Source organism: Lutjanus erythropterus, chromosome 14 (genome assembly GCF_056507025.1).
Source record: "Lutjanus erythropterus isolate fLutEry1 chromosome 14, fLutEry1.hap2, whole genome shotgun sequence".
Lineage (NCBI taxonomy): Eukaryota > Metazoa > Chordata > Actinopteri > Lutjaniformes > Lutjanidae > Lutjanus > Lutjanus erythropterus.
Window position 1 is genome coordinate 20,730,518 of NC_139330.1, and position 121,896 is coordinate 20,852,413.

The following is a 121,896-nucleotide window of genomic DNA, read 5'->3' on the forward strand; positions in this document are numbered from 1 at the left end:
CAATATACAAACAAAATAAACTAAACTAAAACAAGCAAACCCACTCTGAAAACAAAATAAAACTAAAATTCATTGAAAAAATTTTAAACGAAATAAAAGTGAAAGAAAAAACAAACAGAAAATGCAAAACTATGATATTTCTGCTGCAAACTAGAGCTTAAAACAAATATCTACCTTAACCCACCCAAATACAACAAAACTATGGTGCATATTTTGATTTATTTTGGTATTTTCAAAGTGTTCATAGTTCTTATAGTAATAAGTAATTAAAATCTATTAATTAAATCTAGACACACACACTTATGCGTGTGAAGTGTTCAGTGTAATTCAAAGGACAGTCTTCTGCACACGGGCATCGTTCATGAGGAAAAAATGAGACGTGGTTTGATCTTCGTCCAGCAGAGGTCACTGTTTGACTGCTAAAGCCAGATCCTCTGTCATTTATCACACTGGACTATCATCCATCTTTATGTGCATTCAGCATGTAGGTTTATTCATTTTCCTCATATTCTGTGTGAAATCTGTTACTTTTCAGTTACTGGTGTTTTCTTTAAAATCAGATCAGGAAACACTAAAGAACAAATGCCTTTCTGCATAACAACTAAGCCCAATTCAGTCTTAATACCACAGTGTGATTGTGGCTTTAATATTACTCATTTCTTATTCTAAACCCCGCTGACATGATGCATAGGAGCAGCTTTAACAGGCAGTATTGACATCCTCCCACAGTGCGGGACATGTGGCAAATGAATGATATATTTAGGCCATGCAGTGTCAGACAGATCCATTCAGCTTCACTTGTAGTCAGCCTTCACTCACCCTCCCATTATAACCTAACCACAACAATGAATTCACTGTCAGTCAGGTGAGATGTGAAAAATGTGAAGAGATGTTTCCGATAAGTGTCAGTGTGTGTGTATGTGTGTGTGAGAGAGAGAGAGAGGGAGACAGAGAGTACATGTGAGTGTTTTTTTTACCAGTATCTTACTCAAGATGATCATCATCATTCCCATTTGCCAGTGTTTAGGTTCACCACCAACAATTTTCTTTTTTAAGGAAGCGGTGAATCTACAGTAAATCAGCGTTGTGCGGTTCACTGACGCTGACAGCGACTGTAGAGCTCAGTGTGACGTCAAATGTCTCTGTAAGAGAATATTATATATTTCTTGGGGAAATGGAGCAGGCACGACTGTGTCGACGCCAGTGTGACCTCGCCACCTCTCAAATGAAGCTATTAGCCCGGCTCAACCACAGCAAGATTGGGAGAAAAGGAGCGTGTTCCTTCCCGATAAACACCAAGTCGTGTGTGTGCTTTAGAGGCCTCATTTTTGTTAGGAAGTCTCCAACACACACACACACACACACAGAGAGGTAGAGCCCAGAGAAGAGTCACAGTGTGGTCTGATAGTGGCGGGTAGAAGGGTGGGTGGTTTTGAATGCTGGCTGAAATTAGATTCCAGCTGTTGGGTAGCACTGTAAGAAGAGGGTGATTGCATAGCGGGGTGTTTGGTCAGATAGCAAGTTAGAATTATTCCCCCTACCTGGGCTTGGACACCTCGGGGGTGAAGCTGATGGAAGTGAAAGCCAATTTAGCAGCAGGAGACGTTCCTGTGTGATGCAGAGCTGCTCTTAAGAGATTGAGGGAGGGGAGGACTGAGTGCAGATAGATGTGTTCTTGATCTGTTTTTTTTTTTTTTTTGGGAGGGAAGTTATCTGTATCATTGTTGTTTTTCTTGTTTTGCAGAGACTCTTGGACCAGATCCTGCAACGATAAATGGGTCTGATTCACTCACCAGCCTGGGTTTTCCCTTTTCTCAATGTATATGTCTGTCTATGTATTTAATTCAGTTAATCTGTTGTGCAAATCACTGCCATGTCTGTGCATGTGTTCATTTTATTAAGGCTCGATTCCTGTTGTATCCTCTTGCATTCTGCAAAGGAACTGATTTTGCTGACATTGTCAACAGGCTATTGCAGTTACCAGGGTGACAAGAAGACACATTTAGAGTGCTTTCCTTCATTTGTCACCAGTGTATATCAATATTATTTGATCTCACATGTAACAAAGCATGGATGGATTATCGAAAGGGCACAAGCACAAAGCCCAGGGTTTCACCTGCAAAATGTCACTCACAGAGACACTAAACAACCACAAAGACATGCAGAATGATCACAAAGAGATGACAGACAACTACAGAGAGACGCAATACAACTGCAAAGACCACAAAATGAGCCAGGGGAGATGACCATGAAGAGATGAAAATGACTAAAAAAAATAAATGAATGGCCAAAGCCGACGTAAAATGACCACAGAGATGAAAAATTACCTCAAAAAGAGACGAAAGCAACACAAAGAGACACAAAATGACCTAAAATAAGCACAAAATGGCCACAAAAAAATACACACAAAATAAAACAAAATGAAAACAAACTACAAAGAGATAAAAAGTGTGTTAAAAAAGAAGGAAGACAACAACATAGTCTTGCTCAATGATGAAACCTTTTACTGTATGTGTCTGTACTCATGGGCCCATTGTCTTCTAAACTGTCTATGCAGCAAAGACAAATTATATATTTCTGCATTTGCCACAATGGCAGATTATGACAAAATACGTAAAAATAAGTAAGCAAATAATATGTAAGTGATTAAATAAGTAAATAAGTTTGCTTGATTAAATAATTTTTTATACCGTAAAAGTAAATTGTATGAGATAATCAAGGCTATAATATGCAAAATGACAACCAAAAGACAAAAAACTTTGACAAAGTAAAGGAACTACAAAAAGAGGCAAAACAACCACCTACCTTTTTTTTTTTTTGCTTATGACACAATGCCAGATTACAGCTCATAAGCAATTATTGTTGAGCAATATTATTTATCATTATTATCATGTAAAAGTCTTCTATAGATAAAAATTGTTTAAGGCTATTAAGTTAATTGTTGTTGTGTGCAGACGTTGACAAAGCTCAACCTTCTCACATACCTCCAGCACAGTCATAATTAAATAAATGAGAAGAGTTTGACAGTTGAAATATTGAAGCAATGAAAGTGTAATCTGTCTTCCTGCCTAAAATTAACACCCAGTGATTAAATGTAATACAGATTAATCATATAATTTTACTCATTTCTTTCCTGATGATCTGATCCCTTTTCTACAATCTCATTTTCCTCTAATGCGCCTCAAGTATCTCAAGATGAAATAAAAGTATTCCAAGGACGTTCTGTGTTAAAGCAGTGTCATTTTCCAGGAAATTGAGTCTCAGTCCTCTGAGCAAAGCACCTTGACTCTGTCATTGGTCCAGTACTATAGGTGTTTATAAAGTGGGAGAGGGGAGAACCGTGTTTCGTCATTGGCTTCACGTCTGCCTCGAGGCCTCTGGAGCCTCCCATCCGGAACAGTGGAATTCCAAGCTAATCGAACTCAGGAGACACGCAGCGCCTGTGAAAGGGGCCTTTGTCACAGCGCTCCGAACCAGAGATGACATTGTAATAAGAGAGGAGACTTCTGAGCACTGCCTGGGACCACAGTCCACATATAGCCTGTAAAGGTGACTGACATCTCTGTGGCATTTAAACAGAGCCTGCTGGGATGAGGAGGGAACAGGAGAAGGACATGTGCTGCAGGTCTCAGGCAAACACACTGTCTAAATACATACTGTTGTGGCAGAGTTTTGGTGAGTGGGTTGCTCTGGAGTAAATACAGTGACAGTTTTGTCAATCCCAAACAAAATATTCAGTTAGATGTTGAATACTGGTTGAATTTTAGTCTGCTGTTCGTTCATTCTCCTCCTTAAGGAAAATGATGGACCAGCTGCCGTGCAATGCACAGATCTCGCACCCAGAATGGACCTTTTTCACAGCAGCCATTCTGACATGAATGAGTAGGTAAACAGGAAATGCTCAGAACGATTAAAAACTGGACTGGGAATGGTTCCATGTTGGTGGAAAAGGTCTAGAGGAGAACCTTTTTGGTTCGTGGTAGACTTAATACACTTTATAAAGGTTCTCTCTGGAATCCTTTCTGGAGGTTCTATCAAGAACCTGACAAAAAGGGTTACACAGACCAATCTGAAAGTTTCCGGGAGTTTCTTTCCAGAACCTTTCCATCTACCAAGGGTTATCTCAACCGAGAGCCTTTTTATATTCTGAAGGTTTCACCTGGAACAGATATATCTACATTTAAAAATACCATTTGAAACATGGATAAACATTTGAATATTTGAGGGTGAGGATCTTTTAACACCCGTGCCTTGAAGAACTCTTTCCTCCAAAAAGGGTTATTTGGATGAAACCTTTAGTCTTTCAAAGAACCCTTGACAAACCCTTTTCTTTGAAACAGGGTTCTTCAAGAGCAGATGGATCTGGGTAGAAGCCCTGCCTTTCAAGAAACCTTATTTTTAAGAGTGTAGCAAACAACATGCTGTATGTAATAAACAGTGACCATACTGATGCCAGCAGTGGGGACGTTTTAAAGAAAAATCCACATGGGAGAGGTGCTCTACTGCCATGTAGGCCAGTTCCAGATGATGAGCACAGACTGACAGGCGGTTGTATACGAGGAGAAGGGCTCCTGTCAATCAGCCTCCCTCTCTCTGAGGCATCATGTGTCTGTATGTCACATCGCCATCACCGCTTAATGTGGACTATGTGCTCTGAGGCCCTTCGACTGGCGTCCCAATGGCCTTGACTGACTCAGATGCCCTGAGGGGAGCGCTGATATGTCTGGCATAGAAAGCAGAACACTAGCTGAGCTTACAGGGCTAATTGTGTACATTGAAGCAGAGCCAGTGATTGTAAGTGTTTAGTCATTTCACTGACACTCATCTGAACATAGAGCCTTGTGGACGTCTCTTTCCAGCAGCGGCTCTAGGGTTGTGAGTGTAACATCAATACAAAGAATCTTCCCAATTAAAGTTCACAATGTTTACTGCGTGTGGGCCTTGCGGGGGCATTCAAAAACACAGACAAAAGAAAATGAATTCAACAAATGAATAGTCTTTTTAGGGTGGAACTTTTGAGAAAAGTCCTCAGAGAGAAAATTAAGATACATGTAAGACACTGTGGCTTAATAACGACATAACTCAATCAAATCAGCTCAGACAAAGATCTGCACTTCCCCCCCTTTTGCTTTGCAGTTTGTAGCCTCAGTGGAGTTGTGGAGTGAACCGATGATTGCACACAGACATCTGTGACTTTTTTGCCTGCAGCGTACACACACTAAAAAAGATTAGACTAAACCAGACCAGGTAGCCGCCGCAAAACACAGATGGGGCCATGGTGATGACAGTTTGTCTGTGCATGTGTGAGTGTGTCTGGACACAGAGATAGAGAGAAAGAAGAGTCAATCTCATCCCAGGGGTACTGCAAAATGGAGTGTGACTCACCATTTGGATTGCTGAATACCTTTTCAAATATACAGTATTCACGCTGAAATTGAATCATGAAATTCTTTTATTTCATCTCACCATCACTTCAATCACACTACGCAGACAAGCATATAGGGTAAACACACAGCTTTATTTTAAATCTTGGTTCAAAGTTTTCAAATAAGAAACTTTTAGTGGGTTCAACGGGGTAAAAGCTTAATTTTTTTTAAATGTCAACTTGTAATCCCATCAGTGCACATGCATAGATTTCATTCTACACAACTCATCAAAGTTTTTCACACTAGATTTTCCAGCAATTACATCTTAAGCAGTGCTATAGTCGAACTAGGTGACCGCCTGGGAAGTGCCCTTTTGCGAAGCTTTTTTTTTTTTTTTTTTTTTTTGGATCTTACTTGGTTGTGTGTCTGAGGCTGCATCCATCATGTCTTAGAAAGAGTGAGTTAGGAGAGGAGTTGGTCATCTTAATCCACCATGGACCCACTAGATCAAAAACAACACAACATTTGAGCACAGCAGAGAGCAGCTGAGACCGAGCTAGACGGACATGGGGGACTGAAACAAGATGACATAAATCAAAGTCTCTATTAACTGTTTGATATGTTTGGCAATTTGTTATATCTAAAATGAATAAATACATTTTTAAATGTGTAGCCTTGTTCAGTGATACACCTGCATTCATGGTGGTTGGAGAAAATATTGGTTGTTATGACTGGCCTTGAGTTACAATTAATTTTTACTTAGCCACATAGAAGAAGAAGAAGAAGAAGAAGAAGAAGAAGAAGAAGAAGAAGAAGAAGAAGAAGGCATACTCATGAATAACTTAGAATATGTGAATATATGCAATACTTTAGAACATATGATCTTATTTTTGTTTAGTCAAACAACACTCAAATCCAGTATTTGCTCAAATGATTGTGCCTCTTGGCAAATACAGCATTACACAACACCAGGATTTTAACTTTCTACCACATATAAATAAATATATGTTTGAGCTTTACTACAAAATGTCTATAATTGAATCCGTAGAATCTCGAAAGCCTTGCAGACATCCCTCCTACTAAAGAATATTTTGCACAACACTGTCAGATTATTTGTGGAAATGGTTTGGTTTGTTTCTGTGTTTACCAGCTGAGAAACATCGCTAAAGTCAGGCCCAATGTGTCCATAGCTGAGATGGAGATGATTTTACATGCACTTATCTCCTCGCTTCTCACTGAAGTTCCCTTTTCACCTGCCTTAGCAAGATATCCCTAAACTGTTAAGACCAAAATGATGCTGCCAAGCTCCTGACCAAGTCCTCCAAAAGCTCTAATGTAACAGCAATCCTGATGTCTTTGCACCAGCTTCCCATCAAACTCAGAATCCATGTAAAGGTTTTTGTGATCACACATAGAGCCTGCGCAAATTAAAGAGCTACAGCAGCCATATAATACCAGCAGCACTCTTAAGTCTTCTGATAAAGGTTTGTTGGTTGTTCTTTGCTCCAGGGTGAAGACAAAAGGGGACTGTGCTCCATGCTTTTGAGGTTATAGCTCCTACACTTTTGAACTCTCCCCCATTGGACCTACCTGGACTGACATCTTTAAAAAAAAACAGCTAAATTGTTTTACTTTCTACCAAACTACACCTGCCAAGTGTGCAGTGAGCCTCTCTTCCATGAGTTTTTGCACGCTTCCTTTTGCACAGTGATACGTTTGGGGGACAGTAAAGAAAATAGTCCCTGCATGAAACAGCTGTATTATCTTCAGTAACCGGGTCATGATTTCAAGAGACAGTCATTGTTTTGAGTTATTCTTTTCTCTTGTTTGTATTTGTATCTTTATCCGTTCAACCAACAAATTTATCTGTCTGTCTGTATTCAGATAGAGGACCATGCATTTGCATGGTTTATACTGGAAGCCATGTTAACTTGGGAAATGTTGTATTTTCTAACCTAATATTCATCTGCAATGCAATTGTTACGCTTTTAAAGCATATAGCTGGTTTAATATTGCCATATAATTATGAAGTATAGTTCCATATCTTCATACTATACTTGTTATCTCTCTCTAATTTCTTTTAATTTTTAACCAAACTGTGTTGTATGAACAGAACCCCAACACCACCACCCCTTTAAGTGGGGGATACTGAACAATCAGACAGTTTGATTGATTTAATTGTTTTAAAGATATAAAAATATCTGTCTATTGAAGGGAATAATCTCAAATTGAAATGATTCTGCAGTCTTGTTTTGATGTGTCAATCTTTTTGCAGTTCACTACAAGAATTTTATACACATAAACTGATATTCTAATAATGACAATATTAAAATTTAAATAAAAATGCACTGTCAATGTTACTGTTTTCAGAATAAAAATAAGCATATTTGGATAGAAAGTTTCTATCACATCATTTGCAATATATTTAACATATTCTATTTTATTTAACATATTTCCACCCAGTTTCATTATATTTGGCCGATATCTCCAAAACTCGGCAACTCACGTCAAAACTATCTAAGTGGAAGACTAGCACTGCAGGTGAGAGGAAAAATATGTATTTCTGATTTTGAGGTGAACTTTCTCTTTAAGTGGGTCAAATCACAAGACTGGATTTGGCAGCACTAATTGGATTTGACTGAATGGGACGGGCTTTAGGATCCAGCAGACTCTGAGGCGCACATGGCAAAGTGTGGCCGCTCCGGTACGAGAGGGGATGGTGAAGACAAGTCTGCTCCACTACTCTCCAACATCCTCTCATTCTGGCTTTTCTACCGCTCCTAACCAAACCTTATACACATGAGCAACACCTCCACACTGAAAACACTGAGCTAACACATGTGTCTGAACGGTTTTTCCTCAGACCGTTGCCCGCCACACGTCCGGTGTAGGAAGGAAAAGTTTTTGACAGCCTCTTTCTAGAAATGACAGCCTGCCGCATCTCGTTGGACTCTTGGTGGTGAAGCTTTTTTTTTTTTTTTTTTCCTTTTCAATCCCCTCCTCCCCGTCCGTCCCCCCCCCCCCCACACCACCACTAACTCCACCACCGTGAACTGTTTTGACCCGTGTGAAGTGTCTGGTCGTGCTGCATTCATAACGCAGGCTGACCGGAGCGCTTTCCCCCCCGGCTTCACCCCCACCGAGCCCGGGCATCATGAGAACCTGGAGGCGGCGGAGGAACTTTGCCTTTCTGCTCTTCGCTCTCCGCGTCTGGTGCCTGTCCACGGCGGCAGAAAGTGCTGACAGCACGATTTACAATGTGCACGAGGGTGAGTAGGCAACATTAATGATAAGTGTTAAAATATGCGCCATTAATCACTTGGCTTATTTTCATGTAGGGCTGCAGATGTTAAGCCACAGTCTGGTCTACTGAACATGATTTTAAAGATGGATTTCATTCATTTGACATCAGGATACACATATTGTAAGCAGCTGTTTGTAGTAGGCGTCTTACTTAGTATCTTACTGTACTCAAATTTTGGCACTTTTTCTTCTCACACAGTCCTTATCATCTTGCTGTGCATGTCACATTTGGGAAATGCCCTGAGGGGAAGAGTTTGTTGTTTTAGATCCATCTTTCTGCTGCTGCTGCTGATGGAACAATAAAGGGAAGTGTGGATAGATGAGGTGAACATCCTGGAAGATACAGCGTCATCTTTAGGTTGTAAACATAAAGCAAACAGGATGTTATTATTATGCTGCTAAATTTAATCTGCTGAATGAATAAGACCGTGATAACCAGGCATTGTGTGTATGGGATTGAGCAAATGGTTAAGGGTTGCAACTAACAATTAGTTTTCATTAGCAGTCAATCTGTAGATAATTTTCATAATTAATCAATTCATCATCACATTTTCCCCATAGCCCAAAATAACATCTTCAGATTTCTTCTTTTGTGTAACTGACAGTCAAAAACTCAGAGACTCTTCATTTATTGTCATAAATGAGAAAGAAAAGTAATAAATCCTAACATTTAAGAAGCTGGAAACAACACTTGGTAGACATTTTTGCTTGAAAAATGGCTTAAACAATCAGCTGATTATCAAAATAGTACTAATTTTCTTTTCAATTGACTAATTGATTAATCAACTAATCATAGCAGCTCTAAAATGGTTGAATGTACTAGATCCAAGACAAAATAGCAAAAAAAAAAAAAAAGGAAAAAATGCATCCTCACAGACCCTCCCCATTGCAAACCACAGCAGTAGAGTCTATATTTTAGGTTAGAATGTGTTGGACTCTTAAACTCTTCTGTGGATCTTGACAACTTGGCAAGTCAGGATCCAGCATGCTCCAATTAAAGATAAGACTCTACATTATCTCTTAACCTCAGGTGACTCAAATACATTCAGTGTATTTGAAAAGTGTGCTGCTAAAACAATAGCTATGGTTATATTGACAATTTCATCAGTTCAGTTGAAATCATTCTGATTAGAAATACTTGATTACATAAATGCATAAATAAAGTGATCTGGTAAAAAGTGTGTTTACATGCCCCAAATGAGAATCTAACTTTTTTGATGTGTTAGAACTGTTTTATCTGCTGTGAAGCATCTAATCTGTCGGAAATATAAAATAATAAGAAGAAGTGAGAAAAAAAATCACAAGTTTATGAAAAAACCCCCCACAAATTTACAAGGAAAAAAAAAGAAAAATCTCAAACTTAGTAGAAAGAAAAAAACAAATTTGTGAGAAAAAAAACACAAATTTAGGAGACCCATGTTGTATCCCGGGAACATCTTTAAATCATTTAAGGTTTCTAACAGAAAAGCTGTTTTCGCCTCTATTTCTGTTTTGATGCTGCCATGTTTTTGTCCCTCCAAGAAACTCATGACATTTCACCAACCCTCATGTGGGATAGACAAGCCAAGAAGGGATGTAGGCTGTTTATTCAAACCAGAGAGAAACAATTGGATTTAAGTGTTTACATGGTTATTATTTTCCTTTTGAGCAGATTATCAAGGGATTACACCACCTGCCTCAATCAGATTGAAAATGTATTCTGATCAAACCAGATTGGTAAATCTGTTCCGACTGAGGTGTTTACATGAGGCACTTACATTTGGATTGGGCTGTTAATTCTGATTGTTAGTGGAATATTAGAGTTCATGTAAATGCAGCTAATATTGCAAGTCATTATCACAATTAGAGTAGGTGCTGTAGGTGCACACTGCTCACAAGTTCTGAGGAGAGAGGAAAATAAATGTCCACCACACTATGGTAAAAATAATTTGGGTCATGCAGTTTATCCAGCAACATTTAAATGCAACGCAGGACAGTGTTTCTAAATTAAAAATCCACATAGTGCTCATTCTTGCGTTTTTTTTGTGCTAACAAAGATGAAGCCAGCATCATTAACAGAGCCTCCCAAATTATAACAAAGCTTCCCTGAAAATTACCTATGTGGCAGAGAAAAGGAAAGATGCAGTTCAGGAGATGTTTGCCACACACACATCGTCTCAGTGTGGGGTCATTAGAGCTCTCACTCAGAGGGTTAGCTTATATATGAACGCAGGAAGCAAAAATAGTTTGAAGGGGTAGTGTGAGTATTGAAATAGGGCAGTGCTTACCACCTCTTTGATGTCAGCGGGATATTGACTTCAGCTTCTCTCTGAAATGTTTGTCATGGCCTCCCTCCACACCTCGGCTACAGTGTCTTCATCATGCTGTAGTTTGTGAGATCTTCCTGGAGGTACTCTCTCCCTCGGTTCTCCTACAACATTGTTTGGATCGGTTTATCTAATTGGAAATAGATGCAGAAACACACAAAGCACTCTTCACTTTAGAAGTTCTACTGATTTTTTTTGTTTAATGATGGCACGGGAGCTGTACATAGAAAAAGTAGTCCCAGAAATATAGAATAGAATATATAGATTAAGTAAGAAATATACGCAGTACAACACAAAGTGCAGACAAAACACATGGTTAAGAGTGTTAGGATGGTTGGGGAGCTGAACTTAAGACTGTCACTCTTAAGAAAAATGACAGCATCAGTTATTTCAGCAAATGCACTAAAGTGACATATATTTATGTTTAAGTGATAAATGCCTCGGGTGGTTGCAAGAATTGTGAAGTAGCATTTATGGTATGGAGCCATAAAGACCACAAAGAAAGGAGGTTGAGTGACTGAATGGAAAAATGTTGGACTGCTGTTCACTTCACGTATCTGATAGTCATGTTGATTTCTTTTAACCATAACCAGTCAATTGTTCCCTAAACTGAACCATTTAGTTATTTTAAAATGAAATGATGATGATCTCTCCCTGTTCCTAACCATCTTGCTTTTGTGCATAAACCCAAACTAACCTTAACCACAGCAATACCAGTTCACAAAATTGTCATAAAACAGTGATTTGTTTTGGTTTTGGAAGGCACTGATTTTCTTCTGCAGATAGGCCCATTAGATCAGAAGGCTTTTGCTGTTTAAGTGTTCTTCTGACAGGCAGTAATAATGCATTGTGTCATGTAATTTGATGGATATGTTGCTATGCATATGCATACATTGTTATGAAGGCAGGGTTTCTGCAGGACCTGCAAAAGTCTAAAATACAATAATGGGCCCGACAATATCTATATCTAAGTAAAAATTGTTTCTGTTCGTGTGACTTTCATCAACTGTGTGTAACAGCAACAGTAACAGCACATGTAGAGCTTGGTTAAAACCTGTTGAAAATAACAAAAATAACAAAATTTAAAGGTTGAAGCACCTTGTTCAAGCAAACATTAGTTGCATGGGAGGTTAGAAACAGAAATCCACCAGCAAATGGCTGCCGTGAGCTACCTGTAGTCACACTGGGAGCATTGCACTGACTTTCCAAGCCATTAAAGGACTGGGATTTTCCTTCATATCCATCATACATTTTTGCCAGTATGAGTCTGAAATAGTTCTTAAATTGCATTCATAATGGACTTAAAAATGCATTATGAAGTTTTAAATTCAACTTTTTATGTAGTGAAAGATAAACATCTACACTTGTGGAATGAAATGACTGTTAACTTCATCAGCAGGGAAATCAAGATGCCTGCAAGTGCATCTCATGTCAAATGTAAAGTGGTTGGTTGGTATCCAGTCAGCCAAATGCCATGGCTCAACAGCTGCCTAACTGGTTCCCTGACTTTAACCAAATCCGTGCATGATGGTTGCTCTGCCAGAATCAGCCAAACTTGGGCCAGTGCCATGAGTTGACACTTGCCCAAAGCTAGCCTGAGTGCTGCAAACTGAAACAGACTCTCTGCCTAAATCTGCCAGAGTCTGCACCCCCCAAAACTTGGCCAAATCTGCCAGCCATATATGGATTGCCGCCGACTGACATTCACTCCTCCAGTGCCAGAACACTTCTCAGTGCGCCAACACTCAGCTGCAATTGCCTACCTGGATGGCTTTCAAAAACTGAGTTGTGTTAGCAGTTACCGAATTAAGTGATGCATCAGATAGTAAGGACTTTCTCTGGAGGGGTTTTGAAAGGGTCATGCTGAGTATTTCCTGGCCTTGAAGCCAATAATAATACACTATTGAGTATTTTTACACAGAAAATTCAACAAGTGGAAGCACTGTAAAAGTTTGCAGGTAGTTTTTAATGAAAAATTCCAAATAAAGTCCTCGCCATACACTATTAAACACACTTCCCCCCCAATAAGCATAGTCTATTTGTGCCACCAAGGCAATTTAGAGAACTTATGCCATTGCAGCAAATGTCCTTTAATATTATTTTGCTCTGTCATACTCTGTCATCTCTCATTGTCTAAAACTTGATTCCATGACAGCTGTTATTTTAACATCAGAAAGAATATTTGGAATCAGTCAGAAAGTTGACTGATTACTCTTGGAGTTTTTCTCAGAATAGCGACACATTTCTTGTTGAAAGCTGGATTCAAAGAACCGCCTCTGTATAAATGTTGGTGTAATTAAATTTTGGAAAAACAGTCTATGAAAGAATCTCCAAAGTTAAAATCAGGTGATTAGTAGATGAATTGGCAGTATGCTCATTAGCTTTCAAAAAAGCTAAAAGCAAAACTCAAAGAAGTCCCAGAAGGGCAAGAATCAAGCAGGCTGTGTTTACAAATCTTTGATGAATTGCTCTCTCTGTCTCTGTCTGTCTCTTTTTGTGTCTCCTCTGCATATCAACTGGTTTTCTGAGGTCTGATCTTTTTCTCTGGGCAGAGGAAACTCAATAAATAATTAGAGACAGAACCAAATGACCTGGATTAGATTTGAGGATATTATCTGGTCAAACCGCCGCATCAGACAGAATTAATTAGAAAGATTAGAACGTGTGAGTTGTCTAAACAAAGCGGTGCCCTGAAACACATAGAAATCCACACACACACTTCTCTCAGGTGCATAGCCCACCTCTCAGCTCTGTTTCCTGGCATGTAACTCATAGCCATCCAGTCTGTGGTGGAGCGCTGATGTATGGCTGCCATCCGGGTTAAAACAACCGCTTTCTGCTAAAGCCATTTAGGAAATAACCTCACCCTGGTCTGTCTTTCAAACCCTTGGGGTGGCTGTCGCTTGACATTTTGAGGGCAGGCTGGCATTGATTTGTTGGCCACGAGGGAAAGACAGACAGAGTTAGAAACGTCTCCCTCTGTTAAGCATCATTGGTCATTATAGCCATCAGTGTGATTTAGCTTCCCCCAGACTCACCACGTGCTGCCCTGCCCGAGGATGATGGGATCAGAGATATAATAGATAAGCCGATGTTATGAGACGACAGCATAACACACAATACACAAACCAGCGGTGTGCACGGCTCACAGATGCGTGCTGCTGTGTGATAATATGAGAGAATAACATGCACGCATGAAATAATGCTCTGAGCAAATGGGAGATGTGGCAGGGGGAAAAGAACAAGAAGTTTTGAAACTGCGAGAAATCTGGGTTTTAGACAACAACAGAGTTACAGACCACCACCTGACAGCTAGCAGTCAGTCACAGGTGTGATAGATGGGATTGGGTGCATTTTACAGATGGTACCAATCTGATCCAATATCGGTATATTAACCCATTCTTTGGGTATCAGACTTGTGCCACCAACCTGCATTTTGAGATAAATGTCACACCGTGTGACATGTTTTCTTTTTGTAAAAGTATTATGTGATTTGAGAGCTAAATATCACTCTTCACTTCTACTCTGCTGTCTTGAAATTAAATAGCTGTAGAGCAGAAATTTGCTAGCCACCCCACTGATGGTGTAACAATAAACCACCACAAAATGACAATTACCAACATAAGCCACTATAAACCACCATGTTCTGAAAAAACACATAACAAACACTAACAAACAGACAAGTAACATTTGCATTTTGGAATATAAAATAGCAAACTTTAACTCTCAGCAATGCATCATGAGAAATTCTGCAAATGAGGGCTGTCTGGCAGCCTGCTGCAAGTGTGAATGTTACAAGTCAGAACCCTGCAGTGCCCCACAGTGGTTGAAGGACGCGTTACAGAAACTACGCAAACTTTCCAGACTTAAGTTTCCGTCTCATGTAATCTTACGACTAGTACTACTACTAATACTACTATTCTCCATGTCTGACGAATGTAGACTTAAATACCTGTTTACAGACAAAGTGTTTCCTTTAGCTCAATTTGTGTCAAATGCCTATCAGCAGCGTACAAGGGAACTCTTTATTTGATCTGTTAAAAGATAGTGATGTGCCTTAGATATGCTTAAGGTCTGTGATATCATTTTAGTAAGTAGGTCTGAGACCTCAGTATTTGATTTGAGTTTGTCATGTATGACCTTGTTTCTTTCACTCTCTTTGTATCTTGGTGTTTGCTCCTGACTTGTTTTGTGTTTGTTGTTTGTAGTGTCTTATAAGCCCATGAGGGCTGGGCACCTTTCTTTTGGTGCATGACACTGAAAAAAAATTAAATTTCCTTACCTTACCTTACTACTACTAGTAGTAGTAATGATAATAATAATAATAATAATAATAATAATAATAATAATAATAATATGGTATTGACAAATTAAGATATTGGAATCAGATTGGAACTTTAAAAAAGTGGATTGGTACATTTCTGGTGCATGTCCCAGTTTGATCTCCATCAGCCGTCTGAGAACCAAACGAGACATAGAGACAGGTGCGAAGGCAAGTCACCTACCTCTCTCATCCATTTACCACAGTGATTGAATGCGCCATACTTCCTGCAAAGCTCACATATTTTTGTGCACTAGACAATTTTCTCTGAAATTACATGGAGTGAAGAGAGGAAAAGGAAATAATGAATAGATGCAGAGTATGAAGGGAACATGGAGTCACTGCTTCTACCACATATCTGTGAACAGCAAGCTGTTGATATTTATGCCAGAATGCAGAATTAAGGCATATATTAGATTTGCGAGCGGCGCATCAGTCCTCACGTTTAAACTGAAAGAGAGGCTAGAGGTGTAGCAGAGGAAATTGGGAGTGTTTTGGAGTATACAAAAGAGGCAGTGAGCGTATGAATTGTCTTTAGAACAGTGGCTGCTTGTTTATTTCTTTTCCTTCGACAGAGCGCCCTTCTCAAGATATATTAGTTTTCACTTGGATGAGAGGAAGGACAGAACAAGACAGCGGGCTGATGCAACAATATAATTCGCAGTTCCACAGCGGGTTGAACCACCGGGGCGCCCACATCAATAATTTCACAATACAAAGGTCATCACACCTCTGTGTCAGTGTATTTACTGCGAGACATTCCTGATTGGAGTCCAGCCATGCTCTTAAACCATCAGCATCGTATTGTTGAAGTTTTTGACAGAGGGAATAGGAACGGCTGAGAGAGTATTATATGAAGTGAACACTTTTGTAAAGAAAGACCTGTGAGGCAGAGGCTGGGTGTGCTTTGTCCACAGCAATTTGGGACCTCTTGATACTTTTATGTGTTGGTGTGTGTATGTGTGTTATGGAGGTGCACATACTTGAATTTCTTTTCTTGTGAGTTTTGCAAAATCTTGCTCGGTTTTAAACATGTACAATTCAGTACATACTATTTATTGTTTGACATTAAGCATTACCTGTGGACACTAGGACACTACACTAGGTATTCCATGCAAGTAGCCCCTGTGGCCGTCATGTTTTATCATCATACTGCAACACAATGTCACAGTTCCACAAACATCCTGATTCCTTTGCACCTTTTAGTTCAACATTCTACAAAAATTATGACGAGTACTTGTCACCGGCTACCCACTGATGCTGGAGCTACTGAAGTCTGGGTTTGCTAAGCCTTCTAAAACTGCTAACGTGATCCTTAAAGAAGAACCAGAAACACAAACGGCAGAATATGAAAATGAAAAAAGGAGTAGCTAGAATATGGGGGCCAGTGCTTAATAATATTACTGTCTATCCTTGATGAATTAATATATTATTTTATATATAATTTTATGTTTTGGCTGGATATAATGACATACATTTTTGCATGTTAGTGTTAGTGCTTCTTTGAAGCTGCTTAGCTACTTAGCATGCTAACAGGCTCACACTGATATGCTAACATCCTGATGTTTAGCGGGTGTAATCTTTGCAATGTTTATTATCTTAGTACAGCATATTAGCAGGCTAACATGTGCCCATTGCACTAAACACAAAGTACATCTAAAGGTAATGGGAATGCTATTAGTTTTGTATTTGGATATAAACCAAAGTTCAAGAAAAAAAATAAATTTGACCTGATGGTGGCACTAGATGATAAGTCAAAGGATCACTAAAGTTATTACAATTCATCCTGAGGGGAACATGAATGTCATCCAGATTATTTGGCAGTTCATCTGATTTCACCTTCAAAGCTCAGTGATTGATTTAAAACCACAAATGTCAATCTCATGATGGCAGCAGAGGAAAGGGGATTCAGCAGGGGATTCATCCATTCATAAGATTCATCCTCTGGGGACGATAAATATCTGTAGAAAATTCCCTGGCAGACCGTCCTGTAGTTTTTGGGATAGAACCAAGGTTGACTAACCAACTGACCAATCCAACGACCCGACTGACATGGAGCCACGCTGCTACCATGGCTGGAAATGCTTATTCGTTGGAACCCCCTCTCCCCCACATGTGGCTGCTAGGTGACCCAGCATGAGTGATAAGTTTCTGTTAATCCCCAAATCCTCCAAGCTGAAATCCCCATAGCTCTGAGACATAATGCCCAAATCTGTTCAAGACAAGATGGGAATTGGCTTTTCCACTGTTGCTCCCACAGGATGGGAATAGGACACACAAGCAAATCTCACTAACCCACCCTGAGAAGTCTCCTATTACCATTATTTCAGTGCAAGCTGCTGACCTCGTTGCTCACTCTATCAGGCCAATAATGGGCTGTTCTGTTTGGAATAGATCCGGGGGGGTCCGGGATTAACACCTTCTCAACTTGAGCGCTAATTACTCAAGTGGGTCATCACTGGGGAAAAAAAGAGTGATGAGGGAGATGATAGAGGGAGGGATTGCTGAAATGAGGCAATGAGGAAACACTCAAATTCTCAAGTCTTGCGAAACGTTTTGGGACTCATTGTTTCTCTGTGTGTGTCTCAGCCCATTTTTCTCTCTGTCTCAGCCTGGTCTCTCACACTGTCAGTAAGAAGCTCATAATGTTGTTCCTCGTTAGAAGTCAAACTGTAAAACCCTTTTTAAAGTACAAAGACGCTGGTGTTAGAGAAGACAGAGGCAGAGGTGGAAAAATAACTTACTTTGCTGAATAGCCAGGGAAAGATTTACTCTCCTGTAAAAATAACAAAAGTGCTCTACTTGATATGAAGTGCAGCTTTTTTTTTTTAACCACAGTAGCAATGAGACCCCTGACCTGGGGTCAGCCAGGTCAGTTTATCATTTGGTTGGTCAGTTGGTCAGTGCATCACTTTGGTCAAAACTCAAATATTTCAACAACTATGGGAATTATGAAATTTTATCCTATACTTTTGTTTATGACTAAATACTTTCAAAAATAATAACTTTCCCATCAATCTCAGCTGTACTTTTTGTTTAGTGCTAATCCACAATGTTAGAATGCTTACATGCTAAGTTAAGATGGTGAACATAACATAAATTTCGTGCCCCAAATCCACACTGCATACAGACTAAACATTTTTTATGCCTCTGGGCTGCTGACAGCTGTTGCTGGCATTATGTTTTTGGGTTCTTTGTCCGTCAGTCCCGTATTCTTCTTAATATGATACCTCAAGAACATCTGGACGGAATTTCTTCAAACATGGCGTAAACATTCACTTGGACTCAAGGACTGAGCAGTTGGTTTTGCAACAAGACTGATATAGACAATTTAAAATACAAATAGCCTCCATAGTGTTTGTCAAAGGGGAGAGGGAGAGGGTAGACATTGAATGTTGCAGACTTGGGAAAACAACAGTGGTCCCATGTTGACCTTACAATCATAGAATTCATACAAGAATAAAGTGCTGAATTTTGAGACAGTCAATTCCAAGATTAGCATCACCAACATAAAGGTCTGATTTTACTTTTCTTCACTGTGACATCATAATGTTCTGCAAAAACATTTGAAGCTCTCTCTCGTCAGTCCTCTGTACTCAGCTGCAAAAGGAATTTGCAATTTTGCCAAAAAAAAAAAACACTTTGATATTTTTGTGTACTAACAGATAAAACAGTATACAATCAAGACTAAATATCAGCATTTTATGATTGTTCTAAAAGCACCACTGTGCCACAGCCTCACAGAGCTGTTTGGATACCTGTAGAAGTTTTGTTAACAATATTGTTCATTTTTTTGCAAAACCACTTTCTTATGTTTCTGTAATAAACTTCAAACTCCTACCTCCTACTCAAATCCATCCACTTGAGAACAGAACTGAAAGTATATCAAAATATCTACAACAGTAAAAAGCTAAGAAAATAAAAAAGAGCCAGTAAAGGGTTGGTAGACATAGACTGAGGCAGAAACATAATTTCATAATTTCGACCATCTATCATCATCTCTAAATAAATCTACTAAAAATGTAAAAACATTTTTCAAGAGGGCTTTCAGAGTTTGTCTTTGAACATTGCAATTGCCTGGAAATTATAGCTCTGGCCAGTGTCTTGTTGGATATACTGTAATTTCCATCTTCTTGCTGGAGAACATGAACTAACATAGTGCAAGCTAGCCGGTTCATTATGCCGCTCAAGATGAAACACAGAGATGAAAAATACATTTGTACATTTACTCTTGACAGATAAAAAAGAAGCCTATACATATGTTTCACTTGATGACTTATTTTATCAGTAAAAAGAGCCTTTTCTTTTAAGTTGCTTCTAGCATCGAACATCAATTCATTGCAGCAGAGTAGCTAGCACTTCAGAGGGCTGCAGCTGTACTCATTTTTTAAAACATTGCTGTCTACTTTTGCATGTGTTTTATTAGTCGAGGAACATATTGAAGATGAGCTGTGTCAGCAGCAGGCGACTTCTTTTACTGTTTCATAAAAAAAAAAGGATCCATCAGGAACCTTTTAACAGGACGAATTGCTCTCTTTGATGTGCTGGGACAAAAAGTGTTTGTTATGACAGGAAACCCAGGCCTTATTTTAATGCGGAGTTTCACACCGTGACAACCTGTAATATGGTAGACAGTCCTGAAGATTATGTTGATGTCTTTGTTGATTTCTCTAAGTGATTTGCTGCTAATTAAATAAATGTCAGGACAACCTCACAGGTATCGAGGTCTAATTGACGCTGCTGCGGTGGTTAGATGCCATTTTTACTTCCAGGAATGCCTCTATTAAGATAGTCAGGCGCTGTACTGTGTTTCAAAGCAGCCTCATTCGCCATTCTCTTTGTTAAGGGCTCTTTATTTCCGAGGGCACATTGTAGGTGTAGCATTCGTTGCCGTATTTAGGTCAGTGGTGTTTTCATACGGAATCAGTAATTGGATGTATACAGAAAGCTCCCCTAATGTGTTTGTAGAGCTGCTTTGTTCCACTTTGACCTAAAAGATGAAAACATGTTAACATCTTTAATCCTCAGATTTCTTGTGTAAGAGAATGTAGAACCTGGAGCGTCTGAGGCAGAAGGGAGAAAACACCAAAGACAGAAAGATGTTCAGTGAATCAGTCAGCACTAAGCACCACTCTTCTTGTATTTCCTTCCCTATGATTTCTCTCTTTCTCAGTCTTATCCCGTGTGTAACCTCTGCTCTTTGTGTGATGTGAAGAAAAACCTGGTCTTTATGTCAGAAGTTCACCTGTTGAATAAAAATAAGTCCTTTGTATTATAGATCTGTTATTTGTATAGTGTATCTACTAATGACTAATAACCCTTACCACGGACCCTTTTTGTCAACTAGTAATTGCTTTTAAAATAATTTAGAAAGCTTGAATCAATCAAATATTTAGGCGTTCATAGTTCAAAAGGATTTTTGCCTTTACATATGCAAGCAAATGAAGTCACAGCTTTTCTCAAAGCTGTGAAAAAATTATAAATGGCTGTAATTGTGAAGCACTTTTATCTAAACTTCTTTACAATTTGCTTCTCATTCAGCCGGTCTCAGTCACACACTGATGATAGTGAGCTACCTTGCAAGGTACTGATCTGATTATCACAAGGATTTTGGGATTCAGTGTCTTGCCAAAGGGCACCTCGACATGTGGACAGGAGGAGGTAGAAATCAAACCATTAACCCTACGATTAGTAGACAGCCTGCCTTCTGAGTCCCTACCACTGCAGCTTATTTGCTTTCTTGCTGAGAGTTAGACTCTAAAATCAATACCACTTTCATTTCTTAATCTGGAAATTTGCCTGGTTACCTCACGGTAACAATAAGACTAAAGATAAGTCGCTGTGTCCAGCAGCATTTTGGTTTTGACACTACAGTTTTTATTAACAAATTAGTGTAGAACATGTTAATTATTGAGGTCTAGAGGTGCTTTAGACAGAATTTCCAGCAGTGTTACCAACTTAAACAACTCTTCTTTGTGACTCTATTTCTAAAAACCGATGAGGGACAAATTCAGCGACTTATTCAAACCATCAGGGAAAATATCCTCCTCTTTTGCACCATGTGTAGACAGTCGGTAGGTGTGTTGTGTGGGCCAGAAGACACTAAAGGAATGGGAGTTTAAGTGTGGTTAAGTTTAGGGATGCACCGATACCACTTTTTTCAGACCGAGTACAAGTACTAGTACTTACATTTGGGTACTTCCTGATAGCGAGTACCAATACAAGGTCTTAATAATGCAATTAAAGTTCTTATAGTAACTTTTAAAACATGTTTTATTTTCATTAGATGGTCACTTTCTAAATGTAACAAATCATTGTTGCTATTTTGTGCTGCAAGTGTAACAATAGTTACTATACACATAACAATTTTAGGTTATTTTTAGTTACTTTATTGATTTTGTGTTCCTTATTAAGATGTGCAGTTTACTGTGTATGTGACATATTTCAGGATAATAATTTCACATTATTATGGACTTGCAAAGTTAAGTTTACTATTATAAATGGTGTTATATATGATAATTATTTATTATCATTTACAGCATTTTAACTAGTATTTTAATTTCACATTTACTTGTGTAGTATTTAAGTTTCTTCTTCATGTCCCTCTTGTCTGAGAGATAATTAGTTCCTACCTGTCATTGTTTAGGGGGGGACAGGTATGAGTGTGGTGCCATGTGTGCATCAGTTTTGTTTACTGATCTTCATGCAAATAAATTCACAATGACGCCATCATTTTGCAAATGAGTGCATTATGTCATCTGTCGACTGCTAGCTACTTACAATGGAAAAGAGTCGGAAACACTGGTTTCCAGCATTTATGCTAAGCTAATGCTATTTTAATTGGTTACTGGCTGTAATTTAATATTTAATAGACAGATATAAGTGGTTTCATTAAAAAGCATGTTTCTGTATATGTTGAAATATTCCTGTAGTGTTTTTACAAATATAAAACCTGTAAATATACAAGGGAGGTTAAAATACTGATACATCACGGCTGGACAATAAACAATATTTTTGTGATGCTTATAATGTTCTCTTGTTTGTTGATTTGAATCTTTGATAGTTGAAGTAAATTAATCTTAAAACCTTTCTTGGCAGAAATTCTTGGCTTCACAAAGGTAGATAATATCGCAGTACTATTGTATTCTTAGGAGCTCCTATATTTTATGTCAGGGTTTTGTGAAAATGTCAGTAAATGAAAGAAGCATAAAAGAAAGAACCTGTCTACACTGATTATAACACCTACCTCAAGTACATGTAGTGGTTTTTGCTTGGCTCAATACGTTGCCATTTTATGATCAATATGCATGATCAATACAGTAGGCACTCCCAGAAGATTAGAAGTTTAGAGCCAGATTCCCATCAAATCCAATTGCAACAGCTGAACTCACCTCTACTGTGTGTTGCCTGTCAGCGTTTTGGCACAAGATGGGACACTGCCTTGTCCTTGTGTATCATCATGAAACCTTCATCTTTGTTTTCTTTGCTTAAAGAGGCTCCTCAGTGAATCAGTGTTGGCTGTTTGAGGGCACTCACCGATGCATCACTGGGGTTCGATTGGCTTGTTTTGCAGCTGCCGTGTAGATATTGAACATTAAATCTTAGCCATTATCAAATCCATAATCAGAGCTCTTATTCTCTGATCCTCTGCTATTAAAAGTCTATTCTTTGTGTTGAGAAAGAAAAGTCATGTCTCTGGGGCCAAGTTGCTTCTCCTCACTTTTAAATTTGACCTCAGTTGAAAGCTGTTGAGAAAAGACTGTGTAGTTTAGAGCAGCCAGGACGGAGGCTATCTGGCAGTTTGCACCATAAAATATCTGATTTTGAATATTAAGTTAAATAGAAGTGATTAACAATTCTGTAGTAGGGTTCAGAGAATTAATCTGCATAAAATTCCATAGAAAAGTCATAAATTTGTTATTTTTTTAAAATTAATAAATAAAATGATATAATTGTTGGATGCATAACTAGAAACCTAGGACTTTGTTTTAAGTAGCTTTTAAAAATTATTTCATGGGCCAAGTGATTAATTGATTCATTGGAAAAATAACAAAAATATCCACCTTAGTATACATAATTATTTTATCTGAAACTCAAACTACTGTTAAAATAATGTCACTACAAGGTCCACTTAATAGTTTTTGTGGAGCTTTTGATTGCACGATCACTGTTTCCAAAGTTGAGGGTGAGATTTTAGGGTGGGTTAATATCTAAAGGTCGGGATCCTAAACAAATGAAAACAAACGAAAACAGTGTGATGATGATTTCTTTTGTTTTCATGTGTTTAGTTCAGTTTGTGCTCACAAACTGGCAAAGGCAAAACTCAAACAGTCCAAAAAATTGTAAACAAAAGTCATGTGGTGAATATCATACATCATGGAGCACCGTCAGGTTCTGTTCATGTTGGTATTGATCTGGAGCACATATCAGCAGACTTAAGAGGACCCCACAAATGAATGTGTCCTAAGACAGCGGGTATTAAATAATTAATAATGTTAGTCCAGCTCTGTCTCCTGCCAGTAGACATTTTGGCAGCAAACACACTACCAGTTCACCAGTCACCAAAAAAGCAAGTAAAAAAGTATTTTAACCAATAAAATGACACATAAAATGATACACTTCTGTGATTGGTTTGAACTGTGTTCACACCAAGCCAAACAAACAACACCCAAGGAATAAACACTCAAGATGGACTAAACAAGGCTATAGTGAACCTGTCCTCAAGTTCAATAAAAGACTTAATTTTTTTATTCCCATGCTAACCTGCTGGGTGTAATAATTTCTCTTTTCCATGAATACACAGTATGTTGTACATAGTTTGTATGCAAATGTTACTTTAGGCTAAACAGATTGCAGGAGGTCTCTTATGTCCCACTGTGACGTCCGCTTTCTCTTGTATTCCCTCAACACCTTGCCTATAGATTACCACATGTCCTTCGCCCTCCTGTTTTGACCTTCCTCACATTGTTTATTCTCTTTTTCTTCTCAGAGGGATTCTGCGTTAACTTTGCTGATTGAGCAGACACAGTATTAGCTGTGAATGAAAAGCGGTTTATTATAGACTGAAGGGAATGCAGATAATGCTGGACATATGCATTTTCTATATATTATTCATGAATACATAGCTGCCTCGTCTTAATCACACCCACAGTACGTGCACTGTTCTCCTCAAAAAGGAGAGGAATAAATAAATATACGAATAATTGTGAAAGTCAGCAGGAAATGTCTCTTGATTTTTGTCCCAAGTTTAGCAGCGCCCTCCGTTTGACTGAAGTAACGGTAGCACATTTTGTTTGTTTATACTGTTGGCTGTGTCACTTCCCTGCTGACTAAAGTGGACACCGGACTCTGTTTGAATTTACATTACCTACCGGTTAATTAGTATTACACTCATGCTCGGGGTGGAATGCTAAAACGGCAGAAATCCTTGTTAGATCATCAAAATAGAGTCAGCTTTAAGAGAGATCCGCTTTTTGAGGCTATTTAAATATAGAGTGGAGGAGAGATGTTTTTGGCTGCCAAACAGGCTTGTGTTTTTTAAGATGTATGACCCGCAGCTGATTTTCCCTTGTGTCCAATATGGGGATACAACTGTGGTTGGCTTAGTAATCAAGATACTCTCCAGAAAACATATGGGATTAACCCAGTTTTAGTTTGAATTTCAAAGGTTCCAAAAGAGGATAAAGCCCATGAGAATGATCATGAATGTCACATTTCTTTGCTGTTTGAAGGGAATGCTTTTTTTGGGGGGGGAGCAGTGATGGATGTTGCAGTATAAACTTTAATCTTCGTCCAGCTTGTGCTGAGGCCCTGTACACAGAAAAAGCTTGACAAACCCTTGCACACACAGTACGCATTTATTCACACATTAAATTGGCCGGTATGCGTCAAACGAATTGGAGGGGGCTACAATGTTTTGTAATGTTTGGAAACCAGCAATATAACAAGCCGTGTCACGCTGCAAGTAAGCACAAGTGAGAAAGAAGGCAGAAATTGAACTTCTCTCTCAAGCTCTGCTTTTTATTCTCCACACAAATACTTCCATCACTTTCTGTGTGAACAAACAAATGCAACACCATGAACGCCTCAGAAAAAAGGTTGTCCAAAAATGAGCAATTCATAGTGCCCCTCACCCTCCACCCCCCTACACACACTCTCTGTTACAACAGGCTTTTTGTTTGCTTTTTTCTCCCACTTTTGAGTATGACTGGTCAGAACAACTACAAAGACTTTGGTCCTCAGACAGACTGATGACATGTTGTATGAACTACTTTGTTTTGAGCTCATTAGAAGATGCACCAATCTGTTTTTTCAGTTGCAATCTGACTCCAATACTTGAATATGGATATCTGCCAATACCAATACTATACCACTCTTCTGGTACTTTATATATTAGTGGCACTATTTGTGTTATTTGTAAGATTACTGGCTGAAATGAAACTTCAGTTTAGATGTGAAAGGTTCTGTGTTAGTTGAATGCACATTCAGTCAGAGTTTTTTTCACATCTGGAAAGCTTGTGTTGTTTGTGCAATGTAACTTGTGTAATGGCATCATCCAGCCATTATGGGGTGCTGTCAGGGTGTGGTTTGTGACATTCATATGTGCTGCAGTTAACTCAACTTTTCAAAACCCGACATAGACAATACTTGCTGCAGTATTATGACATACAAAGCTGGTGAGCTGTGTCCAAATTTCTTACCAACATGCTGTTCATCAGGGTACAACAGCATGTGAGATTGATTAGTATGTCCGAAACCTATGTGGGAAAAGTACTGAAAAGCCCAGCCAAGATGTTGGTAGTTGTCATTTTTGTGCTGTTTTATCGTTACACTCTGAGTGAGGTGGGTAGTATGTCCGTGAATGTTCTCATTTGTCCAGGTCATTGTAATCTCAAGAAAAGATTAAATCAGAGGCAACTGGCCTTGTTTATATGTCTCTGAAAATGTTTCGCCTCTCATCCAAGAAGCTTCATCAGTTTAAGCTAAACGGTGGGAACCCAGGTATTCAACCTCTGTGGATGTGTTCACAAGGCCATAGATGTTAATGGATCATTGGTGTGTGGGGTTTGGTAATGACAATGCATGGAGTCTACTTCAGACTTCAGCTTCTTGGATGAGAGGTGAAACATCTTCAAAGACATATAAACAAGTCCAGTTGCCTTCAATTTAATCTTTTCCTGAGAGGTGGGTAATAAATTTCTTCACATTCCATTTTTTTGCTAATGCGGAGTAGATCTGAAAAGCGCTATTCATCCCTCAAGTCGTGCTTTGTATCATACAGTTAATAAATAAAAGACACATGAAGTTGCAGAATTAAGATTTGGAACATGCATCAGTGATGTGATAGCCAATGAGTGACTTGTGTCAGTGTTGGGCCCCAATACCAATACTGGATCGGATCGGTCCCGTCTCTAGAGCTTACCCCTGCTTTAGAGTCCTCTCTGCAATGGTATTCAGTTAACACAAACTCATCCTATATCTGAGAGATCTAAATGAATTTGCGAGTGGAACACCAGTGGAAGTGTGGAAGGCTTTTATTAAAAAGACGCCTATTTGACTTTTCCTTTTATGGCTCCTTTTTAATGGCACTCTTGCCACAGCCTGTGGTCTCAGTCACGCTGCTCCGTCTGCCTAACGTGGTTTTCATTCACCACTAAAACCAACAAACTACCACCAGCACATGTTCAAATACCCCATGAAATATAGGAGGTCCCTTTTTATGCCCTTGTTAGCTTATTATGTGCACTGCGGATAAATGGAGAGTGGGCCACAGTGAGAGTACAGGGCAACCACCATCGCTGAGTTTTTGAAGTTGTAAGAAACGCAGGTGTGGCGGCGCAGGAGTCATTTCTGAATTTGATCTTCCAAGAAGAGAAATATCAAACATCAGTTTTACTTATTCTCATCTGTGTTTTGTCCTCTTTATTTTCAAGTTGTCTGTAACACGGCATCATTGTAAATGAGGGCAACCTCAATGGTTCTTTGAGCCTAAATAAAGGTTTGAAATGAAATGAAATGAAAAACTTTGAAGAGACAGGGTGCTTGAAAATGAAGACATCTCCAGCCCGGAGGAGAGAGCGAAGAAGAGCAAACAAAGTATGTCAGACTGTTCAGTGCTCCACTGAACTCTCGGTGTACCCCGCATGACGCTTCACATGCAGACAAACAGATGCTTTACGTAGTATCTCAAGGGATTGTGGAACAGGGGTAGACCTTACAGACGTACAGTAAATAGAGACGCCGCATGCCTGCTCTCTCAGTCTTCCTTTGGTGATAGCAGGAGTGTGAACCCTCAAACAACCTCTCTACTCTGTCTTCACAGCTCCTCGCTGGGTTTGTAACATTTATTGGGCTTCACAGGAAGCCTGCTAGGCCCGCTGCAACACAGTCATGCTCAGTGAGGCCGTGGGAGCATTAGGGACATCCTCAGTCATCTGTGGGAGAAAAGGGAGGAGAGCTGAGGGAGCGAAGGGAATTGTGACTGAGATTCCCACATTCTCCTTGAAGCCACGGATCCGGTTTATTATATTTCTTCTTATACTATATATATATATGTATGTATGTATGTATACATCCCATTCTGTTTTGCTCCCCAATGAGCAGTCTTTTAAGAGCTCATCAGCGTAATTGGCTTCTAACTTTGCTAATTTCACTTCAGAAAGAGTTTAAACGAGGAGTAAAGTGATGCGTTAAAGAGAGAAACTAAAGCAGAGGAGGAAACAGAGAAAAGCAGCCATGTGTGGCACCAGTTTTTTTAGTTACACTTTTAGAAATTAAGGTGCAAACTAGAACCATGAAGGATTTTCTGGCTTGTTTCCGTAGCAGAATCCATTTTAGTATAAAGATTTCACTTGGAACTCTTTCAGAGAGCTGTACTTAGAACCCAACATAAAGGGTTACGTCTAGAGCCATCTGTAAAAACCGAGCACCCTTGTATTTTCCGAGGGTATTATCGAGAACCGACCCAGGAGGAATGGATGAAAGATTTTCTCAAGGATTTCAACAATCCTTGAAGAACTTATACAAGTTGTACAAGAACCCTTAATGAACCCTTTTTTTCAGAAGGGTTCTCAGCAGCACAGGCCCTTCATGAAGAACCCTCTCTAAGAGTGGACAATATGAAGTGAAAGAGGAAACAACAAAAACAAGAAGTGGAAAGGACAATTTTCATCCTGAGTGTCTGGAGATATAGTAAAGGCTGAGCTCTGTATATACTGCGTGAGAGCATCTATTATTGAAGCTCTGTCTGTGGCTGTGGTCCTTTTGCAGTAGCCCTTTGGGGGACAGCACAGCTCATCTCAGGCTTCCCTGCCTTTGTTCCTGTCTTTTTTTTTCTGCCTAAAGCATTTTTGGTGTGCTGGAATTATTGAGGATTTTGCAGAGCAGCTTTGACATATATCACTGACCTCTTTGTATGCATGTCAGTTGAACAAAATCTACTGTATAAGCATCTGTGATGTTTGGGGTGTGATATTAATGTGTTTATCTGTTCTGATGAGTTTTTTTTTGTTTGTTTGGTTTTTTTTTACAGGAAGTAATCCAGACGAGCCTGAACAACGACGGGATGCACCCAAATCAGAACGCTATGGGACCACCGTTCCTCTGCTGCTGAAGGGCAAGGAGCGCAGACCTCTCTGCCAGCTCACGGCCGGGGTAAATACTCACAAGGCCACTCAGCAGCACTAGTTTCATGCTAATAAGCTGGCTTCAAAGTACAAAGCTCAGCCAAGTACAGATGTCTGGCTTTTTGTTTGACATAACCATATGATTCCCTCCCCTGTTGCCTGTTTTCCCTGCTTGCTTGATTTTCCTCAGCAGAAAGTCCCATCCTCAGCTCTGTTTATCCTGTTGTGGTTTCTCTCCTCGCTAGCTCCCACTCCTTTGTTTTAAATGTGTCCTCTTTTGTTTGTCGGATACGAGCCTGCCCCGTAGGCAATACATGCTGCGAAATTACTCCTGAAACTTGTCAGCCTTTCAGCGGTTTTACAAGTCAGCAGTACACAAACCTGACACCGTGAGAAAGATTGAAGAGCATGAAGCTGCCTTGTCACACCTTGTGGATTCTGTTCTCTCCTGCACCATAAGATGTATGATAGATGCACATATATACAGCAACAGCCGTGGCCAGGGGCATTATTCTTTTGAGTTGTCCGTCCATTTGTCACTTTCTTGTGAATGCAGTATCTCATGCCTTGATGAAATTTCTTCAACCTTGACACAAATGTCCACTTGGACTCAAAGATGAACTGACTGGATTTTGGAGGTCAAAGGTCAAGGTCACAGTGACATCATGATGGCCTCTGTACTCCTCATCAAACATGTCAATATAATGATGACCTCCATTTTGCTCCCAGTATATAGATTTAACATCTTATATTAAATTCTTTAATAGTCTTCACTAGACAGACAGACATGGATGTAAACTTTAAAAGTTGACAGTCAGATCATTCCTCTCTGGACTCTCAACTTGTGTTCTCAGGCAGGGAAAATCAGTCTTTCCCACCTACCACAGTTGGAAAAAAATATGTTTGAAATCCGGCATCCCCCACCACAACTTAAGGAAACTTTTCCAGAGGAGGGAAATGCGTAGGTGTTGAGAGCTCCCCAAGCAATCAGCCATTTTTTTTTCCTGGTGTATATCAGTCACCATCTGAAAGAGATGTTATTTCTAGCCGTATACTCCTCCGTCAAAGTCAGTGAGTAGGAGAAGGGCAGAGATGTTAATTACATGAATTGTTTATCACCAACATGTCACACATAGGCATGAGGGGAGAAAAGGCACTTTAGGCTTTATGGGGTTAATTAAGCTCCCTGTGAGATATGTTTAACCCCCAGCTACAGCTGGCATAAGGCTTTTTTTTGTTGAGGAGATGCAGTGGTTTTACTGTAGGCTATCTACAAACTGACCCTTTCCAAATTAAACTGACCGCTAAGGCAGCTTGTGATTGTCTTATTGCAGTAAGACTTAAACCTTCCCGGATAACAGATTTATATAGCTGCTCCTTGTGCCAATAGTGGGTTATCAAGCAGTCGTAAAGAATTGCAGAGTCATTACTTACAGTGACATCCACTCTCCACACACACAGACACACACACACACACACACACACACACACACACACACTCTCACATCCACACCTACACACAGAGACACGCTGACTCTCAGACAGAGCTGCAGACTGGCTGGCCTGAAGGCATTGGTCAGCAGACAGTACGTCTGAAATATGAACTAATGATAAATGCGTCTTTGTCTATTCTTCACTAGTGAAAATGTATTTTTTTGCCTTTATCTTGTTTTTTCTGCTAATGTTATGAGAATGGTCTGACGACACCGTGGGCCTCAGGCATCAAGAAACTTTACTCGTGTCTGTTTGCTGTCTTCTGCTTCTTTCCTGCCGCAAGGGCACTTCCTCACTCATATAACAACAATTTCCTGAAAGGCATCAAGTCAGTGTAGAGCTGTTTGTTGGGAAATTGCCATTTTGAGACTTGATTTAGGATTTAACGTCAAAATGACATTTGACATTGTGAGTGAAATCTTCCGTATCACCTTCATTTCCTGGGTTCATGCAGCCATAAATCAGTGGCACCAAAAAACCTCACATCATATAGTCATCACAGTTGTTCCTATAATAAAATACAGTTTTTCTGCCAAAGGAAGCGGTTGTTCCGTTTGTATTAGTAGTAACTTAATACAGCTCTAATGTGGTGTAAAGAGAGTGAACAATAAACAGTGAGACTGTTATCAATAGGTTGTAGGGAGGTAATTTTAAGCCAGTGTGGGAATGGTTGACTGCCACTAACAATAAGAAACTACTATATAGAGAAGTCTCTGGGTTTGGTTCACTTCAGTACATGGCTTAAAACAAATCAAACAGGCAATCATGAGTAATCTTATTACCTCATCTTTGGCACTGCCCTTTAAATACTTTTATTCTTTTCATCTCTGTACTTTTGTGGCATATTTAAGTATTGTGTTGTATTACTTGTTCGAGCACTGTACTGACTACATCAGGAACTAATTTGCTTTACACAGCAGTTACTTTCGACCAAGTAATTTCATGTATCACTCAGCTTCATAGGTTAGTTAACAGGAAATGTTGTTTTTTCTATTATTATTTAGCCTATTAATATCTGTCACCTGCTTTCTTTGATAATAGCTGGTGAGAGAGATCGAAATAATAGACTGAATGACAAGGTAATGATAAAAGTAAATTTATTTAAAAAAGCCTGACTTTATCCCACAAGTGACTGTAGTGTCCAGATGTTAACTTATCCACATTACACAAGCTTGGTAAAAAAGTTTCACAGCATTGTGTTGGGTGCAAAAACTGAAGACAAAATTCGAAACCTTCCCAAAATGAATGCTGACCATTTTGCTTTGCTTGTTACTCACACAACCTTTGGTCGTAGTGTGCCGTAGGTGTAGCCAGTAAAAAGATGCATTCCTCTCTGAATTGCTTTTAGACATCCGTCTCAAAAATGTAAACATTCAGTCTGTTAAGAAGAGCTGAATACAATCTTGAAGCAGTTTTATGGATCCACAGACAACTAAAGGAGAGCTCTACTGCAGTAACATGTTTACCTACACAAAATAGCTATAAAGCTAACATTAGTGTGCAGGAACATGCTTGTGTTGCTTGGCAGCAGTTCAGTCCCAGTCCTGCTGTGAAACTATTTGTGTTGACAGAGTCAAAGTAATGATTAGGTAAACAAAGGAAGCCTAATCTTTTGTCACTTGTTAACTAATGAATGGTACTTGTAAAACTGTGGCCTCACGCCTCTGGCAGCATCACAGCTGTGCTGATATTCAGTACAACAGCACAACCTCGAGTGTGATATTGCTTAGATTACCTGCCCTGGGACTATGGATGACAATTAGTCTCTTATCACATTTATGGTGTATTGTAAATTGCAGTGTTGATTAATGTGCACTGTCTCTGGTGAATAAATAAATAATTAAATGAAATGTAATCATTAAATGTGAAAAGCTATTGCAGAAAAATGATTTAATGAAAATCGTGAGGATTATAACCTTAAAGACACACTACAGACAGACAGCTGATTGGTTAAATTGTGAAACTAGTCCGTTGTACCTACTTTCATGTCAAGCACAGACTTGGGAAGTATAGGATGTAGATGTTTTCTTCCTGTTCTGCTATTACTGTTGTGCCCTGTCACATCCTGTCCTGTATACAGCCTGCAAAGTGAGGCAAATCTTCACACAGACGCTGACACAGACGCTGATCCACAGGCAGGATGGGTGAGATCCGGACGCCACCTCAACACTCACATCATCTTTTTGTGTTTCAGAGTTATCCTGCGTCACTCCAGCTGCTGGTACAAGCGGAAGGTGAACAGCTGACCCTGTTACTGGAGAAAAATGAGTGAGTTTGCCTCTGATTCATTTTAATTCTCTTTCCACACTCACTGCAATACAGGAAACTTGATATTTATTATGTTAATCACAGCCAATAGATAAACCCATGCTGCCAGCTATGGCTGGCTGGAGTTATAGATGCAAGAGGAGGAGAAGTTGTATGGGTCTGGGCTGTGATATAGTGTATTCAAGGAGGGAGAAAATAATATGTCCCCCAGTGATTGGACTCTTTTATGGTTCAGTCTCTCTGAAGGGCCAAGAGATGAAAGCTGATAAAGAATATAAGGCAGATGAGAGCTCTGAGGACATGCTTGTCCTCCCCTCCTTTGCTTTCTCTCTCCTCTCATCACTCCACTCCCTTCCAGGCTGCGGAAAATAACAGTGAACTATGAAACGAGGGGTGGGGTTCATTTGGAGTTTATAAATATGTAGATACACGCCAAACTGCTTCTTATAGGGAGGAAAGACTGCTGTAAAGCCAGAAGAAAAAACGCCATAAAGGCCAGGTTTCATGTCAAGGGAAATTTACAATCTCAGAGAATGATGGCATCGCTGTCTCAGGTCTTGTTTCTGCCAATGTTTCTTATTCAGAGGGAGTGGAGGCATAATATTTTACCCTGCTGCTCTGGGATACAGATATTGACACTGGAGTGATGGACTTGGTCCACAACTGGTCAGACCTCATCACTGGTAACTCTAAAACAAACACAAATCGCACTGCAGAGAATTTCTGGCTGTTTCCCCTTTTCACACTGCAGAACCTCAGTGGGAGTTTGAAAGTGAAAAACAACTCCTGTTGTCAAAGTTAGAAAATGAAACTGCTAATATTAAAGGACTAATACGTAGCCTTACACTGTCACATCCAAAAATGAGTACTGCAGTCCAAATATTGAGTTGGAGCCATTAAATAGGTTGAAATCATATTAAATATACAATCAGCTGTATGGTTGAAGCAATGGCGAGTCCTACACTGTAAGTAGATCTGTTGCTTATAACTGTCAGTTGTCTATCAATATAAATCTAAGCCTGTTATCCCGAAAACAAACGTCCACTGCTACAAAAAATACATTCAGGAGTTTGACTTCATTGACTTTCCTGACTTCATTAGCATATTGCTCATTTTAACTGTTATAAACATCTACTTCTTTTAAAATATTATTAAATATTCTAATACGAACATTATGCATTGCAACATACAACATTACCATGGTTATGGTATTGTTGGCAGAGTAGCGAATATTTCAGCTTAACATGTTTCCTTAACCTGCTAAATTTCCTTTCTCTGGTGACATATCATGGATGTTTTATGCTTTTTTACAATAAATATATTACAGATTTCTCCATTTAATTATTGTACATCTAACATATATTAGCCAAAAACTAAAACGTAAACTATTAGAAAGATTTAAACTGTTGAACAAATAACTTATGAAGCACCTCTGCCACTGTCTTATTTCCCCTTGCCCATAACTCAAGGTGTCCTGCCAGCACAGTTCTAATTACTCCCCAAACAAACTAAAAACACCCTGCAAACATAATGTCCCTGTCCAGAAATTACACACTCCCTAGAAAAACTGTCTGTCCCGCCTGACCTTTCCAGTCCTCGCTCTCTGTGTCACCTCTGGTGACCTCAGCATCAGCTGTGAGTCATCCGTCACCAGCCCGAGGCCTGGGAGCATGCTGCCATTCCCATCCGGCCTGTTCCCTGTCAGGCCAGATGTGTCCTCTGATACCGCTTCACCAGTTCAGCCAACTCAGAACAGGTGGTCACTGACCTCTATGTGGGTCTGTTTTGTCGAGGCTATAACCGTTCAGTCTGGGGCAGAAGGGACAGATGAGGACGCTTGACAGGAAAATGCAAAGGATGGAGGGGATGCTTTGAAGTTATATTTGGTATCTGGCAACACTGAGTTTTACTCCAGTGTCTAAATTTTCCTATATTTACATATATTGTGCACTTCGAGAACATTTAAATTAGTTGACCAGTGTTGCTGAAATATGCGTCATAGTCGAATTGGTCAGCTTTACAAAAAATGGTTCATTTTAGGGTTTGAATATCACTTTTTCTTCATCTCCAGCAGGAACAAAATATAGAGTCAAAAGACAATTTTCATACTAACAGCACTTTTGAGGTGTGGTTCACAAATGTCTCTTTTTTTTTTTTTTTACCTAAAGCTGCACTCCTGGCGTCACATGCTGACGCACACTGTCAGTGTGGATATCTTCATATTCTCCTTCATATTCCTCATTTTTATTTTTTCATGCGTATGTGTAGTGCCGCAGGGCAGCATGGAATAGGCTTGCATTTTAATAGAGCTCAATGGGGGCCTCAGCAGTCACGTTTTACTGATTCTGATCCATGAAAAATTGCCTTGGAATGGATATTGAATTTGAGCATCGGTATGGGATGTTCCTATAGCAACAGCACAGTCTCACCATATATAAAAAGCCATACTGTATGTAGAATATTTTAATTAAACCTTATTCTTAATTCTAGTCCAAATCATGACAATCTGAAGAGAAATTAACAGGAAACATGCGTGAAATTCTGTCCAACATATCGCACGGTTGTCTGTTTCATGTAATGGTCTAAAATAGGATCTAATGTTTGCTTGACTCAGTGTAAGCATCATGTTGCTTAGAAGAATCATTGCAAAAAGCAGGTCAGGAACATATAAGCAATACAGTGTGGAATGTATTTTAAGTCTGTGCCTGCAACAATTATTTTCATTATCGATTCATCTGTTGCTGATTTTTAATTTATTAGTTCTTTGGTCCATAAAATGTCACACAATGGTGAAAAGCCAAGGGTGACACCCTCAAATGTCTTGCTTTGTCCACAACCTAAAGATATTCAGTTTGCTGTCATGAAAGACTAAAGAACCCAGAAAAGAAATTGAGGATCTTAAACACAGAGAATATGGATATTTTTCTCAAAAAATGACTCAGAACGATTGCTCAGTTATCAAAATAATTGTCAGTCACTGGTGGACTCAGCTAAGGCTACATAAGTGCCCTCTTTGATGCCCATGTGGCAGATAAAATGTGATAAATACCCTCTTGAGAGGCCCAGTATCCAAGGCAGTGTGATAAAGTGCCTTCTAGAGTTTCCTTCAAGCAGACGAAATGTGATGAAGAGCCTTTAAGAGTCTTCTTACGGTGGACAAAAAAAGGATAAATCCATCACATCTTTCGGTGCACTGGTGCCCCACCACATGCAGCTGGTGCCCTTCTTTTTTCATTATTTTCACCCCTGCCCCTCAGACAGCCTGAGTCCGCCACTGTTGGCGATTAATTTCAGGGTTGACAACTAATCAATTAATTGACTAATCACAGCAGCTCTATTTCAGCTTTAACGTCATGTGTGAAAGTGGTGAAAATATTGGAAGGTTTAGAGATGAATGATTGCAGAGTTTAATAAAAAAGGAACAAACAACCATTAAGTACTGCTGTTGTGGACGTGAATATATCTGAATGCAGAGAACTCAAGAGCTTAGTTAGTGGTGCTCTTTGTGCTGAGTTATGGCAGGTTTTCTGTGAAGGCTCATCCTTTTTTGCTCGAATCTGCTGAGCCTGTGCAGTTTGCTCATTTGGCACTGCTACAGAGCACACCTGTTCCAAGGCCAGTGTGAAATGATCTCAGTCCTCACCAATATAAACACGCTACCAGATCCAATTAATAAACTGCTGTTTGTTAGCCGCTTGGCCCTGTCCCAGGGAAACTTGGCTACTGCAAGACAAGTACAGATCTACCCGGAGTGAAATCAGTGGGGTCTGATGTGTGTGTGTGTGTGTGTGTCTGTGTGTTTGGGGGGGGTCTGTGTACACCATTTAAATTTTGTGTTCTTTTCACGAACAGCTAAGCTTGAACTGTATTTTATCTCCAGGGGTGGTAAAGGCCACTTCTTTTTTATCGTGCCAGCCACTGGGATCACGCCGTCTGAATGAAAAATGCACTGCCTCTGCATTTCATAGAATAAATTTTGTGTCACTTTTACAAAATCACCAACAATGTATCACAGTTATGAGAAGGAGAGCCCTGCAAACCTCAGGTCAAAATGTTCCTGTTTGAGCCAAAAAAAAAAGTCAGTTCAGTGTTAATGTTCTTTTGCCCCCATTGTTAGTTTTGATTTTGATTTTTGTCAGCTCTGCAGCACATTGGAACATGACTTAAACCAGCCTTTCTGCTTGATTTCAATTGCAACAGTCATATGTGCCATTTCATGTTAGCTTCTTTGTCTCACATGCCAGTTCATTTAAAATAAGTAGCTTAACATGGTTAAAAGGGAGAAAATGTTTTCCCATTACTCTGTCATGTTTCTTTTTTAATCTTAAGAGCAATGTGTCATATACAATATTTAGGGCTTGATGTGTTGTACGGTGCAAACAGAGCTGGACAGACATGCAGACTTGTGCCAGCAGCGCCTGCTTTGATGTATAGCATTGATCAATGGCACAGTTGGCCAGCTTCAAATGATTAATGGTGGTCGTATGGGACATTCCACATTAGTCTTGATTAAAGACTTCAATAGCACTGTCTGGGGGACCAAGGTGCTCGTGTGTGTGTTTGTGTGTGTGTGTGTGCGTGTGTGTGTGTGTGTGAGAGAGAGAGAGAGAGAAAGACAGAGAGAAAGAAGTATCAAAGATGTACCAGCTTGGCTAAAGTTTTGTACATTTGGTATTATATTCCTTGTTTCTAAGTCCCGGTGTTGTTTGATTTATCTCATTTAAAGAGATATGAACAGCGGCCAGTTTGGCCACAAGTGACAATAGTGGGATAGAGGTTATTATTAATACATCCTCCAACAGGAAGAGAAGAGTCATTAAGTTTTCATTTGTTAGAGGAAATTTGTTAATACTTCTTTCAAAAGTAATGTTGTCTCACTTTGACAAGGTAACAAAGTGCTCAGATGTTACATGTTTAAAAACAAAAATGCCTTATTAAAATTGTTTAACAGGCTTATGAATCTAACCAGACATTTGATACAAGCTTTGTGGAGTTTTTCAGTACTGTCAGTTCTATAGTGAATAACATAAGAGTACAAATGTAACTTTTAAGAAAATTAATACATGAACAGAAAGACTTCATGACAAGTTTTTTTTCTAAACAAAAGATTTGAGAGACCAGAAAAGAAACTCTGAGTGCTACCTAGTCTGTGAGTCAACATTTAAAAGTGTGTTTGTACTTGTTTTCTATTGGTTTTTGGCAGCTTCTGAGCAACTTGAAATTGCAAGAGGTCACTAGCTAACCTTTTTTTATTAGCAACTGCTACATGACATACCCACATCTGGACATCAGGGTCATGTGTTTCAAAGTCTGCACCAGGAAAACAAAAAGTGTTTGAATATATATCTCTTCAGTACAACAATCGGCATACGACTATTTAGGTCAATAGTTTATTTTAGACTGTATGATAAATATCAGACAGAGTTTCCAGGTCTGAAACATGAAGTCCAATTGTATGTATTTGTATTGCAAAGTGCTGCTACTCAGTTGAATAATCAAACTTCAGTAAACAGTTTTCTAATGAGTTTATGGTCTTATAGAAAAGGGGTTCTCCATACATCTTTCAGCAAAATTGTGGCTGAAACTGCGACAAACTCAAAGAAACAAAAAGGGCTGGAGCACAACCGATCAATTTACAGGCAACAAACAGCCTGCCCCATGTCTGTGTTCAGCCTGACTCTGATGAAGACACAGTAGTATTGAAACATTAGTCTGTTTGCACTATTAAACCTGTGAATTGATCATTTGTGCTCCAGCCTTTTAGCTTATTTGAGTTCATGGTCTCAATCTGTAATTTCAAGTCTTCAATGCAGCATGGTATTCATTTTGTAAATTATGGTGCCATTTAGAGTGAAATAGGCCATAAAGCAGTGTATGCTTTGGATTGTGGCTGCCTTGTGATTGTGAGTGATTGATCATCCAGCGTGACAGACAGGGCTCACAAAACTCAGATAAAAAAAACAGCGCTGATCGACTATGAGCCAAAGTTTTGTTACTGCATTGCCTATTTCTTGCCTCCAATATTATCAGAAACATAGTCTAGACGTATAATTTAACTGTATGAGAACTATCAGAAAGTTTATGACCAGACAGTCACAAACTTTGTGCCATATTTTTCCTGGTGAAGGGACGAGCCAAAACCAGTAACCAAAATGCAGTACTTCACCCACCAGCTCCACGTTCTCATCCAAATATAGTCACTTCTGTTTCCAAAAAAAACAAGATGGCAACGGCCAAAATTCCAAACTCAAGGCTCCAAAACGATAGCCCACAAATCCATGGGTGATGTCACAGTGGGTTTACACTTGGTTTATTCATACTGGTATGTCAGATTTATGCCATGCCTATTCTAAAAATACCATTGTTGTTGTGTAGCCACAGCCCATAATGATTTAATTGATTTATTTATTTTTGTTTGAACCGTTCCCACATGGAGTCGAATCAGATGGTGTGAATGATTCTAATTATTTTCGCTGTTAAAACTGAAAGAAAGAAATATGAAAACCCTACATCTATTTCAGAAAATCACACTAGAAATGCAAGTTTAACAAACACAACACAGCTACTATGAAAGATAGTAACTACAGTTCTTTTGAATTAAGAGGACATTAATCCTTAAAACTGTCACAGCTTTTATTTTAAAAGTTGAAGAGTCTTATTCAGCGGTCTGGATCTGTGATGTCTTGTTTTGAGTCTGTCAACCAATCAGAGGCTATGTTCCTGACTTGTCATGTGTGACAGCACTGATCCATAGATGTATTAACAGATCAGTGCACTGATCTCAAACACTTTGCACAATAGATTAACATAAGCTTGACCCTGCAAAATAAAATATGCGGTGATGGTGGTAATGAGCTCAACCCTGTGGTACGCATGACATGACCGCATTAATGTGGTATTGCTGTTATTGCCACCTCTAGTTAAAATGCAGACGCAGTAACTCTTAAATTTGTTTTTTCCTATCACAAATCTTTTGTATTCTTCAATAACTTTAAGGAACGCAAGACAATACAGTCATATTGGGTCACTTCAATCTTATTCAAGTGTGCTGTCTTTATTAAAATACTTTTTCAGCTTTTCTCCTTCAAACACAATGAGCTGGATGTGTTCATGCTCTAACTAGCTCTCTGCACAAGACCATGCATTTCCCAGTGAGAACATTTCCTTTCATTCTTCTGTGGCAGGAAAGAAAAGAGGAAAAGAGCCCACTTGGAACACATGGCCACATCTAAACAACATCATTATGTTTTTGACAAAAAAAAAAATAAATTCCCATAGCAACATCCTCAGTGCGTTTTCTGTGGGAAAGACGATTCACTCCTTTTCAATAACACAGCTGACAATGCCAAGATCTCTCTCGATGTGTGGTGCCACAGAGGAGGTATATTATTACCAAGTCAGGCCAGACAAAGAGAGATCCCAGGTTTCCTTTGCACTTTAATTGGATCTGTCAAGAGTGTGAGATAAGTTGAACTGTATATGACTCTGTCTTTCAGCATTACTATTTATGTGGAAAAGAATTGGCGGCTAGCTTAGTTGGCTGTCAACTCTGATGCCTAATTGGGATTGTAAAAGGAGCTTTTATATGTCTAACTAGTCAGTAATGATGGGTTTTCATGCAGGCTGAATAAACCCTTACTGACCCAGTGACCTGCATGAGGACAGGAAAAAGATGGATGCTTGATGTTGAACACTTTGGCAGTCTACCCACTTTACTTCCCGCACCAACTCTTCCATCACTCCCACTTCCCCGTTCCTGCACGTCTGTGATCAAGTTGTTGTCTTCCTGTCACATGTCTTGCTGCTTCTCTGTCTATATCCAGGTTCTTCTACTCTCCGTCTCTGCGCGTCTCTTCCTATCCCTTCCTCCCACGCTCTCCACATGCATGCTCATGTTTTTACTGAGCAGCTCTTCTGTCACCATGCAACCTGAGACCCTGTCAAACCCACCAGTGGGGAACATTGGACCTCAGGCTGCTGTTTGGTGCCAACACATGTGTACCCAAACTTTTGTGCCAAGACTCTGTGTGACTTTACTTTGGATGCCAAGGCATTTTGTTCTGCCTGTCACAATCAATTCATGCATTATTACAAGGTTAAACACCAGTCACCTACAAGCAAGGGGTTCCTATTAGCTGTTTCAGTGCACTTTACTTCTCTATGTGTGTCATCTGATTTCCTGTTATGATACAGTTTAGCAGGGAAAACTTGTGTCCAGTGTAGTTTAATATTTTTGCACACTGATTGCAAGGCAAGAAGAACAGGTTAGTCAGGCTGATAACAGTACTGCATGAAAAAACACTGCAGCCCAGCAGCACTGGGCAAACTAGAAGTCAAATGGACAAACAAAAGTATTCTAATGGCAGAAAAACGTTTCAGCTTCCATTTGTTTCCACACATGGTGCCAAGGGGTGTTACAAGGTGGAGTCACATCATACTAACAGCCAAGGACCAGGCTGGGACCCGGCAGGAATCTGCTATGGATCTGTAATGACCCTGTCACGGATCATTCTAGAAAATTCTTGGCAGTATCTGTATAGTCTAGGGGTGCCACAATTTTAATGTTAAATTCAAAAATCGATCAAAATAAGCTAAATCTAACTAAAATAGAAATCAAAGGCAGAATTGCATTGTTCCCAGTATTTTCAAACCGCTATCTGACACTTTATACCTTTATAGTCTTTTTAAAGAAGAATTTGAAAATGTAAATGAGTTGTCAGAGCATAAAACCAATGATCTGTTGATGTTTACAAATCAAGACTCAGTACTCTAACAATGACAGAGGCAACAGTGCTAAAAAATATGTTTGAATTGAAAGTCAAAACAAATGATGGATTTTGAGAATCATGACGCCTGTAGTATATTCAAAACATAAATACGAGTCTTTTTACTTCTCATGAGACTACTGTGTCAATGAAGAGAGGACTGGCAAAAAAGGAAAATGCAAGCCTGTCTGGAAAATAAGTTGTACATGTCTCAACTTCAGCTGCAACACAGTGGTACATCATTGCAACACACTGCATCGGCCTGTCAAATAATGCAATTATTCCTGGTAGATTACTTTTTTACATGAAGGGCACGTTTGCACTCTTGACCTGGTGATTGCTGCTGTAATTACTTTCCAGTTATACAATCCTTCCTCATTGTGATATAAACCGCTGTACCTCCTTTCAGTGTCTGATAAGCTTCAAAAGTCATTGATCTCTAACTGAAATCGTCCTTCCTGGATCATTTTTCATTGTCTCGCTGGTACCCTAAATATCAATTCCCACCCAAATAATACAAGGGTTTCATTCAGGTCATAGCAGTGACTTTAAGTCCTTTACCTGCTGCTGGCTTTTTATCAGGCTGAGAAACAAAATACTTTGGCAGTCGGATCCACTCCAGCTCCCCTTTAACACTGTGTGCACATGTGCAGAGACAACAGTCCCAGAACGAGCATCTCTGCTGGAAAGATGAGATGCGGAGCACACATTATAGGATGAGCCTTTACACATACTGTCTGTTTGAGTATTGATCTGATTGTGAATTTCACCTCTTTTCCCCCTGATGACATTGTGGCTGTAGGTTTTGTTAAGCTTAGAACACATAGTAATCGCATATTGCCTCCTGCCATCTTTAATTAGTTGGCTAAAGAGTTTGTGGATAAAGCAGAACGCCCTTGGGGAAAGTTGCCCGGTCTTGAAGGACAATAAGGGAAAAAAAAAAGAGAGAGAGCAGTCTTAGGTGTTGCTCAGGGAAAAGATTAGAGTGGTAGTTTTTTGACCAGTGGGATCAGAGCCAAGCATCAGAGCCAAGCGAGCTCAAAGTCTCTCATAGTCCTCGTTTTCTTCTCTTTAAGTCTCTCCCTATCTTAGGTTCACTTTCTCGCTTCTTTCTCTCCCTGCTTTCTTAAAAGCGTGATTAATTTTCCAGACCCCAGAGATCTCAGGGGAAGATCAGAGTTAAGCCAATTGTGCTTTGTTTTTTCCTTCTCGACCAAGCAGTAGTTTAAGTTGATTTGGCCATAAAGAAAATCACTTACCTCTAGCCTGTAATAAAGTGTCTGCATGACGTTACTCACATATTTATGTGATTATGGAGCTGGAATCAACTTGCTTATTAGAATGTGTTTACTACAATAGGTAACAGTTTATTTGAAGGGGTCATTAAACTGTCACAACCACATCATGACACCTTCATGATCATGAAGGAGTCTTTATGTCTGTTGTCATCAAGTGTAATTTGGTCAATTATGTAATTTTTAATGCGAAGCTGACATTGTTTGAGATGTCTTTGTTATGACAACCTGACATTAACCAAGACCAAAATGTTTGTTATGACAACTTCCCACTAACCAAGACAATATTACAAACAAAATGACATAATTGACTGAATGACAACAGTCTTAAACATCATCTCATGTTCATAACAGGTGTCGTGATAGGTTATGATAATGTAATTATAAGAGTCAGCAGATAAAGTCAAGAATTCTGGGGAATATTTTTGCCGAAATTACACATGTTCCAGTTATTGCCCTAATTTTGCTTTGAATGAAACAGTTAAATACATTAAAGCACTAATGCAGTAGTCAGCATATGGCATTATCTATTTGTTCAGTGCTACAGACCTATTTTTAGCGGCCTGCAGCAGTAGAGAGGATGGCGAGGCTGTTGTCACAGCACTTAGCCAGCGTGGTCATGTTTCTGCCTCTCTATCTTTCCGTATATGTTCATTTCTCATTCATGCGAGGGAACATTGAGTGGAACATCTCCCAATTTTAACTGCTTTTAACCTTACACATACTGTACAGAGAGTGGGTCACCTGTCAAGGGTGCTGGCTAGCAGAATAATTAGGATCCTGTGAGCATAAGCGCTTTTCTCTTTCGTTTTTCTGAGCACTTAACAGCGAGTGAGGGCCTCCAAATGAGAGCACAGAGGTGATGCATTTGCAGCCTTGTTCACAACCTCCTTAAAAAAGGCTGCAGCGTTTTTTTTATTTTAAATTAGACTCTGATATACTCAATATGGTGTCAGTGGAGTGAACTATTGCCTTGGTGTAGGTGAGCAGAAAATCTATTATCTGCGTTGGAGTTTTTGATGTGGTGGAGTGGGGCTACAGATGTTGATGATGCATAATATCCGTATTTATCATGGGCATCATTTATCTGCATCAGCAGGAAACACATCTTGAAGAACGTGGTACATGAGTGATTACATTACCTCGCTGTACATAGATGCATTTCTCAAGATAATAAAATGCATGCGTGAGCTGTACATTATAATGCACTTCCATGCATTCGTCACCAAGATACAGCCATTAGTGTACAATTTGTCATTAAATTACAGTTCATGGGCCGGGGACTCAGCCTGTAGTACAGTATATCATCAGCATGTTTCACATACAATCTCCCAAAAACCTTAGCCATAAAAGCTTGATATAAAAGCTTTAATGAGAAATCCTTCTCAAAGTTGAAATTGCTTTGTGTGTGCGATTCTGATCCTCCTTTATGTCTCAGCGCTGCACAGAGTGGATCACCTGTAGTGGACCCATGAGAAATAAGGACCGTTCTGCCTGAGACAGCCCGGCTCAGCAGCTGTTTCACTCTCTCGCTGGTGTTTATCTGATGCTGTTAATGCCAGCAATATCGCTCATCATGCTATCAGCACATACAGGTGATATAAGACACAGATTATGGGGATTACTGAGATTGTTTCTCAGCTAAAGTCACTGGTCCACAGCGTTTTAGATTGGTGTTATCATGTCTGTTGCAGGTCTGCCTCTATGAAGTCACATATATGTCCAACTAAATGTATGATAAACACATATACATAGAGCGATGTATGCACAGCAGCCTTTTAGGGCTCTGGCAGGTTATATACTGTAGGTTTCAGCACAATATGACAAACAGCTATATTGGTGATCAGAAGGCTTGTATTCATCAGTTCAACAGGTCACGGGTGTTTACATGCAGCATACACGCTTGCAAACACACACACACACACATATGGTAACTCTATACACACATGCACATAAGAGGAAGTGTGTGTTCATAATAAATCCAGATGTGCCTTGGAAAACAAGGTAGAGAGGAAGTGCATCATGTCACATCACTGATGGAGGGGAAGTTTTTGCTGAACTGGGTCCATGTTGAACTTGACAACACAGAGGCAGCAACACAATGAATCCACAGGCTGTGTGTATAAACACAGAAGCCAGTGGGATTTTTTACTACAGACAAAAATACATTAACGTATTGTTGGTGATAGACATATACTGAAAAATGATAAATATGATATTTTGGAACAGAAATCTGCAAGGACATTTTACATTTATGGTTCATATTTTCAGACTGTGGAATGTGTTTTATATGGTAAAACTGGCGAAAGGGTTATTATTTGCAATTTTTATCATTTTATATCTGTTAGAATAATATTTTACTCATCAGAGCCATTGCTCGAATTTGGGAACACAGCAATGTTGCTACAACAAAGTTTGACAGTGAAAGCAAGCAAATGTTCAGACAGCTGTAAACAAGCATTTAATGTGTTTATTTGGAGGTCAAACTGGAAGTAAGCACAGCTGAAATGTAATAGGCTAATCCCTAATTGCTCTGGAAAACTGTGTGAAAGCACAACCAGGGCAAGTGTACTAGGTTAAAGCTGAATCAGAATTATTTCTGTAAACTGTGGTTGATGTTAATAGCAGTTTGAGTTTAATCTCACGGTTCATCTCACAGTTCATCTTTGTTTTTGCTTCGTTTTCTTTTCTTTGATCTCTGGACTGCTGATGTTTCTTGCCTTATTTTTAGGGATGTTGTTGCTTTCCTGGATCTTAGCAATTAATTTGGTGAATACAAGGTTATCATTACCAGTAAGAATGATGGCTAAATCCACAAAAATATGAGCCAAGCTGTAATAAATCTGAATTATTCTTTAGAGGACCAGTGTGTAGGATTTAGTTGCATCTAGCTGTGAGAGATTGAGCGTGAGCTAAGTATCACAGCACTCGCTTGTTTGAGGGGGATAACAGGAGGGTCATCACAGGTTGGCCGCAGCCAGTGAGACGTCACTGCAGCCCACTTAGAGGCGGGTTGGGCTCACTTTGGCCCCATTCCAGAGTAAGTTCATCTCTGGCATGGCTATGGATTTACTAAGCTATTCAAACTGCTAACATGATTCCTGAAAACTGTGAAAAAAGAGAATGAGAACGAAAACATTGGAGTGAATGGAAGCCGGAATGTGGACGTAATGTACTGCGGTGTGTACTGACCCTAGAAGTCTAGCTAGGTTTTCATCAGAAGCAGTGCCCTCAGGAAACACCACATCACAATTCATGGGAAAATTGGACAACACAATTGTGTCACAAGGAAGATTGTGTTAAAGTACATTAAAATGTCTTATCTGTAGTATTTTTTACATAAATTTACATTTAGTACACCCAAAGATGTACTTTGGCCACCAAATTTAGGGGATTTATGGCCTGTGGAGCCAGTGCTTAAAAATATAACCATCTATCCCTGATTTTATGTTAAATTTCTCCCATATTCTGACAGTAGATCCCTACATATCTTACACACTGGACTTTTAAGGTTTCCTCTTGAAGATGCAGCACATACTGTCTGAGCTTGAACTCTTGGAGATCCGTGACAGTTTTTGTAATCCTTTTGTAGACCTCATTGAGAGACCACTGGCTTTTTGACTTCTGTATCCTGTGGTCAGCGGGTAGATAAATGTAGTGCAGTATTGTATTTTCAGACATTGATGTGTTCCAGACTGCTCCCACTGGCCACAGCTATCAGAGAAATGTCAAGTGTCTCACAGCTAGAAACCAAAAATCAGAGCTCTGATTAACTTAAAAGCACTTTGTTGTTTTACCACCCATAGCCCGTCCAATAATTGACATCTCCCGCTCAATACCCAGCAGCCATGACGACTCACGTTACATCGCATCAGCACCAGTGACAGATTGCTCACCCTGATCCTTATGTTAAAATGATACATCAGCGCTGAGTGAAAGTTTCCATCTCCACCATGTTTGCAGGGTAATGGGGTAGAGAATGACAGATTGTATGCTATTATCTTATTGGAGAATCAGTGCAGCATCCATGAAAGTGTAAAGAGTGGGTTTAATGACGTGAGACGTTTTTTAAGAGGAGGGGAAGAACTGCTCCGTGGGGTCTGTGACTGGAGAGCTGATGGCGTGGGATGTGCGCAGTCAGTCGAGCGACAACGTGTTATATTAAGGCAGTTGTTTTATGCAGCACAAGTGCCCCTTACAGCTTGAAGTTTAAAGTCTGTCTGTCAACTTCTAGGATTACGAAAGGGAACAAACGTGGATGACTCGGCAGTAGATGATTCGTACTGATATGCACCAGTTATTTCATGTATTTTGCAGCAAGAAAGAAATGATCGAGTAAGACAAAAATACAAGGCAAGGGAAGAAAAATGAAAGACAAAAAAGATCTTTAATATTTTTTCTGCTTAGCTCTTAATTGCATATTTCCCCTGAAGACAAAAAAATGTATGGCTGAACAAGAGGCTGCCCAGGGGAGCCACCGTAGATTAATTGGACAGATAGCAACCCTCTGACATTAACATTTATGCATTTGTTTACTCTTTTTCAATGAATAATAATAGGCCACCTCCCTTGAAGATCCCTAGTCACTCATTAGTTCCGGTGTGTAGCTTGTTATGGATGGGAATATTGAAGCAGCAAAAGCAAAAAAAAAAAACAGTTCATCTCAGTACTGGGCAAGCATACAAAAACTATTTTGAGGTTGTTTAGAATACTTCTTCCTCACAAACTTTTAATGAAGATTTGATGCTACTGCACACACTTGTTATCCACATTTCAGCTCCAGCATGCAGAAGAACATTGGAGAAGGTAAAATAGCCTTTTGTCTCCTGGTTGGCTTGCAGGCAAATAATCAACCTCTGGGCAAACTCTTCAAAAGATGCAATTCACTGTATGTTTTCAGTGTGTTGTTTGTAGTGGTTAATTGTGGACGATTCATCAGCTGAATGATTATTTAGGCATGATGTGCTAGTTTTAACTTAAAGGAAAACACTGATGTTGCAGATACTTTTTCTCATATCACTCCACTGTTTGAAGTGCAGTGCTTAAACACTGTGAGATATGTATATCACTTTTTTATTTCCACTGTTATCAGGCAGAAAAATGCAATTATTTTTTTTAGGAAACATTGACAACTGGCCATTTTAGTTTAGTTTTCTATAAACTTTGATTTCATTCAAAGCATGTGGAAAAAGCAATACTTCTTGTAATTGATTCTAGGGGTAGATGACTCAAATTAGTCTAAATGTAGATAATCTTTTAATTAGTAAAAGTTTAAAAAAAAATAATAATAATATGGACAGACAGCTTGTGCATATCAATATGTTTTTATGTTTTTTTTTCTATTTACCCCCACCCACTCAAAAGAGCAGAACCAGAACTGCTGTCACTGCTGTCTGCTATCTCTCAAGATAAATAATGTAATACCACTAATTAAAAAAAAGAACAAAAACAAATAAGTCAACAAAATAAAGCAAATAAAAAAAACACCTGAAAACTGCTCTTAGAAGAGTGCAGATCTCTGCCAGGCAAGAATATGGGAATGTAACCCCTTTGTCATCACCAAAACTTTGATTAGTATCTGCAAGTTAATTGCATATTTTTTAGATTACACTACACTGCAAGTAGTTACTCTCTAGCACTGCTAATACCCTATTAGACATTTTTTTGTGAATTTTTGTCATGATTAGCATTTAAATTCTTGAGTTGTGGCCCCAAAATGGACGTTTGTATTAGGTTTGAAGAAATGCCCTCAAGGCGTTCTTGAGATAATGAGATGAACCAAAAACATAATGCCTCTGGTCACAGCTGTCACTGGGATGAAGACTTAAAAAGTTTTTTTGTTTTTTTTTTAATTGTGAATCACAGAGGCTCCTTTAGCATACAGTGGATGTGCACTACTAGTATGTGGGATTAGCTCCAGGTCCATTGCTCAGGCTTGCATGATAGATATATATAGAATGAGGGAGTTAAATAATTAAAAAATGTTTAATGCTATTTGCTCATCATGCAGCACAGTTGTTGGCAATAAAAATAGACTTGCTAATTTACTAGATGAGTTCAGGGACATAAGAGACTCAACATAAACAATTGCAGATTGCCATCTCTCATAGAAGTTATCAGTGGAATCTCTCAAAGTAAATATAATTATTTCTAAATGCAGAAAAGACATGAAATCCTTCAGCCCAGTGGAGGTTTAGGATGGATTTGGACTCTTCTTTAGTGATAAGTAATGGAAGATAATGAGTACAAGATGCATCCTTGAACTGTTTGCCTCTGTTACCACCATAGATTGATCATGCATGTCTGCTATCAAGAGCATATTTTTCTAACAACTCACCATATACAGAGAGTTTATGGTTCATTGCTTGTTAGTCATGGTGATGTTGCCTCCAGGCATCTTTGTGCTCGTACAATCATCACCCAGTGCCCAGAGAGATTCTGCACTAGGGTAATTCAAACACTCTTTCAGCCACACATTTCCCATTCATAACGTTGATCTGCAAAGGCTTGGAGCATTAATTACAACAAACAGCCTCAGTGGTGCAATAAGTGGAGAAGATACAAACGCCAGTGGCTAATTTTGCACAAGACGGACATGTATAGCAGCTGGACTTACCCAGAGAGAAGTTAGGTGGTTGGCCTGGATTCATGTCCAGAGTTCACTCTTACTCTTACAGTAGATGAGCGCATTTTCCCTCCCGCTGATTCAACAACCTATTCCCTTTAAAGGGTGCGGGGGGAATATGACATTATGCTCTTTGTACAGTTGCGAGGAAAAATATGTTTAGTGTGGGAATCGTTTTATGGTGTTAAATATTCTGGACGTGTCGGCCAGCAGCTATGAAACAGCTCATTCTTTAATAGCTCTGCTGTACCTCACCGGTGTTGGCTGTGATGATTGCTTTAGTTCACAATTGAGGGAAATAATCACATTGATATAGCTTCAGTACAAATTGCAGTGTTTCACACCCACCTAACATGTGCTTTCATTAGAATTATAAAAAGATTTGGTGCTTGACACCACAGCATTAAACCTCGCTTGGCACCTGCAGCCTTGCATTTTTAAATTCTGTTATCAATTCTTACGGCTTTTTAGGACTCTTTGGCTGTAAAAAGCAGTGACAGTAAAAAGCAATGGGTGGCAAAAAGAAGAAATATCTGGAAGCATAAAAGATAAGGTTACTATGAGCATGCTATAAAAGAAAATAAAACCCTTTGGAGATGTAAAGAAGATATGTCAGAGGGTGAAGGCATACCCAGAGGAGAGAAATTGACTCCGGTGATCTGTGAGTTCTTGAGACTCTCACATGCTAGAAAAATGTCAGGAAAGAAAAATGACAATTGATGCACAATCCTGTGCTATGCATACATACATTTATCTTCAGGAATGTGTCTTGTACAGTAAAACAGTCACTGTGTAATGTAAAGTGATCAGGAGAGTTGTACAATCCAAGATGGGTGTCAACGTTATCAAAATGTCTCCTTTCAGGGGGACAGTGTCTGTTTCTAAAAGTCACTGACCATCAGAAGACTCCTGCTGACCCGACCTCTCGGGTCTCAGCTGACAGATGTGCACAAGCGGCAAATTCACTATGCTGTGCCTGCTGCATACGTTCACTACATCCAGTGGACAAAATAAACTCACAAAGTGTCTACAAATTACATGTTTTCACACTTATTTTCCATTTTAAACAAAGAAATACAGCCGTACACCTTATGAATTCAAGTTCCTCTCTTTTACCGAACTAATACAATCTTAATTGGCTCATTAATGCCTCAGAAAACACGTTTCATTTAAAACTGGACAGAAAAACATGTAAAACTCACCAAAATTGCCTTTGTTAGTCTGTCCACTCTTTCAACAATCACCAACTCTGGTTTGGTCAAAATAAATCCTCACTTGGTGAAAGAGTTTAAAGGGTCTGACTCTGCGGGCTGTTTTCCTCTCACTCGTCACCCAGCTCAGCGCACTCATGGTCAGCTGAGTAGGTGTGAACTTTGCCACCGGATGAGAGCACGGTGAAGATCAGAGGCTGTCCCTCTGCAGATAATTACATTAGTAAAATAAAATGACAAATATCGCCCTAAAAGTCGGGCAAAAAAAGCAATCGGCGATGGATTCAGCCCGTCGTCGATAGATGATATAGTCATTCAATCGCCCAACCCTAGTGCACATACACTGTTCTGCATCCAACTCCATGTCTCGTGTAAAACACAGTTTATGATTAAGTGTGGACAGCAGTGAACCCTTTGTGTGGACATCAGACAAGAGGACACTAATAAATCAGTTTTTAACATGGATGGATGGCAGTGGGAAATTGCAGTATCATCTGACTTTTGTTATGTTATAAGTGTTGAAAGAGTTTCTGTTGCAATTCGTGTGAGATCATGTCTAAAAACGCCTGTACTATTTGTGCTTATTTTCCCATGATTGCCTCTGATTTAGTTAATTTTAGATAATGTGTGAGAGAGAGAGGGAGAGAGAGAGAGAGAGAGACAGCCTCCACCGACTGCATCACTACACCATGATTCATCCTTCACAACTACTTTCTAGTGCAGAGAGCCTTGTTTCTCCCTCTGCGGGTTGTTTTACTGATGTGATGACTTCACTCGCCTTGGGCACCACATCACACACCAAGCTTTGAAGCCTGAGGTGAGGGACACAGACAGAGAACGTTGTTTGAATGCCTGTACCCTCTTGGTGATTGAGCCGCAAAAAGGCAGGTTTTCATTTGGATCTGAACCGAATATCAACTATAAAGCGAGCTATAACACTCTTAACTCTTTACTGTTGCTTGTACGTTGTGGGCCTGACCACTTGTTGACTGACTCATCGGTACGTTTGTATCTGCAGGGCCGGTATGGTTCTTTAATCTCTAAAAACAACTTGGTACAAATGACTGATTATTGCCTCAGAAATTGGTTTTCTTTCCTTTATTTCCCCATGATGAGAGTCTTATTTTGGGAAAAGTGCTGTCATCTGGACCTTTGTGGGCTCACTGAATGACAGAATGATAGTGAAGTGAACAAGTTGCTCTCTCTGTGACTGCTATCAAAGAAAAGAGGGATCTTGACTCATTAAGCAGCTATCTTTGCTTTGGTCAGTCAATATTTAAATAGGGTCGGCCCATCAGCCTGCTTGTTTGATATTGGTCTGCTGCCTGCTGGAGTGTTTATATTGGAAAATTTTAGCCTGCTCTTTCATTAATGTGACTTTTTAGCCTCATGGCAGCAGGAATGAGACGGTCAGACGGTCCACCACTGTGGTCCAGACTGAAGAATCTCAATAAGCATAGCGTGGATTGCTATGAAATTTTGTGCTGACGCTCTCGTATCGCAGTTACTCTGGTGATCCATTAACTTTTCCTCTGGTGCCACTGTGAGATTGGTTTGTTTGGTTTTGAGGGAAATATCTCAACAACTATTAAATGGATTGCCATTAAATGTGGTACAGATCTTTGAGGTCCCCAGAGAAAAGTCCTAATAACTTTGTTTATTTCCTGACACCATAAGTAGCACAACCAGCAGATTTTCAGTTTTTTAACTTTTCCAGTGAAACATCTCCACATCTGCTCGATGGATCAGCATAAAATGTGGTGTAGACATTCACTGACTATTCTACTAGCCCTATTTTTGGTTCAGTGCAAAGTCTCTATACAGCTACTGCATGGATTGCACGTAATTACATAAACCTATTCATGTTCCCCAGAGGATGAACTGACTTAACTTCGGTGTCTCCTTGACATTTCATTTAGCACCACTATCCAGTCAGATAAGAGCTGCAGTGTTTGGTTGATTAATCGATTAGTTGCATCAGTTTACCAGCTATTTTGGTAATTGATTCATTTAAGTTTAATTTTTCAAGCAAATTGTTAAACATTTATTGGTTCTAGCGTGTTAAATGTAAGGATTTGCTGCTGTTCTTTGTTAATTTATGATTTTAAATGAGGTGTGGTTGGGTTTTGGACTGTAAGTGGGACAAAACAAGCAATTTGACACTTGCTTAACATGTTATTCCTGTGCATTTTGTAAGCTTCTGACTGTTTTATCCTGTTATTGTGATGTACACTGCCTGACAAAGGAAAAAAAAAAAAACAACTCCTTGACTTGGAGACTCTCAGTCAACTGTGGGGTCTCAGACTGATGATTTGAATCATTGATTTTAGCGGGCAGCCCTAAAGCACATGACAGATTTTGGAAAACCTGCTACCTAACTGATAATATAGCTCAAGTGATAAAATTCTTAAGATACCGTTTTACCAAGAAGAGCACAAACATACATGAATAATCTTTTACAGAGCCAGAGAAGAAGAGTGAAGTAAGGCACTCCTCTAATTCTGCAGTTCAGGGGATTTTTCTGTTTTGCTCCTTCTACTCCTCCCACCCTCATCTCTGTCTTTCCATGGTTTTCTCTGGCTTTGCTGGCTTTGTACACTCCAGTGCACTCGCTACCGCCAAGCCTAAGCTGAAGGGACATTGAGCTGTATGTAAATCAATTTGGAATGCATCCGTATGTGGAAATAGAATTAGACTTGTCAACCACACCTCTTTAGTTCCTCCTCTCTTCTTCGTCTCTCTCTCCTTCTGTAGTACTCTGCTATTTTTCAAGTTAGGCGTACAGTACCATAAGTAGCATCTATAGGAAGGCTTAGGGTTAGGCTCGTGGGGTAGAGGGGATTAAAAGAAATCACTGAAGTTAGCAGTCTTCAAAGGAAGCAGAGAGACTGCAAGAGGAGCCACGTTTCTCTCAAATGGCTTCATGCTCTGGGGGCTTTGTGTAATGGTGAATTATTACATGAGGCATGGAGTCACATATATGTAAATGAGGCTCGCTGCTTTAAATTTGCACAGAATATTGTACTCTCTGGATGTCTGAGAAAAATATGATGTAAAAAAAAACACACTGATTCATGTAAACAACATGTGACACATCCAGTTTGAGCTTCATCAATTATGCTGTTGTGGCGAGCCCGTGTCTGCTGGGTTTGATTTGTTCCTTTCAGATAAAACTCACCTAAACAGGTTTGGTCCAGCAGCAACAACACCTCTATCTGCCATAATTTCAGATATGACAGAAAGTCATATCTGACAGTTTTTTTTCATGCAGCAGAAAAAGGAAGATGGGATTTTGTGTGGTCCACTGTAATGAGTTTTTCTGCGGCGCCCTTGTCTGTTTGGTCCCTGCGTTGTGCTCGTCATATCTCTGGCAACCATTCATTTCGTTCATTGTAGGATATATGTTGCAATCCACTTATGTCAAGAGATGGAAAGGAAACAGGATCATATGTTCATCTGAGTCATCAGGGATCAGGGGTATTAAAAGGAAACTAAAGAATCACGAAGACCCACTTGAACAACCTTTACAAAGAGTAAATCATTTAAATCGTGTTCAAACAGTATAAGCGTGGATGACATACAAGGTTCTGAAGGAAAGCGTGGAAAGCTATTTATCAGGGTTTTAAAAACAATCAATAATTCATGCCTTAAATTAATTTTCAGATAAATTAAATTAATTCTGAAGAGCACTTTGTAAGATGCTGAAGAAAAGAGATGGGAGATTATTTTTTAAGACAAATAACAGTATTTTCTGCCTCCCTGAGGTGCTATTAAAGAGCCCCTATTCATCACAATTAACCTGGGTGACTATTAGTGAAACGTTAATTAGATGTTAGACTGTGTCTAATGAGTCGCAACACACACTTAGGAGCATTGAATCAATGGTTATTGACTCAAACAGTTACAGCAGATTTCTATAATATTTCTGAAGAAGAAGGATGTTAAGATTTTCTATCAGAAAAGTGAATAATTACAGGCAGTAAAATAGTAAAGACGCACACTATCACTTCACCTCATAAAACATCTTACAACTTAATCTGCAAATGCAGCTTTACAAAGCCCAATTCAAAAAATGTTGGGATGCTGTGTGAAATGTAAAATTAATGAAAACAGAATGCAATGCTTTGCAAATCCGTTTCAACATGTACTAAATTTAGTACAGTATGAAGACATGATATTTAATGTAATGATAAACTTTTTACTTTTTTTTTTTTTAATTCACTAATTCTGAATTTGATGCCTGTAATAAAAAAGTTAAGTGTCTCAGAGATTCTGTGGTTCTGTGGTTGTGTGGGCACTGGACAGCATCTGAAATCAGATGTGGGGCAGGTGAACAGGATGTGATTGCACATCTGGAGGTGCCAGGGTCTGCCTCAAAGGTTGGTTGTTCTGTAAATAAATAATAAAAACAGAACTATTTTGGTGACCTTTGGGGGTTTTAAATTATGCAACATTTAGTCTATACTGCAAAAGCAAATGCTTAAATTTGACATATAAACTAACCATTTTAGTAACACTTTCTAAAACAAATGGCCATGCTGAAGAACTGAACACTTATTCACTAAAATGATTCGAGGTTTTACGTGTTTAAATTTGTCAGCATGTTTTGTGGTTTTACAGCTTTGAGATAAAATGTACCACCTGCTCCACATGATTTTATAAAAGATTTTTGTACATGGTCTGAGGAAAGTACAGAGAACCGTTAGTGAACACAGTTCATCCCTACATCTTTAAATGCAAGTTAAGACTTTACCATGCAAAGTGAAAGCCATAAATTAACATCATCCAGAAACACTGCTGGCTTCTCTGAGCTTGAGCTAATCTGAAATGGTCTGATGGGAAGAAGAAAAGTGTGCTGTGGTCTGATAAGTCCACATTTCAGGTTGTTTTTGGAAATCATGGAAGCCGTGTCATCAGGGCTTAAGGAGGAAAAAGACTATCCAGACAAGCAAAAAGTTCAAAAGCCAGCATCTGTGATGGTATGAGGGTGTGTTAGTGCTCTTTGCATGGCCAACTGTCACATCTGTGAAAGCCCCATTAATGCTCAAAGGTACATAAAGGTTTTGGAGTAAGATATGCTGCCATCCAGACGTCTTTTTCAAGGATGCCCCTATTTATTTCACCAAGACGATGCCAAACACGTTACAACAGTGTGGCTTCATAGTAAAAGAGTTCAGGGACTAGACTGGTCTTCCTACAATCCAGACAATTAGTGTCCTCAGTTCCCAAACACTTACTGAACATTGTAAAAAGAAAATGTGATGTAACAAAGTGAACAAGTTAAATGAAATGAATTTTTAAGACTGAGGCTTTCTCGTGCAGAGGGAAGGTGCATGTTAAAAAAGTAATACATGAGAAACTCTGTATTCCTGTTTCATTCATAAATTTCACAACCGGTTTCTTGCAACATACTGGAGGAAAACTGAAAGCACCACTTGGAGAATACAGTTTGGGTCTCCAGTGAGAAACGAGGCGATTTTCAGTCCAATTCGCATCCGCCGTTCTCCATATAAATTGCATTTGATTGGCTGCATGTTCCTCTCAAGAAAAATGCGAATGGAGGTGGGTAGTTGTTGCTAAGAAAGGAAGTATAATCACATGGAGGTATTCTGGTATTCAGAGAGAAAATCGCTCGCCTCCATTGCTTTGGGTTTAATGGAAAAACACGGCCGACATGTCTGAGGTGCAGCAAGGATGACATTCTTTATCAGCTCTCAATGAAAATGTCAAACTTCAATCTTTTTTTGAATGTGCACAGGAGAAAGTAAAACCAAGACCTGTTTTTAAAGGGTTGCAGTCAGCCCAGCAGCTTAGATTTATTTCTCTGTACTGGCACATTAAAAAGGCAAAGAGGGAAACATTAAAGCAGCAGAAAAATGGCAAACCAAGGGCATCTGATCATAAGCAGGGTCATTTTCAGTTGTGTAAGATACACGATTCCACACCACAGAGCTACAAGGTAAAGACGAGGGTAGACGAAACTCTCCTCAAACACACAGCAAACATTCATGGCCTCATAAACTGTGTGTACTCATGCCAGGAAGTTGATTACAGGCAGATTCCATCATGTAAAACCCGCAGCTTTAATACAGTATGTGTTGTAGGACCAGCGGCCATGCTGGCCTAAGCTGGCTCTCCCAAACATGCCCCCAAAATACGGCACAGGAGCATTTGCTTGGATTTACCACTCGCATGACACAAATCCCATCTTTACTGCGAACGCATCCTGCATTAGAGTATTTTCAATTTGTCCTCCTTTCAACAACAACATCATGGTATTGTGTCGGTGTTAATGGGAGGTGGCTGTTTATCAGTGTCACTTTTCAAACACTTTTTTTTTGGAAGTTAAGTGTTAAGATACATATTTGGGGATTTTCCATTAAGCATACACCACCCTCCAATGTGTCATCCATTTTTAATGAGACATACCGGGCCCTTTAAAGTGATTACTGGCCGCTGGCTTATCGGATTTGGTTTAGAGCTTGCTAATGGCATGATAAGGCACATTAAAGTGATAATAAGTATTTAATGAAGTTAAATGTGGTCGGGCGAGGGCCACGGAAGGATTGATCCCCTTTTAAACAGGTCAGAAAAAAATGAACTTTTAAACGAACAGATAAGATATTAAATGGTCCTGAAGTATGAAAAAAGTAAATGATTGGCTTCATTTACTCTCATCTAATTCTGGTTTGTGGCCCATGCAAGCTGTGTGTGATGGCAGAGCACTGTCGGATATGAGTGATTCCCACTGTGAGTTGGACAAACATTGTGTTCCAGTTTTTTAAGTCCTCTCCATCTCCCCTTCTGTCTTTATGAATCCCATGGTTTTTTTGCAGAAAAAAAAATTAAAAAGTCAGCCAAATTGTGATACTTTTCTGAAACTTTTGTTTTGGTATGGAAGTGCATTGCGATGGGATCAATTTGATTTAATATCGGGTATCAGACCCATGACATTGATCCGTATTAACATTTAAATTCCGCAATTGCCTTGTGTTTTCTATTTGTAAACACTCACAAAGCAGTGTGAATTGCAGCTTAGTAGCACTTTCCTCCTCAAGTTTGCATGTAATTTGCATGTAAGACAAGGGAAATACATGCACTTTAAGTCGTAGTGCTGTGATACAGATGGAGTGAAGACATTTAGTAGCCACCTCACTCATGGGGTAACAACACACCAGCACAAAAATGACAGTTACCAACATAAACCACCATAAATGCCACTATGGTCTGATGAACAGGTTACAAATAATAACCTGTTTTTGGACATAAAATAGCAATGCATCATGGGATACTTATGCAAATGATGGCCATCTCTCAGTCTGTCAGCTGCACATGTAAGTGTCACAAGTCAGACAAAATTTCAAACTTAATTTTCAGCCTTTTGTAATCTTACTACTACTCATAATTCTACTACTATTACTGCCACTACTACTACTACTTCTACTACTACTATTAATAATAATGATGATGATAATGATGATAATAATACTGATAATCTGTCTTGTCATAGCAGCTCCATTTGCAACATCACAGCTGACAAACATAAGAAAAAAATATGTACATTCAACATAACGTTACAATCACACAAAATAAGATAACAGACAAAAATACATATGTAAACACAGAAGATGACATTTAAGGCCCTTTAATATATATTTCCATATTTAATTTTTGGATTGACTAGTGTACAAAAGAGTTCTTCAATCTAATCTTATTAGATCTCGAGACCCTGTAACCCCAGTTGGATGGTCACAATCTGTATTCACTGTTCAGCACGTGGCTGGACAGTGAATACAGATCGTTATCATACCAAGTAGATCGGTGCGTCTCGTGTTATGCACTTAGCATACAGACTTGATGTAACTGTTTTGCATTACATTCACCCTTTGCCCCTTGTGTAGTGAGTTTTTTTAATTGTGTGGACTGGAATCTTAAATCATGTCACATACAGAGAAAGAAATGTCACTTTTCTGCATTTTTCAGTTGACTTGCTGTTAACTTCTCACTTGCCAGGGTTCACTCTTTCTCTCTCTCTCTCTCCCCCTCTCTCTCTCACACACACACACATTCACACACATCCTGAGATCATCCTGCCTGATGTCAGTGTGATTATGCAGCTGCAAAAGATGGGTGTTCCTGCTGCTCCTTTGCCAATGCTCGGGGTGGGGCTCACTTTGTCCATCTGCTCATGGCCTTAGGAGGAAAACCCACACACACAAACGCACACTGACAGTCAGTTTAAAATATGTTCATAGACACACACACACACATATTCAGAAAGACGCACATGCACTAAATAATTACCTCAGCAGGGATTCTACTCAGTCATGCTGAATGCCAGGGGATTCAAGGACATGTACAAATCACCTAATAAATTCACAGAAAATCAAGTCTCTCCTTGCCTTAGAATGCTAAGCACTTCGTCCACATTATCCCCCAAATCCTTACGAGCAACACTGAATCTACATAAAAAGTCAACTAAGGGCAGAATTTTCTGCGTAGACTTAAAACACTCACCTTAAAAAAAAAAAAAAAAGCATTCAGATTCACAATGTTGAAAAAATACCTGCCTGTTTGATGTGTCTCTTTCCTTTTTTTTTTGTTCTCTTCTTAGGGGTCTTTTTGCAAGCCATTACACTGAGACACATTACCGGGAGGATGGAAGTGCAGTCACCGGTGTTCACAACTTCACGGTACGGTGGCACTCAAGTGCTTTTGACATTTATGGTCGAGTTGACGTGCAGTGGTGCTCTGCAGTCACGTTGTAAAAACTGACCCTCTAAAAATGTCCACGTAGACAGATGCGTTTTTTTTTTTTACTTTATACTATGTTTTGTGCATTAGTTAAAAATCTGATTCAGGATTAAAATTATTAGTGTTTAATTGCTTTGATTGTTTTTTAATCATTAATAAAATGTGAGCCAGTGTGTATTTAGAAGCTTCTGTCTGTCGCTGAACATGATGTCTAGCCCGTGGCCTATTTGATGATAAGCTCTGTTTTATGCTGGTAGTTTTTAAGCCAACACTGCCATCAGGATTTTATTATTGAATCCCCTTTAGCAGCTGATCTATTCATGACTGCATGTTTGTGTACGTGTTTTAGCTGTTTGAAGCAAAGCACCTGCTACTCTTATGAAAATGAAGAAAGCGATGATGTTTCAAGTGAATTTCAAGTACTCCTCAAGGATACTCGGTGGCCCTGTTCAGACCTGGTATAAACATGCGTCCTGGGTGATCTGTTCAAGAAAAGTTGATAGCTTTAACTACGTGAGTTCACAACTGGTATTAGAATGTCTCTTGAGTGGCCACTTCTGATTGGATCTCACCTCCCCGCTCTATATGCAGATAAACACAGGGGCTGCTTTGTCAGTTGAATGTCCATCATTGGCCATTTGGATTCTACAGTTTGTTTGCGCACTAAATCACACTATCAACTCACAATGTGCCTGATGTTTTACCTGCACTGTCAGTATCCAGACAGGCGAGATGCTTCATGGCGTGCTGGGATTTTATAACTAATTTTTGAGCAGGACGCACACTTACACTTATTCTGGCTGTCGAAGAAAGGCATTAGTGACAGAGTCAGAGAAAGTGAAAATGTGCGTCTAAGTGCATCGTGGAGTGTCTCTTCTGTCTGCTCTTCACCAGCAACACAATGTTTTTTTTTTACAAAGAACGAAATAACTTAATATATTGCATTTAAAGGGACAGTGCATTTGAAAAACTCAACAGACATGGCTCTTTCCAGAAATCATGACCTGTTTAATCAGGATAATCTACAGACATTGTTGTGAACAGTATTTTCTTTTTAGTAGAAAGAAAGTAGTTCATTTTGATTTAACTGCAATAAGTTGTTCTGGTAGATTCTAAACAATAAAGAAAATTGTCCCTACATGACACTGCTCACAACAAGCTCTGTGGATTGCAAAAAGACATTGAAACATGCTGCTGAGTTTTTCAAATGTATTTTTTTGGCTCTTCAAGCATCACAACCTGAATTCCTTGCTCCATTATATCCAAGAGAAGGCAGACATCTCTATATCAAAACCTCCAAAATTTGTTGTTGCAGCTCTCAACAAAACAGTCTAGATTTGTGAAGAGCACACAAGGCAAGAGGAAAAGATGTATTTATCATCTTGGGGTGAACTGTGCATTTAATGGTGAATTTACAAGAAGGCCCAAATAATTCAGAATTTGTTGGCCGCAGCATTCCATAGTTGTGAAGTAAGTTTCTCCTCTATCAACACAACTCACAAACACACAAAATACATATATGCCTACACATCCATACACATCATGGCTGCTGTGAGTATACTGTGTCCATTTGGAGCTATGGTCGTGCATGGCCTCAGAAATTAATGCTACGCATACACAAATGCAAATGTGTTAAACAGCAAGTATATCTGTTATTTACGAGAGCCCAAAAACATAATCTGCATTACAGTATACCAACTGATGTACTTTCAGGACGTCAGTTGACAAGGCAGTCCTTCAAAGTGTCCCACAGCACAGTGCATCCTGGGGGTGTTCACACCTGTACTTCGCTGAGCTGTCCACTTGTGAGCAGATCACTGAGGATGCATGTGTGGGGTCTGAACAGAGCAACTGAGGCACTTGTTGAATTGTTGATGCGGTTCATATGAGAAAATCCAGGCAGAATTGATTCTTCATTCTATGATAAAGGCATTTATATTTATTTATTTATATTATTTAGGCAGAAAGACGGTTTGACTGCATGAGAACAGGCATTGTAGAGGAGGGATAACATTTCTATCTTGTTGCAAAAACTGTGACTTTAAAAAAACGCTCTCTCTCTTTAAACATAGTTAACACCCTCTTGCCCTTTTGCAGCTAACTTGGATTAAAATCACTGTTGAATTGAACGGCATTGAAGGCAGTTTGACAGGTTACTTACAGCTCGGAGCAGAAATGTTTGGCAATTCTGCAATGACTGACAAGTCTATTTCCTGCAAAGTTATGCAAACAACGTTTTCCATTCTCTCTCTCTCTCTCACCTTTAATTTTGAGTGGGAGGATGTTACAAGCGTTGCATCAGGCTGTCAAATAGATGTACTGTATTGTCTTAGATAAGCCTCACGCAGCTGCACACTTCCAGTACCTGCTGTCACTGAACTCAGCAATCAGCCATGTGTTAATCAGGGCTCAGTGGAAAGACATGCACGGTAAATAAAGTCTGTGAAATATCTGATGAGACAAATGACTCAGTGAAAATATAACAGGGTTCATATGGGTGCTGGAAATCCTTGAAAAATCCTTGAATATTAATGTAGCATTTCGAGGTTTGAAAAGTGATTGGATTTTGGATAAAGTGCTTGAAATTGTAACTGCATTACTTTCATACTTAATGAATACCTGACTTAATAGTTCTTATTTTAGATAAATAAATAAAATAAGTCAGAGTTTGGCTCAGACAGATTGTATAGGATACCATTTTGAAACATTAAAATTTCATTGTGTTTTCCTTTAATTTATCACCCCTCTGTAGAATGCTATCAAAAAACATAATTTTGGTTGTAAACATTTATTTTAATGTAATGTAAAAAATAGTGAAAAAATCATTTTGAGTGTATGAATGTATAAACATGTAATTTACCACAGCTTTAATGTGCTGGAAAAGCTTGAAAATGCACATTGAAAATTCTTGATAAGTGCTTGAGTTTGACTTTGGAAAATGTGTAGGAACCCCAAATAAAGGAACTTTAAATCAAGAGATAAATTAACTCCTTAACAAGGAGCAGCTTTCCAGTGGGTCAGTCATTTTTCAAACCAACAGAACTTTATTTTAAAAAATGAGCATTAAGGGGTTAACCCAGATTTATTCCATCTCTGCTCTGCTTTTTGTAGCTCCAGGAAATCTTCTAAAAATGAGCCTATGACTAAATATTTCACTTTGAATGCATTTAGCTGCTTTAAAAGTCACAGACACATTGAGGATAACTGAGGGAGACAATCGCTATTGCTGCCTGATGTTTTTCATATATGAAAGGTGAAGTAATCTAGGTCAAGCATAGCCTAAGCACAGAGTCTTTGTTGCTGCTCTATTTTTATACTTCATGTAATGAATCTCCATCCTATCACCACCTGGCTCAGTAAATTGTACTGTACTTGTCAAACAGAAGCTGTTAGAAGTGACTGCTTTTTGTTTGTGTTCTTTTTTGCAAAAGTCTCGCTCTGAAGTATTTCCTCCTGCAGTTCAGTATTAGGGATGAGAAATGGTCAGTGTTGTGACTAATGGCAGTTGATTGAAGAGGACAGGAGTGCTGCTGGACACTAAACGGAGGCCTATATTCCCTTTTAAAGACAGCCACTTCCTCCGCTCTCCTTGTGCTCAGACAACAGTGTTTTCACTGCGTCTGAGGTGCCTTAAATGTCCTCTTCTCCCTCTACTAGACCTCTCTGCTGGAATAACAACGGAAAAACAGTTACCATATTACTGTCGCCTCTCATCCATGTCACTTTTCCTGCTTCTACTTTCAACTGCGTAGGTTGCATTCATTTCAAAAAGGCCTGTTTGTAAAGACGTGGATGGGAGGAAAGACTGATCTACAGAGCGTGCTAATTTCAGCATCAGCACAGTCTCCCTGTATCTTGTCCTCTTTTGCTCTTTTGATGTCAGATAAGAACAATGATAAGCAGCTTTTGTTATTTAATTCATTTTTAATTAAATCACTCTTTTCCTAACATGTTTCATCTGCGGTATATAACAATTTATCTCTTTTAGAATAACTGCTACTACCATGGGGAAGTGCAGTCGCATCCAAACTCTGATGTCACCCTCAGCACCTGCTCCGGCCTTCGGTAAGGACCATAACAACCATCATTTTGTATTCAAGCGGCATCTCAACGCTGCCCTTTAAGTGCTATTTGCCACTGCAATGTTTATATTTACTTAAGTCAGTCTGCACAGCAGCCCATCGCTCTTAAGCCCCTTAAGCGCGCTGTCAGTAAGTTGGTGTGTGACTCGCAGGAATAGAGGAAAATGTCACACCTCATTGTCTTCGTCCACAGAGGCATCCAGTAAATATCCGCCCTCGTTTTGTCGGTAATTGGCGTCTTGCTGTTGCTAATGACAAACCACAACTCTTCCAGTTGGGCATCATCAAGAAGTCTTACACATACACAGTGTCATCTTCTGCTTAATTAAACAGCAAGGAAACATTTGTGGACAGAGAAAATGTTCATTTTGCCATGACAACCTTTTATCAACACAATACCAGCTAATGACAAAGAACATTAAAGTTTCATTTTGGGTAAATGTTAGGGGTGTCACAATTCTCCAAATCCACAATTCAATTTAGCTTTTGATGATTAAGGAGCAATATGAAGCAACAGTGCATCCAGAAATGAGTACTGCGGTCAAAATATTGAGTTTGAGACGGTATATCAAATAGGCTGCATACCTATTTAATGTATGATCTATGGTTGAAGCAAGTTGTTTCCCCCGCCCCCTCCTCCCCCCGAGGAGGCTTGGGCAGGCTGCAGGAACACTGCAGGAGTGCAACCACAAATGTAACATTAACATGTTGCTCAGTTTAACTGTTATAAACAACTCCTGATTTACACAGACATGAACTCATTCAGCATTAATTTGAGCTCTAATTGAAATGGGCAAACAAAAACACAAGTTACAGGCTGGAATAGTAATTTAAAAGGAAGATGCTGCAGCTATATTTGATGTTTTTCCTTAATCTCTGATGATATTATCATGGTCATTTTATCATTTATTACAGTAAATATATTACAAATACATCTCTTATAAGGCCATGATTTGATTCTAATCAGTTTTATTCAATTTTAACTTTTTTTTAGCACTGATTTCTCTCCTGTTGTTAGCCTAATCAGAAGATCATTAGGTTTATGCCCTGACATACGGTCATTTTCTCTTATTTAAATTTTCAAATTCCTCTTAAGATCTATATGGTATCAAGTGTATTGATATTAAGTCTATTGATCTGAAATTGGAGATATAGACGTGCGCAAATAGTTGGCTGACGTATAACAGTACTGTCTCATTTGTGGATTTAAAAGAGCTTTTGTGCATAAAGCCATGAGGAGTTTTAAATCTCGGCTGGGGTATAGAAGCTCTGTGTGGCTCGGCCCTGTTGCCAAAACAGAAAAAAAAAGTTTCATAGTTTCAATTGGCTTAAGTCAAAGTGGGCTTGTAGAAAGAGCCACATTCAATCAACTACTGCATGTGAGAGACTGGTTATGCTTGAAAGCCTTGTTTTCAGACTTGCACTCTTGTCTCTGCAGAGGCTTCATTGCACTTGAAAACAAGACATTCATCATTGAGCCGGTGTCTGGTCATGACAACGGTGCCCACTTCATCTACGGAGTGGAAGAACTCAGACTGACCCCAGGAGACTGTGGACACGGCTTCAATATGTCCTCTGTTGGCCCTGAAAACCACATCAAAAACCCCTTCCAATCCTTCCACACAAGGGTGAGATTAGTATTTTGTTGTTGTTTCTCGCATTAGAGCCTTTGGATAGCACAGTTCAGAGCTATACTGACATCTATTTGAGCGCTTTTTGTCGTATTTTAATTGTGAAACATTTCTGAAGGGTAAGGGTATCATTCACTTGATGAAAGACAAATGGGTGTTTGACCAAAGATCAGCAAATTGGCAAGCTGACTAGTTTGGATAAGTTCCCGGAGGGTGTTGCCTTGAGCTTGACACATTTTATCTGTGCTTCGAGCCTAAAGTCGAGGGACCATGCGGGTTTGGCCACTGATTTACATGGAGCAGGTGCAGCATCCATCTGCCACTATTCACAAGCGTTAAAAACTCCATTCAGTCAGGAAGTGAAAACTTACCAACATACAGTACTTAATGACCCCTGAGTAATCTGGGCTTCATGTTTTTAGAATAGCATCAATTCCACCTTAACAGACAGGACACTGAAGCAAAAAGATCACTGAATATGGTCATATGACCCGGTATGCCTTTGTCTGATGTCCTGGCTTTTCTTACACTGTACACCTTTTTCATAGCAGCCATCTTGACATGAAAGAGTAGGTAAACACAGGTGTTGTCAATAGTATTAATTAAGGTTTCATATTTTGCATGTTGGCTCACTGGAAAGGCTCTGTTACACTAAATGGAACAGGACATGAGTTAGTATCATTGATAACACTTGTGTTTACATTACTATTTAATATCGATGTGGCCTATGCTAATTGTCATACGAGATACAATTGCTGGTGGCCTAGGTGCCGCTTTGATGTAAAGAAATAATAAGGCATTTTGGGAAACTTGCTCATTAACTATCTCTGTGCATCAAGCTGCAGCTAGCAGTCAAAAGACTAAAAACAGGAGGACATAGCTAGCCTTGATATTTTCAAATCAAATAAAATATCATTAATGAGTTTTAGTGGTACGTAGGTGCTTTTAGAGTTACGATAAGATAAGCTAAGCTGCTAGCTATAGCTTCATATTTACTATGCAGACATGATATTATTACTGGTTTTCTTATCTCGCTCTTGGCAAGAAAACAAACAAGTTTACTGAAATATCTTTTTAGGCATTGTAGACTTGAAAATGTTTTCTTAAGGCTTTTAAAGGGGCAGTTCAGATTATTTGAAGTGTGGTTGTAGTAGTATTTAAGTAGTACTTACCGATAGTCAATCAAAATCCCCCCAGTTTGGAGAAGCGTGGACGCTCAATACTATATAGCTGTTAAGAGGGTCAGCAGCATAACGTGTTTATATCACAAACTAGCAGATCAAGGCAGCAGTACACCACCAACTCCGAGATGTGCAAGGTAAACTGACTGATTTCACCTATGGTGTCAGGTTCAGGAGGTGACAGCGATATTGGGCGTAGATAACAGCAGTTTCCCGCTGGAAAAGGCTGTCTGATGACAAAGTGTGGAGTGTTGGGACCAGCATCTATTGTAGCTAATATACTGACTATGGATGAGTGCCACATACAACCCCACTTCAAAACATCCAAACTGTTCTTTTAAAATAGGCCCACAGGACGTGATAGTGATAGTACTTCAATTGTGTGTCTATATTTTGGTATCTGTGCATGCTTTCAGCAACTCTCAAAACATTTCTAACATGCAACATTTCTGTTTGTACTTCAGCATAAAAGGCATGCTCAGAAGACAACCAAGTATGTTGAGCTGATCATTGTGGCGGACAACAGAGAGGTAATTCACCATTTACCTGCCATTCACAAGCACAGTGTTCAGAAAACAGAAACCTAGCACAGTAAATCCTTCATGGTATAAGTATAAAACAGCAGGGTAAGCTGTAGTAACAGTAGAGCAGATCCTGCTGGGCCTGCAGAATTAGGTCAGTGTGCAACGAGCAGTGTGGTCTTGTGGCTGAGGCTCCGTTTTGACAGGAAGTGCTGAACGATTTCCCAGCGGACCAGACAGGAAACCGGAAAAAGCCACGTGGATACAGAAGAGTCTCCCGTAAGCACCGACGAGCTCATTGTGGGGTTTCCTCCCTGTGGCCCTTTACTAATGCCACCGACCTGAATGGAAGGAAAGGAAATGAAAAAAAACAAAAGAGGATAAGGGATCAAGTGTGTTGTCAGGCTTGGATTTGAAGTCCAGCACCAGACGCAGGTGGATACACAGTAGGGTGGAAATAGAGGGTCTGACTTTGCTGCAATTTGGATCCAAAGCTTTGCAGGCTGTCAGATCTGCCAATATACCTGCTCCCTGTGGCCGTGCCATTCGTCTCTCTAGCACTGGGAGATTTTTCTAGATCCAGATGGTCACAGCTTGACAAGTTGCCTAACACACAGTAAAACGTATTGCCATGGTGGGTGTTCTGTGTTGATTCATGCTTTTTGGTTCTGAAATTACTAACTACAGTATCGTTTATGCATTCATGCAACACACACCACTTGTGTGTTGATGTTCAGATGTTCCCATTTCTACCACTGATTGCATGCAATTTTGTTTTCAGTTTCAGAAACAGGGGAGGGACGTGGAGAAGGTGAAACAGAGACTGGCAGAGATAGCCAATTACGTGGACAAGGTAAAACATCCTCTCCCCTTTGCACAGGAGGGATAAATCACCTTTTAAAATAGAAATATTGCTGGCAGCAGAGATTAATGGGATGACTGTGTGATATATTAATGTCCTACTAAAACAGCTGCTTTTAGTCCATCTAAAACCTCTGCCAGGGCTGTGAATCTATAACTAGCACATACAGTAGGCAGATGGATTTACATACCGAAAGCATGGATATGGACATGGGAAAGACATCTGATCGTGTGAGAAAACATTATGTTTATTCACACAGGAGAGGAGTCGAGGCTGCCGTATTGAAATGTATTGTAATTCAGTAAAGTGAATCACCAAAAGTGCAGCCCCAGTTCTAAAAAAGTTGGGGTGTTGTGAAAAATTAAGTACAAACAGAATGCAATGATGTGTAAAAACTTTTCAGACTATTCAACTGAATACAGTACAAAGACAAGATATTTAATGTTCAAACTGACTGGCTTTATTGTTTTTTGTAAATATACTCATTCTAAATTTGATGCAAAAAAGTTGGGACAGGTGCATGTTTACCACTGTGATATTTCACCTTTTCTCGTTGAAGTTTTGAGAGTGAAATTCTAAATGATTCTTGCTTGATATACGACTTCAGGTGCTCAGCAGTCTGGGGGCTGTAGCATTTTGTGCTTCATAATGCGCCACACATTTTCATTAGGAGAAAGGTCTGGTGTTATGCATTCAGGCCAGTCTAGTACACAAACTCTTTTACTACAAAGCCACAGTGTTGTAACATTAAATATCTTGTCTATGTACTATTTTCAGCTGTATTCAATGCATTCTGTTTTTATTTACATTTTACACAACGTTCCAACTTTGTGGTTATAAAAAAGCAGTGATAGTGTCTCACATTTCTGTTTGAAATCTTTTTATCAGTCATGAAATTGAAGCTCTATAAATCTCCCAGCCTTTCTATCCACACTGACTCTCTTCACCTACCAATGTGCTTTTCTTCAGTTTTACAGGGCCCTGGACATCCGTGTGGCCCTGGTGGGTTTGGAGGTGTGGAGCGACTCTGATAAATGTCCCATCACCCAGGATCCCTTCACCACCCTGCACGAGTTCTTAGACTGGAGGAAAGTCAAACTTCTGCCCCAGAAACCTCACGACAATGCTCAGCTCATAAGGTGACTGTTAACCAGAGATGGTTCCTGTGAGTTGATTTCCATTGAATACTGGCAATCATCAACCCTTGTTTGGTTGAAGTAAATCTGAATTCACAGCATTAGATGTGAAAACTTTGCCTCACTCATCTTCCGGCTCAGTGGGTATTTACTGTGCAGATGAATGAGAGTGTGCCTTGGCTCTCACTTCTCAGACCATTAGATTAGCAAAATAAAATGACAAATATTACCTCCCATAATTGGGGCAGATAGCTGATATATTTGTCCAACCATATTACACCACCTACAGTATATGAAACTGTTGCAATATGGCCATTGCACCATTGCATTAAAACAAACATTTTACATTAACAATAAAACAGATTTTAGGCCTCCCTTCAAATACACCCACTTTAGTTGACTATTCCATTGACATATGCCTCTGTACATTACCTGTTAGGCAGCATTAGATGATCTCTTTTAACCTGTCTTGTTTAATATCTTTGAGTGCCGGCTCTCATTTGCTGAGTAAAAGAAAAAAAAATAAAACAATTAAAACAAGTATATAAGCCCAGTTCATAAAAGATATTAAAAAAATCTATTAAAACAGAATCAAATGGAGGCCATATGGTTTCTCATCAGAGATTTAAATTCACTAAGGAATTCAAAGTATTATTTTTTTGGTGCTTCCATGTAGTTTTTCCAGAGGATTAATAAGAGCATAGCGACTAAAAGCAGATCTTCTGAGTTCAATACAAACTCGAGGGATAATTTGGTTGTTTTAAAACTTTTGTATTTCTAAGCCAAGTGAATGCATTGCATCTGGATTACATTAGGAGACCTAATCTAAACCGTATTAATGCTTTTGAAGACAAGCTGCAATAATGAATTCACAAAATGCATAAAGTTGTGCAGATCTTAACTTTCTTCTCTAGCATCTATATCTCCTCCTCACCCTTCTTCCGTCCTTTGCAGCGGGGTTTACTTCCAGGGCACAACCATTGGCATGGCGCCCATTATGAGCATGTGCACAGTGGAGCAGTCTGGAGGCATTGTCATGGTGAGTATAAAGCCTTCTCACTGCTCCCACCATGCCTCCACCCTCCTCTTCCTCTATGTAGACTGATTGCATCAGCGTGGACATTGTTCAGATTCAGCCGGCTAACACAGTCCAGACATGATTTACACTGAAAAGGTGTTCGCCGTTTCCTGGAAGAGCATTTACGCACAGGTCTGGCAGGGTGTCATGCTTTTAAGCATAATGATATTTGTGCTGGCACTCCCTCAACACTCATGCCCTCATCGTTACCACAAACATGTGCATGAAGGAATATGTAAAAATATACTGTCAGAGGGATTGGAGTGCAGACACACACACCCTTGTAAGGTCATTTGGAGTCTTTCAGTCATTCAATCAAGCTTTCCTGTGACATCTCTAAAAGGTTTGGTGGGGCACAGGGGTACATCAAAGGCCACAGCATTTAAACAAAACCACATTTACATTTTTATGAGATGGGATAAATTGTTTATGCCACACATTCAAATCAAAATGCTTTTTTTACACACAACTGCATCTCCCCAGGTAAACTAAATTATTGCTCATAGTAAATTAGCTGCCTTTAGGGCTCCTCTGCCTGCTGTAGCACTTGACATCCATGCCAAATCACAAAGTGGTTATCAGCCCAGTGCCATTACACCCCAGCCCAGATGTGCATCCCCCATTAATAGATATGTTTTCTGCCGGCTGTGCCTGTGCTGAGGCTTCTCCAGATGTTTGTCTTCCCCATTACTTACAGATGGCAGATGGTTTGGACTGAGATTAAAGGGCCATGTAACCAGTTAGAGGGCAGCCAGATGACATGAACCATTTCTCAAACCATTCACGACCATGTGTGTTAATCAGCCCCAAATCCTCGATTTGGTCCACATGTTCTTTCAATTTGCGCATCGAAATGTTATTTATTTTTTCAAGTAAACTCACACAGGCCTTAATATGTGAATGGTTGGGTTTAAACTGTGACAGCAAACTATATCGAGTTTTTTATAAGGTATTCTTGTCTGGGAGTTATTTTCTCACATGGCTGGAAATGATATCAGAAAGACTATCAGAGCATTTCTTGTAACCAACACTATCAAATTCTCACCATCACAACAATGGCTTATAGCCGCTTCAAAGTAATGACTGTGGCTTCCAAGAGTTTCATCCATTTCTGCTGACGCTGATATTACACTTTTTTGTGAGGAGGCACTCAACCATGAATTGCGCACACACACATAGAGACACACTGAGATAAACATGACAGAAGTAGAGGAAAGTTTTCCCATCTTTCTTGTTAAAAGGCGGGGTGCAGCTCCTCTGTAATCAGAGCAGAAAATAGATTGGCTTGCCCTCAACTTTGACATATGACCCCGCCTTCAAAGGAAGCATGTGATTTTCTCATGTACTTGGGTGGCAGAGAAAATTTGAAGACCACAGTGAGATAAACAGTAGCTACATAGGGGACCTCTCGCTCCGGGGTCGCCTGATTTGAACCACTGAGTCATGCAGCATTAATAAGAGTTTAAATACATGCATCTTTTGGGGAGTTTGTTATATGTTAATCAGTTTTCAGGACTTAAAGAATTAAGTCATTTTTAAGGCAAGGCCACTTTCGCTTTAAGTACAAACTTATTGGAGCAAAACTGTATGTCAGCAGGACCAAGTCAATGGTTCAATAACAAAAAGTGATAGATGTATCTCTAACCTGTTAATGTGGGAGCCGAAATGCAAAGTAAGCGGTTCCACGACGCACACATGCTGCTGAGGTAGGCAGTCTGTCCTGGGTGTTTTAAAGAGGAAGTCCGCATGCCAAACTGGCCAGGTGGGTAGAAGGGGCATTATGGCCACACTTCAGGGCATCTATGGCATTGACTGTTGGAACGTGGTGTAATTCCCGCCTTGAGCTTTGCTAAATATGTAGCCAACATGCCACCAGTTACGCAGCATTAATATGTCATATGGCTGGAAGGTGCTTCTCTGGGCTGTACTGCACTGGTCGTCTGTAACAGAAGTTTGTGGATTTGAATGTACCATTTATGGTAACTTTTGCATTTTGAACCCACCTCCCATCAGGAGTTGGAACAATCAATCAGCTGACGCTCAGGTCTGCACAACATGTTGAGACTATGGAGGTGTTTGCGTAGGCTCCTTTGCATCCTACCCATACTCATACCCATGACACTATTCTCTGCATAAACCTGCAGAGATGTTAATGTATATCTTTGGAGAACCATAGTTCCAGAATTAGTCATACATTCAGACAGACATGCAGTAAATGTAGAATCAACAGGGCAAAATATCTGAAATTAAGGATTAGTTAAAGATTTTGGCCAAGTGATAGATGTGAAGAAGGAAATATGACAGTGTAGACTGCAGCAGGTTAGCTTAGTTTAGTGCAAAATCTGGAATCAAAGGGAAATAGCTAGCCTGGCCCTGTCCAAAGGTAAAGCACTTTTAAAGCTCAGTAATTATAACTTCTTTGTTTAATCCGTACAAAGTGTAAAATGACAATTCACTGTTTTACAACACTGGGTTATGTGCCGGACCAGTAACTAAGAATTGACCTTTTTCACTTTGTTTTTTGTGCAGATTAACAAACAAAAAATAAAATGTTAATTGGTGATCTTCAGGCGTGTTGGTAGGTGGATCTTGTTACCTTAAATCAGAGCCAGACCAACTGTTTCACCTTGTTTCCTTTCTATATATTAAACCAAGGATGTTAGCAGTAATTTCATATGTACCTTACACACATCAGCATTGATCTTCCCATCTAACTCTAGTAAGCATATTTCTTAAAATGTCAGACTATTCCTTTAATGTCACAATATCACTGATAATATTTGTCTGATATCAGTATGGGAGATATATGTAAAATAACACATAAAATGTTACAAAAGTGATGGTTAGTGAACTGAACTCTATTCCATAGTTATGTATTACATGAGTTTCATCAAAATGTCTAGAAACTCCATTCGTTTCCTTGGCATACATTTATACTCCATTGACTTAATTTCACTCTCCAAACTCCCCCCCGTCTCTGTCCCAGTCTTCCCAGTCTCCCACTCAACCTGTCTGTGTCCAGATTTCAGTGAAACTGAAACCTCCACCTCTGGCTTGTCACTCTCGGTCTCTGTCTGCCTCGTGAAGGGCAGTTGTCTCGCTTATCAATGCAGCAGCGACTCATACAGCGGTAGGTTTATGGAGCTTACTGCCGCGGCTGTCTCCACTAGCAGTGGGTGTGATTGGGTCTGCAGGGGTAATGGAATGGCAGATGAATTCAGGCCTCCATGAGGAGAATGAGTAATAGAAGAAGGATGAGGAGGCAGATCGGCGGTTACTGAACTGTTTTGGGAATCTGCAGCTTAAAAATTGTCTTTTTTGAACTTTGCGGTTTCCTTATTCTCTTTTTCGTTTTTTTGTAAGTGGCAGTGAACTTCATCATGGCTTGGTTTTTACTCAAAGCCTGCTCAAGTAACATGTATTGAATTTCATACATAGTCAAACTTACAAAGTTACACAAAATTAACATGATCTCATTGTTCTGGGATACGATTTTTCCCATCACAGGATCACTCTGAGAACCCGCTGGGTGCCGCAGTGACTTTGGCTCACGAGCTGGGACACAATTTTGGCATGAACCACGACACCCCAGAGCGTGGCTGCGGCTGCAGGATGACCGTTGATCGTGGAGGCTGCATCATGACCCCCTCTACAGGGTGAGTTTCTGATGATCTTTTGCTTACTGTAGGACCGGCTGTTGACCGGCTGTTTATAGTTGTCAATTGTCTGTCAATGTAAAGTTAAGCCAGACAGACACTTACTGATTCGGGGAACAATCTGCATTAATGCCTGGTATGTAAATTTCCAAGAAGAACATACTGACTGTAGCATTGTTGACAGAGAAGCCAATATTTCAATGTAGCATTTTTCCTCAGTCTGTGACAACATCTCTGATGGTCATTTTATGATTTAATACAGTAAATATGTTACATTTCTCCTATAAGAGTAAAAGTTAAGACAAAAGTGACTGGTTGAGGCAGCAAGTTCAATTAATGTCCACTTAACCACACTGTCATTACAATAATTATGTTAACTATGGATTCTTCACTTCTCTACATGTATTTATATCATAGTTTTAGACTGTTTTGATTATTGTTTCATTGATCATTTCAATTTTCAGTATATGGTCTGTCCTAGTAAAATCTTTGCTAAGAACAAACTTGGCAAAAGTAGCTTCAGATTTAAAAACAGTGCATCGGACAAATGGTTTAAACTTGAGACTTTAGGCTGTTTCTCTGTGCTGTGGACACATAGCTGTGTGAAATTAGGTGTGTTTAATAGCACTGAAACAGCAATGGAATTAAAATGTTTATCAGCTCAACTTTTCTGAATAAATTAGCTGCTTCTTGTGCACCTGAACAGTAAAAAGAAAGATATGGATAAAGATTCATTAAATTCCACTAGTTGCACAGTTTGGATCATTTTCTTCTGTACATGAAGCTCCATTTGTGTTATGTGTTGCTGGGAGCTCAACCACACACACATACACTATAACCACACACATGCACACACACTTTGGCCTGAGACTAAAGCAGCTGTTCTAGCATTCTACTCGTGTTGCCTGGGTCGCTGAGATAACAGCGCTGCTGCAAGTGATGGACTCTGTGACTGTTAGTAAACAGTGAGCAGATAAGGTATACCCAGAGCGCAATACCAGATTTCATCCCTGGTCCGGTGCCAGTCTGGTTTGTCTGATGGTGAGTCCCACAAGCCACAGATGAATGCGGTCAGGATAGATTTCACAACACTGTGAAGGAGGCAAACAGAGACAAAAGGCTGAAAGACACAGTTACTATTGTTGTTTTTTTAAGTATAAGTCAACAGAGACGCTGCTCACAGACCCACCCACCACACACTAACCAACATCCACCCCAGCCTACAGCTGTCCCACACATTAGAGTGGGTAAAATTATGTACAATAATTTTGAGAATATAGCAAGAAAGATTGCCAGACCTCATAAAACTCTCTGATAGAGCCAATAATAATATGTCTTTTAGCTTAGTTTGAGGTGTGACTTTACATCCTCTAGCCATTTTATTTATGAGATGGTGGTGCAGTCTTTTGCCATCTGAGGAGAATCTGTCGACAAGCAAGTAGCGTAGAGGAGGAGACAACTATAGTTTTGTTAGCAGTTATCTTCACGGTCACAGGGTTAGGATCAAAACCTGTGCCACATATACTTACAACTGTATTAAAAACCGGTGTCCAGAAATATAGAAGAAGAAGTCAACAAAATAGATCTATACACAGAATAACAGCAACTAAAGGTGTTAACTGACAAACTGTTAACTGCATGATCAAGGCGGCCACAGTTTTTAGAGTCAAGCACTGCAGCTGCTCTCAGTGGACTGCAGACGTCTGGCTGTTGCTTCATCAATGAGCTAACTGGCTCTGATTGGCTGAAGTGTTGTAGAAAATCCTATTTTTATGTGTAATTGTAATATTTAATGCAAGATGTAGTACTCATATGTTGTGCAATAAAGGTTTAATCTGTTAGCAATATGATAATAATAAAGTTAATTTATACAAGCAGTTACAAAGTGCTTTATAAGATGGACATAAAAAAGACCAGAGGATCATGGAACAGCTGGGGGATCAGTCTGCTTCAGCTTCATCGGCGATCAAGAATGCATACTTTTTCTATATACTTTTATTTTCTACTTTTCAGGCATAACTATCTGAACATGTTCTGCAAACTACAAGTAGCCTACAGATGGATCTTAGCAGGATGTCAATATTCCTGTCACTTCCTGTATATTCTCTGAAGGCTGCCTGAAACTGTCCAAATTGACTGCAGTTTTTTGTCGACGCCTCCTGCTGCGGCTGCCTGATCTCTACTCTTCAGGCGAGGCCTAGTTCATCCGAAATGAGCCTAGTAACACATGAGGGAACATATATGGTGTCTTGGCCAGACTAAACAACACAGAAGGAGAAAACAAATTTGCCATCAACTAAAGCTTATACAAAGCAAAAATTAACCAAACCCAAATCCCCTCAATCACTTGCAGCAATTAGTTTGGTCTGATGGGCTGGCCACAGGATTTAAGAGCGCTCAGCCAGGTGTTTTGCTTATCCAGAAAGAGACCTCCCCCAATAACCACAGTAACTCAAAGACAAAGACACAGTGATTAATATAACAGAAATTTGCTTGTTTATCCCACCAGTGTGAAAATGCGTGCACTCAATATAAACAGTGTAAAGCTTAGAGCAAATCAACAGATTACAAATCAAATAAACTCTGTAATGTGGAAATTAATTGTTTGGGTGTGGCTTACCTACAAAGGCTAAATTAATTTGCAAAGTAATGAGGTGAGAGTGAATGATGTTACCAGTTATGGCTGTTACTCTGCTTTGGCTGTGGCCACATCTTTAGCACTTCTCACCTACTCCTGAGAGAGTTTTGCCAATTTGCTGCTGGTCAGGTGGAGCACTTTAAACTGTAGTAGCCTGCGCCTGATGCATGTTTCTGAGAAATTATATATAACAAGACTGATGAATCAGCCAGTCTGATAAATTGGCCAACATTAGCTGGTTGCAGATATATGGGCATCAACGTATATGTCGGCTTTTAAGTAACAAGAAATTGCAGTTCAGAAATGTCGAACTAGGTTTCAAGTAATTTAGAAACTGTCCCCATTAAACCATGTTACATAAAATGCGTTATATAGAGTGAACCAGACCAATTCCCGAGAAATTTCTGATATGTGGGAACCACGCTCCTGCTCCCATTACACCTTAATGTGTTCTAAGAAAGGAGATGTGGCTGCACGCATGAAAGACACAGCTAAGAGAGGAAACTGTTGATTAGGTGGAAAAAAAGGATGAGAGCGGGCTCAGTGTGCAGACGCAGGTAAATACAGTTGTTTTCAGTACAGCGGTCTTTTCAGAATTACATTGACAAAGATGTGCTAAGATCTGAGAGGCTGAGCACCTGAGCTGAAAACAATGAGCAGTTGTGAAATGTCCCTGAGGATGTGTGCTTTTACTGGCACTAGATGTGCCTCTCGTCATTAAACACTGACATTAAAAGTAGATGAAAGCTTCAGTTACACTGCAGTAGAAGAAAAGCACTGAATGCTTGTGAGAACATCCTTCAAAAACCCTACAAAAACTGCTAAAAACACATAAATAATATAATTTACTATGAACTACAATTGTCCCAGAAAAACTTGAATGACCTTTTACTGTACAAATAGAAAAGAGAGAGGGGAATGGGGGGGCTGTCAAAAACTGCTTGTTTGTGCAGCCGCTGGCAGCAGTGAGCTCATCCTCCTCTTCTCGTACTACAACATTTATTTCAGAGAAAAAGAAGTATAATGCACACCGAGCACCAGTGGATTTATGCAGTGTAGTTTTTAAATATGTGCGCCGCGTTGACGACATGACGACTTTGCCTTAGCTCGTCACCGGCCAAAAATATCTAATGATGTCATGCAGAGAGTTTAGAAAAATGACTACATGATGATCTAAATGGGTTACAATGAGTCACGGTGTTATTGAATTTCTTAGTAAGTTAATGAAGCACAGTCACTCCTTTTCAGCAATTTCTGCCACGTAATTATGAGATTAAACACATTAATAGTTGAGAGAGGTGATCAGTGACCTTTCATTCTGAAACTTGCTCCTCTGTTTGCGAAGTAAAGGGTGCAGGATAAATCCATAAACCGTGCTACAGTGACATTTTGCCTGGCAATTTTGTGATGTTAGAAAACTTAATGCATCATTGATTTTTATAATGGTTTTGATCTGTCAAACAATCCTAGTTACTGCAACAAAAAATAGTAAGATTAACAAAATGAAAAACTGGAGGATAATACATGATACACCCCTGAACAGCCCTGCAATTATCTCAATTGTCAATTATCACCAGTGTTAAATCATCATCTAATTTTCAAATGCGGTCCTTTGGCAAAATGTTTTACCATGAATCTATTGACAATTTCTGCATCTTTTTTTACAGCTCGTAACTTGACTGTTTTGGCTCAGTGTCGCCAATCTCATCATCCCTATTTTCTGGCAGCAGCAGGCGGCTGTTTTCAGCAGAAACACTCAAAGTCACAAACTTAGCAGGTTGCTGGTGAGCCTCAGGAGTTGGTGGAGACCAAAAACAAAGCTAAAAGAAGAGAAGATATTGGACATTCGTCAGGTAGCCAGAAACAGAACCCCGAATGAATGCTCATGTTATTTCACGTCTGCTAGATGTGTAAACTCTGTGCAGACATACCTTAAATTTGTTGTGACTGTGTGGACATGATCTGTAGAGTCTGATCTATTGTGCATGTGTGGAGTGCATCCTCCAAGAGGACTCCAGAAAGTAGTATTAATAGAACTACTATGCATCTGTGGTGTTTGCAACACAATCATCATCAGTGCTGACAGCTTATTCCACTGCTTCCCAGTGGGCAGAAAATCTGTTAAAACTGCTTTACGCTCATAACGATGTCCTTCCAGGGACCATTCTGATGTTTGACATTGACAGTAAGAGATCAAATATGTTGTCTAGACAGTGTTGTTTTTGAGATTATATCAGATGTGCTGTGTCAGACTATAAGCCACGGTGCTCGTAGTCTGAAGTTCGACATGGGAAATATTTTGCCAGAGTTTCTGAGCCAGCATTTTTTTAAAAATTATGAACGTACCTAAGTTCAAGCTCGGCCCAGGCACCTATCTCCTAAATTGAATTTTCTGAACGGAGCCTGAATTCATAGTTTCCTGTTGACAAAACCAATAATTTCACAAACCAATCTAGAACTCATTTCCCCCATCTCAGTTTGGGTGTCTTTTTTTATATATATTAACAACCTCCTTTGACCCTCAGCAGAGGCGCCTTCAGAATGTTAAACACATTTTTGTAAAGCAGTGTAGCTCGTTCAACTGTGTGTTTGGGATACTCTCAGCTTAGACTTGCTAATGGAGGAGAGGACAGGCTGCATCTAAATGACGTGATTATCAGTGACGCTGCCAGCTGTAATCAGGGCCAGGGCACACAGAGAGAGATCCGCAGAGAGGTGCTTTATGCCTGGATAGACAGGCGGAGCGAGGAAGCAGTGCTTTTATTTGTCTTTTATCTCCCTCAGTGGTAAAGCAGGAAGAGGAACACAAATAGAGATAGAGGTGAGAGTGAGACACAAACAGGAGGAAGATGACAATGAAGGAATTAATTGGCGACACATGGACGTCTGTGACAGCCATGAAGACTGGTCACAAGAGATTTGTGTCACAACAATGAGTGGAAATTCGAGGGACAGAGGAGAGTAACAGAGGTTTAAATTGACATTTTGAAGTGAGGATGTCTTTTAGAAGTTGAGCTAAGAGTTGCATCATAGGAACGTGGAGAGAAAACTCAAAAGTACTTTCCTGTGTCTATATGTGTTACCGGGCAAAAAGATGAAGCCCAGCAGGTAGCTGTGGCTGGACTTTGAGGCCAAGAGGTGAATTCCTTGTCAACACAATATGAGGTAGCTTGTGATTCTTGTTATTTTCTTGTTGAAATGACAGAGTGCAAGTGAGGTGAGAGGGTGCAAAATGTCATTATCTGAAGACATTCTGCTGAGAAAAGGAGGGAGAAAGCCAGTTAGGTTGCTGGTGGGTAAATGTTTGCAGTAAATTTAGCCTGTGTTTTGCTTTTCTCCCTGATATTTAATCACCATAGGCTTCTGCCAGTGTTGCAGCCTAACATTTCCCAAAAGGTCAGACATGTCTCTTCTGCTTAGTGTGGACTAAATGCATGTCAGTCTGTAGTGAAGCTTAGGGAGCAGTAGAGACGGCTTCATGTCCATCAGATAGCCCACAAAAAGACAAGCCCTCCATAGCCCCTTCGTGACCAATGTATGTTTACAGACCCATTTTACTCTCCGTCCAGACTGTATTAAAGAAGTGGACATAGTCACGGTAACATCACCCATTGGTTTGTGGACTAATATATTGATATCTCAAGTTTGACATTTTCATAATCTCTTTTTTTTTTTCTTCTTCTTCTTTTTTGAGCCAAAAATTACATTATTCAGCCAAGAGGGTGGAGCTGCATGGGGATGTACATAGGTTGGATATTGTATGGTTAACATAATCTACCCGCTCTGCAGGGTACCATTAGCATAGCAAACGCTAAGTTATGAGCTAAGACTAGCATTAACTAGTTTGGTTAGCAAGGAGCACAACATTTTTAGGTGACGAAAATGTTTTAATGAACTGAAAACACACTATGAAATGGTCAAGGATGTAAGATGAAAATAAGATTTACACTCAAAACAAGTTCATGACTGTTTAAATTTATACAGGGCCATAGATATGCATCGCTGCGATTCGGTCCTGATTGACAGGTTGCCATGGAAACAACTGGTCAATCACAAGGTAGCCATAATTTTCCATAATTTACTAAATGAACATCTTACTGTATTGATAAAGACTTGAAACAAGAAATTAAGACCATAAACTCATTGAGAAAATGAATATACAATCAGACTTCTATTTGGACCCAGCGGAGTCGCCCCCTGCTGGCCCACCCTTTTTTAAACCAGTAGGTTAAACCCACTTGTTTTAAACAGTTTATGATCCAGAGTGACGTTTCCTCCTCGTCTGAACCCATTGGCCCCACATTCTGAGTTGATCAAACTGACAGGAATCCTCTGCACTGCACAAATGGCTGCAGATCCAGGAAAAGCTGCTTGGTGCACAAGAGACTGTATCCCAGTACATTGTAAAGGCTTAGATTAATGCTACAAGAGCAGTTTGTAAGTCCCTTTGAAAAGCTGCATTCGCCAGGTCTGGGGTGAGGCAGGTCTTGTTAGTTACCGAATCTACACAGAAAATTGTGTTTACTTGATGAAAGTAAACGAAAGTTTGAAAAGCATGGTTATGTAAGTGTCATCACCTTACATTTTTACACTTACAAATTGGAGGTGTAAGGTTTGAAAGATGTGGGTATTTAGAAGAATTTTCTTAGCAAGATGCTATTGAGTTGGGGAGATGGGAAATGTAGGATGCTGTTTTAGAACCTGATCCACAGTAGCAACAAAAACTGAGGATATCTCAACCTGTGCTGCTTCTATTTTGACTTTTGTTTTTCTAATCTGTCTCTTCTGGGGCCCCCCAACTTTTAAATCATTCATTTCAGGCCACTGTTTCAGTTTATAACACAGAACAGGAGCTTGTTTAGGTTGTGTTTTTTGTTGTTCTGTCTGTGATGACGGCAGTTCATCACTGAGTTCTCTAAGCATTGTGTGACTGAACACTGTCAACTGGGGGAAGGAAGGGCAAAACTGTAGATGCGCCCATGTGCACATATAAGTGCCTGTAGATAAATTGTTATAGTCATCAGTAACTGAACAAAATTGTAATTTAGTGCTTTATTGATGTTGTACATTCTTTGAAAGCTTGAACGCTATCTTGAGCAAGGTCACCTTGTTCTTACAGTACCTGAGCAGATGGTTTGCTTTGACAAAGAACATAAAAGGCAAGTCACCGTTGTAATATGGTAGTAGGAGTGTTGGTGGCAGGTTACTGAGAGTTTTTCTTTTTTTCTTTTATGTTGTCTTCTTGGAATTCTTTATTTCATAGATTCCTGCATACAGTTCTGCTTTCTTCAATATCTCATTAAAAGTTGTCCAATACCAAAGTCACGGGGGCAAAGGAGTCAGAAATCTACTTGCAGTTTTTACTTGCACCCATAAAAATTGTGTTATATATTAGCAGTCATCAAATAACAACAAGATAACTGGTGGAACTGGTAACCAGCATTTTTGAAACATGATATACTGTGGTAATCAGTTTTGTGATTGATTATGTTTCATACAAGCACCAGCAAGGCACCAGAGGAGGGGTTGTCGACAGCCCTCTCAGCTGCCATGCAAGCGAGACACTGTTGCAATACATAGTTTGACTTTTATCCAAATCCTCTCACGCCGCCCAACTGACCTCCTGTTTCCAGAATAATTGAAATTCTCATGTATGCTTCAGCCCAAAATCTTTGTCTTTGTCTGATTGATACTGTGCATGCGTAATTCCACAGCAGAGATAAGAGGGAAGCAAGATGGCTCATTCTTTAGCTACTTCTATCATCAGCGGCGTGGGCTAGATTTTATAGCCTTACATGGATACAGATGATTAAACCTAGTAAAGCACCAGTAAAATTTTTCTCCACTAAAGGGCTGTTTTTCTGTGAGTGGGTCCCTGTTTTTGTTTTTGCACACGCGCAAAGATGCACAGGCGCTCAGGTGATGCGACACACATTCCCACCAGTGGTTTTACACTATTCCACTGACCTGCAGGAGGAAGTGATGCACGATGATATTCATCATCGCAGCAGTAGAGACAGGGAAAAAAAGAAGAGTGCAAACTTGTAAACATGGATGAAAACGATGATCATTTAAATTGTTTAAATAAGTCAGCTTTGAATATGTTTTATGAGGAAGGAAATGCATCCAGTATCTTTATTTGAGCTCAAGGATACACTGTAGAGTATAACTGAATTTAACACACACCACAGGGCCTCTTTAACAAAAACCCCTCTCTGAAAATCAACAGACATGGCAACACGGGAGGCGTAAATATCTGTTTTTCCAGCCACTTTAAACATTACTGAATGAAAATGGGAACAGTAAACATTCTGTTAAATTTATCATAAATTAGGCACGACCAATAAAAAAGTAGAGCAGATAAAGCTGGATGTTTTCCTCCCTCTCTGTGATGTGGCAGCCACACTGACTGTTTCTGCTGCTCGCCGCTGAGACAGCGCCGCGCATTTTCGTCCGTCAGTACCACAGATGTACGAGGCTGTATGACGTTGATGAGATTATGATCTTTTCACAGTGTGCGCTGTTCACAATGTGAATGACATATTTGCCTTTCAAACATTACCAACAGCCAGAAATGAACTGACTAATTAGATTTAGTGTAACTGTTGTGCACCGCCAAATTAGTTCCATCTCAGCAAACTACACCTGGAGAGGGTGCAAGGCTTTATGCTAATATTATCCAGGGAAACCTACACTCTCTGCTCGGCTAATTTCCTGGACAGCAGAGCAGCCATGTGGTCTCAGCTGTGATAATACACACCGTCAGTGTGGGTCTACTGCAGACTGACATCTGTACATTTTAGCTGATCCTACACTGTACCCTATTTAATGCTGATTTATGGTGTCTCCCTTTACAGGGCTATCGAAAAACTTCTTGCTGGTGTGAATGTGTTTTTTGTCTTTTAAGACTTGTCATTTATTTTAACTGACGCATTGCCATTAAATACTGCACTTCTTTAAATCTAGCTGTGGTTAAAAGAAAATAAAAATTGTCCCATTCTCCAAGTGATTTAAAAACAATAAAGGCCCTGAAAACCTTTTTTTATTCAGTCAGTTTCTTACTGTGAGCGATAGAGTCCTACATGAAGGCACAGTTTTCTGCCATGGTTAGAACAGTTCTCATAATTTCATGACAGGTTTCTGTATTTTTGTTTTCACTGCGCTCTTCTCACAGGTTTGAAGTGTGTGGGACTCAAATCTAATCAAATCCCACCAAAACACTCCTGATTAAGTCAATTCGCTGACTTTTTTTTAGCGTTCAGCGTAAACTCTTTATAGATAAAGATAATAACTAAAGATTTTTCCCTTCATTTAGTCACTGATATTTGAAATTAAAGTTAGTAACTTCTATTAAAAATATTTTTTTTATCATTTTTGCTGAAATTGTCACTGTGTTCTGACAGTAGTACATGAGACAAATAATATGTGACAAAATCAGGTTCCTCTGGTTCCTAAGTTTCTAACCCAAAACGTCAATATTTAACAAACCTGGGAATCGGTCTAATCAGGGGAGGACAGTGCTAGTGCTCAAAGTGAGAGCCTTCCCTGGGCTTTGCTGTCCAAGCTGAAATTAAACAAGTACACATGAATCAGGTAAACAATAAAAATAAAATATTTTGTTTCTTTTGGACCTTCCTGTTGGACAGTGTTTGGGGTGGGAAAGTGGCTCTGATTGGTTGTTTTCATTCAGGTGCAGGCCAGAGAAACTCACAGACATTCAGCCGATAGCGCAAAAACACCTGGAAAGCACCACGACACACGTTTTGTGCTCATCCACGTCCGGGCTGTTAACTCCTTTGGTGCATCTGCTCATCGTCATGAAAAGCTGCACCTGGCAGCAGGTGACAGAGAAGTTCGATATTCTTGCGGCATCCCCGGACGCCCCGCGAGACTGACGCTGCAGCTGTTACCAGGACGGAGTGGGCACCTGTTACCTGTTAGGGATGTCAGTCGCAAATTAGCAGTGCGGCTCAATTATCAAAGCCCTGTTCATACACAATGACTGGCCACATTGGACATCAGTCAAAGGACGATCATTTAGAATGATTTCTTGGCTCCAGGCATGGCTGCTTGAGGTGCCCTCTACTTTAAATAGTCAGGCTTATAAATGACAGAGCGCGCCTAATTGCTCACTTGTAGAGAGCTGTGTTTAATTGGCTTTAAAGGTCGTTTCACTTATTCAAAATCCAATCAGTAATATAGCTTTGCTTCTTGCTTTTGTCAGTCAGCTTCACTCAACTTTGGCAGACATTTACTGTTGATATCATTCTTATTTTACATCATGAAATCAACAGAGGGGCTGTACAGGTGGTCATCAGGCTTTGGTCGGATTACTTTGAAATGTAGTCAGTTACTGAATACAAATTACATGGATTACAAAAAATCAAATCTGAATACTTTTGGATTTCTTCAACATCAAACAATGAAAATCTCACAAAAATACACAAAAATGGATGAAGCCACAAAAAATGTGCTTCCTCTAATATTTAATTTCTCTTTAAACATTTAAAAACATTTGGAACACAAATACATTGCATTTTGTATGTTTAACATTTACAGTTGGTCAAATCAAATTTGTAATTACAAATCAAGTAATCCTTGACAATGTAACTATAATCTAAATACACATTTTTCAAACATAATCTGGGCTGATTATACTTATTTTTTTCCTAATCTGATTATATTATCCTGATTAAATGTAATCCATTTCTAACCCCTGTGGTCATACACGCTCAGACAGGGTAATCCTGACCATAAAGTCTGTTTTTGGTTTAGGCTCAAAGACTGTCAGTGTTTCAGAGCAGAGGATAAATCAAAGAGAGAGTTAACCCTTTAAAATATGCTTGTGCCTCAAACAAAGCTTGGCTGTATACAGAGCGATGGCACTCAAACCTGATTTCATGTTGTTTTTAACATACATGTATCCACTGGCTCTTGTTAATACTCTCCATGTGGGTCTAATTTGGTCCGAAGAAATCTGATTTTCCTCAGTGTAGAAATCTCCCACTGACAACCGTCTTAACTTTTACCTTTAATGCCAGTTTATTGAGAACAGACTCTGTTTACCCCTCATATACACTCCAGTCCCTCATACAGATCCCATAGCATGCCTGTGTTCTGTTATCAGTGGCAGGCCATGCTATTTACGAAGGGCTTGGTCTGCTCCACTGCTGTAGTTTGATCTGCATAGTGTGTCTGTCCTCGATTTCGTGCATGGGCCTCCACACACAGGGCAGTAAAGCTCTGTTTGTGTGCGTGGTGGTGGTAAAAAGGACTCTAACAAGTGGATTATGGGAGCAGACGAGGGCAGGCAGACACCAGGAGATTGGCTTTTGGTCAGTGTGAGATGAAAGCAGCCGACACTCAAAGGTGGACAGTCTGAATGAAGTGGACACAGTGGTTTCACCCAAGGGTGGCTGTTAGAAGAGGATGTTTTTCTGTGTTCTTGGGAAATCTGTGTTCTCTTGGTAAAAAAAGCAGATTCCTTTTCATTGAATGCCTCCACTGTTATGTCCAGTCCCCTCAGGAGGAGCTTCACTAGAGTCAACTAAGAGCAGTGAAATATCCATGCAGTTGCAGCAGCCAAATCCCCCTTAGGCAAAGGCAAAGCATTACCCCCCTACACACACACACACACACACACACACACACACACACACACACACACCTCTGTCCACCACTAGGCTCCACAAACATATTCTGTGTAATGTTGAATTTTCACAAATCTGCCCTGTCAAGCAGCAAGCTTTGCAGACAGTCTCCACGCCCTGGTGCGTTTGAAGACCCCAGTCAGTCTATCGCTGCATAAGTACGTGCATGACATGTTTCTGTCTGAAGTGAAGCTTTTCAAGTATCTGGTGCCAGCTGCCTCTCTCTGTGCCATGTCTGCCAATCCTCTCTTCTAGCCATTCCTGCTTGCCACATCCTCCACATCCTCTTTTTGAAGCTTGACTATGTCCCACTATGACTGTGTGAGCTGTGAAGATATTCATTTTACACCACAAAGCCTGCTTTTCTCTGGCAGTCCTTTTGTGAGGCTGTTCTCGTGTGTAAGCACGAGGTCGAGGCTTGGTTATGTTACCATCATGCGCTGTGTATGTATGCATTGAATGGCCTGTGGGTTATGTCTCATGGTGCCAGTGTGTTTAGAGAGGTCAAAGAAGGGCACAGACCTTGGAGGAGGTTAGACACAGAGGCAAGAGGAGATGTTTGAAGCGGGACGGGATGCCTGCGGCACAGTTTTAAAGAAAGGGAGTGATTGTAAAATGAACAATTACCTGGTACCTTTTGTCCTTTAATCATTTTGTGCCTCTTTTAAGTCATTTTCTGGCCTATTTGACATTTTGTCTCCCTCTGTGTCCCATTTTGCATCTCTTTGTGGTTGTTTTGGGGTTTGTGCCCCCACTAACCTCCCATCTGACCAACCCTGAGAAAAGCAGCAAGATTTCTGCCATATTTGTCTATGAGCAATAATTTCATTCTTTCATTCCTGTTTCCCTCTCCTGTCTTTCTCCTGCCTATTTACATTTTTAGTTTTTCCTCCATCTTTCTCTGCCTATTTATTTCTGGTTCTCGGTTATAAGACTCATAGACGCTCATTCGAGGAGGAAGACCGTTCCTCCAGGCCTCACAGCTGTTCTTGGCATATCACATATTTTCATCTTTAAAGTCATAACATTTTCTCGTTTTCAATACGAAGTCCAATTTCTTTCCTCACTAAATTAGACATTAGTCAGCCCTTCAGGTAAGTGATACTAGGGAGAGAAATTAATGTGGTAGAAATTGTGTGGTTTCAGGCCTTTTATTTTATCAAGGATTCACGTACACTTGCGTGCTCACACACACACATCCAACACCCCCTTCTTATGCTCTTCCCTCCAGTCAGTTGCTTAAATTGTCCCGGTCTAGCCAGGATATGCCTCTTGAAAATGTAGCTGCCAGAGAAAATGTTTCTCTGGACATTTGATGGCCCACTTATGTACTGAGTAGGATTGAAAATCTATTGAACTTGAGCTCATACAATGTCAGTAGACCAATAAATTTGTGTGAAAAGGCCTCTTGAATGAGCAGATTTAACAAAGCTCTGTCTGTGTTCTGGCTCAGCAGAATGATTGACTTCACTTTTCTCCAGATCGTTTTGTTTTCTGAACAGTAAAAGCACACATGAAGCAGGATTTTTTTTCTGTCTCTCAGCCAAATTTGTACATTTTTTTTTTATATTATTTCTCTTCATTCCTTCATTCAGTTAACCTTATTCTTCCATTCTTCTTGCAGGTATCCATTCCCAACAGTATTCAGCACATGCAGCAAGAAGGACCTTGCTGCCAGTCTGGAGAAAGGCGTGGGCATGTGTTTATATAACATGCCCGAGGTCAAGGTGCTCTATGGTGGTCAGAAGTGCGGCAATGGATACGTGGAGGAGGGGGAAGAGTGTGACTGCGGGGAGCTAGAGGTAAGGAGAGCTGCTATGTAGTATAGAAAAGTACGGAATTTGATTTTGGTCATTTCCAGGTCTGGATAAGTATGGAAAAATATGGTATATATATATGTTCCAAAGGACACCTTTTCGGACAATATTTTATCAATCACACCTATAACTTCACTTTAAAAAGCTCTTCTCTTGTTACATTCTCATACACATACAATCAATAAACGTTCCTTGGGATTCCAAATGCAAAAAGCAAGTTAGATGTCAAATATGGAATATATGGAAAATGTGTAGGAACCAAGTGGAATGGATCGGTCTCCACTTCTGTGGTTGTACTGAACAGCTCTGTATAATTATGTGAATGTGAAACTGCATAAAAAAAGAAAATGTTTTTTGGAGGATAAAAAAAAGTTTAAACAAAAAATCATTTGGAAAAATCAATCTTAAGTCTTTGGTGAATCGGGATTCAGTGAAGTGGGTCCTTTCCCTCAAAAAATGTCCACAGTAAAAACAAGCTTTTTCTTAAGATTCTCATTTGTTCTTTCGGTAAACTACCCCCTCAAATCAATATGTCAATACTCAAAAGTACCAAATGCGCACTTTTCCAACTTGATATTACCCTTATAAAACCTGTTGTCCAAAGAAAACCATGTTAACTGCCCTGTAAGCAATCATCCAGAACCAGAACTGTTGAAAGTCTCAACATCTGCCTCAGACCCCCCAACAAACCACAACAAACTTCACGTTAAACTTTCTCTTGACATTGATTGTTATTGTGACTTAAAAGCACCAAAACCTGCTGTGCAAAAAAAGAAAGAAAAAAAAAAAAAGCCTAAAAGCTCAACAAACCACCCGGGGCCTCCAGTCTCCAGTTTAAGTGTTTTATTTACATCACACCTTCTCTGCCACATGTGCTGAACAGCAGTCTGACAGGCTGCCACGGTGATGTCATATCCTCGTTGAAGGCCCATTAATCAAACCACTGTCCAACTGTGTGACAAAGGAAACAAACAAAAGTGTAATCGGGTCGAGGCTGAAATAAGCTTTCTTTGGCTCCACCACCCAAACAACTGGCCACGCTCCGATGCACGTATCCAGCCAAACACACACTTTGTTTCCTGCTCACACATGCCTTGAAGTGAGAAACTCACGTGGGATGCACGCATCGCAGTTGTAGCCAAGGCAGCTGTGTGTCTCTTAAAGCCTAAAACAAAAGGAGGTTTGATGATGGCTATATCACTCAAAATTTCTTGAGGTTAATGGATTTCCTTGAGAATATTAGGTGGTGAAAAATGCTCCTCACATTTCTTTGAATTGCTTGCCCATAGATGTTCAATTTACTTTAGTTTAGTTAAGTTTATTAGTTTATTTGTAAAAGACAAGTACAGAAAACATTAACAGCTGCATAAGCAATGAGGCATGTACTGTACAAGCGTTTATAGTCAAAGCTAATTTCAAACACCAGTCCCTTGATTGGCATTGATAGGCCAAGCAAATGTCAAAATTACATGTTGTTGTATAAATACTTCAAATCAGTTCAGTGATGAAGAACAGGAACAACAAACATCCATGACAACACATAAACAAACACACAAATGAACAAATAAAGCAAACAAACACATAAAACTTCAGGAAACTCAATGTAATGAGAATAAGAACGCAGCAAATCCTTTCATTTAGAGAAGCTGTAACTTCTGAATGTTTGGCATTTTTGCCCTGACTCAAACAATTAATCAATTCAAGAAAATTGCTTCTGATTATTCTAAATTAATTGAATAGTTGTTTCAGCTCTGTATCTGACACCCAAATCTGAATGCTTTCAAATCCCATATCCAATATGATTAAGTTTAGCTTTTAACATTTGCAGGCGTGTAAAGTTATAAATAACAAAAAGTCAAATATTCAGATCAGTATCTGCCCTTTGTTGGCTGAGAAGGCAGAAACACTGTAGTTTTTGTGACAGCCCATTTAATATTCTCGACCAACAGCTACAACCTGAAAATGAGAGCAGTAGATGATATGAAATGTTGATTAAATGTGTATCTGATGGATTGAAAGAACAGCTGTAGCCTGCTGAATTTTACACCTTATTTTTACAAGCTCAGACTCAAAGTGCTGGAGGTCCTGATGCAGATCTATTAGGTTGATAAGATATGCATGAAAGTTTAATTAGGGGGTCTCGGTCATATTGAACTACAAAAATGCACAGTCCACTCACATACAAAGACGTTTCTTTTCCCTCACAAATGGTCTTTGACGAGCAAAGACACCAGCTTGCTGTCAGCACATAAATCAGACATTTCAAGAAGTTTCATAATAGCCATTTCTGAATAATGTTAGTTGTTACGACTGATGATGATCTACTGAAGGAGATGTTTGTCATTTCAGCCCAGTGGTTCTTAAACTTTAAGTGGCATGCCCCACTTCAGGAGCTGTTTGCTCATGTTATTAATATTTAACAATAAACTCTTCTTTATTTATTTTCCCTACATAAATCTGATTCTTTCAGCTTTGTTTCATTTGACGTTTTCCCCTGGTCACAGGCCACACACCCCCCTGCAGAAGCTCTATGCCTTTAGGCCCACCCCATAGTTTGAGCACCACTGTTTTATCCCCAGTAGTGCTCACCGCATAGCTAAATTTGACCTAGCCCAGCTCCGCCTCTCCGGGTCTAGTGAGGCTCCATCCAAACAGTGACATTGGGTTCGGGTAAGAATATGTAGGCCAATCAAACTGGCCTTCTGTCGGTCTTGGGCTGTGGCTGGACGAAGAGGATGAACTGGTCTAGGTCAAGCTCCTCTGTTGGGTCTGTAGTGAGCAGCTTCTCTTACCTGCAATGAGCCTGCCAACATCTGTATAAATCTGCTTCTGAGTTTAACGTATTTGTGTATTCTGCCGACTGTAAAATAGGTAATGTATTACAGAAACTATTAATCTTATATCTTTATATCACCCCAAAATCAAAAATACAGTTTTTCCCTTGGCCTGTTGTGTTTATTTATCCATCTAGATTGGTTTGGTGTGAGTTGCAGAGGTTTGGAGATATCGACCCTAGAGATGTCTGCCTTCTCTCCAATATAATGGAAGACTGGTTTAGAATTTTTCAAATGTATTTTTTGGTGCTTTGAGCATCACAAGCATTTAGTCCCATTTTATTGGTGAGAAAGCAGACATCTCTACAGACAATATCTACAAAACACCAAAAAAGTCAAAACAGGAGTAGTCTAAGATATTTTCCCCATTTACTATTACAGAAGAAAATCTTACCTGCTTCAGGAATCTTATATTATCTTACTTAATCCTATTTTATCTCTGGTTAGCAAATCTTAAACACTCAATCTAATACCAACTTTTATGCTGGTTACTAAGCAACCCACACTACTTTTCTCATCTCACTGAACTGAACAACTTTGTAACCTTTGTGTTTTCTCTTTGAAACATCATGAAACATACAAAAATTAAAGCATAATGAACAACTGGCACTTAATATCAAGACAGATGAGGATGACAGGTGTCGGTAACATCTGCCGTGAAATCCGAAGATGTTGTTTTTGGAAAATTTACAAAGATAACTTGGGAGATAAGATAAGACAGCAGACACAGTCTCTGCTATGTTGTGTAGAAGCAAGGAAAGAGCAGCCACAGATTAAATAAGTTAGCTAGAGTTACCTGGTGGAAAAGTCAGAACTAGGACAGCTTAACTACATTTTGGAGATTTTCAGAAGTTAGGATGCTTGTGTAATACACTTTTCCTATCTTAATTTTGGATAGGTACATTGACTTAGGAATTGTTCCTCTGTAATGTTTTTTTTTTCCTAAAACCAGATTACCATGGTTACCATGACCCCCAGATCCAAAATGAAACCCGCAATTGGACCCCCCCCGCCAAATCCTGATTAACCAGAACAATGTTTCTGGAAAAATACTTTTTGAGCGAGCCCATAAGTTTTTTGTTTTCTTGGCGAACTAATGACTAAAATCTAACTGACTCAACATTGTGTTTGATTATTTAGTTAAGTGATGTTATGACTTTGTATTCCATCATTTACAGGCAACTGTAGGTAGTATTTTAGTGGAGTCATTGTGTTTGACCACCAACGAAACAACTGTATAATTTACATTTGCCAACTCCATCTCTGCCAGTTTTCCTCTCCGTAACCACCATGATATCCCACCACATAGACCCGGCTTGTTTTATCTGCCGGCCCACTTAGACAGATAGATTAAAGCCACCTTTTCTCTCTTCTCTAAACAATAGGCTTACATCAGGGCCAAGAGGTAAACAGCCAGACTCATAAAACCACACATCAACTGGAAATTAGACATCCAACAATCCAGTTCCCTCCAGTTCCCAGCCTACAACACGTCTTGTCATTGCCTCAGAGCTCCACGGGCGAAAACAGCCACGTTGAAAGAAGATAAATAATAGTGGGAGTTGTTTTCTGCGTGATAGCGTGATCTGTGACACCATGTGGGAAACAAAGCTGATGCGTTTGGGCATTCAATAAAAGATAAACATTGCAACACCTCCCTGAAGTCTTTTACAACATTGCTCCCCTTTCAACTTCTCCCTACATATCCTCCCTTGTCGGTTTCTGCCAGCGGCCAGCTGATCTTGTCAGTGTGGTGGAGTGTCTGCAATCTTTGCCTCTTAAGGGCTTTCAAATCCCACTCCTGCTCCTGTCAATGATACCCAAATAGTTCAGTGTGCCACATTTTTGTTATGTCTGACTAAGTGGAGGACCCAAATGCAGACACAGGAGGCAGGGGGTAGACTTCAAAAGGTATTTAATGAACAAAAAAAACCAAACATAAGCTTACATGAATGACGAGGGTGAATCCAAAAACAGGTAGGGAGGAACAAAACCAAAAATCCATAAATCCGAAAACACTGGGAAACACTGACCAAGACGGAGACGAGACGCGAGAGTGACAGAAACAATGAACCGACAAAGGAAGAGGACAAGACACAGGATTAAATACACTAGGAAGGGGAAGGAAAACAAGACACAGGTGAGGGCAATCAGGAACAGGTGAAAACAATCAGAGATCACAAGGGGAGGGAACACAGACAAAGACAGGAAGTAAAACCAAAACACATGAGGGAGGAACAGAAACTATCAAAATAAAACAGGAAACAACCAACCAGAATCCCAAACCATGACAGTACCCCCCCCTTAAGGGACGGATCCCAGACGTCCCTTCATAAACTAAATCAAAACTCAGTCCAAAAAAAAAAAAAAGAGTCCAAGAGGAGCAGGGTGGGCGGAGGGGGTCCGGAGGAGGGCAAAACAAAAATCAGTCACGATCTCAGGCACCCAGCCTGGCAACAAGGATCAGAAGTCCGAGTTCATAGGCCCCGGGGACTGGACAGGGGTCAGACATGAAGGCTTGAGGGCCAGGCCGAAGCGAAGGCGAGAAGCAGAAGACCTCAGGCGGACGGCCTGAGTGCGGGGCAGAGGCGAAGCAGGAGACCTCAGGCGGACGGCCTGAGTGCGGGGCAGAGGCGAAGCAGGAGACCTCAGGCGGACGGCCCGAGTGCGGGGCAGAGGTAGGGACCTCAGGCGGACGGCCCGGGTGCAGGGCAGAGCAGGAGCAGAGCCCTTCTTGAGGCCGGCGACGAAGGCGAAGGCAGAGCCCCTCTGGAGACGGGCGACGAGCAGGAGGCCGACGGCGAGGGCTAGACCACTCTGGAGACGGGCGACGAACAGGAGGCCGACGGCGAGGGCTAGACCACTCTGGAGACGGGCGACGAGCAGGAGGCCGGCGGCGAAGGCAAGACCTCTCTGGAGACGGGCGACGAGCAGGAGGCCGGCGGCGAAGGCGGGACCCCTCTGGCGGACGAGCAGGAGGCCGGCGGCGAAGGCGGGACCCCTCTGGCGGACGAGCAGGAGGCCGGCGGCGAAGGCGGGACCCCTCTGGCGGACGAGCAGGAGGCCGGCGGCGAAGGCGGGACCCCTCTGGCGGACGAGCAGGAGGCCGGCGGCGAAGGCGGGACCCCTCTGGCGGACGAGCAGAAGGCCGGCGGCGAAGGCGGGACCCCTCTAGCGGACGAGCAGGCGGCCGGCTGTGCTGGCGAAGACGGAGGTGGAACTCCTGTGGCAGTTGAGGCGACAACTCCAACGGCAGCCCAGCCACAGCAGGAACTGGAGGCTGTGGCGATGGCTGTGGCGATGGCCGTGGCGATGGCTGTGGCGATGGCTGTGGCGATGGCTGTGGCGATGGCTGTGGCGATGGCTCAGCCGGAGCAGGAGGAGGTGAAGATGGAGGTGGCGGCTGCGGCAGTGGCAGCGGCCCAGCCGCAGCAGGAGCAGGGACTGGCGAAGACTGCAGTGGAGGCTGGGGCGGCAGCCCAGCCAGAGCAGGAACTGGAGACGGCTGCGGCCCAGCCGGAGCAGGAACCGGAGACGGCTGCGGCAGCAGCGGTGGCTGCGGCCCAGCCGGAGCAGGAACCGGAGACGGCTGCGGCAGCAGCGGTGGCTGCGGACCAGCCGGAGCAGGAACTGGAGACGGCGGCTGCGGCGGTGGCCCAGCCGGAGCAGGAACTGGAGACGGCTGCGGCAGCAGTGGTGGCTGCGGCCCAGCCGGAGCAGGAACTGGAGACGGCTGCGGCAGCAGTGGTGGCTGCGGCCCAGCCGGAGCAGGAACTGGAGACGGCTGCGGCCCAGCCGGAGCAGGAACTGGAGACGGCTGCGGCAGCAGCGGTGGCTGCGGCCCAGCCGGAGCAGGAACTGGAGACGGCTGCGGCCCAGCCGGAGCAGGAACTGGAGACGACCCAGCCAGAACAGGAACTGGAAATGGCTGCGGCAGCGGCGGTGGCTGCGGCCCAGCCGGAGCAGGAACTGGAGATGGCTGCGGCAGCGGCGGTGGCTGCGGCCCAGCCGGAGCAGGAACTGGAGATGGCTGCGGCAGCGGCGGTGGCTGCGGCCCAGCCGGAGCAGGAACTGGAGATGGCTGCGGCAGCGGCGGTGGCTGCGGCCCAGCCGGAGCAGGAACTGGAGATGGCTGCGGCAGCGGCGGTGGCTGCGGCCCAGCCGGAGCAGGAACTGGAGAAGGCTGCGGCAGCGGCGGTGGCTGCGGCCCAGCCGGAGCAGGAACTGGAGATGGCTGCGGCAGCGGCGGTGGCTGCGGCCCAGCCGGAGCAGGAACTGGAGAAGGCTGCGGCAGCGGCGGTGGCTGCGGCCCAGCCGGAGCAGGAACTGGAGATGGCTGCGGCAGCGGCGGTGGCTGCGGCCCAGCCGGAACACGAGGAGATGATGGCGGCGACCCAGCCGGAACCCGAGGAGATGATGGCGGCGACCCAGCCAGAAGAGGAGAAGGCTGCGGCGGCCCCATCGGGACACGAGGAGATGATGGCGGCGGCCCCATCGGAACACGAGGAGATGATGGCGGCGGCCCCATCGGAACACGAGGAGATGATGGCGGCGACCCAGCCAGAAGAGGAGAAGGCTGCGGCGGCCCCATCGGGACACGAGGAGATGATGGCGGCGGCCCCATCGGAACACGAGGAGATGATGGCGGCGACCCAGCCAGAAGAGGAGAAGGCTGCGGCGGCCCCATCGGGACACGAGGAGATGATGGCGGCGGCCCCATCGGAACACGAGGAGATGATGGCAGCGGCCCCATCGGAACACGAGGAGATGATGGCGGCGGCCCCATCGGAACACGAGGAGATGATGGCGGCGACCCCATCGGAACACGAGGAGATGAAGGCTGGGTTACAGGACAGTGGAGGCTCAGGAAAACTGGGCAGCTGAGGCTCAGGAAAGCTGGGCAGCTGAGGCTCGGGAACGCTGGGCAGCTGAGGCTCGGGTACGCTGGGCAGCTGAGGCTCGGGTACGCTGGGCAGCAGAGGCTCGGGTACGCTGGGCAGCTGAGACTCGGGAACGCTGGGCAGCTGAGGCTCGGGAACGCTGGGCAGCTGAGGCTCGGGTACGCTGGGCAGCTGAGGCTCGGGAACGCTGGGCAGCAGAGGCTCGGGTACGCTGGGCAGCTGAGGCTCAGGAACGCTGGGCAGCTGAGGCTCGGGAACGCTGGGCAGCTGAGGCTCGGGTACGCTGGGCAGCTGAGGCTCGGGAACGCTGGGCAGCAGAGGCTCGGGTACGCTGGGCAGCTGTTCTTGGCTCGCAGAGTCCAATAGATCAAGGTAGATCTGTAATTCCCTCTTCATGTCACCCAGTCCAATTAGGAGCTGAGCAATTGGGGGGAAAATCCAAAGTCTGGGTCTAGACGACACGGTCTTTTCAACTAAAGAATAAACAAAAAGCTTACGTCTGGGATCCGTGCATCCCTGGATGGCTGAGAGGAGCTGGCCACTCTCCTCAACAGTCTTCTTAAGTTCCTCTGCCAGCTCCACTGACACAGAAAAATCTGCTGGGTCCATGTCTGGTCGGTTTATTCTGTTATGTCTGACTAAGTGGAGGACCCAAATGCAGACACAGGAGGCAGGGGGTAGACTTCAAAAGGTATTTAATGAACAAAAAAAACCAAACATAAGCTTACATGAATGACGAGGGTGAATCCAAAAACAGGTAGGGAGGAACAAAACCAAAAATCCATAAATCCGAAAACACTGGGAAACACTGACCAAGACGGAGACGAGACGCGAGAGTGACAGAAACAATGAACCGACAAAGGAAGAGGACAAGACACAGGATTAAATACACTAGGAAGGGGAAGGAAAACAAGACACAGGTGAGGGCAATCAGGAACAGGTGAAAACAATCAGAGATCACAAGGGGAGGGAACACAGACAAAGACAGGAAGTAAAACCAAAACACATGAGGGAGGAACAGAAACTATCAAAATAAAACAGGAAACAACCAACCAGAATCCCAAACCATGACAATTTTTCTGTTATCTACATCAAATCAGATTTTAAGATCTGCTACACCTGATTTCTATCTTCTCCTCCTCTGCCTCACAGTTCCCTCTTTTTTTTCGTGGGTTATCGCATTAAGCACAGTCCTCTTTCTACAAGTCCGAAGGTCTCGAGAATTCCCAAATCCAGAACATATGAGCTTCAGTTAATATGTCTTCATGTCTCAAAGGTCTCCAGGTCAGGGCAAGCATGGCAGGAATCCCCCAGACAGGAAGTGCGCTCCCCTGACCTGGAAGTCTTGATCTGACAGGGACCGGCTGACAGAGAAGATGAGGTCCACATGTTAACTATTTTGTTTTCTTTTGCTCTAATTCCAGGAATGTATGAACCCATGCTGCAATGCCACCACATGCACCCTGAAAGGAGATGCCGTATGCGCCCACGGACAGTGCTGTGAAGACTGCAGGGTAAGACCTCGGTCTCCTTCCACTTTGGACCTTTTCCCGAGTCAAATGCCCTTGTACTATTCTCATAACTGAAAAAAGTTCTGAAATTGTATTTTCACTGCTCTTCTGAACATTGCACAAACCTTTACTCTGCCGAGATGGACATTTTTCATTTCCATACTGAAGGGCTAGACCTAAAACTTTCTGAAACTGTTAATTCGCTCTGGTAGGCTATTAAGAGACTCATAATAGCGTGCCCTTGGATAAAATGTAATGTCTCAGGTCAGTTCATTCAATCTGTGTATATTTTACCTCAATAGGCAGGTTTCAATTGAGGACAAGTTCTCAAGTTTGATTTCATAAAGTTAATTTCCACCAAGATATTAGTGGTTTTTGCTTTAACATGGAAATCTTTTTGTTAAGTCTCAGATGTGTCCTCTCTTTGAAAAGGAACATTTGTTGAAGATGATTAAATGATTAAATGTTACTGCACAGACCTCCATTTTGACACAAATGAGTCTTTTCTTTGCTTTACACGAGAGCATGTTTGACCTCATCAGCATTGTACAATGTTCATCATAAGTTAGTCTCATGTTGTGGGTGTTCTTGCTGTATATGTTTGTATAGCTCATTTTGGAAATGAAAATGAGCTGGCAATTTTCCATTTCATTTAAATATATGAATAAGTCCTCTCCAGACACTTTTTCAGGGCAGTCTTACTGGGCCAGATCAGATCTAGTTCCAACATGGCTCATGTTAACATAAAGGCCAAGGTTAAGTATGCAGAGAGATACTGTATTAAATGCATGACTACTCATTCAGATCACTTTAAGTTATGCACAAAGAAAAGAAAATAACATACTGAAATGTACACAAGCCAGCTTAACATTGTGGACACTCTTCTCATGGGCTTTCTTTCCAAAAGGTGAAATAGAAAATTCAGCCATTGAAAACCATAAGAATCATCAGCAATAATACAGCAAAACATAAAGAATGTGAGCAAATAGACATTAAATTGGAATCAGCTTAGAGTTTTCTTTTAAGTGTATAAAATCAATTTTGACTGCTTATTATTATTAAGGGATGCACCAGTGAGAAGTTGGAGTTATCGTCCGTCACACCCACCGTGGTCATTAATTAAACCTTCAACTGCAAAATCAATTTTAAAATCCATCACTGCTGCAGCCTGTAGACAACTGAGAGCACTTCACTGCCTTGATATCATATTTAACCATACTAACATCACAATGCTGGTCGACTGAAATACCTAAAAAAAAAAAAAAAATGAAATTAATGGATTGCCATGAAATTCTGACATCTCATCAGTGCCAGCTGCCCTTTTTATTAAGCACTAATTATCTCCACGAGCCTTAAGCCTGGAGGGGATCATGTGTTTGGTCATGTGTTTGTGAGTGAGTGTGTGACACATGTTCATCTGTCCATCCTTCATAGGTCATAGCTGGTTGAGGTTTAAAGCTAGAGTGAAGATATTTATAACATGTTAAGTTAAGCCAAGAAGGGGGGGGGGAAGTAACGCTAAAAAGTAGGCTAAATTTTGTTAATACAAAAAGTGGCTGTCCCTGAACGTCTCACCTCAAGATATCTGAATGAAAATGGGTTAGATGGGTACCCAAGGGTCTCCTCTTTACAGACATGTCCATTTTGTACTAATCTCATAACATACCATTACCATACTATTAATGTCATTATACTATTCTGTGCATCTTAGAAAACACAGACATCACTACAAAATCACTTTATTAAAGACTTTTCATGCATACATAAGGATATGTATGTTGTTATACTAGACAAATAAATCTCTGCTAGTTGCATCTGGCAGTTGTGGTGGCATTGCGGTAGGGGCTTCACCATTTGCTGCCTGATGAGATCTGCTCTCTACTGAGTGCACTGTTTTAAGTTAGCAAATGCTATGAGGCTAACATGTGAAAGTGAGATGGTGAACATGGTTATCATTATACCTGCTTAGCATCCGCATCTTAGCACTGTTATAGTGAGCATGTGCATTTTAACATTTAGCTCAAGGCACCCACTCATCACTGCTCTCCAGCAGCATTGCTGCTCTTTTTGTAACAGTTGTGTCGTGCTTGAATGAAGGCATAGCAGAATTATAACAAAGGCCAAAATGCCTTGACTTCAGTATTGAAGTCTGAGGTCTTGCAGACCAGAGAGAGCTCACTGTACTGTAATGTGTGTGTTTACAGTTGAAACCGGCTGGCACTCTTTGTAGAGAGTCCAGTAACTCCTGTGACCTGCCAGAGTTCTGCACTGGTGCCAACCCTCACTGCCCAGCCAACGTTTATCTGCATGATGGGCACGCATGCCACAATGTTGAAGGCTACTGCTACAACGGCATCTGCCAGACTCATGAGCAACAATGCATCACCCTGTGGGGACCAGGTAAACCAGTCTGCTCATCAGTCTGACTGTATGTGTACATAATCTGCACCTTTATAAGGGAATCCTTCACTTCATTCTGGTGATTATATTTTTGTATTTTCCTTGTTTGTCTTTGTCTGCAGGAGCCAAGCCTGCCCCAGGGATATGCTTCGAGCGAGTCAACTCTGCAGGTGATCCTTATGGGAATTGTGGGAAAGACTCCAAAGGCTCCTTTGCCAAATGTGATGCGAGGTAAGACTCTGCAGCTGCTCTGATGCAGTGGAGGTACAGAGGAGGTACTGTGCAAAACACAACTGATTAGCTTAAGTGGTGTCATTAGCAATCATCATTACGTTGTGAAATCTGACATGTGATCTTCAAACAAAAGTTTACACGGGTGAAAAATGTCATTTGAGAAAGATAGCAGCTAATTACGCTCTTAGAAAGTATTCATGAATCATTTCATGCTATTCTTGTTGGCTAATTGTGCTAAAGATCTTCTCCCTTTGGGTGAATTCTGTAATCAAGCTCTTTGTTAATTGATGTAATTGCTTTAATGGCCGGAGGACTGAAGCACTGCAGCTCTCTTCAGCACTCTTTCATCTTTCTCTTCAGTTACTTATCTCTGTCTGTGATTGACAGGCCTTTATGCTTTAGGCTTTTTAATTAAGTGTTGTACTATGTGTTTTTTAATGTTTGTGTGCACTCATGTGTGTTTCCACTTGCATGTGTGTATGTGTGTGCAGGGATGCGAAGTGTGGTAAAATTCAGTGCCAAGGAGGAGCCAACAGACCAGTGATTGGAACAAACGCTGTTTCCATTGAAACCAACATCCCGCTGCAAGAAGGAGGGCGTATTTTGTGTCGAGGAACACATGTTTACCTGGGTGATGACATGCCTGATCCTGGACTGGTTCTGGCCGGTACGAAGTGTGGAGACGGCATGGTGAGTCATCAGTTAATCATTTACCTGTAAGGAAATGGAGTATGAGGTCATATTTAATTTTACATAAGTAGCAGTGTTAATTTTGACAACAAACTTTGATTTAGTTTTTGTGACTAAAATTGCATTCAATCTTAGTTAGGGTTTCAAATTTTGTATGTTTTCCTTAACTGTTAGACGTTAACTGTCAGTAATAATTAATAAGATACAAAATGCACATTTCTTTTCTGATCTCATTTTACATTTAATTTTAACTTTGTTATTTAGCAATTCGCTCTGTCAGACAAAACAATGTCAAATGAGGCAGAATTACTGACATTTCTAGACTAGCGATTAATACATTTTTAATCAGTTAAATTTTTAATGGTGATTAAAGATTCATCTTTGTATCACTATTTTTAGTTATATTTTAGTCTGCTGAATTGTTTTAGTTTTAGTCTTGTTTTAGTTGACTAAATCTACAGTACAGTAGATTTTGTCCACTAAAATCTAATAGGTTTAGTATATTTCTTCAAACATACATTCTTCTTTGTTACATATTCATTTTTATTTGAGGACAGTGAAATGTTAGCCGCATTATCTTAACTTTGTCAACTGATCTTTTGATTTACGATCTAAAATGAGCAAGTTTGTGACATTCATGTCTCTAATCAGAACAAAACAGTGGCGGTTTCTTTTAGCTTGTGTTGTATTTCAAGTTAATCCAAATCACATTACCTATGGTTATAATAACGCTTTAAAAACAAAAACATTTAAGTTTGCTTGTTGCTCCACAGTTTACGAAGGGTCTTGTTTCCCTGGTCATCAAATGTGAAATTTATCCATACGTCTATCTGACATGTAATTTTATGGTAGTTGACTTTCCAAATAGATAAATACCATCCAATTGTGAGTATCTAACCTCCCTACCATGCAAAGAGATTAGTTCTAATTAGATATATTCCCATCTCTTCCCTCCCTAACATTTTCGTCTCATTTTTATTCATAGACAAATGTGTCAGTAGGTTTTGCCGTAATAAATTTGTTTTTGTTTAGTTATTTAGGTATCAACTCATTTTTATCAGTGAAAAAAATGCTTAAAAATACTATGATGAAAATTATCCATCAAAAAATTTTATACTGAAGTAGCACTGACAATGCTCAGGGTTTAATATTGTGGTGCTGGTGGTTTTTATTGAGCTATAACCACAGGATGCAGCTGTGTTATTTGTCCTGTAGAGATCCCAAAAGGCTGACAACTCTATGAGTCTACTGTAGTATTCCTTCGGGTGCAGAGCAAATAGTACTGTATTAAAGAGCCAGGGCAGAGGCTGGTTCTCCTTCCTTAAGAAAAAAGCTAATAAAGTTAACTCCTGAGTGAATACAGTGGTCCAAATGTACACATCATGCTCGGGGCTGGACAAATGGACAAGAACCATATGGAAACCAGATATTATATTAGGTGTGCCTCTCGACTTTTCTTCTTCTATGTGCCGCCCTCAAACCCTCTCTCACCACACCAGTGACAGTCCCTTTTTCTTCCGAGAAGGAGCCTCTAGCTTGGAACTGTGGCACTTGCATCCTTAATTGTCTCTCCAGATGAGCTGACAAGATCTGTTTTCATTCATATATTAACGGTAAATTGGTTGTGATAGCTCATATGAGCAGCGTCACCAATTTGTTGCTTTATATATCAGTAAGCAAATGGATAAACATTGATCTTTGATGCAACTCTAAAACATCGGCTGTAAAGTGCTGGAAGCTAATTCGTCTTATTTGTAGTGTACATTTCCCTGTGTATTCTCCTTGTGGTACCTCTGAACCATTGCTGAGGTTCAAATACAGCAAGGCAGTTACAGTTAAACCAGGGGTAGGGGGTTTATTTTTGGCGTGACTGGGCAATAGTTCCATAATAACCCTCAAGAAGAATGTAACTCAACTCAAGAGTTCTGCTTCTCCTCTTGGCTCTGTTTTAGATTTCAGAAAATATAGCCCATGACGGGAGACTTTGGCCAGTCACAGGTCGATAAAATTGTTGATTGTTGAGTCTCATAAGTATTTCACAACCTGGGAATCTTGACTGAACAATCAACCATCTTTGAGTCACCAGTTCAAAGCATCAGTAATTTGACAACCTGAGAATGAGACTCAACAATCAACTATCTTTCTCTTGAATCACCTTAAATAGTCTGTGCCTGAGGAGTCTTCCACATGCCAGCCCTTCTGGTTCGCCTGATGAAAATTTTAAAAAATCCAGTTGTACTTTCTCACTATTTCCTGTAATACTGAATTATTACACAAGTTTTGACATGTGGCCCAGAACTGGCCCAGCAGCACTTGCTCCTTTGCAAATACTCATAATGTCTCATAGTCATTCTTAAAACTAGATGATTGCATTTGCCAAAGCCCCTGCAGCTGTGGATTTAGCCTGTGAAAGGCCAGCACTCTGCCTGCGTGGTTGAAATCGGAGCCCAGCACGTGCCAAAAACCCGAGCCCTAGCCTGGCCCCAGCCCAACAAAGTCTGAAAGTCTTCAGCCCGAGCCGGAGACTAATGCCACTTAAAGCTTGTGCATTACACCTGTCAGCTATAATGCACATGAAAATATGCATGTAATACATGTGAATAAAAATGCATATGTGCAAGATTTGTAATAATCAGGAGAACAATATTTCATACAGTGTGCACTGCACATAGCCTGTATGGGCAAAAATGAAAGAAGGAAAGTTAAATGAGCCCAAGTCCAACCCAAGCCAGTTCTGTGAAAAAAAAAGGAAAAAGCCTGAAGCTGTCCCGAACCAACTCAGCATGTCTGGGCACACTTGTTAAATATTGAGGATAACAGTGCACATTTTCAGACAGTGTCTCCTAGAAAGCATTTGTAGTGTTGCACTCAGTTGTTCGCATGAAAAGTGACAGAAATAGTTGTGTAACAAACAAAAAAGAGAGACACAGAGAGAAGTTCAAACCCTGGCTCTATTCTCACCTCCACGCAGATGGCCGATCACAGCATGAATGTCAACTTTGCATTTTCAGAAAGTTGCAGGCATTGTAGGGCATGGATCATCATAATCCGATGGTGGAAGGGTTTCTGTAGCTACTCAGCCACCTGACAAGCAGTTCTGGAAAGGCATTCTACATCTTTAGAGTGTGGAACCAAACTGTAGGGTCTCTTATTCTTACAAGTACCCACAAGCTCTTTCAGTTACCTCAAGGAACCTGCCTTTGGTTCAAAAAGCCCTTTGAGCTTCGTGTGCAAAATGGCCATCTGCCAGGTTAGCTTGTCTCCTGGCTGTTGTCTCTGCAAAATGTCAGTTAGCTCTACACATTATCTCGTAATTTTGATGGCCTGAAGGTTGGTCTTTGTCACTGTCTTTGTTGTCCTCAAAAAGGTTGTCTATTTTCCATGACAATCAGGGCATTAAGTTGGCTGCACATGGCCCCACATAACAATTTGAAGGAGATGAGAGCTCCAAACTGCTCTGCCTAATGCAGGGCTTATTTTCTACATAAAAGCAACAGCTGGCTTTTTCCAGTCTTTATTTTTTGTTTGTTTGTTTGATCTAGATGCGGCATATTGTGCATCTTTACCTCATGAACTCTATTAAGGGTTGTGATATGTGTGGTTCAGGCAAACATGTCCACCAAGCACCACTTCAGTAGTTTCAATCTTGAAACTAGAGGAGAGGACTTAGTAGAGTGCAGATCTCCATCAGGCAACTCAAAAAAAATAATTGGATGTAACTCATTTGTAATCACCAACATTTTGACCAGTAACTTTAATTTAATTACATGTTTTTCTCAGTAACTACAATTGCAATTACATTTATTTTATAATTTAATTACATGTAACTAGGTGAATGTCAGTAGTTACTCTCCAGTACTGCTCGTATGTTATTAGACATTTGTGTGAAATTTTGTCATAATCAGCATATAAATTATTGAATTACAGCCAAAAACATGTATTCTGAGGTCCCAATCACGTTTGACCATCAAAATATAAGTTCAGTTCATCCTTGAGTGCAAGTGCTAAATTTGTGCCAAGTTTAAAGAAATGGTGTTCACAAGAAACATAAAACATAAAATGTATTTAAAAAAGGGTTTTCAAGGTTTTTCAAAAACTGTGAAAGGCTGATGGTGCCAGTAGTATTTGAGAGCAGCTGCAGAAGCGTACACTTGGCTGAGATAAAAAATATATGTAGCATTTACAATTGTATTCAGTTTATTCCACTTTATTCCACATTGATTTGTATATTTTCCATTAAGATTGTTAATTTTTTTATAGACAAGAAAGCTATGACTGCACCTGCTGCTTTATGGTACAGACATTAACCTGTGCACTTACAAGACAGGTATTATCTTGTGGCACTGAAGTGTACACACTTCTTCTTAGGTTTTGTATTCATCTTCATTTGCTCTCCAATGCACCTGCTCAATGATGCTTTTCCTGTTTATAGGTGTGCCTGAATCGGCAGTGCCAGAATGTCAGCGTCTTCGGTGTGCATGAGTGCTCTGGGAAGTGCAACGGACGTGGGGTGAGTGCAGAGTACCTGCTAGCTCAATATTTAGTGTTAAATTATGCACCGTAGCCTGTCGTGAAACAATCCTGTGAGGACTCTGTATTTACCCATTCAGTCACTTTTTCACTAACAAAATTAAGACGGTCTTACTGCCACATAACTGCACACAAAAACAGTGTATTTACAGTGGAGACTATGAGTCATGGCAGCTGCTCCTCTTCTCCATGATCGATCTTCATTGTCCCACTGAGGTTAAATCAATCCCATTTAACAGCATCATTTATGGCCTGCGTACAGTGTTGTCCATCATCTTCTGACTGTACAGTGAAAGAAGATACAGTGCAGCACTGCAGGTAGAAACCACAGTGGTTGTTGTGTTGCAGGATAAAAGCATAACTCCTCCTGCCAAGAAATGATCACCTTTCTCTTTTAGCATTACTAATCAATAATTCAGCACAGGGTGCTTTTATGTTTTATTGACTTTGTTGTTTGGTTTTTAGAATCAAACACTCACCAGAGGCTAAATCGGCTTACAGTAACTTCTGATCTTCACTGACAATTATGACAGTTTATGGTGCAGAGATTATTTACAGTGACTATGTTTACAAGAACCCTGATTTTCCACTATTAATCCAAATAGTGTAATATACTGAATTCATGTAAACAGCATATTCTGTTTAGAGGCCTTAATCCAAATATAGCCTTTTCTGATTAAGACATGTTGACATATTTTTCATTTTATTAAAGCATTCTTTAGATGTGTATACTGTGCATTCAGAAGTATAGAGTGTGTTCAGACACAGTCTGATGCCTGTTTACAATCAGCTCTGTGCGTGTAAGCAAACCGACTAGCCAACAAAACTGGGGTAGAGATGCATGCACAAAAGAAAAAGTCCACATTTCTAGTTGGAAGGATAGACACACTTACTTTTACACATTATGATAGGCTTGGATATCGACAGGTTTTTGGATAAGTGCAAATATTGCAACTAGATATGTGCCAGTCCGATACTCTGTACAATCCGATGAGCGGCATGTGTCACATAAACAGTAGCTAGAAGATGAAAGTTACTTTAATCAAGGAAGAAATAAGTACAAGTGCAATTTATGCAATTTCTTTAAAATTAAATTTTGAATGTCTGAATAGTGCTGACCGGTCAAAAAGGTCATGTGGTGGGTTACATATTTCTTCCTTCATGGGAGCAAAATCTTCCACCCTGGCTTATGAAGCTCATCAATAATGAACCGAGCCTGTTTTATAACCACTTAAAAACTCCTTGTAGTAGCTTTAAGAGAGGGAAAAGGACAGTATTTGATCAGAATCGGCAGATACTCAAGCTTGTGTTACCTGTATCAGTATGTGAGATGAAGAAGTGGTACTGAACTGTTCCTAACTGCATCGCCTACGTTTCAAGATGGTGGTTGAACAAAAAAGGCAGGGTGTGTTTGCGCTACACCAGGGGTGAAAAAATATTGAAAAAATCCTATTTTAATGCAGAGAAACAAGATGGCTCAGAGAGCTCCAGCCGTTCCACTTTCCCCATAATTTGAGTATGTACGGCTGCATGTAAACGGGAATATTAGTGGCATACCGATTTTCATTCATCCATGTAAAAATGTAAGCTTCGCAGGAATATAACTTTTTTCTTAAAAATGGCAAAAACAGGAATATTTTGTGCATGTCAGCACAGTCAGTGAGAAATTGAAGCAATGATCCTTAAATAATATTTTCCTTCTTAGAAGTGATCAAACACACCTGAACCAAATAAGTCGATCAATAAAAAATAACATTATTATGTTCAACAACAAATACAACGTTGTAGCTGCCAGTTAATCGGCTTGCGGCAATAAAAAGTAATCACATAAAAACTGCTTTGCAAGAGAATTGAGGTATAGAGAAATGGTTTCCCATTAAAAGTGTGGGCTTGAGCTGCATCTTCCCTCCTGCAGAAATATCTGCCAAATCAATTTGTCTGCCATTTTCTCAAACATATCGCTCTGTACGAGACCTGACTGAAAATGTAGTAATCCTCTGAAACTCTGCAGGAGTTTAAAGAATATTGTTTTCCGTTCCTCTATTTTATTACATTTTTTATACCTTATATACCCACATTAATACATATACATTACACATTTATACACATCTATACTTTATCCAGAAATAAACAGATCAAACTGTAAACTGTAATCATTTTCATTGTCATTATCTCATTGATATGAGATATTTTAAATATGATATATCCTTAGACAAAGTAAAATGATTTATAACTTTTAGAAAACCAGCATAAAGTGGATATAATCTGTCTCTATATAATTGTTTTTTGTATTTATCTTCACTCTGACTTTTAATAAGAGGGACAGACCACTTTACCCTGGCCTTGTGACAAATATTAAGGGATTGTATTTGCTTCAGGGTTGTAACATTTCCTTCCACACACACACATAAAACTCCCCCAAATCATACCTCCCTCCGAGCCCCCAAGTGCCTCTTAACCCCGTCACCCTGTGCGAAGGAGTGTCCATGGCCTGGAGGCAGTGAAGGCACTTGACTGTACGTCTGTGCTAAATGTAAATCCCCCACAGCTGCACGGCTCCCAGTGCACCTCCCTCCCTCTTCCATCCTCCCTCTAACTGACAGCTGGACTGCGTTACCTCACCAGGGAATCCTCCTGGATCAGACTTCAGCACTGGAAACCTGAGGCTTCGCGGGATGGACTCTCCCATACACATGTTTTATCTATTATGACTCTAAGTACACACATTTGCACAGCCAGTGTCCTCTTATATTGAAAGACGAACTCAGACGAACTGAACGAGAGAAGCTTATTTATAAAAAATAAAGCATCTTGTTGTTTGGGGACAGACCCTTTGTAGAGGGTGATGCATCATTTATATCTGGAGTTTAGCTGCTACACTCTCAGAAATAAGGGTTCCAGAAGGGTTTGTCCTGAAGGAATCAAGTTCTATCCAGAACTATTTCTGTCTGAAGAACCCTTTTTTTGAAAAAAACATTTTGTTGAGGGTTCTTTGGATGAAAATGGTCCTTAATGGAAGTCTTACAAAGAACCCTTTTTGGAAGAAAGAGTTCCTCAAGGATTGTTGAAATGCTTGACAAAGTCTTTAGTCAAGAGTTGTTTGTACAATAATTTTAAAGGTTCTTTGTAGAAAAAACCCTGGAATATAAAAAGGTTGGCTGTGGAACCCCCTGGGTGTGTTTTAGATAAAAAAAACCCTTGGAATTTAAGATATTTCTCTGTAGGACCCCAGAGAGGGTTCTGGATTGAACTATTACACCATAGAATGGTTCTCTAGAGAACTTCTCATATGTTCTGGGTGAAACCTGTCACAGATGGATTGAGATATATCCTTTTTTCAAAGGTTTCAAATTCATAAAAGGTTCTTCCCAGAACCAAAAATGGTTCTCCTATGGGGACAAGCTGAGGAACCCTTTATGGTTCTAGTTAGCATATTTATTTCTAAGAGTGTCTGACTACAAATGCATTTTTATACTATTTGAAGCAGGAGCAATTAAGTCCCTATGTAGTGATGTAAAACTACCCTGTTTGCAGGTGTGCAACAACAAGAAGAACTGTCACTGTGAAGCACACTGGGCGCCTCCGTTCTGTGAGAAAGCAGGCTTCGGCGGGAGCATCGACAGCGGGCCGATGAGACTGGCAGGTAGCGTGGACGATTTTATGTCTATCCTCACTCATCTAGACAGAGAGACAACAATGCTAACTCACAAAGAAGCAACAACACGAAGCTGCACCTTGTACATCTCTTTTCTTGCAGAGACAGTACTGGATTGATGTGTGGTTTGGACTGGAGTGTTACTTTCCGACAGCAACACAACTCCCCTTCCACCCAGCAATACATTACACAGCACAGTCTGTAGTCTTAACAGAGAAAGAAAATTAATGTTAGTCCTCAGAGTGAAGAACAGAAATTTGAATCACGAACTGTGCTGCTGCTGCTGACCGTGGCCTAGCTGTAACGGTCTTTGCGTCATGTCCTGTCATTGTTCTGTGCTGTAGATGTGCGTGTGTGTGTATTAATGTGCGTGTTGTCATATATGGCATCAGCCGACAGCGTGGTCATAACCGTGGCGGTCCTCATCACCCTGGTCAGCCTTCTGGTAACCATCGTGATCGTCTTTCTGAAGAGGAAGACTCTGCTCCGCCTGCTCTTCAGCAATAAGAAGAGCACCTTGGAGAAACTCAGGTGACAAACGGAGAGCCAGTGAGGTTTGAGTGTGCCTCAGTGACAGAAATTTAGATTATGGGATTAATCACAAGTTAAGATCTTATTTTTATTGTCTTCTGACATTGTTGCATTACTGGGTACACTTGGATGGCTATCTATAACACTGGCAAATAAAGTAAATACTTATTTTTGTCTAGAAAACAGATTTAAGTGCAACAATTTCTCAACAGTCAAGTGTGCTGCTTATTTTAAAGGTACAATTTAGGATCCAAATGTAAAAGTGGCACCTTAGAACCAAAATTTTAAAAACTGGTAACCGCAAACAGGTTTCTAATATGCTCCTTATTATTTACAAGAATTTTTGCCTGACATCAGACAAATTGTCAAATAGTTACACTCCATTCTTCATCTTCAGAGAATCAGTTAGTGGAGTGGGGGGGATTTTAAGGTCTGGCCCCAAAAAAACAAGGATTGTCCTTGGAAGAACTGTGTAATTTGTTTGTAATTTGGTTGTAATTATATGGAAAAAAGAGTGAGTGTTCAGTTGGTACACTTTAGGTTCATTAGTTTTAAATAATTGCTAGTGTAGCTAGAGGGCCTTTTAATCAAGACACAGCAGGTCCTGCAAAAATGTTTTGTCAGGCAAGTTGCCAATAATTTATAGTTTATACTATTGTTTAGACTCACAGGGTACAAGGTTAATTATTATTTAATGATCATTATACAGGGTCGTAATGTATGTAAAGGATTATAAAAAAAATTAATCCAGTACTCAGCTAAAAATACAACTATTTTTGATGGTGGGATACTGAGGATGAATGTAGGAGTCATTCATCTTGAGGGAAGAAGCTACTTCTATATCTCTTGCCAGACAGCAGCAGGGTGAACAGGCTGTGGCTGGGTGTGTCTTTTAGTATTTTTCTTTGGACTCTGCGCCAAAGGCCTCACCTCACTGATGTGTAGTTCTGGCTAGTTTTAATCACCTGCTAAAGAACCCTGCTGTACTGAGCCGTGCACATCGCATGCTAGTTTGTAATGTCTCCAGCAAGGATTTTTTATTTTTTTTATTTTTTTCAATAGAACTCCTGTTTTTTTTTCACCATAATTAGTACAGTGACCACCAAGTTTTTTCCAGGAAACTTGAAATTAAAGTGTAAGTGTAAAGTGTAAGCTTTACCAAAAAAAAATTTACTGGAATCTGTTTTCACTCACTCAGATTCACTGACAGGTTTTTAATCTCTGGTCAAAGAACTATTTCAAAGGCAAAGACTGAACTTTGATGTTTAACTATTTAGTTATACAGTTATCTAAAACTGATCTTGTTTGTATGAGTAATATTTATATACAGGAAAAACAACCATGAATTTTTTTCTTTTCAAAGTCTTTTTTTTGTATTTTGGGGGGTTTTAAGGCGAATACAATACAAATAAAGAAAAATTAAAAAAAAACCTTTAAAGTCCGTGAAAACTTGTATCTAAGTATTTCTCTATAGCGTTAATTATTCATGACTAAATAAGTAAGGATCAAAGTTGGAAAAAACATCCTTAGATAACATTTATGAGTAGTTTAACTCTCAAAAACTAATCTGCTTCATTGGGACTGTGTGGGTCTTGTTTGATCACATTTGATTGACAGCGGCCTGGCAACACAAACAAGCAGCCCACTAACGGTCATCACAATTTGACTCAGATGTTGCTAAACTATGATTTCTTCTGAAGTTGCTAAATGCTTGTTTATATGAGTAATCTTTTTAAAGGCTGGGGAAGAACAGGCTTATGTTTTCAATCATGATCAGCCGAAAAACACGAAAATACTCATTTTTATCTACAATTAAACTTTGCCGTAATATGTGAATCTACCTGAAATGTATACGTTCTAAAAAATAAACTACAGACTGAACCTTTAAGTACTTTTGTTGTGTTTGTAGATCTGTGGAGGCCAACAGGCCAACGAGCCCCATCAGGACTCAGTCTATGTATAGGCCCACACCACAGCGCAAGCCTCCACCCAAACCATCTGGAGCCAACATTTATAAGGTGAGTCACTCTCTGTAATGTGTCTTTTATGGCATCTATCAAACAGCCCGGTGTGTGTGGATCAGGGTACGCTGTAAGGTTATATACGCCCATCTATTTACTGTATATTTGTGTTTGTGTGCTCGTTTTTTGTTATGGCCCGTTTGATTTGATTTCTTTTTTAATCACACTCTATTAGAGCCCTGCACTAACCTGCAGCCAAGCCTTGCTTTAAAGTTGTCATGCTTCCAGGCTTGTTGACAAAACAAGATGACGGCGAGCCGAGTAATTGATTCGGCTTCACTATATCTCTCTCGAAGAAATATTAATTATGGTGCTATTGCTGTCGGGAGGCAGAGAAACTTTAATTGAGACTCAGGATGTTGTTATTTGAGGTTCTTTATTATTTGCTCGCGATATTTTTTTTTTATGAGAACAGAGCTGAGTTGATTGATTCAGGCAGAGGAGGAGTGCAGGTTTTGATTTGTTTGTTAGAAATGATGAGCACAGAGGGAGATTACCTATAATTTGTATGTGCATGACAAACTAAAGCTACGTGCATTTATATGCATGAGTGTGTGTGGATCTGATTTGTGTTTGCAGTGGCTTGTACCTGGAGCAACTGTATATAAAAGCTGTATCTAATATTATTAGAGATGTACAGATCCACTTTTCTTCAGTTCTAATCCAATTCCAATATCTGAATTTGGATATCTGCCAATGCTGATTTTTCTTGATGTTTATTATTTTTTTTAGTGGTAGTAAGATTACATGAGGCTGAAACGGAACATCAGCCTGGAAAGCTTGTGTAGTTTGTGTAATGTAATTTGTTTGATTGAGATTGGAATATGGATCAGTGTTGCGAGCCCCATGCACGATGAATTCTATATGACAATATCCGGCCCTGATACCAGTACTGGATCCAATCAGTTCCTCCTCTGTTGAGTGTAGAAGTTCTTCCGGATTTTGCTCAGTAGTATTGAGTTCACTTGAGAACCTGTTTGAAAGAGTCTGTCTGTTCGTATTATGGTCACCACTTCAGCCATTCACTCATGTCCAGATGTCAGTCAGCATCACACCAACTCTCTTTGGATATAACTCTGTTGTGTGTGTGTGTGTGTGTGTGTGTGTGTGTGTGTGTGTGTGTGTGTGTGCGTGCATGTGTGCGTGTGTTGTCCAGCCGCCAGATGCTTTCTTGCCATTTTAGGTGTTATTGGTTTGTTCTGCAGCGGAGGGATAACAGCTGGTCAGGACATGCGGTCAGACTCTGGCTTTTGCAATTTCACAACGTCATATCTAATAATGTTGTTTTCTAGCTTTATGACCATCTCTGACATCAGCTATTTCACACTAATGAGAGTTTCATGACTGAAATGGAATTTTACCTTTTATGTCTGCGCTACGCCTTAATATCTCAGGACGAGACAAGACAAGCTGCAACTCGTTGTTTTCATGGTCATTTAATGTGCTTAATCTTCAGGGTGTCAAAATTTTGGAAAAAAGGAAAAATAGAGTTGTACACAGGATTATGCTTCCATGAACATTTATTACTATACCATTAAACAAGTACCTATATAAGGGGTCACCTGACACGTAAATTGTAAATAGTATGATAAATATAATGGATCCTGTAAGTAGAGTTCATATGTGCAAAATATTTTGAACTATATACCATGACAAAATCATATATCGTATCATCGTATAATTCCATTTTATTTAAATAGAACCAAGATTGTTAATGTTATTAGTAACACCTGTGCTATGACCAGTCGTAGCATCCGCTGTGACAAAGTCTACAGCATGTGCCGCCGCCATAACAAATACAGACACATAACTGCTGCCATTACTGAAAATAACTTCCTCTCATCCTCTCTTTTAGCCATCTCTCCTGAGTGCCGAGCCTCTTCTCCCTCCACACAACTTCCACTCTCACAGCCTGCGCAGACTGCCCCTCTACCAGCCCCTGCACATCAGCCAGCCCATGCCGGTGTCCCTGAGCGTGGGTCAGCCCGCCCTGCCTCCTCTCCCGGCCCACCACCGGGTGTTGCCTGCCCACACGTCCCTCTCACCGCCTCGAGTGCCGCCTTTTCTCAGCCTGCCTCGCCAGCAGTCATCATACAGAGTTGACCAGGTTTGTTTGCATAAAATGTTGATGAATGCTCTTTTTAAAAACACAAATTCTCCACTGCATGTTAACTCTAGAATTCATAAATTCTGCAAAGTTTGGAGCTTTTACTTTGTCGTAAATTGTCTCGTAATACTTTAAAATGTCAATTTATTTTTGTAGACCACATCTTTAATGGACCATATACACAGCCTAGACTATTAAATTCAAGTTGTGTATATTTGACTGTACATTACTCCTGACCATTTTCTAAACCATACCGTAGGTTTATACATACATTGGTTTTCCACAACATGTTCCAAACAACCATCAGTTTTATTTCATTTTTAAAAGGAAAGTATGAAAATTAATGTGCTGAGAAATTAAACTTTCTTTCACATTTAACATTTAGTTTTCTATTTTTGGTTAGATTGTCATTGGATTGGAATTGATTTTTGGTGGTGCGTTAAAAGACACTCACACTGTTCTGGAGCTTTCAATCATATCAAATGATCTTCCTCTGCAGGTCAAGTTTGCCCAGGACTCTTTGTATCAACAGTCAACAGACATATTCATATTAATGACAGGTGTCGTGATGTGGCTATGACAGTATTATGCGCACGCCTTCAAATAAAGTTTTACCCAATTTTGTCAGCTGTTGTTATCAAGGTCAAGAATACTCATTTCTCCTTGTACACACAGATGGAGAATTTTAGAATCAGTCCCTGTTCACTCTGCATTACCACATGATGGTAATGTAACAAGCAGATTTTTAAGACTCATGATTGTCAGACTGTGTTCAAATGAACAGAAGGCAATGGAATGGAAAGTAAGGTAGGAAATCAATCTGAAAACCGGAGCTACTCTTTAAAAATGCTCTGCAGTAATGTAAAATACATGCAAATTGTATTTAATGATCTAAAACATGTACAGACACATGCGTGGTCATTTTTAAAGATTGTAGCAAAGTGTCGGATTCCGGAAACTCACTTCATTTCTGCACTGCGGTCGGCTTGCTTGCCCACATATCGACAGCAAAATTCAATCTGTCTCCCTCCCTGTGACCCAACTCCTGAGTAAGGCGCTGCTTTCTGCTGAGCCAGCAGTATTGGATGCAGTGGAGATAGTAAATCCATCTGTCCGCTGGATTTGGTTGTGGATCCAAATCCTGATACGTTCCTGTAGCAGCACAGCACGGAGAGTTGTGCCGGTAGGATGTCGGCACTGTGTGAACCGCAGCAGGGCGCACGGCTAATTGACAGATGTTTGCTGCTTCAAAAGTCAGGAAGAATTCGGCCTTGTTGTATGACACTTTGTGTCTGCTGGATAAAGACCATCACATAATCCCAGATGTAAAGCCAGAGTCTGAAGGACTTATAGGGAGGCGTGCAGAGATCCAATTTTATTCCTCCAAGGTTAATCATTCAGGTGCGCAGCAGCAGCAGCAGTGGTAGGGAATAGTTACTCAAGTACTCTACTTTATTACAATTTTGAGCTGCTTGTACTTGACTTTATACTGCTGCTTTATATTCCACTCCACTGCATTGTGGAGGCAAATATTGTAAGCTGCTTTTTACTCCACTACATTTATTTGACAGCTATAGTTAGTAGTTACTTTCCAGACTAATAATCTCCATTGATAAGATCTGATACAGTGTTAGCAGCTCGACCAAAGACACAAATCCTCCTCAGATCAGATCAGATCATTTCTTTTAAATTTGAGATGAAATGAAAAATGCATTTTGACACTTTCAGATCACATGAAATGTTCACATTATGCACCTATTTAACAGTATACACACAAAAAAACAATCTCTTGGCATTCTTATATCAAAACTACCAATCATGTGTCCTTCCTGTAAAACAAATATGTGTGCTGTGTAGGCTTGGACCAACTAGTTTCAGCCAACAATGTAATTGCATCCACCCATCAAGACATTTCCACTTTCCAACATTCAAATCAAGTCCCTCTCCAAAATGTATTGCAGAGTTTTGTAGCTGAACTTTCATTTTCTCTACCAATCAGTCATTTCATAGCCCCTCAGATTAATCTTTTTACCTGCTGGAGGTAGGAGGTAGTTAAATCTGGCTCCATTTTGACCAGCTAATGGAGTAAAATGATACAAGTATGTGCAAAAACTTGGCATGAATTATCTTTGGCACTGAATATTTGAATTATGTATGTACAACTGCAAAACAAAAACAAACAGCATTCAAGCAGTCCTTTTATAAAATAAAATAATTAACCATGCTCTCTCCAAACCAACCAAACTCCACAGGTGAAACCAGTCATTTTACCTTGCAGAACACATGGATTGCTGGTCTCCTGCTGCCTTGACGTGTTAGTTTGTTTGTTATGGAGTGACTTCACAGTACCATTACCATTACCTTTTGTTGCTGACCCTGTCCACAGCACTTACATTGCTTAGTTTCCTGCTGCTTCTCCAAACTGGGGGCGTGCCGACCACCATCTGCTGTAGGTAATACATTGATTATTGATAAGTACCTCATACAACTCTTCATCAAATAATTTAAACTGTCCCTATAACTACATTTTGATGCTACTTTTGTACTTTTACTCCTATAGGATGCAGAACTTTAAGTTGTAATAGAGTATTTTTTTGTACTGGTTGTACTGGTACTTCTAATTAAGCAAAGAAACAGAATACTTCCTCGAGCACTGAGCACCAGGAACAACTGGCATCATGTCCAGCGTTGCAGCAGCATATCACCCCTGATTGGTATGAACGTGTGCCAACTAAAGATGCACTTAAGCTGAAAGGCCACTGTTTGCTTTATAAATAGGCTGCTCACTGGCCTGCCAAAACAATGAAACCCTGCTACCTGCTAATATCAACTAGCTCATTTGGCTGTAATGAAACAGATGGAGCGAGCAGAGACGGCAAATGTACTGTAGGTCAGAAACAGCAGCAAGGATTCTGTTGAGATTTAATAAGAGGCCAGCAAGGACGTGCAGGACATCAATCTTTAAATAGAAAGTGTATTACAGGCTTATTGTAATACTTGACACAGCCTTCCCTGCTGTCTGTGCCAATATGTCTTACTTTAAAAGACTTTTTTGCAGCCTATCTTATGCCTGTGTGCCGACTTGCACCCCATTAAATGTTGAGGTTTTTCCAGGGGAATAAAGCCTACACTGCATTTATTACAATGAGGCAATACATAAAAAGAAAACAGTGTGGGAGCTGAGAATTTTCATAAACCGACCTGCTTGCTATTATCTTGGTCGGCTGAAGAAAAAATACACATCAGATACCCACAGAGTCAAATAAATGCGAAGCAAATAAGCTCCAACCCTGTTCAGGTGCTCTCTGCAGAAGTAAGACGGAGGAGTTAAAATCATGCCTTTCCCCAAAATGTCATCTTTTTCTGGAACTTAGAAAAATAGCTTTGTTTTTGGCCAGACAACCACGCATTTTTCAGTTCCTCCGGTGGGTTTTGAAAGGTGCCTGTAAGCCCAAGGCTCATAGATCTTTCTCAAGCCACAGAGGACAGCGCAATCCTTCATTCTGAATTAAGACATGTGAACACCACCAAGACTCCAGTTGTAGTGTGAGGTTTTCTGCCAAGAGCGGCATTAGAATGCACATGGGTCCGGGATTATTCTTGCATTTGGGTGGATGCGTCTGTCCATTTACATCTTTGTTTTCCTCTTTGAAAAACACCCCGATGTCGTGTTTCTGCAAGAGCTATTCTCCACTTAAACTAAACTGTCCATAACTCACACACGCACCCGGGGAGTTTGTCAGCAATGAATGTGTGCTTAAAGATTCACAGTGGGTGGTACGCTGTATTTGAAAGTCTGTGAAATGCTCCGTTGGCTTCACTTAATATTCTCACAGATTCATCTAATTGGATCACATGAATAGCCCACTGTGTACATTGTATCACCCCCAAACTCTCCACAAGTAAGAACAGTATCCACATGGGACTTTAATGCAGACTCACAGTAAAACAGACCTGCTGTGCTGTTAACAGAGCTCAATCTGATTAAAGCATTGTAACATCTCAACCTCTGCGGGGCACCTTGTGTTTTTAACTGCATCTGCAGAGCTGTGGGCTGTTGTATGCAGAGAGATCAGCACATTTTGAGTTTGTAAAAACATTTTTTTTTCTCCATAAAGAGATGACTACGGCGCACCGCAGCTAGTGAATAAAATATGGCATTAAATAATTGCTGCTTTTGTTTTTGAATAACTTCTTACTGGCCACCAGAAGACATATAACATTACTATAATGTTCTTTAAATATGATTGAAATATGGTATCTTTCAGGTTATTTGTGACATCACAAATTTGATTTCATAGAGCTGAAACAATTGGTCAGTTAATCAATTTTAAAATTGAACGGATTCTCTGTGCCGTCCCTGTGTCCGACTTCTTACCAAACTCGAAATGCTTGCCGCAGCTTGACGTGGCATCTATCACAAATAGACCTGGTGCGTATTGTCCACATACCAGAGTGGAGAGTCGATTCGGTGAGCCCTGTGGCGCTTCCTGTAGAGACACAAGCATTGTCTGCGATCAGCTCTGGCAGTGCCTAGTGGAATCAAGCCCTAGTCCTCTGTGATAATTAAACACATATCTTTGGTTTAGGACTCTTAGTTGGATGAAGCAATTTGAAAATGTCAGTTTGGGCTGTGGGAAACTGTGAAGGTGATGTTACCTAGTTTCTGATATATTATAGACCAAAATGATTTATTTAATTTATAACAAAAACAGTCATCAGTTGCAGGCCTGATTTTACCTGCAACAATATGCTAACATGAACAAAGTATGTGAAGACTAGAACACTGCCACCGTATGTAATCGTTGATGACGCGACATCTGCTATAGCAGCCTCCACTCCAGGAAGGATTTCCACAAGATTTTAGAGCCTTGCTGCAGGGATTTACTCGCATTCACGCACAAGAGCATTAGTGATGATGGACTGTAAGGACTGGCTCGCAGTCAGCTCTCACAAAGGTGTTGGATGGGAATGAGTTCATTGCTCTGTGCATGCCAGTCCAGTTCTACTACGTCAAACTCTTGGACCTTATGTTATGCCCAAGGAAACGGGCATCTTGAAACAGAAGAAGGGTTTTCCCCAGTCTGTTGTCACACGGTTTGAGGCACCATGCTATTTTTGGTAATATCGTTAGGATTTTCTTTAATTAAAACCAAGGGCAAAATCATGAAACACAAAAGTATATGGACAGGAGTGACTGTTCTGCAGAGTTGTGCTGATGTCAGTGTGTTTCAGTCCTCTGGGTCACATAACAGTGAACACTCACAGGTTTATAACTGTAAGCCTGTATGTTGATGTCTTGGCTACATTCATGAATGTTTTAAACCTCCCAGCTCTCAAAGTCTTATCCATGCATAATGTGAAAAACTTTATTTTTCCCTATGTGCATATTACTTGAAGTTTGTCCATGTATTCCTCTTGAGTGTGCGTTGTGGTGTGGTGGAGGCTTTGTGCATATAATGTGTGCGTGTGTGACGGTAGCCGGGCCGCCGGTAGCAGATGTTTATCACTGCCTCGCCTCCTTGCTGTAGATTAGTAACACATGATGGCACCTCATTCAGATAACCTTCTACACTCACACAGCACTGCCACAGAGGTGGTGGAGACGAGGAGGAGGTTTGAGATTCATCTCGTGTTGGCTGTGTGGTGTTCAGAGGAGATACTGATGACACAGTGCCCTCTAGTGAATCGTGTCTGCTCTTGTGTCCAGATAGCTGCTGAGCAGCTAGTCCACATTTAAAGGGAGTTAGGAGGTGACACATGCTAGATTATTCAGTTTTTTAAATTAATGTCAGTGGATATTTTAATGATGCTTAAATGCCACCTTAATACAGTGCTCATCTGTGTTTAAAAATCCATCAACACACAGGTGAACTTTGACCATGTACCCTCATGCTGTAAAAAATGGAAAGTTTAAATACAGGATGCATAATAATATACAAACGAGTAATGTGCAAATAATGCAGTGATATGCAAATCCTTTTTGGCCTATATTCAGTTGAGTACAGTACAAAGACGAGACTGATTTTTTTCTCTTTTTTCCTTTTCAGGATTTTGAGAAACCTAGTCCACCCCAGAAACCTCTACCCGCAGACCCACTGGGGAGGAGCTCTCGGCTGGGTCACAGTGCCACAGCAGCGGGTGTCCATATCCCCGGAACTGGACCTCTCCCTATACCCATCCCCACTGTGCCCAGGCCTCCCCCCACCATCCCTTTACCCAGCAGGTTGGTGCAACGTGATGTCTTTACAGCCCCTTTCAGACACGGAAAAAGTAGCATTGTTGTCTTCATTCGTACGTGATCGGACCCTTATGGAAAAACACAATGCTGACGGTGTCTGCTGTATTCTGTTGAATGCTGTTCAATACTTTTGTACCAACTTGAATCTCTCTCTGAATCTTTTGTTTCTCCTCTGCAGCCCTTTTTGTCTTTCAGGTTTCTGCCTTTCTTTCTTGTTTCATGTTCACTTTCAGCTGGATAAGAGGCAGTTGAAGTGTTCGGCTGCAGAAAACTCACATACTGTGTGTTTAAAAGAGAGAAAGTGGCTCATGTGCACGTTTATTAACTGATACGTTAACTTGCAATCAGATTAATGTACTGAGGTCCATGTCTGAAAGGGGATATTTTTGCTTTATGTACTGTATCGAATAAGAAGAATAACCTGCATTTGTTTCTGTTTCAGACCTGCACCGGTGTTGCCCTACAGACCACCAAAGACTCAAAAGGACTGCTGAGCTCTTGACGTCACGGGCGAGTAGATCTCACCACCAACAGATGGAGACTTTTCTTGATTTGCACTAATTGCTGAGACTCTGTAAGACTTTTTGAACACTTTGAAGTATCACAGAGTTTCTAATGAAAGGGGGCTAACATCACACCTCGGTGCTACGCCTCTAAAAGGTGCTTTGTTGTCCTCGCTCAGGTACCAATGAACTATTTATCTATTTAAATATTTATCTTCAGTATTACCAGTTTGTGCACGGAGCACTCTGATCAAGAGTGATTTTCCCTGTGGAAAAGTTTAACAAGAAGGAAACATGGTGTGATTTTATTTCTTTTGCATTCTTTGGTGATTTTTTATACTTTTTTCTCAAATGAAATGCTGAAATATAAAATGTTTTTATAAACAGCAAAGTTGCTTGAACAATTGAAGCGCAAAAAAGTTTGGTTTTGGTCTAAAATGGAGATAAAGGGAAATGGAGCACAACTCAGCAAGTTGTCAGTGTAGCTTGTGGGCCATAGAGCAGTGTTATTAATTCTGTTTTCATCATTTTTATGATGTATTGAATACCAAGTACATCTTTTCTATTCATGTCACCATGGTGCTACAAAGTAGATACTTATCAAATGTTTTTTTTAATTACGTAAGTACACAGACTCATATTAAAGCCTCAGAACACACATTTTTATGGGATTATTCAGATCTGCTTATTTTACAGCCTCACAGTCGGACTCCTTTATTCCCTTATAAGTTCACTTTCGCAGTGCAAACAGTAAAAGTACTTTTCACACATTTCAGCCCAGTTCTGACACACCGCTCGGGGCATGTGTTGGAGGCTTGACATGTTCTCCTCATGCTGGCAGACGCTGCAGAGTGTCAACATATTCGACAGACTGATTGTGTTCCAGAGAATTACAGCAACACCAAATAATTCAGCATTAGCTCTGGTGTTTGTATGTTTAACATTTACGCTCACTTTGTCCTTCGGTGTGCGAGCCAAGAGGAATGACTTCAGCGCTGTGAGCTTTCCAGTCTCCTCCTCGGCTGTGTCCAACGAGATGTTTTACCGTATCTGTCCTGTCTTTTTTTTTTTTTGCCTTCATAACATTCCATTAGGATTCTGTATGGTTGTGTTATTCCTGAACTCTGAGATTATTCACACATTCACTGCATCGCTCATTAGATTCACAGCTTGCTGTTGCACTTTGAGTTTCCTTGATGTTATTTGTTGTTGACTTGCTGTTTTAACAAGGAGGGATTCAAACTTTACAGCGCAGTTCTTTTTCCTGTGTCAGTGGATGATGCATTTTATATTTGCAGTGTATCCAAATGCAGTGGTTTGTCTTCTCACCCCTGCAGAATGATTGAAGCCCTGCGTACATGTGTTGCATTCATGTACAGACGTCTGAAAGTTTTTTCTTGCTTTGGAAGTGTTCAGATGTGTTTGATTGCTCCCCGCTGGGAAATATTTGTCAGTGCTGTGTCGACTAGTCGTTAAATGTTTATGCCATTTGTAAATCCTAAATGTAATGTGTTTATTTGCATAAGTGTAACATGTTTAAAAGCCATTGTAAAGTGTAAATATTGTACGTCAGTTATCATTTCTCGTCCTTTTTTTTTTGTTCTTTTTTTTTTACAAGCACAGTAATATAAGGACTGCTTTGAGGCCGTGCCCCAGACTTTGAAGATTTCAACCTATAACTCGTAGGACAGAGACAAATGTTAAAGGATAACATTTAAACTGAGAGTTTTTATTGATGAAATGAAAGCCAAATAAAAGTTCCTTTATGACTGTTTACAACAACTTGTTTTAATTTCATTCTCTTTGATTTTTAAATGTCTTTAAAAAAAAACTTCAAAAACATACGAAACTTTTTAAAACCACGAGTGGCTGTTAAAGAGATAAATATGGGTTTATAAGGATGTAAAGTTTCACCATTTGATGAACATAAATAATTAACTGACTGACTTTTGTTGTTTTGGCTCTGAGAGGATGAATGTGCCTAAAGCTCAGTATGCAAAATGCAACTCTTCCCATAACAAAGCAAGTAAAAAGCCAGAAAATAAAGACTTTGATCATTTGGAATATTTTAATTTGGAAACAACTTGAATCATCCTCTCATCATCCTGCTGCATTACAACAACTAGCAACATATGATACTTAAAAAATGTTAA

General features: G+C 40.3%; 2 protein-coding genes across 2 annotated transcripts in view; both read left to right on the plus strand.

The window, feature by feature from the left end:
• The window catches only part of LOC146315518 (uncharacterized), a 21,877-nt gene extending 19,607 nt beyond the window's left edge, over positions 1-2,270 (plus strand). The window contains exon 8 of the mRNA XM_084736090.1: positions 1,745-2,270. Coding sequence (XP_084592216.1) covers positions 1,745-1,774 — 30 coding nt within the window. The 3' untranslated portion in view covers positions 1,775-2,270. The remainder of the gene's footprint in view (positions 1-1,744) is intronic.
• A 6,130-nt stretch (positions 2,271-8,400) lies between these two features.
• Positions 8,401-121,525, plus strand: adam12b (ADAM metallopeptidase domain 12b). Its single transcript, XM_084735685.1, has 23 exons — positions 8,401-8,635; positions 28,828-28,949; positions 32,610-32,683; positions 59,194-59,272; positions 63,322-63,398; positions 64,854-65,043; positions 66,692-66,757; positions 67,530-67,601; positions 68,580-68,749; positions 69,701-69,785; positions 73,332-73,480; positions 87,393-87,570; positions 96,745-96,834; positions 99,036-99,231; positions 99,354-99,462; positions 99,957-100,155; positions 104,588-104,665; positions 108,220-108,328; positions 108,733-108,871; positions 110,781-110,889; positions 112,748-112,999; positions 119,050-119,225; positions 119,683-121,525. Exons 1-23 carry the CDS (start codon positions 8,521-8,523, stop codon positions 119,732-119,734), a joined length of 2,886 nt encoding a protein of 961 aa, XP_084591811.1. The 5' UTR covers positions 8,401-8,520; the 3' UTR covers positions 119,735-121,525.
• The last annotated feature ends 371 nt before the right edge of the window (positions 121,526-121,896 follow it).

Bases quoted from the DNA above. Each gene is read 5' to 3' on its own strand.
- adam12b (XM_084735685.1), top strand. From the start codon at position 8,521: ATGAGAACCTGGAGGCGGCGGAGGAACTTTGCCTTTCTGCTCTTCGCT. The intron at 73,481-87,392 runs GTGAGTTTCTGA...TTCTTCTTGCAG, and splicing joins ATCATGACCCCCTCTACAGG to GTATCCATTCCCAACAGTAT. The intron at 113,000-119,049 runs GTTTGTTTGCAT...TTTCCTTTTCAG, and splicing joins CATCATACAGAGTTGACCAG to GATTTTGAGAAACCTAGTCC.